This window comes from Megalops cyprinoides, chromosome 3, assembly GCF_013368585.1.
Source record: "Megalops cyprinoides isolate fMegCyp1 chromosome 3, fMegCyp1.pri, whole genome shotgun sequence".
NCBI classification, from domain to species: Eukaryota; Metazoa; Chordata; class Actinopteri; order Elopiformes; family Megalopidae; genus Megalops; species Megalops cyprinoides.
This window is the reverse complement of record NC_050585.1, coordinates 49,049,735-49,169,030: the sequence shown is the minus strand read 5'-3', so window position 1 is coordinate 49,169,030 and position 119,296 is coordinate 49,049,735. Positions and strand designations below refer to the sequence as shown.

Genomic DNA, 119,296 nt, shown 5'->3' with positions numbered 1-119,296 from the left:
TTCAGTTCAAAAGCTCTGTGAACATATTATATTCTTTCGCTGTCCCCGCGTGTTTTTCACATATTATATTTTATATAATTTTAAAAGCACGCAAATTACTGATACATTCCACGTGCCCGTATCAGTAATTTATCTATTCACTCAAGACGCTGCAGAGTTCCACTGATCTGTATGTCATCCGGATGCGATGATACCGATAATTACACACATGCATTTATACACCATTCGATTACTTGCTGGATGAGCTCAGCGTCTGCTCTAGACCGACGCCGGTAATCAGCGGAACCTCGCTGTTTGAGAAAAAGTCGCCCTCTAGTGGTAGCGAAACACTATTTAAGGATTTCATATAATAATTTCTGATAACTTTATTTTAGGTGCATACATTTTCACTCTTGTTTTCAAGTTTAGAAGGAGTGTTGTTTCTCACAACTATGCAAATATGTTTTTTCTGTCTATTGAAAAAAATAACTAATACAACATTCATATCATGCTGCTCTGACTATACAATAAGAAAATACCTTCTGACACTTATTTCCATAATAATGATAAAATCATGACATAATTTCCATTTCTTCATCGTTCATGGTGAAAAGACATGAGCGTTTGCTGTATTTTGTGTACATCCGCTGTAGAGAATCTGCACTCACAAAGAATCTTCCTTTCTTGTAAAACTAAAACCCACAGTGCCACGGAAACCCTACCTGAACACCAAGAGCAATAACTGAAAGCAACCATGAGTTAATGAAAACACAGTGCAATATTGCCTTTCCACAGAAGTGCTGTGACACGTCTGCACAATAAACAACAGCGGCAATACACATCTCATAAGGCACTTCGGCTTCTGACAGTGCAGACAGTGCCAGTGTGTATGAAATTGGAACGTGCTGAAAGGGATTGGGGGGTGGGTGGGGGCATATAATGTTGAATAATGTTGAATTTCCAGCCTATAAAAGCACTGAAGTCAGCTTGTTCGGATTGTTTCCAGAGAGGAACCTGCCCATCAGCCCTCTATCGTTCTATGTAACGCATTATTTTCTATTTAAGCGCTATACAAATAAATTGAATTGAATTATTTTGCATCGAGTCGCGCAAGCTTTAAAGGCATCGTTAACGCCATATAGATGTGTCCTCCACGCCTGAGTGTTGCTTTGTGTTTGAGATACTCTGCATATGTTCTGCACAGTTCAGAGTTTATATGACCAGATCTCATCCCCTAAAATCAATTCTTGACAGCACTATATTGTGCCTGTTGAAAGACACTGATGGAAACAGAAACTCAGCACTCAACGACCTGACTCAACAGCAAGAGCAACAAAAATATTTCAAAGCTAAACCAACATCACTGATGGAACTGGAGAAATTGTCTGTGTTTGTCATCCACAAGCAGAGGAACTGTGCATGTTGGTATACATTGCTGAGATATGAGCATACTGGACAATACCTATCTTTGTATTATAAAGTTTGCTTAAAAATGTAATCATTCAACATACTCTTTAGATAATCTTTATCTTGTAGACACATAGCTCCACACTGGGAACTCCCTCTGAACCTGTAAAACAGGGTAATGGTATTACAGCAAAATGTTTCACCTGAGTTTTCAGCTCTTTGTCAACATTACTTATTCCTGGGATCATGATAGTGAGAAATAATGATAAAATGTTTTATTAAAAGGTGTTTCACCACAGGATTTGGCAGCTTTTCTGCATTAAATTTAGGGCATTCACATTTAAACAACTCTCTGGTCCCCCTTGCATTGCTGACTGTTGTCATTAGTTATTCAATAGACAGGGATGGCATGGAGTCAGGCCACGTGGTTGTTAACCAAATCGGGAAAGCACATAGGCCCCAGATACATGACCAAAAGGAAAATTCTCTACTTCTGTAAAATTCTCTCCTGGAGGACCACTTGTCCTGCATGTTTTAGATCTCTCCCTGCTCTAACACAGCTGAGTCAAATGATCAACTCATTATGAACTCCTGAAGCTGCTTAATAACAGACTGATCATTTAAATCAGCTGTGTTGGAGCAGGGAGAGATCTAAAACATGCAGGATAAGTGGTCCTCCAGGAGAGGTTTGGGAAACGCTGCTCTACACCATGCATGAGTTACTGTGGAAACAACTGGAGTTTTTTTGAAAACTCAGTTTTGGTTTAGTGACTGGTTGTTGCCAGAATTGCACCATCATTAGTCAATGTCAAATCAAAGAGTGTCTGGGGAAACATTTTGTTTGTTTTCTTTATAACGTAGGTTGAATACACTCCTTCAGTTAAAAAAAAAAAAATTATATTTATTCAAAGCATACCAGGAAGAAACCAGTGAAACTCCATATAAGCAGTGGCACAAACACATGAGCAGCATCTACACTGTACTTTGAAAACCAACACATACCGTTTCAACATTGTTTAACCAGTGACAGCCCTGCTACTGAGGGCAGGGATAGGGAGAAGTCTCTCTGAAATGCTTGACCAATAACAGGAAAGAGCCTGTGCACGGCAGGACAGGAACACCAGTACTTAGGCTGAAGTCTCTTGACCTTTGCTAGCAGTTCATGCACCCTAAACAAGACAGACGTGACCAACTTATCTATTTACATAAGCAACTGCCTCCAACCCTGGCGCACACAGACACACACACAAACACACCCTGTAAGCCTTAGATCCATGTGGTTGAGGTGACACGTGGGTACTATAAGTTTAGAGAGAGTGTGTTTCATGGCATGGGAATGTCACCTCACAGGATGCGGTTTAAGAGCAGGATTAGCTCAAAGAAACGTCTGCGGCACAACTGAATTCAGACAATGGATCAACCTCTTTGGAACGGTCAAGTAATTTCATAATGTCTAATTAAAATAATGACACCATCACCTGACATTAGAACTACAATGGATATACCGTTATTGATACAAACCTTGGGGGGGTCTCTTGTTGTTAGGTTAACTGCACTAGATGAATGACAAGGAGTGGCTGGAATTCAAGTTTGTGAATGGGACCAATGCCATAATGTGTGTATGCAAATTTCTGCCCCAGTAGAAAAATAAACCCACATAATAGCTACAGCAACAAGGTGGGTGTTATTTCCTAATGATTTTGTAGCTATCCACTACACACGGCACGCTGTGTGTGTGAGAGACACAGAGAGAGACGATAAAACGTGCAAGTAAGGTGACCTGCCTTAGGACAAAGTCCAACCACCATGTCACATTTACATTCAACATTAGTCAATAGCCCTGCCAGCACAATCTCCAAAGCAGTATTTACATGCTTAATGGATACCTTTTTTCAAGGGGGGGTGGGGGGGGGGCTTGCTGTTTTTTTTTCACCTAGGGTGGGGGGATGGCACTCAGAAAAAGTCCCAGAGGACTATTTTGCAAAAGGGTTTTATTTTAGACTGTTAGTTCTAATGAAACAGGAATGTTCATAATACAATAACAAATGATACTTTTGAAATATATTATTTATCACATGTCCTTCTTAATTTCACTTCAGAGCTGTGGGTGAACTGAAGCTGGGTGTAACTGAGAAACATTCATTACTGTGTTTTCAGCAACCTCATGGCTAACTACCTGTACAATGATAACAAAAAGGGAACACTCTAATGTTGGTTGAGCTGTATCTATGCTTGACAATCAAAATTAGGCATCATATAGACCATTAAATATCAATGATTCTGACTGAACAAAACCACCATGCTCTTATAGTAGCAATAGTTTATTTTAAAGTATGTTGCAAAAGACTGGATGGATTATTCTATTAATTTCAACACTGCTGGTAGACTACATAGTAATTCTGCTTGTCATGTGATCTGAAACTCAACAGAGCAATTCACTTTCACAGGGCATCTACAGGGGAAAAAATCTTCTTGGTTTTCTCTCATACTATTCATCATAATTTCAATTTGCTGTGGAGGAAAGAAGACAAATACTCAAACAGAAACAAATGCTCACACACAAGCCCACACACAGACACACAAGTCCACACACACACACACACACACACACACACGCACGCACGCACGCACGCACGCACGCACACACACACACACACACACACGCATACACACACACACACACACACACACACACACACACACACAAACACACACACAGTGTGAAGGACGCATTTGTGATCAGGCAGAATGTACTGGTGAGAGCTCTGCAGTCCCTTCACCTTTCATACATTCAAATGGGTTATTACATCCCAGGTATCAATGCCATTAATCACACTGAAATCACTGGCCCGGGAAGGGTATACTATCTGAGAGATTTCTTCCAGCCCACATCCGTCAACTTCCTACATAACTGTAATGCAGTAAGATAAGGACAGCTTTGCCATCACAATGTATTTTGTGTGGATGTCATAGCTTTAAATCCTCCAGTACTTTGACAATTCTTCCGTCCAAATTAAAACCATTCATGCCTATGCTTTGCCAATGTTTTCCCCACACATTAACAGTGGGAAAAGTACAAAGAAAGAAAAGACACATGTTTAAAGCCTCAACCCCCATGTAGAGGAATTATGGGATTGTCTCTATGGGAGATTCTTTCTGGGGAAGTGTTATTGACATCAGTTGGATAGAAAGTATTTTAAAAACACTTTTGTGCTACCATCTGTTTTGTGTATTTTCCTGTGAAACACTTTTTCAGTTGTAGCTGCAAGCTGTGTCATGGATGTTCATTTTAAAAAAGATAATGAAAGATGAATGAATTGTCACATTTTATTTCTTAAAAAATTTAAATTTGTGCTGCTGCAAGTGGCCCCTGTTAGGTTTGACAAGTCCGCTGGGATAACTTTCAGTCTCAGCTGGGAATGGCATATAATTTCAAGAAAATGTTCTTTTATTTTGTATCATTTATCACAAACTTCAGCAAGTAGCTGCTTGCAGCTATTCATCTGCATTGAGGGGAGAAAAAAAAATGAATGTGCTTTTTATTTATTCATACAATAGACTTCAGTTCTCATCGTGGGAAAATTGTACATATGATCCATTTACAAAGAAGCATGCGGGATGTGAACAGTGTGTCACCATGAAAAAAATCAGAACTAGTACTGACTTATCAAACCACATCTGACTAAACACAGTGTGTTTGGGCAATGAAATTAACAGAAAACTAGCACCCCATAGGGTTTCGGCATACTTTGATAAATGCTGTTGGCTTCTTCATAGAAATAATTCATTTTGCCATTATAGATACTTTCATCTCTGGGGTGAATGCTTGTTTCTCATATTTCCCTGATTTCCGGAGTCAGGCTAGATGTGCAGGCACACTGAATGTCTAGACTGCTGTAATTGCCGATTCTCTCCCCTTGCCTGAGATAAGACGCAGTCTGCCCGGGCTACCTCTGCCTCCGGTCAGATAGGACACACAGCACAGAGACCCTGCATTGTGCTCTACGCGGGGCGAGAGAGAGAGAGGAAACCTGTGAGCTGATAAGGACCAGCAGATCCGCACCAAAGGAGCAGCAACCCTTTGTGGCAGGAAGACTTGTTGCCCCATAGGGTAAGGGCAGACACTTCAGCCCAACGGCATTCTGCACAAACCCATTCTGACAGCATTTCTGAAATGGTTGCATGTTGCCTCATCCTGAGCTGAGGTGTCCCGGAAACCACGCAGAGCCGGTGATAGACGGGCCTTGATGTACATTGTGATTTATTTACTTCCTTGTTAAGGAGCCTGAGTGAAGAAAAAAAAAAAAAAACTCCCTCTGTGGTTGGAACATTCATTCCACGTCTCACTGAATCCTTGTGTCTTTCAGACACCGCGTGCCTTGATGTCTCGAAAGAAACCGTATTGATCCCCGTGTCGCAAACTTTTTTTCTGTACAGGGGAGCCAAGAACTTGAGACTCTGAATGCCCTTAAAGAAGAAAACATGAAGAGCTATTGTTTTCTGAGACCACAAAAGTTGAATGAGCACCAAGAATAAAGAGAAGTTGTTGTTTTCTCTCCCTTTTCTAGAATTTACCATGTGAATAAAGGAAATGGTGAAAGCCACCCATATTTTGAGAACAGTTTCTATATTTTTCAGTTACTTGCCAGTTGTTGCTGTTATGTGTGTGTGTGTGTGTGTCTGCGTGTGTGTGAAACTCAAGTAACAGAAGGCCATTGTTTGTTATGTATGACCTGACCATTAATGAGCCAACAAATGCATTAGGAAATCTAAGGCCAACAGGAAAAGATAACCGGTTTCTGTTTCTGATTTTCCAGCACATTCATTCTTTTTTTTTTTCTCTGTCACAGGTGAAGTGTTTTATTAGCCTGTTGTGTTTTCAGTGAGCGATGTGTGAAATGTATAAATGCTGAGGCAGTTTCGGCAGTGCATTTTTCGCAGCCTTATCGTGTGAATGGCTGCGGTTTCGCCGAGCTCCCTACCCCTCTGCCTTGCATTCCTCTTCACTGAGCGTGGTGTCCGCTGAAGGCCCAGACCGAGCACACCGTACTAACACTGAGAGAGAGTATAAATATGCTATCCAGCTGGTTGAAGGAGCATTAGGTGTATGTGTGTGCATTTTTGTGTGAGTATGTGTGTGTGTGTGTGTGTGTGTGTGTGGCCGCACATGTGTGTGTATACTCAAGGAGGGAGTGTCCAACAATGCCAGAATGGGCCTCACAGAATGAAAATTACAGTGACAAAACATTGCAGTACACCCACTCCTCCATACTCTGTACATATCCATTGGTACAAAATAGAAAACAAGATCTCTCAAAAATGTCATTTTGTGTACATAAATTGGCCCTCATGGTAAAGGAAACATAATGGAGGATCAGTGAAAAGGAAACTCAAGGTTCTGTGCACCCGAAACACCTGAGTGGACAGCCGGAATGGGCTGGTTTCGGTGATAACATCGCTGTGGTGTCAGCCCTGAGCAGAACATGAGTTCTCACGTGGGTGTAAAAAGTGAGACCTCGGGAAGGGCTAAGTAGTGAAGCATGCGGCATGCACGCAGACTTTTTACACCAGATATCCTTTCACAGTCCTGGGGGTTGTGTAACCGTGTCCTCTGCCACTGTGGTGTCGTGTGTCCTCTGGTCTGTTCTCGTCTGTTCTCATAGTCTGTCTCCTGTGTAGGAGTAAGCAGTTGGTTCAGTTTTGACGCGCCTTATTAAGAATCATCCCCAGGTTTCTATGGCTTAGAATTAAGATGTTACAAATTTCTTCCAATAAATGTTCTTTCAACACTTTTGAAAAATTAAAAAAAAAAACAATACTGGCTGGGTGGAGGTGGGGGTGAGGGTGTGGGGGGATGTTATTATAAGTACAGGCTTTGAAATACAGATAGACATTGGTTCTTCATGTCTATCACCAAGGAAATAAAGGCAGAAAGTGCTGGAGGAGAGTGAGAGAGCCAAGACCATCATTTAAGTTTAGCAATAAAATGACAGCACTTCAAACAACATTATTACCTAATAAGAGCCACACATGATCAATATTGCCCACCATGGAGCACAGGCACAGAATTCTTTCTATCGATCTGCCTTAATCGAATGGAAGAGATGAAATGGAACATCAAGAAAAAAAAAAGAGGTTGATGTTTTCGTCCTTTACAAGAATTCACCACACGAAGTAAATGGCTAAAACCCTCCCTGTTTTCAAGATAGCTTCCATAGTTCTCAGTTTGCACCCCACTGTTTGTATTAATTCTATTACTTACTTCTTATTTGTGTACTTGCATCATTGCCATGAGTTATGGTATATTATGCGATTTATTGGCATTGTGGGTGATTTACGGTATTGCACATTCTCCATTTCTTCCAGTTAAATTAGTTTCAGATTAGCATAAGATAACTTGTGTTGATGTTTCAGTGTGCAAGCATTTTCTGATCTGGGAGTGTTGTTAACCAGGTCTGACACAGTTGCTCATTTAACTTGGGTGGATACACTTCTGTTCTCTTTTGCTGGAAGTGGCTCTGGTCTGCTGATTCCAAGTAATTTCATTTCATGTAATATGATGCAAGGTACATTCCAGTATGTTATTTAATGATGAGATCTACAGAGGGCTGAGAATATCAATGTTTTTCATTTTCTCTTCAACTGTGACTGTACTACAGTGCTTTGACTTTAATAAGGCCTTCTTTTCATGAGCATTTCTGGATCAGGACGTGAGCTCTCTCCCACTGCCCTGCATAGCTCCAGTCAATGCGATGGAGGAACACACATCAGAACACATGGGTGTGTGTGTGTGTGTGTGTATGTGTGTTTGTGTTTGTGCATCTGTGTGTATTTGTGTGTCTGTGCGTCAGACAGCATATGGATCTTTCCACATGTGTGTAAACACCCCGGAGCTTGAATAACATTTGACTAGCAGATGTGAGGATCCATCTCATAGCCACGTGATTACTTTGCACAACAACACTGTTGTTTTTGTTGTGTTTTGTGATCGTATTTTGACGTGTCCTGTTTGAAGCGATCAGCGTCACACGGCAGTTGCTTTGTCACTGTCATGTTGCGCTATGCAGATTGAGCTCACCGAACCCCCTCCAGGACTGCTGTGCCGGAGTCATGTGGTGCAGCAGATAGGGAAATGGATTTAAAAGCAGGTTGTTGATTCAAGGTCTGGGTGGATCACAGGTACCTGAACAGCAAATATAAAAGCTCTCCTATATATATATATATATATATATATATATATATATATATATATATATATATATATATATGTAAAATAATATGCAAAACATGCAGTCTAACTTGGGTAACCACTAAGCGAGGAGACAATGTAAGAAAATGATGTTTTACTTCCTTTTATGACATCTATGGATCATTGAAGACTGTCGTGCTGAGATCTCCTTTTCTACGGACCGATAAGTGACTCATGTCCCCTGTAGGGCCCTCCTACTGCTGCCTTCTCCCAGAATTCCCAGGCCACCTCTGTCTCTGTGGCTGGCCCTTTTGAGGTGTCACAGTGACTCCCTGTGGCGAGCCCATGAAAACGCTGTTGTTGCACCAAAACAAGGCTGGCTTGTCTGAGCTTGTTGAACCTCCCTGTCTTGACCCACGGGCTTGCAGTGCTGCATACTAAACAGAGCCTTCGATAGCAAGCTGTCATGAAATGTCTTCTAGCCCAAACAGAGGATCATCTCCCCGCTGTGCACATGAATAAGTGATGCAGTTTCAATTCACTTTTCATGAAAAAATGACATTTGAAATTAAATAGCTATATTGAATGATAACAGAACAAAAAAAAAAACTGGACTCAATGGTACTGGGTGTTCTCAACAGGTTTTAAAACTTTCAGAGACAGTTGGCACTAGAAGCTCTGAGGTTCTGTCGATAAGATTCTGTAACAAGTATTGGGCTTTGTGACGTCTGCACAGACAGCACGTTTAGGTGAAGACAGTGGCCAGCAGCATGAGGATATGAATGAGATATATAAATAATAATCTAACTAACATTAAACATGAGAGTTTTATGGGTTAGCTGTGATAGATAAGTTCTCAAAAAAGTGGATTGTCTTGTCACTGCAACTGACACAGGGAAAGCTGAAAATAAACTGTGCCTCGAATTACATAATGAAGGCTAGAAATAAGCTATGTGCCCCGCAGCATCTACATGCATAAAACATAGAATACTGTATACGCGTCAATGGTACTTAGTTACGTCATGTCGACACTGTGACAGCGAGACAAAAATGCTGGTTAACGTATTGATCCACAGCACCCCCATGTGGCATTAGTGGTACATAGTAAATCAACCTTTCTCATTGTTTGTTGCTTTTTGTCAAGATGCGTCACCTCAAAGCTGCGACATAGATTAAACATATGGTTTAGAATCAGTCCTTTCTAAATCTGTAATAGCATGACTTGGACCCCCTAACCCCACGTTGCCACAAATAATTTCTTGTGGCGACCTATAAATAGTGGTGGGTTAAACTCTTTCAAGTGCATGCATATTAAAAACAACAGCAACAACGCTATAGGTGTTCAGGAACGTAACCCCCGTGATTACATTTCACCTGTGGGAGAATGAAATTCGTTCCCAACAATCTGCTTTACAAAGGTTTTTTTCCAGGAAAAGGTAGGGATGGTTGTTATATATATATATAAATATATAATGTTATATATAATGTTTATAGAATGCTAAAATGGGTTGTACTTTGCTAACATTGCCATTACACCTTGTTACATAACCTTGTTTCGCAACTGACACACCCCTGTCAATCTGAGTAGGCCTGTATCTCAAAGGAAAACTCTTACGCCGTTGAATGGCATGAGAGATGAGACTGATGATAACATGATAACTTGCACTCCGCTTCCGTCTCCGCCTCTCTCAAATATAATTATGTGAAGACACAACTTTCAATGACAACAGTGGTTAGATATTCTCGCTGAGGCAACGCGTCTGGTGACTCTCTGTTCCAACACTGAGATAATCATATTGGACAGTTGGACGAATCAAATGAACCCTCTGATGATCTGGGAGCGCAATCAGTGTGTAGCAGCCGTCTCTTCAAAATCCGTGTTTATTACGTCACAATATTGGCATAAAACACCTTCTTGAAAACATCTCATATCGCTTGTCTGGATGTCCACCGTTATTTTAAAACCAGCGACTGTAACACCAAAATGCAGATCTCTTGTTCTCCCCAGACGTGCAATGGGAGGCATTCTGTTCAATCAACGAGGGACGTGAAAGCGCTCACTGCTAAATTGCTCATTAGAAAGCGTGATACCTTTGTTTACAGATTTTGCTTGCGGAAACAGAAAAAAAAACCTTGCCGTGTGTCCTTGTTGTATACGCAGGAGGCACCAACCAGCATTTCAACTTTTAGCATTGGCAGCCAATAACAGAAATCACAAGTATACTTGTTTTGATTATTAATAATTCATAAAACCCTTCTTACATAAATTGCGGCCGCTGGAATGTGGCGAATAGCCAGACTTGACACGCGCATGGTCAGCGAGGTTACTCTTTCACCAAAGTACGTATGATTTTTCACGTCTTAAAGGCTGTTCATATTTTTTTTTTTTTTTTTTTTAATTTTGTGTGAATAACAAAAGTTAGCACTGGTATGTTGTCATATTTAATGATATATGACAGGCTATCTTTTATAAATGTTATAATGGAATAAAAATAAAATTAACTAATGATAGTAAATCTGCACAGATTAAATATTATGAGCTGCCGCTAATATAGAGGTAGTGTATTTGGATTTTAATGTATGTGGAGATTTGATACAAAAGCTCATTTTCTCTTTGTTGATGTTCAGTAAAGGTATCTATTCTAAAGTATATAATACTGAATAACTGATATCAACAACTTATGGCATTGTTTAAACCAACAGGTGGCTTTGAGTGGCACCTTTTATCCTGTCTTATTATACTGTCTTATTTTCATATTCTGTGGTATGCAAAACCTGTTCTCTAGGCTGACTTGTTTAAAAGGCCCACCATTTTATAGAGGAAGAATATATGGATATGCAAAGTGTCATGAAACCATGAAGCTCAGACAGACTGCTATGAATATAAAACATTCACAATTATGAGACATGGGGAATATGTATTTGCTATATTGACGTACAATATGTAAAGCCTTTATTATATGCCATCTGAGAAACACTGTACAGTGACAGAGTCAGATGAAGAGTCAGATGACTGAATGTCACAGTATTTAGATCACATAGTATGAGGCAACAGATGTAACAAATCACCACTACACTAGTGATCACATGAATGGTACAAAAACGGAAGTTGGCCGACCCTCATTCAGAATCAGAAGAAAGAAAACTTTTTCAGGGTCCACGAACGGACAACATTGAGAGACTAGTGTCATCTGATCCTCCATTGTCCTTTAGTGGGCTGCAGAGGGCCAGAGCTTGACAGCTAGCCCAGTACGGGCTACACATACACACAGATAAGGGTAAAATTTACAGAGGCTGATTAACTTAGCTGTCATATCATTGGCAGGAATCCAGAGCCCCCAAAGGACAGAGGAGAAAAAAGCAAACTACACAGAAACAGAGCCAGGTTTAGTCCTCAAACCGTGGACGACAGTGCTACCCACAGCACCGCCCTAAACAGACAGCTCAACACCATTAACATTTTCTGGATTTCCACTACAGATGGCGGAGACACTAATTGTGCAATCAGAGCAAGCACCGGCTGGAAATGCGCCTCTACTGACCGATTTCAGTTTCACAGCATTCTTGTTTTTGTTCAGAATGTAGGCGGTTATCCCAGCCCCTCCCTTGCTCAATGGTTTTTGTAAAACCAGGCCCCGGGTAACACACTCCTCCCTCTCCCCACCAGCCCAGCGTAACACTAACTGTTGGAACAACAACAGTCTCTCACACACACACACACACTCACACACACAGTGGAGGAAGCTACACAGAGCTGGAATGAGCAGCCACAGGGACCCCTAGCGAGCCCCCTGCACGTGGTCAGGAAGTAGAGTGCTTGTGAGGGTTGGGGTCTGCAGTTGCATGTATGTGTGGGACCGGGCTGCCCGGCTCTGGGAAAAAAACTTGGGAGCACACGCCCTCCTCCGGTTACTCTCACTCATACATGCATGCTTCTCTGGCAACTGCCAATGAGACGCAGGCACTCCCCGACTGGCCCCGCCCACAGAACGCACAACCCTCACACTGGGGACGGTGAGGGAAAGAGAGGAACAGAAGTACTAAAAGAAAAGAAAGAGAGAGAGCGCACGAGAGAGAGGGGAGGAGAAGATGGAGGGCTTGCTGTCTGTAATGCAGCTACGCCCTGGCTTGTTCGTGGCTGCCTCCTCTCTCATGTTCAGGGTCGTCCACCGGCTCCTGCAGACCCTGCCTCGTCCCAAAGCTGTGGAGAGCGATGCGTTTCGCGCCTGGAAGTGGAAGAATCTCTCTGTGTCCCTGGTGCACTCCCTGCTCACTGGAACCCTGGCCGTCACCTGGTGAGTCCAGCGGCGCTGACTTTCTGCACTGATTTTTTTCAATGGATAATTTTGCTGGCAGAGGGTTTCCCTGAGCCGTCAAAGGCGGAGGGGCAGCGCCCAGAATGAGCGTGTTCAGACAGGGTGAGAAGTGAGACGGGAGAGCGACAGAGAGGCTGTCTCACATGGGGAGGGAAATCCTAGGGTACAGCTGACACAAGACAAACTAGAGCAGACAAATGGAGGTGCCACACTGAACTGAATAGACTGTGAAGACAACAACTTTGTCGTTCAGATTAAAAGAATTTTGTCATTAAACAAAAATGAACGTTTACCAGTTTTTTGGGGGAAAATGTTTTCCTTATAGTTTTCTGAGTGTTTCAGCGCAGTTGCAGGTACTTGCATGAAGTGTTTCAACACTTAATTACTTTACAACAAGAGACAGCCACACAGCTGACAGACTGTCTACAATTCAGTCTAACCCTGCCCACAACTGCTCTTTTGTACTGTACATGCTTAGGGACAAAATATGCTGCAGACATAAAATCAGGTTAAACGTGCTGGGGGAAATAAGAAGGCAAACTGTAGTATTTAGCCTATTCAAACAGTACAACTCCGAGCAGACATTAAACAGCTCAGAGCAGAAATACATTTAGATGTCAGGCATTTCTGCCTGAGGAATATTCCTTTCACTCACATATCACATATCAATTGCACTGATAAGCTGACATTGCTGTATGTTTACTTTGACCGAGTTAGCACCAGTCATATGGTTGTAGGTTGCTATTAGTTATTAATCTCAGAAGCAGCGTGGGGTGTTTCTCCCACCAGTTCTCCAAGTATCTCATGAAAACATGTCAGCATCAAAGATTACATGGATCACATTTTATTTTCATTCACCATGACAGTTTACTTTGCTTACAGCGTAATGTCAGCGTATTGTCACTCACACTCTGCAACATGCTGACGTTTTGTGTTGGTGATTTAAGAGAAGTATCTTGGTCAAGGATACAACAGCAGTGTCCCCTGTCTGATTTTGGTAATGAATGGGATTAGCCATGAACATGAGCCGTAATGATGAACAGGAAAAACCTGCTAACCAGGCGATTGTGAAAGTACTGTGGGTGTGAGTGTTGGTTAAGGGTGGTAAATTCCAGCAAAGGGAGAGATGCAGACTACAGAGAACAGGGGTGGTGGGGGCCAAACCAGTTAAAACCAATTTTAAAATCGCAGCTTATTAATTGCCATTGTTCAGTCTTTTTCGTTCAGTTTTTTTTTAATTTAAATGCATTTCTCAGATGTCCCTGTCTAACCTCAAAAATGCAGACCTAAGGTGAAGATGAACTCACCCAACCCGACCTATAACTTTTGCCCTCTTGCGTTGTAAGCGCTCGCCTTGTGAGATTTCATGACATTCAGCTCCGCGTTTGCATCAACAACACAGTAACTAAGGAAACAATGAGCGACACACGAGTAACAGAACTCCCGCTGTAATAGGGCTGATTCAAACTCACTGCTCTGTCTTTGGTCTTTTCTCTGTCTACGGCAGTGTAGCATAGTGGTTAAGGAGCAGGACTCGTAACCGAAAGGTTGCAGGTTTGATCCCTGCTGGGACACTGCTGCTGTACCCTTGGGCAAGGTACTTAACCCACAGTTGCCTCAGTAAATATCCAGCTGTATAAATGGATAACATTGTAAAGAACTGTAACCTATGTAAGTTGCTTTGGATAAAAGCGTCTGCTAAATGAATAAATGTAAATGTCTACATAGCTGGGACAACTAAAGGTGCCGTCAGTATAAAATTAGACAACGCTATTCCCACATGATTGTCGGATAGTAATGCAAAGAATGAGCGTGGATGGTTTATTTTAAATAATTTTTCAATCTTTGTATCACTTCCCCTGCATTAACTGCTGTTTGCTCTGCCCAGTATGGTCCTCTGTCCAGAGATGCTGTACAAGATCTACTCCACCTTCACCCCTTTGTCCTACCTTCTCATCTGCATCTCCACAGGTGAGTCTCCGCCCTTTCGCTCTGAAGGTTACACCTTATCTCTCGCCTTAACTTGCATACAGATAGCGCAGTCAGGTCAGACCTCCTAATGCATGTGCGAACACAGCTTCTCACTCCACAGAAAGATTTCTTTTGGAGGACTGAGCCCTTCAGTACAGGCTACTTTAGTGCCCTGCTCCTGGGAGCTATAGAGGATCCGGACCTGTTTATGTAATATTTTTTCAAGTGTTGCGTAAAGCGCACAGCGGGAATTCACTGTCTCGGTGTGAAGGAGAATGTGAGAAAATTGTTGCTGTGTGTAAAGTTGTTATTATTAGCTCCATAAATCATGCGGTTTCCCTATTTTTCTAGATACTTCCTGTCAAAGGGAACCTTTCCTTTCATTTGGTCGTAAGGGTTTGTGTTTGTTGACTCTGCATTGCTCAGGGCAAGCCCGTTGGCATGCTGGTGATAGGAAATGAGTAACCTGGTCTTCAAGTCGTGCAGTGTGAGAGGAGTGTAGACACCCACATGCTCAGCTATACATAAGCACACATATAAGCACACACTCTCTCTCTTCAGAAATAAGAGATGTAGTCCTACCTAGGAGGCAATGAGGGGAAAGGGGTTTTTTTCTTTTCTTTTGATAAAGGGTGACAGTCTATTAACTTCGCCTTGGAGACAGCACCTCCCTCCAGCATAGCTAGTCACGAGAAGGTGTTCGACACAATAGATCTGCCCGGCTCACCTGTTGCATACCTGGCGGGGGGGGGAGGCTGCGTTGTGTAATGCTCTGTATAACGACTGCAAAGGGCAGGAAAACAAGCGCGCCCAGGGTGCAGCAGCGTTCAGACACAGGGGAAAAGGCTCAGGGGTGGGACTGGCAGTGGGGGGGGGTGGGGGGGGGGGGTGGGGGTGGGGGTGGCTGCTGTGTTTGTTCTGCGAGGTTGCCATAGCAATCAATGATGATGCAGTAAAAGGTCTTCACAGACACAGACAGTCTCATAGTATCTCGGAGATCTGTGTTGCTGCTTACATCGGTCCTCGGGACAAGTTTGACGTTTTGAATGAAAGTGTCGAAACAGGACGACTGGGTGGTTGCGTTTTACGAAAGAAACACGCAGAAGTATGCCAGACTGCAGGGCGTCCATGTCAGATGGGACTGAAGCAAAATATTTGTAGAAATTCAGGCGTAATTTTTATCCATTATGAAAGCTGTGATCCTATAACCCATAAATCTCTGTGTCCGATCTAGTAATTCCAGATCTCTGGCCTCCAACAAATCTGTTTCCCCAGTAGCCATGGAACACAGCCCCCCACCCCAGCACACTTTCTGATTTGTGAGGATAGGCATTATCCTAAATGAATGTATCAATAAAGCAGAATAACTCACCACTACACATTATCCAGCTCCTTCCCATTCGTGGAGTCTTCTGCAGGTATAAAGGGCGTAATTATGTTGATGCAAAGTTTCGAAGCTTGATTTAATTAGTGCGAAGAGACAGAGCGGATCTCTGTCTCGCTATAATTCTGTTTAATTCCTGTTAAGTGCAGCAGGCCTTCACTGATGGTGCCCTCCCAAGAACCAACAGCTCCCTGCCTCAGTGAGACCAGGAAGGTTTACAGAAGGAGAGAACATCATGCCTGAATCTTTCCCTTCATCAGATTCATTTATGTTTGTCTCTCCCCTGCTTAGCAAGTATGTGTAAACTGTTCTCTCACAGGGCTTGTGTGTGTGTGTGTGTGTGTGTGTGTGTGTGTGTGTGTGTGTGTGTGTGTGTGTGTGTGTGTGTTGTAGGGGGTTGGATATCTTAAGCAGCCCCACAGAAAGCGGGTTGTTATTGCACAGAGCAGATGCAAGATTCTGCAAACAGCAGACATGTTTAGGGAAATTTTGACGGCAGTGATTTTGAGGGAAATCTTGATTGCAGTGGGAATGGGAAAGAGAGTTATAGTCTTCTGCTTGTGAAGGTCCTGTCCTAAAGTAGTAAATGCATATATGTTTTTTTTCATATGTACAGCAAAAATAAATATTCTGTCAAGCTTGCCTACAGAGAACAAATAATTAATACCATGGTAGCTGTGCTGTCAGCCATACCAAAACTAGGCCTCAATCCTAAACAGATTGCTGAGTGAAAATTGCTTGTTAAACTGCACTCATGACACATAAGATTAGTTTTATGAGACCAAAAACCTGCCTTAGTTTTGACTAAAGTGTTCTTATATTGCAGTGCATTGGCTGAATTGATTAAAATGTTTTTACCAAGGAGTTGCTACTTTTCTACCTCAGTTCATTTGCCCTCCTTCTTATCCACTAAATATTTTCTTCTCAAAGATGAGCTGTCAAAACTATGCTTGGTGGGAATCTTGTTTCCACCTGACTGGTATTTATAGTGTGATGGGATAAGATAAATATTGCACATCCACCAACAAGCTGAACCAAACTGAGGTTCAGATATGTTGACATCTGAGAAGCCCTTGTGATGTTTGAGAGGGTTCTTGTTGACTTGAATGGGAGCTACCATGAGCCAATTTAAATTTTCGTTGGAATGCCTGAAACTTATTTATCAAAGTTGAGCCATTGCACCAATGATAAAAATTAGATGACACAGTCAGTGCCACACTCCCCCTCCCTGCGAAACTCCTTGGTCAAATCCTGACTTCTCAGACCACTTACTCCCATGATAGGAATCTTGACTTTGCCAATTTCCCACTGATGCCCCATTGCTAAATGTGCAGTGTGCACTGTGTTCAATCTATTCAGTCTCACCTATTGCTCAAGTACCTCTGACGCCAGGACACCTCGGGTACCGCATAAATCCACCTATCTTATGTATGTTCTTAAATCAATGAAAGCAGTTCCTCCTTCATGACAGGTTTATTTGCTTGCAGGCGTATGACAAGAGAAGAAGTCCTAATTCCTGTGCTTTTGTAATTCCTGTTGGGCAGGGCATGTGAACCTGGCATACAGCACAGGCGGTTTGTATAGTGTCTGGCTTGAATCATTAGGGGTGATACGTGAAGACCATGCCACCTAGCAGGCAGTAAACATTATTAAACAAATGAGCAAAAACCCCCGTCTGGATGACTGTGTATCCCAGTTGATTCATTTATGCCTATGGGAGTCTACCCACCCAGAAGCGCTGCTCTGTTATGGGGCACTCTGGTTGTTTCATCATAGTGCCAAGATAGATTTAGTTTTAAAGAAACAAAAAGTGCCTTTTGAACAAGGAGTCTCACCAGCTATGGTTGTAGTTGCGCTCTTTCATCGTATATCTACCATTCCAGTTTCAATATTTTTAAAAACACTGTCATCTTTAAGCAGGTAGGTTCATGCTCTCTGTTCATCAGATAAAAATGGAAGTAGGTATCTCTGCATAAATTGACTGTGGAAATTTGACAAACTGACCCATCTCTTCTGGTGGCAGGTTACTTCATACAGGATGCCTGTGACATCATTCTCAGTGGCTATGCAAAGGGATCCTGGGAATTCTTGCTTCATCACTCTCTGGTAAGTGCTCCAAGTAAATTTACAAATAGGGGAGGCAGAGAACTAAGTTTATATTGCTAATATAACAGCTACTGAACCTGTATTTCATGATAAACAAGATTGCCATTTCTAAACAGTAACTAATACCTTCTTGCTTCATTATAACGTATGTTTTAACTTAAATTATTTTAATAATTACAAAGAGATGGAGATAAATCAAAATGATTATAGTATAGGAGGTTTTATTTACTTAAAACAATCATTTTTTTAACTGACATTATGTGACCTGTGTATTTATGAAACAATAGTGTGCAAAAGTGCTCTTAATTGCATGAACTTCTGAGAAAAGGCAAAGCTCTCATAATTGCATATGCTGCTAATGGGTGATCCTTATATAAATTGCCATGCCATGCTTACTTATGCAAGATGTTCAAAAGTAATCCAGAAAAGTCCACACCAGTGACTGGGATCATGATGGGACATTTTCAACCTGCTTTGTTTTACGAGGAGTATTAAGTGTTGCTGGAGACCGAGAACATCAGAACGCCTGAAGTGGTGTCGCTTCCCCTCAGCCCACAGTTCCCAGAAAGCCCCGCTGAGGCATCTCAGCAATGTAGCTAGCGCACTCCGCCGTTTCTCACCGCTTTAAAATCATCCCCCTGTCAGCCATTCCTGATGATATTGCAGTCTTGCCAGGGTCAATGACCCCCCCCCCCCCCCCCGGTGACACAATGGGGGTCATTTTTAGAGGGGCACATGGCGGTCATTCTGTGCGCCCAGTGAATGCTGCCCTGTGTCTGAGCTGCCGGGGAGGAACAACACTGACTTTGTGCAGAGTGATGTGAGGGCAGAGGAGCACCACGGATCGACACAGAGCAGCTCCGCTCCTATTGGTCTGTCCGAGTCACAAACAGCGTACAATTGTGTCACCTACTGCATCTCTCAGTCCAGCACACAGGCATAAGCAAGCACCCCCCCCTCCCCCCCAACACATGACAACAGCACAGACACATATGCAGAGTCAGGCATGACACAGACACTTAACATGTGCTTAAAGTCTCATGGAATCCACAGTGTATGACCCAGAAAACATAGGTCATAGGTCAGACAAGAAAAGGAAAACAAGTTGCTTCAAAGAAGTCAAAACCTGGAAATCAGAAGAAACTGCCAAACTATGTAAGCAGGAGAAGTGTATGGTCTGTACCTGTTAGGTCTATGAGTCAGGATTGATATGAACTTGTTTTCAAATGCTGGTGGTTAAGACACTGGCACAACAGTTCAGTCTCACCTATTACAAATATCCTGGTGGTATAATCCATCCAGTAATCATCCACATTGTATTGGGGTCAAATTGATTGTATGCCTGTGCATGAGTGATGTGAAACTTGCAAGTAAGGCTGCCGTGCCACTTACAGGCTAGCCAGCAGGTGTCAGCCTTGTCAGAAGAATCATACAAAACAAATCACAGGAAAACGCACTTTTTTCAAGCACTTGCAGTTGTGTTTTGCAGAATTCAATTTGTATAATTTGTGTTGTGCATAATAAAGAAGGGCAGAATAAAGGTGGGTGTAAAGGGTATATTAGATTGTGATTAGATTGTGATAGTTTTGCCCTTATGGTGCCTTGTCATTTTGAAATGTAACATCTTGAAGCCATTTTACCTACCAGCAACAAAAAAAGAGGGCATGACATAGGAGGCATTCCCCAGTCTTGCTCCTCTCCTTGCTTGTGCTGATATGGGCCATGTTTGAGTGGCACGGCCGCTCATGTTCCTCGTGTGGGTCTCTCTCCGTCCACCACAGGTGATCTGGTGTTTCCTGTACGCGCTGTACACACGGCACTACGTGGCGGGAGCGGTGATCGCCCTCTTCGTGGAGGTGAACAGCGTCTTCCTGCACACGCGGCTGCTGCTCAAACTGGCGGGGGCGCAGTCGACGCCTCTCTACACCCTCAACAAGCTCATCAACCTCTTCACCTACGTCTCCTTCCGCCTCAGCGCGCAGTTCTACATCACCTGGTACATCCTGCACAACTACTCCTGGCTGGACCACGGCGGCTACTTCCTGTCCACCATGGTGCTGATGAACATCATGATTCTCATCTACTTCTACCGGCTGCTGCGCGCCGACTTCTTCCCCAGCCGCAAGGTGCACCCGGTCCAAAATGGCTCCACGAAGTTCCTCAAGGACTGATTAGGGGGCTGGACCCGGACTCTTCCACGCATTACCTCTACCCCACCTTGTCATATTGAATTGACCACTCCTCCTGTACCACTAGTTAACCTTGCGGTTAGAGAACAGTGACTCCTACAGCCTTCCCACAAATTGACTGCATACTTCAGCAGTGTTTGTGGTTGCTAGCTCCAGAACAGGACGTTAATGCCCTCCCTCTGTGTATGAACTAACACACGCTGAAAATAATCCTTCAGCTGTCTCTGACCAAGGCATAATGGTGTCCAGTACCGGCAATCTCAGATTTTGCTACCTTCTCTACAGTTGCTTTGCACAACTACAGCCAAAAACAAAGTATGTATCAGCAGTAGTATCCCAAGTCAAGGGGACCAACTGGGGTACAGTTCTGCTCCTTTCAAGGTGTCTTGAAAGCTGACAGCACAGCTTCACCCCTAACACACCCCTTCCAAACAAAGCCTGAGGGGACCTCTTAACATTTACATAAAGATGACAGAATGGCCACTTCATTCTGGCAATGAAAACCTTGTTCATGTTTGTGCAGGTACCAAGAATTCCTCCCAAGTATAAATTCATACAATGATGATGTATGTGTAGCGACTTTTACCGAGACATACCATTAGATCAAGACAGTACACAATGTACTTATGTGCTTTACAAGTGTATTGTGTCAGTGTGTTTCTAGCTTAATAGAAAAGTAGGATAAGAAAATTTAATACTTGTGTTTTTACAAATTTTTAAGAATTAGGCAACATTAGTACCAGAGGCAAAGATTGCCTGACTACATCAGACAGCAAAGTTTTTCCTCCCAAACACCACCTCTACTCTTTAGTTGCCAAGTTAGTTACCAAGATGGTAGAGAACATTCCAGTGCACATATCAGGTGTATGTACTGTGTTAGTGCATTGTGGTTTAACAGAAAAGTAGGGTAGGCCTTTGTCTAGAATTTTTTTAGAATTGCATTTCACTGAGTATGTTTAGGCAAAATTAGAATCAGAGGCTAAGCTTGGCCAACTACATTACAATATTTTCTACCCAGGTACTTGTGCTCCTTTGCAAAAAGCCATGTTGAGAAGCCTCCTAAAATGCCACAACCTATTCATCTTCCGCACAAAGTTGAAAAAAACCAGTGACTCTTTCCAAAGGCATGCTCAGTGCTGTCACTCAAAGGGAAGTCAAGACAATTTACATACAGCAACATCCACACCAAACTTTTAAGATTATTGTATAATTCTTTACAAGCTACAAGTACATTTTGGATAACCTCAAGAAAAATTTAATTCTGCATACTGTAATCACCCTCAAAGTACATAATACATTAACAGACTACTATTCAGTAGTACCACTAATATAAAAATACTATTTTTTTAGAGGTAGACTGTCCTCAATCCAGTTAAAACAACTTGCAACTGAGCAGTGTTCAGATGAATGCGCCGACTTCACTTAAACACTACAACAAAAACCAAATTCATTCCAACTTTGGCGATATATGAACATAACTGCCAGTCCATCATTTGGGATTCTGTGAACATTTCATAGTAGATGAAAGTCAGATTAATCTAAGAAACTGAAGTATGCCAACGTGGCAAGTGAGACAAAACTTGAATCCCGTGATAATCCTGCAACCATTTAAACTATTCCTATCTGAATTATGAAGCAAAATCTGCTGGGTGTGGACAATTGTACATCAGCTGTGGAATGTTTTCATTACCGTTGTACAAAATTAGACCCACAGCAGTGTATTAAATGTAAAGGCCGATATACTGTGGCTATTAACTAGTCAGTCTTGTGTATAGTGTCCTTCAGGTAGGAGTGTTAATTCGAGTCAATGAAACAAGACGAAAACATTTCTAAGAACATTTATTTTTCTGTACACGTCACGATGAACAGTTTAAATGATGCCAATCTGGAAAAGAAGAAAAAGATGTAGTCAGTGAAGTTTAAGACATTTCTGGTTTCTCAGGTTAATCTCTTGAGGCATCAGTGGTTCCTTTGAATGCATCACAGTCATTCAGACACAAAAAAAATAGTTTCCATCATTTGCACAGAAGAGAGATGAACTAACATCACTATTACCCATCTTCATAAGCGCTTAATTTACAAACCAATTACACCTCCATTGAAACAAAGCCAAATGAGCAGCAGCTTAAATGAACACTTCGGACCTTACCCAACCGTCTCATCACCTTTAAGGCACAAATGTTTTTACCAAATCAGGTGTGTTCCACAGGGCACAGCACTTCATTTGAGCAAAGCTGTACTTAGAATGAAGTGCTGTAACTAGGGTACTGACCAATTTTAACTCAGGCACATAAGGAAACTTAACTGGAAGTTAAACAGGGTTGAAATCACACAATACATTCCACTTGGTTAACAGTCCACCCGGGTGTTTTCTGGTCTGTAAAGTTGATCTACCCAGCAAAGACCTCCTAATATATTGCCAATAACATTTTATTGAAATTATAATGTACAAATAAATGTCTTTTCTAGATTGTAGTAAGTGTAATGTGTTTGTAACAATAAGCACTGATTTACATGTTCCGTGTTTTCTTATTCCCCAAGCGCATCACAGCAAAGTTCAGGTGGAAGTGCCTGAACATTCACAAGTGACAGAGTGAAGGCTCTCTGACATGCTTACAACTGTGCTGAAATTCAAAATGAAAGGCTTATAAATTTCAGCTAAGTGTTTGACGGGGAGTAAGGGTATTTAAGAGGTAAAAAAAAAAAAAAATCTAGGCCTAACCATTAACATGAACATTTGAGCAGTTGCCAATACGTATCTACCAAACAAAGTCTTAAAGGCCTAAATGGCCAACTATGAGAGATGGTGGGCTGCCATTTAAAGACTCCATCACATGAACGAAAAAAAAAAAATCAATCTGGTAGGCCATTTGGCTATTTTGGGTTTATCTTTACAAATTTGTGAAAATGTATAAAAATGTCTCAGATTTCAGATGAGTGAAAGGGGATTCCAAAGGATCTTGGTTACAATTTTGAGCTGTTAGTATTCTTTAGGCAAAAACACCACCACCTCAAGGCGAGGTCCACAGCCATTTTGGTTATACTCAAACTGACAATGGACAGACTTTTTTCCACAACCACAAACACACTGTCATTGCTTGCTCCTCAAACACTTAGCACCCAACACGATGTCAGTGACTAACAGTCTTCTGCAAAGGGGTTCTTGGATTTTCCATTAATGAAGATAAAAGAAATGACATTCAAGGTAAAATATTAACCCCCTCAGGAAACCAATACGGCAGTGTTTTAGGGGTTTCCCCCAGTATTTTTCTCTGCAAGATTTATGTTCATCTACACTGCAATAATGTGGGTTACATTCCTCCTTGATTAATGCCAAACACAATGTCTCAAAGTTGCTGTTATTTCCTTGGTAACAGAAACTCAGCGATCAGAAATCCCTTGTATTACAACTATCTACTCTGTATTTACATAGTATGGCACTTCATTCTCAGGGGTTAATGTTTTCAGCAAAAGCTTTATTCAGCCTTTGACGTTGACAATCTGATCCATATGGTATTTTTCACCAATATGACCTGTTTATATATTACGACCAAACCAGGGTAATTTTAAATCACTGGAGTCTGGCTGAATACATGTGCAAGCCTAAGTGGTCTGCTAACGCCTTAAACCGTAAAATGTATTTTACCTTAAAGTATAAAATACATATTTGAAACTTGAGGCCATAATCGCAAATGAAAAGGACTGCTGGCCTTATGACATTTGGCCAAGGGTTGAGGGTTCTCACCTTGTTTGCAACATCCAAGGCATCATAATCTGGTGCCAGACGGACGTATGCCTTCTTCTCACCATCAGGCCTAAACAAGGAAAATGGGACAAGGTTCATTTATCTACTTTTACTCCAGCTGAAGCACAAGCTTAAAATGCCCATTCACATGTGAATCAGTGGTTCCTTTGAAAACATCACGTTTCAGACACTGCAAAGTTTACATCACTTTCACATGAATTACTTTTGATACAATTCTCACATTAAAAGGTTAAAGTATCTTTAATACGGTTCTTGAACATTCCTGATTACTACACCTTCAGAAAAGTCAATTTTTGGACACACACTAAAATGTTGAGAGTACCTGATCAGTGTGTTCACTTTAGCCACATCGATGTCATACAGCTTCTTGACAGCGTGTTTGATCTGATGCTTATTGGCCTTAACGTCCACAATGAACACCAGGGTGTTGTTGTCCTCAATCTTTTTCATGGCAGACTCGGTGGTCAGAGGGAACTTGATGATGGCATAGTGGTCCAGCCTGAAAAAAGACATCCCAATGGGTTTACCTGGTCAGTAAATTGCTTTGTAGTCCAACTACAACCTTAGCGCTAACTCCTCTGGTGAAGAAAACATTTAGATTAAATCCAAAATCATTCCTGAAACCTAAGCCCATAGAAGAAACCGTAATTTGTCTACCAATATTGCTGATTTCTTCAGGGGATGTCAGACACTTATTCCACTAAACCCTTAACTGTCTTTCCCCTAAAACAGACTTCAAAGGTATGAATAAACCTTACAGGTAGGGGTCATTAGAAACCCATTATGTAACTGAACACTTAACTGTCCTTCCACTGGAACAGACTACACAGCTATGAGGTGCATCAGCGTTCATAAGCTGTAATCATGCCAGATCATGCTTTGATCGCTAAATACCATCATCTGCACCCCATCTGAGAGAAAAGTAAACCTCAAGGTTTAATCTGACATGGAGGGACACCCAAGGACCAAACCTAAAACACTGCCTGGCCATTATCCCCCCCTAACACCTCTAAAGACGAGACATATGCAGGCCCAAACACATACTTGTTCCTGCGAGGAGCACTCTTCCTAGGGTACTTGGGCTGCCGCCTCAGGCGGAGGGTTTTGGGTCTGCGGAAGGTGGGAGAGGTCCTGATCTTCTTCCTCTTGTGGCTGTGGACGCCCTTCAGCACGGCCTTCTTGGCCTTCAGTGCCTTGGACTTGGCCTCAGTCTTGGCTGGGACAGCTGCAGAATTGGTGAGGAGATACAGGTTCGTCACAATTGTGACAAAGGGATTCGGTTTTACATGCAGTTACACATAGATAGCAGCACACTATCTACTGCCTACACTTTAAACCTTACTTTCAGTGGTTTTGCTGGTACAACATAAGAAAATACCACCAGTTAGACTTTTTAAAAAGTCGAGAAAAATAAAGATCTGAAAATAGCCTGCCATTATTTAAATAAAACTCGGTAACTCTACATGTACAGAGGTGCATCAGTTTTAAATTAGTATGAATCATAGCAGGTCATGCTTTGATCGCTATTTAGACATCACGTGCACCATTCATTTTGTGTTATCAACGCCCTAGTCAACATATACTCCGACAAACCATAGTCAGCTGTGAACACTTAAAGTAAGTCTCAATTTGGCGGCCAAATGAACCTTTTGTAAATCTGACAATGACGGCCAGCTATATACAGCCTGATACTGGAGACAGACGTGTGACACACAGAAGCGAAGTCGCGGTAAGCAGCAAGTTCGTACCACAGTATCAAATCGCTCATGGCTTTCCATGGGTCCCCTGTCTGTCTCCTGAGTTTATGCCCAGAATCTCACAAGAAAATTGCAAAAAACCCAACACGCAACAAAAAACGGTATTATGTTATGAGACATTACACTGGCCATGCCTAACGCTGGCTGCCAGTATCTGGTGTGCAATTCACCCTCAGCCTTCACGTGGACTAGTTAGCTAGGCCATTTATACAAGCAATAGCGCCGTGATACACTTGCTAACAATTTCAGCTAAGTGACGTGATCAAGACTGCTCTATCTACATAATATGGGCTACCTAAATACATATTTCTACCAGCTGCACGTAATATGAAGCCAATGAAGCAAAACATGACAATATCATTAATTTAAGACATTAGCTTAACTAGCTAGCCAACCACATGCCGCACCGTATCTTACAACCTCATAAACTGTGAGTGTAAAGACAAAATAATGCGCATAATTCACTGTATTCAGAAAGAGGAAGTATAACATATTGACTCTGTGCGGATAAAATGCCAGTTTCCATAATATTTCTTAAGTATTTTAACGAAATTATTACTAAGGCTTCACGCACCTTCCTTCTTCGGCTTCGGTGCCATCTTGGAAAGGAAGGATTGACGGGGTTTCTCTCGCTATATTACAGGGGTGAGGAAGTGGGAGAAAAATCGCGAGACAACCAATGCGTGTTTTGAATCATGGGAATTGTAGTACAAAAGTTGTATGCTACTTCCACCAGAAAAATCACATTGTTCACTAAACTGAGAGTATTTTCAAAGGACTGAGTAATGCATGTGTTGAAAACCTAAACCAAAAGATATATTCACGACCTGTTCGTGTAAATGAACATTTAGACAGCTAGCCTTTTCATATAAATGTTTCTTTTTCGCCATTTCTCCGATTAGGTGGGGATTCAATCTAAGATACGTGATGTTACATTAATTATAAGGAAAACTGTACGATCTGCGGCTCATTACATTATTTCGTAATATACTATGCACGTTTTACCGAAGGATTTACAATTCAGTATTGCACTTGGTCGCATACAGGCGTGTGTACCATCCTCAATTTTTGTATCAGCCATAATTTCACGGAGTTTCGTCCAAATACGTCCTTAATTTTATGCTACCCTGTTCGTAGACAGGCTAGCCTACAATAGCACAGTACAAAATGGAATGAATTTATATGCTGTAACACAGAGAATATGAAGACAATTACAACTTTATCTGACATTCACTCCGTGTTGAGAGCCAGTGTAGCTTTTGTGCACATATAACATGACGTTGTAACATCTTGATGTCGTAGCATCCCTTCTGATACGCATCTCCATCTCACAAAGAATGACTGATAAACTCTACGTTTTCATCCACCGCGTAAACGACTTCATCATTCCTGAGTACAATAACTGACCAGTAACCAGACTAATTTCAGTTCGGTCGGCGTCGGCGGAAAACCTCAAGACTCGTGCATTTAATGATGGAGGCCGACAGGGGGAGCATTTGACTCTAAACCACTCTACTGTGCCAGCGAATGAGAGTGCCTCTGTTTTCAGAGTTTAAAAATCCAAACCAGGGTTGACTCACTGCAGCTTTTAATCGAAGTCATCTGTTTGCGGTGCTGTATCCAGTACTGCCTCTTCCGCGGGTCAGGATTTACGAAGGGAAGAGGCTTTCTTTTCGGCCTTGATGTATTCTCAAAGAGGGAGCTTTTCGCAAGCTAGCGGTTCGTCAGTTTTTGTTACTGTAGCTCTGATCACGGCAAGAAACCATCCCCAACTTTTGTCGTAGCTTTCTCTCTTCTAAAGTATTTGGAGGGGATACCACGTACTGTAACCACCGAGGAAATCTGCAAAACAGTTTTAGGTATGTACTGTTGCTGGTAAAATGTTGCTGTAGCTTGCTAGCATGCATTGATATGCAACAAAGTAACATAAATTTCTTTTCGCAAAAAGTTAATGAATTTGAATATACTTTCTTATAATCACGTTGTAGTGTTTGTTAGTGTTTTTATTTCATTTGAGTCCAGCTGAATGATACTCTACCCTGAGTGTTTTTTTTTTTTCCCATCAGTGGTGTATATTTAAGAAATGTACACTCTTATACGTATTTATAAAGTATTGAGTCGTGTAATGGAGACTTGGTTTTGCTTTGTGTTTTATATCGAAAATGTACACCAGTTAAACATATTTTAAAGTCTGCGGAGCCATGTAACTAGTTTCACTGAGAACCATCCCTTGGTTAACAGCCCAAAACAACATTCATATTAGCCAATTGCTACAGTAACAGCTATTCTTTGTTAAAAGATTACTGTTCCTGCACAAACGGATTAGAAGAGATTAGACAGATACAGACTAGACCAGTCGACAGTCATTTTATCCTCGTAAAGATAATACTTATCATTTTTATATGTGTGCAATGAATTAAAACTGATGAACATTCCATATGCATAAAACAAGCAATGTTTTCATGTGCGGGTTAGTGTTGGTTTGATTTGTACATATCTAATAGAAAGTTTCTTCTATACTGGTAATTTTCGCCCACGCATTTTCGCAAAATCTCTGCTGCTGTGTTCGACAAGGAGTCAAGGCTGACACAACGTCTGACCATTCCACATTGCGTATCATGATGTTTATGCAATGTTCCCGGGCCAGCGGGATACGGCCACATGCTGGCCAGAGGCGCAGAGAAATTCTGCCTGCACGAATAAGCAGTACCACAAGTTTCTCATTATTGTTTTCCCATGGCTATGAACATATAGCGTGTGGGTGTAGCAACTTCTACTCATCGTGACCCTAAGGTGTATTTTGTTGTGAGAATGAATTAAAAATCTGTTGCCAGTTGAGTTTTGAGTTTATTTTACTTCATATTCTGTTCGTATTCCCTCATTTCGTTTAGAGATTATTCCCATGACAACTTACATTTCAACTTCATTCAGACTGAGGTCCTTACAGCAACAGTATTGAGAAGCAGCCATTAAAAAACATCTACAATAAGAATAAAAATATAAGCATTTTTACAGGAGCTAAGTTTCTTAGAACAGTGGCCTTTTGTAGATGTTGAGTCTCCTTTCAATGCTATTTTGACACTTACAGAAAAGTTGCTATAGCAGCTGGTGACAGGCTGGGTTTGAGTTGCCAGAGAGACTGTGTATACTTCAGCAACAGATAACACAACAGGGTAAGCGGGTAGGAAATTGGAAGGCTGTAAATGTGCTGCGTTATATATCCCAGCAATCCATTTACTCTGGCCTGGAGCCAGCTGGCGGTGTCCAAGGAAGGACGGACATGAGGAAGAAACGAGGGCCTCAACAAATGGCATATTTCCTCCATCAGTGAATGGTGTTATTCTGTTGGTACTACAGGTGTACAGGTTCTCTCTGAATAAAAGTGGACCATGCTTTTATTTACACATAAAACCTATGTATGTGCGTGTATGTGTAAAAACTTATATATAAAATGTTTTTGGCTCATTATGTTTGGCATGAAGGATCCTTTATAGACCTAGAGCTACAGGAGGTCTGTCTTCCTGGTTTGCAGGTGTGTCAATTCTTTCTGTTGCAGGTGAGGTTTGAGATAAGTGTTGGCTCCTGCAGCATCTCCTCCTCAGTCACCATTCAGTCTGTGTATGTGCGCCCGTATACCCCCACCATGAGCGTACTTCCCCCTGTCCGAAGGGATCGTGTCATTACCCAACTTCCTCAGGTAAATATTCATTATCCCTTTTAAAGAGGTACAGGACAGTGAAGGGCAGTGTGTTAAAGACTGTTCTACCTACAGTCCAATTCATGATGCGTAGAGGCATGTTTAATTGTGTGTGTGTATAATAAATAAAGTAGATTTACGAGGGAGAGATGTTTCTTTTTCTTTCCGCATTACAGAACAAACCACAATCATGCAGGACACTTCTTGCAAATACTTCAACATTACTTATAAAGTTCTCTGTTTCTTAGGGGAAACTAATATTAAAGTAGTTTATCCTGCCCCAGAAAGCATTTCCATTTCACGATGAGATATTTTACTGTAAAAGAATGATACACACTTCCCACTCTACCCAGCCACTGTTTCTCCTCACTCGCATCACTTTGATCTGATGCCTGTGGAATGCATTGACTCATTGGTTCAAACCGAGCAATAACAGCACCGTTCCAGTCCGGGCTTGCACAGGGTTAAGCTGCCAGTGCACAGACAAGGCCCTTCTGCCGCAGAGCCTAGGCCCCTCAAGTGCCAGTGAGCTGCAGGGAGGGTCACCGCTCTGTGTGTGGTCTGGGTGCAGTGGTGCAGAGTCATAACTTTTCTCAGATTCAGGGTGGGGGTAGGGTAGAACAGGCCTGCACTGATCCACAGACCCATCTTCTGGTTTTGTGGAGTCATTGCTGGACAAACTGGGGCGGCAGTGTAGCATAGTCGTTAAGGAGCAGGACTCGTAACCAAAAGCTTGCCAGTTTGATTCCCCATTGGGGCATTGCTGCTGTACCTTGGTCAAGGTACTTAACCCACAATTGCCTCAGTAAATATCCAGCTGTATAAATCGATAATATTGTAAAAAAAAAAAAAAAAAAAAAAAATGTAACTGATGTAAGTCGCTCTGGATAAGAGCATCGGCTAAATGCCAATAATGTAATGTAATGTAATGTGATGTAATGATCAGTATGCCATTGTTACTGTCATTCCAGTGTTACACAAAGGAGGCTGCGCTGCACACGAAGGACAGCTTCCACACCAAGGTGAAGACGGCATGTCAGGAGCACCGGACAGGCACAGTGGGGTGAGCTCCTTTCTTTATAAAAAATATCATTCAAACGTGGTAATTTTCATGAGGCAGTCAAGCTAATTTGAAGTTTGTTTTTGGATTTCTGGCCAGCTCAATGGTCACCAAAAGACTTGCAGAAAGATAGATACTGTAGATAGATAGATAGATGGAGTACTTTATTTATCCCCAAGGGGAAATTCCAGTGTTACAGTAGCAATTCACAAAATGACAAAACACGCATATAACTTACAGAAACACATACAATGAGGTAGATAGAAACCCCAAAATGCTTTTCATTTGTGAACAGAAAGGAGGGTCAAACTACTTCACCGTGGTTGCTGGTGACTGAAGGCAGACAGCAGCAATAGGAACACTTCATTTCAAGTGAAAATAATAAAATAGTAAAAATAACATTCCTGGAGAAATATAAATGGATTCATTGGTCCAAAGAATAGAAAGGAATACTAACTTGTTACAGAGAGTTACAACTCCTCACTTCCTGTAACAGGGAGGTGTTATGTGCCTATGATTGGTTTTACAGCTTCTACTCTCCAGTGATAGAGTTCTCTACTCCCAAGATGACTTAATTGACGTAATTTACATGCTAAATAAAGGTTAGGGTAAGGAGCAACATGAAAATAGTCATTCTGAAGTGTAGTGCTGCTTTAATTAAAATGATGGTGTATCCATTACACACTGAAGTGAAGTGAAGTGGCTGATGTCTGATTTCCTTTCTGTGTTTGTGGCTTCTTGCAGGTTTAAAATCTCCAAGGTCATCGTTGTTGGTGATGTGGCTGTGGGGAAAACCTGTCTGATTAATAGGTAAGCAAAGCTACGGATAGAATGCTTAATGTTTGATGGGAAAGCACCTAGGGCTCCGAACAAAGAGCTATGTTTCAACAGATTAATATGCAGTCACATAGTCACGTGTAGCCTTTAGCATACTGACCCAAGGTGTCTTGGTAATGAGAGTGAGGAGTAAGTTCTCATAGAAACAAGCGACCCAGATATCCCATCAAGCCCATTAGCAAAATGTTGCCCTGTAGGGTTTCATTCACAAAAATGGTCAATTTCAGCTCTACCCAGCCAGTAAATTTATCTGTAACACTCAGGTGATTGGAGAGAAAGATCTTGAGTCTGATTGCTAAGCTCTGAACATTTGGAATGACCAACATATCTGTGGGGGCATTGGAAATGAACTGGAAGGGGATGGAGAGCTGACTTTTCTAATTATTTCTGTGACCTTGACCCCAGGTTAACTACCTTCTAATGTGATGATTTTATTTCCCTCAAATTCCTGTAATTAGTTTTATGCAGAAATGCCGTCAGAGTTCATTAATACATAAACGAGAGGACATTTCTGCATTTCCTTTTAGCCAGATACTCTGTCTCATCTAACAGATTCTGCAAGGACACTTTCGACAAGAACTACAAAGCGACAATTGGGGTGGACTTTGAGATGGAGAGGTTTGAGGTGCTGGGAGTGCCCTTCAGCTTACAGCTGTGAGTTTCCTCTTAAGTGGGAAAAGGGGGGGGGGGGGGGGGGGGGGGGGGTGCGTCACTGACCGTAGCCTGTCTCAGCACACTCACTGCTCTGCCTCTCCGCTCTGCAGGTGGGACACTGCTGGACAGGAGAGGTTCAAGTGCATTGCCTCCACATACTACAGAGGAGCACAGGGTAACCAAATCAAGGCATTTCCATAATCATTTTTCCCCCCTTGAAATCCTCTTCATCTTTATTTATTGGCTCATTCTTTGAAAACTCTTAGCATTGTGATGCACTTATTTGGAAGGCGCTCTGCATAAGAGCATCTGCTAAATGAAGTAATGTAATGAAAATATTCAAGGTGAAAGTCAAGGAAAAAAATGCAGTTTCATAGAATAGGATGTTAATGATGTCAGTATATGCTTGATGACCCCCACTGCCAGGTCTAATGTGGCTTCTTCCTTCTCCTTCTCCCCCGTCAGCCATCATAATTGTGTTTGACGTGAATGACGTGGCCTCGCTGGAACATTCGAGGTAGGACTCGAGCAGCGATACTCCCCCCAGCACCTTCAGGTAAACGGGGGGTGATTTAGTTTTTGTGTGTGTGAAACCTAACCAATCATTGAGCGCTGCTGTTTCTGTTTAAAGGCAGTGGCTGGAGGATGCCATGAAAGAGAACGACCCCTCCAGTGTGCTGCTCTTCCTTGTGGGAACCAAGAAGGACCTGAGCGTGAGTGCCTGTCAGAAGCACCTGTTTTACACTCAAAGGCACGGTGCTGAAATTGGGTTTTCGCCTCAGGTGTGCAGCTCGCTCACTTTGTCCGCTCTCCGTTTCAGTCTCCTGCTCAGTTCTCCCAGATCGAGCAGGATGCCATTAAACTGTCGGAGGAGATCAAGGCTGAATATTGGGCCGTTTCGGCGTTGTCAGGTGGGCTGCATTCTCGGACTCGGTTACCACTGCATGGCTGATATTGTGACTCAATTGTTAATGAAAAGAAACTGAAATTTATTCTAAGAAGGTACCTGTTCAGAAGTGTTGAGCTTGTCTTCCATGTTGTTTCCTGTGATTAGCATGTGGGTTAGCATTATGGCCCATAATTCTGTCTCAATAAAAATTGGGTCTCAGACACAACCTTTGAATACTCAGTCTCAGTTTGCAAACCTATAGGATTTAGTTTAATGATTATATCATTTGGTTTAACAATAAGTAATTCAGACAGAAATAGGATTATAAATACCTTCTGTGTTATGGAGATTTTGAAATCCAGGCTACATATAATAGACAAAGCACACAGAAAGTTCTGCTACAACATACACCATAGATGTTTTATGAAATGATTGACTTGTGGATTAGTCTTTACACTTTAGACAGTGGCGTGTTTGTGTAACTGATCGCCATGGTGCTGCAGGGGAGAGTGTGAAGGAGTTCTTCTTCCGAGTGGCATCGCTGACGTTCGAGGCTAGCGTACTGGCTGAGCTGGAGAAGAGTGGGGCGAGACGCATTGGCGATGTTGTCAGTGAGTATCACACACATCCAACTGATTGACATTTGAGCACTTTTAATTTCTTCTGCTGTCCCTCATCGTATGGTAAATGTTCTTCTTGCATGAGCAAATGGATTCTGAGGCAGCTGGGTGGTTAAATGTCTCTGGGAAATCATTAAGCAGCAATGAAATATTTTTTTTTGTAAAGGGAAAAAAAACTTCATTATCATTCTGTTTCATGTTGTTCTTTTGCCAGGAATAAACAGCAATTCCAGTAACATGTATGCAACATCCAAGAAGAAAAAGCCCAATTGTTGTCAATAAGGATAAGTGGTACAGTGAAAGAGTGGATTACCTTAGTGGGGTACCAGATCAGTAAAAAGCATAGCTTTGTGGGAGAATGTCCACTGCAGAGCCACAATGATCAAGCCCTCTTAACAAGACCAAGCACGAGCACTGCATGGGCACTCCACTCAGTACTGACAGGTTTGTCAGAGAAGAGGTTGGGAGTTTAAAGCTGGCCGTGAAACTTTATCCTCAACACATTACCATTGCATATAGTTGCAGTTTTTAGCATTGTTAGTTTGAATCTTAAGTGTACTTGAGTGTACAAGGTAGAATTGAGTTTGTGTTTAGAGGTACATTTTATCATGTCATGGTACTGCCTTATATATGAATAGGACAATCATTTTAGTGTTGAAGACATATTTCTTGATATCCAGTTTTTGTTAGTTTCATGTTTGGAGTTTTTAAACCCGTGTTCTTGTTTACTATTGTGTCATGTGTTTGTGTAGTAATGTCATGCATGCGCCACTTCCCATGACTGCCTATGAGAATACTTGGAAGTACTTCCTGGAGCATGAGATTCCCATGTCTAGGAAAACAGTTGACTTGTTTACTAAGGCCTCATCAAAAACGAAAGCTTCATTTTTACAAATGAACGCTGCAAGTGTGAGAAGTCAGTTTGAATATGTGGCCAAATAAGTGCATACATTTTAACAAAGGGTACAAGGTACTCATAAATAAAGGTACATACAGTGAATTTTCTTGTTTTTTTTTTTTTTTTTTTTAATGGAAACCTATAAAAATAATTCAAGTTTTGAACACTATGCCATGCAGTATTGTGCGGTACTCAATGCAATTATTGTTTGGCCTATTTATGTGTCAAATGAAATAAAAAAATATTTCAAAACTTTCCTTCTGTAATACTTGTTTGTATAACACTGGTCTGACTTAACTATTGAAGTAAAAATAATACATATTTAGCACTTTTCCAAATTTAGTTTTATTAAAATTAGAAGAAAAACACAATAACGCACATCTCGAAAATTCAAAATTACAACTACACAAATGCAATTAATTTCTTAAAATCTCATGTAATATCATTCAACTGTAAGGCTGTACATACAATTCCAAAATGAATGAACCTCCAATGAAAGAAACCTCCATTTCTTTTAAGAAGTATGTCAGTGCAGTGAATTGTATAAAAATCTTCACAGTTTAGGAAAACATTGCTCTCTTAAGACAATGCCAAGGATGCAAGCTGCATTGAGACACATTACATTGTTATCAGCACATTGTGACCATTAATATAATATAATATATATATTTAATATATAGCAATAAAATTGTTTGTTTTTGTGTAATATCATGAGATTTGTGTACCCCATGAATTAATTTATTATCTTCTCACTATCTTATTGTCAATAATTGTTATTTATCACTAATAATATCATTAGTAAAAAATTGCTGCGCTTACAGTAATCAGTTCTCCACTTAAGAATCAACTCAGTCATTTGGAGGAGGACATTGTATAAAAAATGTAAAAGGGAATATTAATGTGGAGAGAATGTCAGTAGTTCCCCATTGTTAGAGCAAAAAAACAGAATCTGAACATCATGAGACAAGGGTGGCCCTACTGACTGCTGGAGCCTTTTTGTTTCCGCCTGTTCAACATCATCTCGGCCTTAAACTCCTAAAACAGTTTCTCCTCCCAGCTAGTATGAAGTTTCCATAAGGAGGAGGAAAGAACAGGAAAAGATTGCTTTCACCTGATGTCATTCATTCCTTGTGTGAGATGTCTGTTCGGGGGACACTGCTCCCTGCTTCAGGCTGTGTTGTAGCTCCGTGTAGGTGTGGACTTCTTCACTGGGCAGGGCTGGGGAAGCTCTTAAAGGACTCCAGGTGCTGCTGGTCTATCTGTGCTTGCAGCTCCTCAGGGATGCAGTGGGAGCACCTGTAGTTCTCCTTGATCCACCGTCCTCCTTCGCTGTTCTCAATGGCGACTGCAGCTACACCTGTGCTCACACACACACACACACACACACACACACACACACGCACACACATACATGATTGTAGGACAAAGAGCCATGTTGGGAGAAGAGGAAATGGATGTAGGGAGTTGGGCACTGTGTGGGAGAAAGTGCAACACACCGAATGAGGCAGATCACAAGCCATATGCTTGAGGTGGGAAACTGAGGGCACTTTTGTCAATATGGAAAAAAAGTACCATTACCTCCTATTACAGAAACACAGAACTGTTACTCCTACAGTTTTTACTCTCATATTTCCTGCTGTTGATCATTTTTTAAAAAAAACATACAGCACTTCACAGATGAACTTTCATAACAGCTGCATCCTTCCATTCCAGGAAATTGTTCTAAAATACACCACAACTTGACCAAGTACAGCAGGGCAACATTCTGGAATTCTTTGCTGGCATAACTGTTTTGACTAGTAAAAGCTATGCAACTTATTTTAGTAATGTTAATGGATGTGAATGGACTTTTCTAACTGAATGAGCAATATTTTGTGCAGAGCAGGTTTGTGGGTTTCAATCCCAGGCCCCTTGAGAAAAAAAAAAACTTCGCTAGTGGTTTGTAGGAGTAACACAATATGTCAAGCATCTTTCAGTTTGCTAAAAACATGTTTTTTGTTTTGTTCTGATGCAGAGTGCTTATTTTTTTTATCTCCACTGCTGTTATTGTATTGACTCTTCTTGAATGTATAAAGCTGTAAATCTTAGATACATAAAACTGTGAACTGAAAACATGTATCCAAAAATAAACACAGATGTTTAAAAGCCCCACTTGATTGCTGCTCTCTTTACACGCACAACAGCAGTGTGAGGAAGTGAATGAAGGGTCGTAACTGTAGCTCACCTACAACAGTGGCTCCCAGCTTCTCTACCAGGGAGATGGCTGCCCGCATGGTGCCTCCTGTTTCTATCCACTGGTCCACTATGAGCACACGGAGACCTGCCACAGAAATGCAAACAGCAGCGTAGCATAGTGGTTAAGGAACAGGACTCGCAACCGAAAGGTCGCGGGCTCCATTCCCCGCAGGGGCACTGCTCTATACCCTTGAACAAGATACTTAACCTGCAATTGCCACTGTAACCAGCTATATAAATGGATAACATTGTTAAAAAAAACAACCGTAACTGATGTAAGTCGCTCTGAATAAGAACATCTCCTAAATGATAAATAATGTAATGTAGAAAGAAAGGAAAGAGACAGGCAGGCCGCCTACAGGATCTGTCCCACAGGACATTAACTGCAGCTTCAGTAACTACCTCTTCAAATTTTGTTAAATGCTACTCAGGTTGAACTAAATAAGAGCCGAACTGAATCCTACTTATCGGATTTTGAATCCAGCTGGAAGGTTGTGAACACATGGCCTGGTAAATCAACAGCTCATAGTATATTCAGTTCAGGCCTTACTTATGCCAAGGACTTCATATGTAGTCTTCTTTGCAGAACTATGTCTTTGCATTCACCTTTCAAGAGAAATAATGAGCAAAATATGCAATTGCGGTATAGTAACCACAATGACTTATGATATCAAGTGATTCATAATTTATCAAATAATTAGTATTAGTGATGAAATGTGATTTTTTTTCTCTCCAGCTAAGTGCTTTTTTTCATCTTCTCTAAAATATTATATGTTTTTTTAATTGCTTGTGTTCATTTCATGGCTTGTTTTGTTTAAATCATTCACAGAACATTAGCACTCCATTTAATTAAAAAAAGATAGTGCATACAAACAATTCACATTAAAATACATTTCTCAATGAGAAGAAACCCCTGGAGTTTAGTGTGATGCAATAATTAAGAATACATTCCCTTAGGTTACATGTTTACCAGATGCTGTTATCCACAGAAATTACATAGCTTGTGATTTTAATGTTATCAGTTCAGACTGAGGATACTGATGAGTGGTACAACACCAGTGCTCTACCCAGGAATTAGGTACGAGCCCTGATCCTTTCTGCTACACCACACTACTGCTGGACATACAATAGGAAGGTTGCAAACTCACTTCCCTGATGGGTAATTGCCCTTACACCCTTGAGCGATGTACTTTACCAGAAATATTTCAGTAATTGACTAGCCATAACAATTCATACAAAACTGTCACTATGTAAGCTTCCCAGGACAAGCACATGTGTCAAACGAATGACATGAGAGTTTTAATCTGAGTCACATAGGTCTCTTCCCATAGCCAAGGATGAGGGAATGGGAGACAACCCACAATGCAATTTGAGCAGTCTTTCACTCCTGATGGTGTTCTACTCATTTCTGCAAAAATCAAGCCAGGCCAGAACGATGTTACCCCCTCATGAACAAGAACGACAACCACTACCCTGTCACACCATAAACCCACATGACTGTTTAGCAGTACAGGTATACCACAGTTAATGAAGTAGATGCATTCCATGAGGCTACTTCGTTATCAGAAATTTAGTTACCAGAGACATAAATAACATGGCATGTATTGGTATGTGCTCCAGGACTTCAGAAAATGCATTTAATTGGCAAAATATTGTTAACTACTAAAGAAATAGCATCAAATGTGCCTTAAATATGAAACATGCATACTCCAACAAAAGTGCCACTTCACTTTTCAGTTCACACAGTCACTCACAGTCACAGTGTATGACTATTTTGGATGGTTACTTTATAACTGACATTCATGAGAAATCATTAAGAGAGGTGAGACAGTTTAAGACAAACTCGTGAAACCTCATCACTGATTAACTTTTGGTAATACATTGTACACTTACACTTGTTTGAATTCCAATCTGTGTTTTCTGGAGATTTTTAACACAAATGTTTTTTTCCTATTAAAAAATACATACGTTATAAATGAGCTTCCATCTCAGAGAATTAATTAAATGAGGTATACCTGTACATCTTAATCTTGTATATTTGAATGGTGACTGAAATATGCAAAGTCTAATGGGCTTTCTTCATTTGCTTTAACAGATCAGTGACAGCTGGCCCACTTACCTGGTTTTAAGACGTCCAGCCGTACCTCCATTAGCTTTTCTCTGCCAGAGTAATCGCTGTATGGTTGGCTTTCTGTCTGCACACATAGGTGTCCTGCTTTGCGGATGGCCAGGAATCCTTTGCCCAGTGTAGTTGCCACAGCCGATCCTGAAAGCCATTCAAAAAGCACTGCCTTACAACTAGTGACTGTGTGACATTAGGAAAACCAGGGGAGTTGACCTTTTTCTGTAAATAATGATATAAATGTGTCTATGAAGATTGAAATAAGAGGCAGTTCTCACAGTTGGAGCCTGCCTAGCAGAGGGCCAGACTCTGTGGCAGTATCAGCTTGCCAGCATTATACATTATATGAATCAATACTTTTCAGCAGATCCTTATTACCACCTGCTGCCAAAATCCAACCAAAAGTATAGTACAGATCCTTAAATGGACAACATATTGCATGGCCACAGACACTTAGATGAACAATTTATTTTTTAATTTCAGTTAAATGGTACTTTTGACATTTTTGTCACATGTACTGGTCATTGGGTAAAGCCTCGCCCCTATTCTCGGTAGAGGCATGGGGGACACCCAATGTTCTGAGCGTAAATTTAGTGTCTTCCTCTGCGGATCACATTTCTCTGTGATATTAATAAAACACTGCCCGCATGGAAGCTTCAGGGATCCAGACTTCAGAGACAGGGAACAAACAGCAAATGAAACTACCTCTCTGTTTTGCTCACTCTGCCTGTCTCCAACTGTCAGATACTTTGATACAGATACAATAACTCTTTTACCTAGGATGAATCCCATGGCATCAATGCCAGCCACCAGGTCAATGGATTCATTTTGGAATGGCTGGAGTAGGTCCTTCACACAGTCTGACAGAGCCTAGATCAACCCCACAACAGACAGCACTGACAGATGGACTTTTATTCCTTTTTCACTATGATGGACAGAGAGTAATGATCTCCGAAGCACTAAGGAGTCACCTGTTTATGCAATAACTTACAGCAAATTGTTTTCATTAATATTAGCATGACAGACAAATGGGAAAAAACTCTTAAGGCTTATATTAAACATAAATTATCATGAACAACTGTAAAATACATAATTCAACCACAAGCTAAAACATTGCAGGCATCCAACATGAACACAACTATGTCCACTCACTCTTCCCCACTGGAGTCTCATACACCTAAACCTCCCGCACAGCTGATATGGTGTACGGCAAAAGCAGAGAATCAGTCTGTCTCTGTTTACCTGGTGGTTGCAGTAGAGCCTGGATGGGTCCAACCAGGCAAAGTTCTTTCCCTTTGTATTTGGCGCCATGAGTGACAGGTACCAGCCTCTCCCCCTTTCGTGTGGCACAGCCAAGGCATCCATTCTTGCCTTTCTGGAAGGTCAGACTGCACAGAGGTTAGGTTCGGGGAGGGACAGAGGCTTGGGGTGGGGGGTGGAGGCGGGGGCTGGACATTGGCAGGGCCAGTGCCTTACTGATTTGGTAACAGGAAGGCATGTCTGTGTGACTGCACACCAGTGAGCACGTGGATTTTGGGACTACCGTGTTACAGCTGCAGATCTATTCTACAGCTCTACCATGCTTTTGTATCTGCTGCATTATTTTGTATATATTCCACAATACCGCTGTCCTGTTAGTGCTGTCAAACAACAGCTCTCACAATGAACAGGCAATTGTCAAAAGTGCTGAAAGAGGAAAAGAGTAATCAAAAAAATACTGACAGTGTGAATATTAATATTTTTCAAATATTCAGTTTTTACTTAAATTGCATAAAATACTCTGAACAATAACAAACAACATGAACAAGATCCCAGAACCTGAGGTTAATGTAGCTCAGTGGCAGTGTTGGGTTCTAGAAACAGAGCAATTTGTAAGTTTAAAGTTTATGCACACAGCAAACTAAAAGTTCACTAAAAGCATCTTCTAACTTACAGTGATTTCTTGATGAAAATGTGTGGACAGCCAGGTTTTAAACCGAGGCATAGAAGGCTGCAAGGTCACACTTTGATCCGGAGATGGTTGCTTTTGTCACTGATTCAGCGAATCACCAAGCCGCTGAACTCTGTCAAGTGACTAGGCAGCCCCTTCCAACATTACTGGGCCAAGAGCCAAAACCAACCCACTTTCATTAACTATTTTTGGTGTTTTCCACACAAAATCCCTTTTTCTTTATAGTTCATATATATGGAGTACAAAGATGAGTGTATATGAACAGTGATGTCTTTGAACTGATGCCCACAAATGAACACAGAAACTAAACTTGCTGACACCTGATTTTGCTACTAAAGATACTACAATGGTATGCTTTTTTTCTAAGAGGCTGGTGTAAAAGAGGGGATTTGGGGGACATTTTTAGGGGAAAGGTGCTCTAGTTCAGTTGGAAAAACTGAAATATTGAACGAAACATTGATTGAAATGTAACACACAACCTAAAACAACGTAGGCCTACTTAGTTCTATATTTACAAGAGAAGCATAGTGTATTTTGTAATTTTATTTCGTATCTTTGCCAGTTGTGAGGAAAAAACAGACTGAGTCAAAGGCTCAGATTTCGAAATAGTACTATCGGATGTCATTGGCTGGTGGTGTGTCTACTGGCATTTAGTAAAAATAAGGCAGTGAAAAATTTTGAGCTACATGAAATGGTAAAAATACCACATTTTACCACTGTAATTTAATGCGAAATTATTGAAAAGAGGTGGGCAATCAAAATTCTAGCTACATAGCTACCGGGCAGATAATAAATTAAAACTTGTACAAGTATTATTTACTAGCGAAACATATCCTATCATTTTAAAGCAAACGACAAGAAAGGTTTATATTCTTGTGTAAAGTCAGAGAGTTGACATAAGACCATGAGAACAAGCTTCAGATACGTGAGTTTTGGGGTGAATGGGATAAACTTAACACGTCTGCTGTGTCAACAAGCCAGCTCTGTAATGCTAACTCGTTAAGCTAGCGCATTAAAATACACAAGCAATGACAATGAAATACTAGCTCTCAGTGGCAGCTATCCTTAGAATCGGGCAGGCCAACTATGGGGAATATTGACATTTAGCGAGGTATGCTTTGCTAGCTTGCTAGATAACAGGACAGTTTTTCAGATACTTTTTTTTTTCTTTTTTTGTCAGTGCATCAGATAACATTAGCGAACGACGTACCGTTACAGCAGAGCTAGCTGGGAAGACAGCTTGCTGCGGTAATCCGTTATGAGGCTATGAGGTCATGTTAGCTAATTAATTTAGCAAGATAAACATAAGTTAATGCCATATTATAACATTTATCTCAAATGCTGCGTAAAGTCTGCTGTCAACAGAATCACAGTTAAACTGAGATTCCTTCACCTTATGTAGACTGTGCTTGCTCTGAGCTTTAAGTTGACGTATAGCCTACTACCCTACTGGTACACACTCTTGCCAGTAGTTCGCTAACGTAAGTTAAGTTAGGTAGGTAAGGTCAAGTAAAAATGATTGGAGGTCAACAACTAACGTGACTGGTGATGGTATTTTTCATGTAATGTCCCACCACATGTTTCACTATTAATACTAGTAAAGTATTTGGAGAGGACAATCTCAAATTATGCTTATTTGACTTAACTTCTTGTTTGTGTAACATTATTCTATGATTTAGATACCTACTTCGATACACCTGTTTTCCAAACGATAGACTTTATTCCAACTTGTATGATGTGTATATCTCCACTTTCAAGTATTAAAAAAGGATTTAGGAAGTATTTTTAATCATACAAACCCCAGAGAACCTCAGAATACTCTTCAGAAGGCTCTATGCTCAGCGGTTATCAAGGCTGCCAGAAGTGTCCCCCTGGTGTAAGTGTGGTGTGGTTCAGAATAGTATCATGTCAGAACCTCTCTATATGAGTGGTATGTTATGTGGGTTGCATTTTTAACTACTAAACTAGAATCAGTAGGTATATGACAACATAAAAATTTTACCAAAATGTGAGGGAGAATATATTACAATTATGGATGTGTCTTTTCTCCCAACAGTGGTGCTTCTGTGCTCACCAGTTCTCCCATCAGGATGATGTGCAATTTGTTTACACACACAGAACATTTGACAGCAATCCATCACATTCTTATTGTATCCGAGCAATCGTATCTTTGTGTGGAAAAAGAACTGCTTGTCTAAATTCAAAACAGAAATGCAATGGACTTCCAGCAATGTGCAGAGTACCAGTGATCCAGTGACCTCCCTGGTGTAGTGAGCCAACATTCCACTAGCATCACCATACAAGGAAGGCCTTGTATACCTAACCCCATATATCCTAAACAATATCAAATGATTTCTGCCTTGACTTACCCCGCAAGTGAGTGCAGGGCTGTCTTAGTGTTTTTTTTTTTTCCAACCTCTGTTAAATGGACTCCAGATCCCGTCTGTGTAGTCTGAGTCTACAAACCACCATGATTGTCAGTCTTCTATGTCAGTCTTCCCACCATGTCATCTGGTGTAGTAGCCAAAGTGTGCTTGCGTGTTCAACTACTACATGCGTGTTTGTATTTCACTTTCAAAAGAGTTCCATTTTTTCTTTTAGTACAGGTATTGTAAATGCTTTATAGAACTGCTTGATGCTACTGGACTTTAAAATTGTGATTTAACTGTGGAAGGACTCTGCAGACATTTAGCTTTTTGCCATGCAGGCTTTGTGGTCGAAGACTGACTTTACACTTTGTTCATGTTCCAGAAGTGTTATATTAATGGATAACGATAGATATTTATCAATCTAAAATTGTTAGCAATCCTTAATACAGGTGACTGCCAAAATAAAGGAAACACCTGAGTAAATTAGGCATACAAAGTACATTGAAAGCGGGTGCATCCACGCAGGTGTGGCTGCTGAGTTAATTAAGCAAGTAATGTACCATCATGCTTAGGGTCATGCATAAAAATGCTGGGTATGTCCAATTGCCCATTATTTTGGTGACCATGGCTACAAGAGTTACTGATTTTGAGAGAGAGAGAGATGGAGAGAGAGGGGTGTGTGAGAGAGAGGCAGAGAAAGAGAAAGAAACGGGGGGGGGGGGGGGGGGGGTGAAAGGGAGTGAGCAAGTGAGGGACAGAGAGGCATAGAGAGAGAGAGAAAGAGAGGAGAGAGAGAGAGAGAGAGAGAGAGAAATGACAATAATGTAGTGTGAAAGGGAGTGAGCAAGTGAGGGACAGAGAGAGAGAGAAAGAGGAGAGAGAGAGAGAGAGAAATGACAATAATGTAATGTAGGAGAGGGGTGGGTGACAGTTGGGGCATGTTTGTCAGAAGCATCAGTTATGAAAACTGCTCAACTTGCTGTTGTTTCACAAGCAGCAGTGGCTAAGGTGATGTTGGCATGGAAGTCTGAAGGAAAGGCATCACCGGCTAAGGGCAACTGTGGTCAAAAGCGCATACTCCTTGGTTGTGATGACTGTGCTTGGTTAGAGAAGCAAGGCAAAAATGACCAGCAAATAATTCAGCTGACTGCAAATATCAGTCTGTGTGCATGAGCAAGCAGTTTCATCAATAATAGCCTGTCAAGAACTTCATAGAGAGGGTTCTATGGGTTATACTTCATAAACCCCTTTTACACTAGAAAATACTGCTTTTAAGTGAATAAAGTAGTGCAAAGAACAGAGGCAGTTACCTACCGTGCAGTGAAAATAGTCATATGGTCACACGAGTCATCTTTCACCCTGTTCTCAACAAGCAGGTGAGTGCATGTGTGGTACATGCCCAAAGAGGCCTACAAGCCCGAGTGTTTGTTTCCCACGGTGAAGGGTTCTTGCAGTTGAGCTGTGGGTGTGGGGTGCATTCTCATGGCATGGTTTAGGCCCACTCAACCAGTTCGAGGGCAAGTTAAATGATAACGAACACAAAGCCATTTTGAGTGATTGCCTTCATCCCATGGTGAAGCGTTCCTCTCCTGATGGGTGTGGTCGTTTCCAGGATGACAATGGCCCCATTCACAGGGTATGAGTGGCCACTGAGTGTTTTGATGAACAGGACAACAATGTAAACTGTATGCCACAGCTGTCTGTCACCATATCTCAACCCAAACGACCACTCATGGGAGAATCCGTGGCAGTGACTGAGAAGAGTGTTTTTCATCAACAAAACACCAAACAATAGGATTTCTTGTGGAAGAATGGCATCACATCCCTCCAAGAGTTCCAGACACTCATACAATCTATGCCAAGGTGTACTGGAACTGTCGATGGGTGTCAACGCCCTATTGAGACGCTATGTTGGCGTTTTTTTTTTATTTTGGCAATTACTTGCACGTGCACTTTGGTTGCATATCATATTAGCCTTCTCTGTTTGTGGACACAGAAAGTCACGCTATGCTGGTAGCAATGCCATTTCCTGCCATTTTCCTGCCTGAACATTTCACATTTTAAAGGAATATACACAAATGGCTTCATACTTAGTATGTCATGACATTAAGCCAGAAAGTCTACTTCTTCACTTTGACAAACCACTCATTTCTAGACACCACAGTGAACAAAAAGGTGTAAAATATGATTTTAACATTTTGTGGTACTCAGACTCTAAGATGATAATATGGTGTGTAAATTCCTCAGGCTAATACATGTTCAATCTTTGTTGGATTAACAAAGAGATCATGCCCTTATGGTACAAGATCAACCTGCATAACAAACTTCGAAATATCAGAAATGTACATTGAAGACACTGCTGGAGAAAAAACAACCAGAGGCTATTCAGTATTTTTCATTTTTATCAAGAAAAAAGTAATCAGCAAGGTGATACCACAGAAACATTCTCAACCACTGATGGAAATCAATAAGTATTATGTAATAATAGACAAATACACAACCAACACAGTTTATGAGAGAGGTGTGACTTGTTGCACTAAGAAGGTTGAGGGTACAGCCTATTTTCAGAGCACTTCACGGTGTTTGTGAAGGTCGTCTGCGAAGGGTTTTGAGTTGTGAATGATCAGAATGTGCATTTGCTGCGATTCCTGCTGAATTAAAGATGGAATAACTTAATATCTTCAAGTAGCATCTTTAAATGCTTAAATGTAAAAACAACTGACAGAAGAGTTGTATACTATAGACAAGACTTTAGAATAAAGGAGAGTACACTCGAATGGAGTACTGTCAAGTATGTCCACCTATAAAACGTCTGAGAATGCCTAACACTCAAAATTACACATACACAAAAAAGATAAAGTCTGTATTACTTTAAAGCAAAGGGATTTAGTAAACACAGTCTGAAGTTTTTTTTTTTCTTCCCCCTCTCCCTGCTTTCCAATATTTTACGCAGGCACAGAATTTTTTCCTGCATTGTCATGGTTGGGACTTCGATCAACAAACTGAACTGCAGTCGTGTGCTCTTCCACTTGCCAACGATGAAACAGTTCATACCAACGGACCATTAAAAAAAAGGGGCCAAGGGCACACAGATTCCAACGTAAAGCAACAGCGTTAATGAAATTAACAAACTTCTAAGAGCAGGGGGTCAGTGTTTCACCAGTGCATAGAAAGTTACAGCGACATGTCCCAAATTAAAGTTTATATGGAAAAAAAAAAGGTTTTATTTGTTTCGATGCATGCTTACAAAACACACACAGCTTTCCGAACGGCCTGGCAAAGCCTGAGGACATGCCGTTAGCATTTCACCTGCCCGCTGTGGTGGTCGCAGCGACGGCAAGCTGAGGACAGGGGGCTAATATTGAACACCATACTGCGATACCACACAACCATGTCAACCTGTCAAGATGATTCATTTAGTCAGCAATTCCTCCTAATTATTTTGTTTTCTAAATAAACAAAAAACAAAACAAAAAAACCTTGCCTTGCCTTGATTAAAACTAAAACCCCACGTGACAAACTTCTGTCATAGGTCCATTTCCCAAATTTGTTTGTCCAACTGCCCGTTTTTGAAATGTTCATCTTTGTCTCAACATGAAGTAGCTTTTTTTGCTCCAGTACTGTTATTACAAAATAAAGTAGCTTTGGGGCTGAGGAGAGAGATGGCGAGTACAGTGGGGGCAGTGGGCTTGTGGGATTGCTGGGGAGCAGAGTGTGGGATTATGGGAAGGGGGGAGGTCGGTGTGAGGTGGCTGCACTCTCCCCCTCCGGTGCCTATCGGTCCATCTCATCCAGCAGGGGGGTGGCGTCCCCGGCGATGGACATGGGCGTGCTCTCGATCATGGGGCTGGGCGAGGGCCGCGGGGTCATCCTGGACTTCTGCTTCTTGCGCTCCGCCTCCTTCTCCTGCAGCCACTGCTCGGCCATCTTGCCCCAGTCCACCGCTGTGTGAGTGTTCGTCCTGCGAGCCACAGGGAGAAAGGGGGAGCTCTTTAAATCCAGCACATTACAAGTTTTCACATTTTTAAGTTTGCTGAACAGCTCAAGGAGGGGCGATATGCATTTTTTAAAATATATTTTCCCCACTTACCAGATAGTCTCATCCAAGGAGAATTACACAAATTTTTATGTGAACAACAGATCACGTAAAATGTTTTATCCAATACAGACATTTACTGAAACTCAAAAACTGCCTTCAAGCAAAAAACCTTGACACAGGGTACAAAAGCAACGTCCCGCCCAAGATTTGAATGTAAAGCTTCACGTTGTGGAGTTCAGACCCTTATCCAACACACAGCTGTGTTTCCCTGATATTAACGTCAATGCACTTACTTTGGCTGTGGTGTTCTGACGCGGGACGAGGATGAGGACGGGGTGGAGGAAGGCGGGTGCCCGTGCGAGGACTGGGGGGTGCTGCTGGGGTACTGCGGGGTGGTCATGGCCTGCTGCTGGCTGGGGGTGGCGTACGAGTAGCTGGGGGTCATCAGGGGCGTGGTGATGGGCTGCTGGGCCGGTGTGGCAAACACCTGGGGAGGGAACAGGAGTGCAAGCGTCAGAGAAAGGACGTCTGCCTCTCAGGGCGAAAGCTCCAGGCACAGACACAGACATGGATAGACACAGGCAGGCAGACACAGAGACAGACACATAGACACAGACAGGCAGACACAGAGACAGACACACACAGACACGGGCAGGCAGGCAGACACACAGACACAGACAGGCAGACAGAAAGACAAACACACAGACACACATAGACACAGGCAGGCAGACAGAAAGACAAACACACACAGACACAGACAGACAGGCAGACACACAGACACGGAGAGGCACAAACACAGGCAATCTCCAGTCAAGCCAAAGGCATGCAGGTCAGCAAACTGAGTGGCATTAAGACAAGACATACTGCAGCTGAACAGTCAAACACAACAGCCAGCCTGCTGGCAGGAAGTCTTAGGCAGAGCGGTGACTCTGAGACGTACGTGATAAGCACTGCTGCTGCCGCCGCCACCGCCGCTGCTGCCGCCGCTGTAGCCATACTGGCTGGACGCCCACTGCGCCGGCGTGGAGTTGGGATTCTGTCCCTGCCCTGTCACCGCGGCGATGGCACTGAACATCTGGGAGGTCATATTCCGAGGGAGGGCGCTGACCGCTCGCGTCAGGTCTGGGAGGGAGGCAGGTACATTACATTACATGCATTTAACAGACGCTCTGATCCAAAGCGACTTCCAGCACAACAGAACATAAGAGTATCCATTCAATTTAAACGAGCAACAGCGTCAAACCAGACTAACAACACTCCCGTGACCAGTGAGTGTGAGCATGACTTGTGGTAGGGCTCGAATAGTGTTATCTTGTGCAATCTGATGGAAACCAAGTACACAACAACAGTCCCTAGAACACGGAATCCAAAATACATCACAATACTACATGTACAGGTATAAAAGCTCAAGATCAAAGCATTTACAGAATGTGATCCGAATCTCACACAGTTTATTCTTATCTGAGGCTTTGCAGTTTACAGCTCAAGGCAAGTCAACCTGAGCCGCTATGACTAGGAGGAGCATGCTGTATTTGGAAGAAAACTGACCTGCGATGTTGATGTTGGCCGGTGTGGCGTTGACCGATGCTGGGGTTCGAGTTCGGCTACTGCTACTGGGGGTAATGCCTATATAAGGGAAACGAGAAGCAGTTACACTTTCCACTGCTGGCACAAAACCGGGTGTCATTTTACTCTAACCCAAAGCTGATCCTGCGAGCGTTTCAGCAGAGGGGCTGTATGCACTCACCTGGCACTGGCTCCTGGTAATGGTCCTTGAACCAGCGGAAGAGTCCGTTGACTGTGGGGAATATCTGGGATCTGTATCTGAAGCCGTCGGGAGTGATGGTCACAAACTCCACCCTGCAGGACACAAAACCGCAGCAGATGACATTCCAGCTCTTGTTGTTCACATGTAAAAACCTGCACATTAGACCCACGTTAGAAGTGATGAGTCTTTTCAATACAAAACCTGCAAGGACGCCACAAAACATTTTGGCATTCAGATGGGAGCAGACGTATGTCTATCATGCATTAAGATACTGATTTGCAGCATACTTCAATGCAAGTTCTTTAATTCGTGTAAGGGAATTTGACTCCTCTTCAAGTCATCAAATCCTGCTTTTAGTCACTTGCTTTTTGCCCCCTCTGTGCACACAGACTGAGGTCAAAAATCACTCCCACACACATACAAGGCATGTGTCATAACTTGCTGGATGCAGCTGTTTGGTTACACCAAATAAGAATGCCATTAGGTTAGAAAAACAGACATTTGCAAAGCCATTAGATACTATAATAAAACAACTGGACAAAGGAATGGTGCACAGCTCACCTTGGTTTTCCACGAGGCTGGTAGCCCAGCAGGAATTTCCCTGGCAGGTCCTTGCAGGCTGACACATAGTAGGGAATGAAAGTGGGCTTTTCTTTTTTAGCTTTCAAAAGGAGCTCCTCCATTTTCTACAGCATGGAAGGAAAGAAGGAAAAAAAAAAAACAAAAACCACTTAATGGCAATTTCCCCAGAGTTCTTTGCTAAAGCACCTTGATTCATAATTTCAGGCTCACACACTCATAAAAGGATGTTACATGACCCTTAGTTCACAAAAAGGAAGCCTCAATAAGGGTAAGACCTCATGCCTGAGACACACAAAGATTTTACTGAAGTGGAAAACTGAGGGGAAATTCATACTTTTCTGTCTCCGCCATTACAGTCTTGGAAATATTTGTGGCTGAGAAGATCACGTGCAAATGCTGCCATGGGCTGGACATAACGAGCTGTAATTTCATCCAAATCTTCAAATTCCTGCAGAGAGAGAGAGAGAGAGAGAGAGAGAGAGAGAGAGAGAGAGAGAGAGAGAGAGAGAGAGGGAGAGAGGAAAGAGAGAGAGAGGGAGAGAGAGAGAGAGAGAGAGAGAGAGGGGGAGAGAGAGAGAGAGAGAGAGAGAGAGGAAAGAGAGAGAGAGAGAGAGAGAGAGAGAGAGAGAGAGAGAGAGAGAGAGAGAGCAGAGGATGAGAGGGAGAGAAATGGGCTCTGGTGACACAGCATTGTGAAAGCACCTGTACCTGGCAGTCTAGCATGCTGGTCTCACGAGTGGAGAACTGAAAAGGCTCTGGAAGTGAACATTACCAGGGGGCTCAGCACTCTGGCCTGACAGTGAAGAGGAGAATCTGTGTCCACGAGTCCCTCACCTCATTGTTGATCCACAGGGTGTGGCCCAGGCTAAAGGCATTCTCCTTGCCTTCCTCACGCACATCTACGTGCTGATAAATGCCGTCCGCAACCTTCCAGGTGACCGTCAGGTGGTTCTCCCCCTTGCTGCTGGGCCGAATGATGACATCGCCCTGGTCCATGGCCTCCATCATCTTCTCTGCCTGCTTGAAGTTGATGTTGTGGAAGGAAGGGTGCGCGATCACCCTTTTGATGTAGGCTGTAAGCGAATGCAGAAAGAGAACTCTGTCACAAAGCTGTGTCAAAAGCTACAGTCTTTACAGAATCTCTTATTTGCAGCTCCTTGGGCTCACAAATATTATGAAACATTATAACTCAACAAAGCGATATTTCTACAGGCTATGAAATGTTCATAAGCTACAGACTCGGTGTTCTCCGGAGATATAGGGCCGCAGTGGAGCGTAATGGTAAGGAGCAGGACATGTAACCGAAAGGTTGTTGGTTCAATTCCCCACTGAGGCACTGCTGTTATACCTTTGGGCAAGGTGCTTAACTTGCGACCGCCTCAGTAAATATCCAGTTATATAAATGGGTAACGTAAGAAATTGTAACTTAAGTATGTCGCTCTGGATAAGAGCATCTGCTAAATGCCCGTAATGTAATATAATGATGTAATGTAATAACATAACTACAGCGTTAAAGGCCGTATGGTGCAGAAAGAGTAACGGCTTCTGTGAACTGACTGGTACGCTGCTGTTTCTTCTTCATCTCCTCCTCCTGCTTGACGTCCTCGGCTTCAGCGTCGAAGTCGTAGTAGGTGTCCTTGGGCAGCTTCCACTCGTTGTTCTTGTCCATCAGGTCTGACGTTCGGCAGGTGAGGTCCACGCTGAACTTCTCGATGTCGATCTTCATTATCCGACAGTGGACCGTCATCCCAACCTGACAAATGAACCCCAAAGTTCAGCGCTCTACCCTGAAGTTACAAACAGCCATCGATCTGAGCCACGTTTTCTTGGTTTAATCAGGATCAAGCTTAACACATCCAACCACAAGCCAAGAAAACGTGGTACATGTGCAAAAAGGTGCGGTCACAGAGCAGAGAGAATGGAGATCATACTCTCTCCTCACTGGTATGGTGGGGTGGCAGTGTAGCATAGTGGTAAGGAGCAGTACTCGCAACAAAAAGGCTGCCGGTTTGATTCCCTTCTGGGGCACTGCTGTTGTTCCCTTGGGCAAGGTACTTAACCCGCAACTGCCTTAGTAAATATCCAGCTGTGTAAATGTAAATGTAAAAAAACTGTAACCTATGATGCAGCTGGTAAAAGCCAAATGCCAATAATGTTGCACTACAAAGCCCAATGAGGCACAGGAAATGCAGGACTGTACTACTGGTATTACCTTAACCCTCTCCTCCGGGTGCTTGACTACTTTGTCACTCAGGAACTTTGTTGGAATGAAACCAGTGACACCGTTGTCCATGCGGGAGCGTACCCCGATGGCCTGACCGGGACAGGAGCCACTGTCGAAATGATTCCACACCTGGTAGGGGATGAGGAGGATCAAAGCAGTTAGTCTCCCAGAGAAAAGGATATTCTCCAGGGAGGCGGTGTGACTTCATCAACCAGATTTCAACACAAACACAATAGCTCACTCTATGACTAACCCCAATATATCTGGAAAATGAAGAATACGTGGGTAAAAAAAAAAAACAGATGTCAATGTGCAATGTTTTATCATACTAATCACTGCTCCTTTTGGCACATCAGGAAAGACAGCACCATGACTGCAGTTTGTCAAATGAAGTCAACACGGGGCTTTTCTAGGACGCTGCCGTCAGTCACTCACATGCATGTGCTTTCCTACTGAATCCTCTCAGACTATATGACGTGCCCAAGTTTGCCGCACGCGAGAGGCCGGGGTTGGCTGTGTCGGTCTTACCTCGCTGAGCTCAGGGAAGTTGTCCTGCTGACAGAAGGGGCACTGCCACAGACCCGTCTCGTCGTTGCGAATGGCCTGGTCGTAACTCTCCCCCTGGGGGCGCCGGTGAGCTATCCCCGTCACAACGCTGGTGATCAGTTTACCTAAGGGGGGCACACATGGAAATGGAGAACTGAAGTGAAACACATGGAGACAGAATGCATGGAAGTCATCTTAAAATCTAAACGTTTAAAGTATGTTCAAGTTTCCAGACTAAATTAGTTACTGCACCAATGCCTAATAGATGTGAAATTAATCAGTTGCACTATTCCACCTTTGTGTTATGAAACTAATGTGGACAATGACTATATTATACATTATTACTTGAGAGGAATCATGCCAACGGCCGTTACCGATGTAGAAGGTCTCCGGCGTCTCCTTGGTGAGCATATTAAACACCTCCTCTGTGTTGGGGGGCCTGTAGGGTGCTCTCAGGTCTTTATACCTGCAGCTCAGCTCTGCACGGATGTCGTACAGGGTAATGCCCTTGTTACCATATCCCTGGTGAGAGAGCACACAGACCGCATTTCTAAGAATGAGGGGTTTCAGATATGTCAGTGTACTCCTATTTGGGTTGGACAAAACATCATTGCTGACATATGTCAGGCAACAGCAAAAACAACAATGAAATGTCAGCTGAACTGTTGTTCCTGCCACCACAGCACACAGTCGCAGAGAGTATCAATTTGTTTTTAAAATAAAGTTGAGCCGATGCCTGTGGGGAAAAAACCGCGTCTGGTTGGCAGGGCCAGCGGCTCTTTTAGCGGACGACCGCGCTGACCTGTCTCTCCAGCTCCTCGGCGAAGGCGTCTAGATCCAGGTCCTTCAGCCTCTCCGGGTTCTCCAGGATCTCCTCCAGGGCTCCGGCGGGATTGGCGTCCTCCGCCGACTCGTCGTACTCCAGCGCGTCCACCGCCATCTTGCGAGCCCACTCGTAGGTCTCGGGGTGCACGCGCGACCCATCGAGAACCTCGATGTAGGAGTCCGTACTGCGGGGAATAACGAGACACCCGTGAGAACCGGAAACAACTTCCTTCCATGACAAGAGAACGGAGGTGTGATTAGTGGCCTGTTGGTTCTCCTCTATCATTTTAAGAATTCTAACAACCTCAGCATTCTAACAACCTCAGTCTGCAACAAAGAAGGCAGGACCGACTGTCAACAAATTAAGATCTTGTCTTAAACCAAAGAATGGGTATGCGCCTCTGGACCTGAGCAAAAATAGCAATGCATAAGCTTGCCTTCTCTGATACATCACATGAACACAGAATAAGCCTGATATTTACATTTGATTTACATTTATATTGGATTTTGTGAACACAGTTCGTTAACTGAGGATTTGAATGTTTTCAGACATAAAAATGCATAAGCCTAAGCCTGGAGTTATCTGACTTTGGGGGCAGGGACAGTATTGTTACAAAACTTTATTGGAGACAGTGGAGCAGGTGACCCTGGTAAAGTTAGATGTTAACACTCTTTCAATAAGCAGTCCATATAAAATACCTACCACATTAGAAGACATGCACAAAAGGGCACCATCGTCTTTAAAATCCAACAAAAGCAACCTACTGTATTAAGCTGTTGCATAAATAGTCAAACAAGGATACTGTTTGCATGAAAAAGTGATAAAGCTGAAAAGTACTGGGAGCCTCTAGAAACTCTATATTTGTGTTTTCGGCTGCTCCACGCACATTCTCTCAGACTGGAGCATGTCTGTCATCACAGATGCCTTCAGATCTGATGCAGGCTACCCCACCTCTTCATTTCCACTGTCCCCTTACTTAGTTCTTGTGCTTTCCCACCATGTCTACACTTCTCTAGGGTACACACTGTGTATACAGCTCAGCACCACTGCGTAAAATGTTATGGGTCACTCTGCATCATGGAATGAAAGCAAAGCCAACTGCTATAATGAAATGACTAGACATAAAACGTAAAGCGTCAAAACTGTCCTTTTATACATAATATTCCTACGACCAAAAACCTGTGGCATCACCCGACCACACCCATACACATAGATATCTGACCTGTCTCCCAGAGACGCTGTGTCAATCTTGATGAAGCCAGCACAGTTGATGAAGACCTTGGGCCCCATGTGACACATGGTGACCAGCTGCGTCCGGTTCTCCAGGCGAGTGTTGTTCTGTTTCAGGATCTGGGGATGGAGAAAAGGGGAGGACTTATAAACACATTCCAAGGCTCACACAGAAAGAAGGGAACGTCTTAGAAGAGAAGCCTACAAGACATCACACAAGTCACATTTGGCAAGTTATTCCTTATTCATATGATCTTTTAATAAAGTTTTACCAGTTACTTCCACAAACTGTGTATGCATGCTACACAGCAAATATAAGACCTCCTGTAACAATGTATATTTTTCCCCAATATTGCTAATACATCAATTTTCAAAAATATGCTTATACTATATTTTCCTACAACACACTTCGTTTTGTTTTGCTACGCTGATAAATGCAATTTCTGTGTAACCACTAACAATTTAAAATGACCCATTCAAAATGTGGCTGTTAACAGTGCAAAGATCAGGTTTAAATAAATATGAGAACAGAGCACGGCTCTGAAACATGGCTCACCTTGAGCAGGTGAGAGCCCTTCCTGGGGCCTAGCCCACAGACGTACTGCACCAGGCTCTGCGTGTAGGGGTGGGTGATCGCCCGGTTCACGTCCACGCCCACCTCGTTCACCCGGTTAATGAACTCGCAGTACAGGGCGTTCAGCAGGTCCTCCTTCACCACGTGCTCCTGAGGAGATGGGTCACAGGGCCACAGTTTAGGCACTTCAGCAAGCGGGACAGACGCGAGGATATCGATGAGGACATGGTGTTAACACATCATCAAGCTGAAGAGGGTCAACTGCGAGAAGAGGATTCCAGCAACTGGGAAAGGCTAGCAGCTGCTGTCATGTAAGCAAACCCTCCTGAACAACTACTACTACTAATGTCATGACTGTTGGAGCAGAGGGCTAAGGCATACGTGTTCTGTGCAGAAGGTTTTGGGTTCAAACCCATGTTGTTCTTTGTTTGGGGCAGCAGTGTAGCATAGTGGTAAGGAGCAGGACTCAGAACTGAGAGGTTGCCGGTTTTATTCCCCGCTGGGGCACTGCTACTGTACCCTTGGGCAAGGTGCTTAACCCAGAATTTCCTCAGTAAATATCCAGCTGTATAAATGGGTAACATGTAAAAACTGGACCCTACGTAAGTCGCTGTGGAGAAGACTGTCTGCTAAATGCCAATAAAGTAATGTAATGTAATGTACTGCTCTGTCTGCAGTTCACAATCTTACCTGAAGAGGGTGCAGTTTCAGACACAGAATGTCCTCATCGCTGCTGCAGACTTGGGCGTACTCCACCAAGGGGTCCTGGATCTTCCGCGCCACAGACACCGCTTGCCGCAGGAGAGGGGGGTAGTCCCTAAAATCCGCCTGGAAGGTGAGGGGGGGGGGGGGGACAAACACACCAAAAGCCGGGTTTGAACACGTGATTACGCAGACGGGGTCGGACGTGACTGGCTGGGGGAGCTCAGGTCCTCACCTCAGACTTCTTGCTGTTCATGTAGAGCAAGGCGAGCTCGTTGTCCACCAGCTCGACGCCCACGGAGGGGAGAGAGGCCTCCTGCTCCAGCTCGCTTACCGTCCGCTTGATGTCCTCCATCACCATGTGTGCGTCCCTGTGGGGAGAGGGGGGTGGGGAGACACGGGCTCGGTCACACCGCTGGCCTTCAGGGATACCTGCCACATCCGAACCCGAGGAGCTGCAGCTCACCTGTTCTCCCCGGCCACGGCAACAACGTGGGGCTTCTTACTGATGAGAAACTTCTTCAGGTTTTCAATATCTTGAAGCTGAGGGCATAAGACAAATGCGTTACAGTTTACAACTGGAACGAAGAGTAACGTGTATGTTCATGCGTATAAATTCAAAACCATATGCAAACCAACAATGTATTAATTACATTTTCATTTACGTGAGCAGGTCCAAAAAAGAAACTGTTACATATTTTTTTGTGTGGCATCAGTGTAGCACAGTGGTAAGGAGGAGGACTTGTAACCGAAAGGTTGCCAGCTCGATTCCCCGCTGGGGGAATATGTCTGTGAGGCAGCACACCAAAAAAGGGATGCAACGACGTCAAAGATTTCTATACCTTTTTCTCCCGCTCCTCCTCTCTCCATGCGTTCCTCCTTTTCAGGAAGTTGGGCAGCCGCAGGAAGTCCACCACCTCTCCTTCCCCATTGATGAGGGAGCAGAAGACTGGGGTGTCTCTGTGGAAAAACACAAGCCGTTTCACAGCAGGGAAGTAACACCGAAGGAGTAAGAACTTCCAGTCCCTGTTCAACAGTATGCGTGCAATGTGTCTACAGAGAGAAAGGGGGCGCTATATACCGGCTGGATGAAAAGGCCACGCCCAGCACGCGAATGCCTTTGCCCTGTGTCTCATCCATGAGGTCGTCGTCCTCCTCCACCTGTTGGTCCGGTCGGTAAGGTGCCACCTTCAGCCAGTTGTACAGCTTCCTGCAGCAGGCCTGTGGAACAGAAAGCTGTTAACACACTGTAGATCCAACCTACATTGAAAGAGAGTTCCTATTTTTAAAGCACAGCGTGACCACAGTTGATAACCTGTTCCCCCAAAAGCACAGCGTTTCAGCCTGTCACTGCTGGAGAAGCATTACCTTGGCAGACCTTTTTTACCCCGAGTCTGCTGCTATCACAGAGCGCCCAGGCTACGCTACCTTTATGATGTTCTCCTTGGCCTCGGCGATCAGCTTGTTCTTCAGCTCCTTGGCCATCTGCGGGTAGAGGAACTGCTGGAGGGCGCGCTCGATGGCCAGGGTACGCTGCCGGTTCCACTCCTGCACCTGGTGGCTGAACTCGTCTCGGTAGTAGAACTGCTTGATCTCCTCAAAGTAGGTCTGATCGCCCCCGTACCTGCGCAGACAAGATGAGTGTCACCACCCGTTCTTTTGCTGCTGTTGCCCCCCAATGGTGCAATGACCTTCCAACGCTTCGTCTGTTCTGCCAAGTCCCTCACTATTTTTAAGAAACATCTGAAGACATAGCTCTTCCGTGCTCATCTGATCACCTGAATCAATACCACCTAAAGCAATTTCTTATGTCCTAAACCTGGTCCTTATGTCCTAATGTAATGGTTATCACTTGTGTCTCTACCAGCTACCTTATATCTTGTCTGGCCAACTACTGAAACTTGGTCATGCCGCACTTCTAATAGTGTGACTATTAGATTGTGTTGTACTCTGCCTCACTTGTAAGTCACTTTGGATAAAAGCGTCTGCCAAATGAATAAATGTAAATGTAAATGCTAATGCTCCGAACATAAGACGGAGCTGTAGTGAAATCTGAGACAGCCCAGAAAGGCTCGCTCACCCCTTCACTCCCACCAGGTCGATGCAGATGTCTATGGTGAGAAGGCCCTCCTCCTCCGCCTGGCACATCTTCAGGAACTGATCTCCGTTCAGCTCCTTCACGGGCTTGTTCTTCAGGTATTTGAAGGAGTAAGCATAGTGCGCCTCATCCACGTCCTGCAAGACAGAAGGGAGACAAGTCAAGTGAAGTCAACTCCGCATGGAACCAACAAAGCATGGCAGCATGTGGGCTGATATCACACTTCCTGCGGTCTATTACTGACTCAGGTACTTACAACAACTACAATTACATTGGCAAAACAGAATTCGAGATCCTCCATGTGTGCAATGCCTTTGCAAAACCACAACAGAATCCAGCCAACAGCGGGCCAAACAGAAGCGACCCCGGGAGCACTCGTACCTTCTTGCCCTTCTTGGTGGGTTTGATGTTGATCTTGGCCCTCTCCTGAAAGGTCTGCCGGAGGACGTGCCTGACCAGCGGCTCCCGGGCGATCTGCATGGCCACCATGTAGCGCGTTCCCTCCAGCACCGCCTCAGGGGTGCTGAACTGGCTGCAGGGGCACAGAACGGCACGGGCTTAGGATGACACAGCCAACCGACAGGCATGTCATGCCAAACCGGATTTCTATCAGCAGTGTGGCGTAATGGTAAGGAGCAGGGCTAGTACCCGAGAGGTTGCTGGTTCCAGTTGCCCACCAGGACACTGCTGCTGTGCCCTCGGACAAGGTGCTTAACCCACAACTGCCTCAGTAAATATCCAGGTGTACAAACGGATAAAATTGTAACCTGCGATATGCAAGCAGCTCTGGATAAAAGCATCTGCTAATATTGTAATGTAATGCAATATTTCAATGTGAGCTACTATGAGCTTCAGCTCTGTGTAAATGTAACTGTGGATGAGAGGGTGCAGCATGGAAAACCTCTCCAGACGCCACAGACCCCACCCCCCTCGCACCTGCATACATAGTCCTTGGCCAGCTCTACGGGCTCGGCTGGAAACTGCTCTGTCTCATGCCGCTGGTAGCTGTCTCGCAGATTCTCTCCGAACTGCTCCGGGGTCAGACCGAACTTCTTCGCAAGCCCATCTGAACAAGACCGAGCACAAGTCCCTGTGAGCGGCCATTGCCCCCTACCCTGCAATCTCAAGTCTGCTTGGCTATGGCAGAAATCTCAGAAGAGTTCAGGATTCTGGGATAGAGAGGCAGCTTACCCAGCCCCGCGCTCTGGCAGATGCTGTACATGTCCCTGCGGGATGCCAGCTTCAGGTCAGGCCCCTTCTGTTCTTCTTCCTCTTCCTCTTCCTCCAACTCTGCTTCCTGCTCTCCTGTGTGGGGAACACTACGTGTCACTCACTCCTCTATGGAAGAAGTCTCCTCACAGCATAGTAAGTGTTTAAAGTTCATTTATAAATTTAACAAAACCAATTTTAAGTCACTATTTTGAATCAATAAAAGCAAGTTTTTGCATCTAATCAAAAAAAAACCACTCTACACTAGTTTAGAACTTAACTCAGTATCTGACCTTTTGTATCTTTCAATAATTATTCTTAGCATTGTGATGCACTTATTTGGAAGCTGTTCTTTTTAAAAGCATCTGCTAAATGATGTAATGTAATGTAACGTAATGTTACGCTTGGGCAGTCTGGACAAATTTTTTTGTCTTTTGTCTGAATCCTACCATCTTCCTCCGAGACTTCTTTGATCTTCTTCAACTTCTTCTTGTTGGCTTTGGCGGCGTTCTGCATCTTGGGAATGTCTCGGCCGTAGTAGAGCAGGAAGTGGTTGTACACGTCACTCAGCTCATCGATAGACTGGACATCTTTCAGCCTGACAGGGAAAGAGACGGACAAAAACTTCAGCGAAGACTACAGGAGTGACGCTTCGGTTTATCACACAAGCACACCCAGATCACGCACAAGCTGCAACAGGTTGCTCCCTCTGGGGGTGCCCTAGCCCTGCCATACCTCTCCATGTCAGCGGTGTCCAGTGGACGGATGCCGTCGGCAAGGGGCTTGTCTGGGTCCGCTGAGATCTGCTCAAACTGGAAGGCCTGCATCTTCTGGAAGAGGCGCGTCAAATTCTGCTTGCGTGTCTTCAGCTGGGTCCACTGGAGAAACCGGTAAAAAAGTGCTATGAGAACACAAGTACCATTTCTTTCAACCACACTGAATCCTCAGATCTTCTCAGAATGCCCTGGTCTCTTCTGGACAGACAATAATATAAAATCCCAACAACAAAAAAAATGCAGGGGGACAATCCCTGCGCGACTTGTCTAAATACCTTCTCATCCCACTGCCAGACCTTCCAGAGGTCGTTGATATTGAGCTCTGGCTCCACATACTCCTTTCTGTAGAAGGCTATGAACGGAACCTGAGGAAACCACATGAAAAACAGGACTGAGAGTGGTGCGTAACACAGTGAAACTGCTGCAGAAAAACAGCCAAACAAGTACATGAAAAACGCCCTAGAGGTTTCCCATCTGCGGGTTTTAGGGCTAGGGCTACCCTGAATCACAGGTGGCTAAACTTGCAAATACGACTACACATTTACTCCCTTAACATCTGATCAAAAAACCAGTTTCTGTGACATTCTTCTGATGTGTATATGCTATACAGGATATGTATATGAAGTATATATTAATTTATACAAAATATTTCAGTGACATAAGGATGATATCCATTGCTACTGGTTTTCCTAATGAACAAGCAGCCTGATGAAGCAATGGCTAGCATTCACATTTACATTTACATTTATTTATTTAACAGACGCTTTTATCCAAAGCGACGTACAAAAGTAACACAATGATAGCATGATATGCGTGGCGATTTGCTGGGCGCATGCATAAAGTGCACCAATTACACACCGTTCTCAAACAAACTAGACACTCAGGCAAGCTATAGGTGCAGTTCTGGATTAAGCCTTGGCTTTCAATCTCAAGGAGAGCCTGTCACATGTAACATCTAGATCTCAAAATACACAATAACAATACCTGTTTTGTTGTGTATTTTCTCATAAAAATATCTGTTTTAATCTTAATCTTAAAATTTGACCACCAAAAAGTGTCCACCAGCTGCTTCTACAGTCATAGCGCACAACACATACAGAAATCACAGACTGGAGGAACAGCTGACACTGATTGATTACCCCACCTCAAAGTGCTGGTTCCTCATGAAGTTCAGGGCCTCTTTGATCTTCTGGATGGTGCTAGGTCCTTTCCTGCTGAAGCTGCTGGTCGTTCCTCTGTCCAGGTAGTCTGTACTTTCCTGAAACATAAGCAAGCTTACTTCAGACACTCTAGTCATCATTGTACTACTGTAAATCTTTATAGTGTCTACTGGAAGAGGGAAATAATCCCTGAACTTCAGCATGCGGAGAATGCAAATACCTACGAGGAGAAACTAACAAAGGTATAAGGCACCCTGATGTACCTGCATGGAAATAGTTGGAGTTGAAAAGGCATTCCTGTAGATCCACTCAGCCTCTTCCTCCAGCTCCTCATCCTCTGCGGGCTTCACAGGGATACTGCGCAGCTGAGGAATGCAACATGAAGACAGCCGGTAAGTATCACCTTCCAGGGTCATTACATCACATTATCGGCATTTAGCAGACACTCACATCCAGAGCGACTTACATAGATTACAACCTTTTACACGTCACCCACTCATACAGCTAGATGTTTACTCGGGCAACACGGGTGACCACGGGTAAAACAGCAACGCACCAGCGGAGAACAGACACGGCAACCTTTCGGTCACAAGTCCTGCTCCTTAACCACTATGCTACACTGCTGGGTACAGCATGGAAAAGCTCCTCTCCAGATGCGCGCCCCCCCACCCCCACCCCACTACACACACACACGGGGCAAATCTGGGTTAAGTACCTTGCCCAACAGCAGTACCCCAGCAGCGAATCGAACCGGTAGCCAGCAGTTAAAAGTACTGCGCCTTACCCCCCCTGCATGCCCCTCTCCACACAAACCTGGAACCTCTCCGGCATGTCCGTGGAGCGGATCTCGTTGTCCTGGTCCGTCATGTGGCTGCTCTCCAGCTCGCTGGGCTCGTAGATCTCGAAGATGCTGCGCCTGCCCACCCGCTTCTTGGCCTGCTTCTTGGGCCGGTCCCAGGACTCCTCGTCCGGATCCTCCTCTTCCTCTTCCGCGTGATCGTACGCCTCCGTGTCGAACTCGGCGAAGTCGAAGTCCCCGCCAAAAATCTCCTGAGCCTCCTGCAGAGCCCTGCAAGAGAGGACCAGCCACATATTATGTGTACTAACAGAAAAGCAGAGCAGACTATGACAAAGACAGGTTTCAATGTGTAAAATCTGCTCCTTGAAAAGCTGTAGCACACTTACGCATCAGTGTATCCTGGGAGCTTCTTCCCCCATTTAGGTTTCCTCAGGGGCTGCCCATCATCATCCACAATAAAGTCGTCGATATCTGAAGATTTCAGATACCACAATTTCAGAGGTTAAAGAGGAAAAAACCTGAATAAATCATGGAGAACTCTGGTGAAGTCAGGCAACTGTCTCCTCACCTGACTCTTCCTCATCCTCCTCCTCATCATCGCCAGGGTGCAGGGGTACGTCAACAGCCTCTCCTTCTTCGGCACCGCCATCTCCTGTGAAGATCTCGTCCGCTATCAGGTCCTTTTCATGGGCTTCCCTGCCATCGTCGTCCTCTTCATCCTCGTCGTCGTACACATTTCTCACGCGGCTGAATTTTTTCTGTTGTGGCGGGGGAAAAGCACATTTTTGGCGATGTGGGTGGGCAAAACCCCTGCTTGTCTCTTACAGAGTAGAATGCTGTTCTTGCAATTCATCAAATTATTTTTGAATAACTTTAGCCATTATAGAACAGTATGTCATAATAATTATAATAACTCACCACTGAATTGTGTGTGTTACATTTCTGGCCCTACTTCAGCATTTACAGCACCCCTGCTCTGTGCTCCATCCTGGTATAACTTACTGAACCATCTCTGACTTGTGTTCAGTCCCTTGACCTCGAGTGTTTCAGACTAACATATGTTCCCATTGGCCGTTTGCCTTCACAGCAATCTAGCTTTGGGTCTGCTGTTTTTTTTTTTTGTCAGAGCTTTATTATTCTTATAAAAGGGCTCTGTAATATAACACAAGCTGCTATCCTTTATCTTAATTGTACAAACATTTATGCAAGTAATGCAGTGCTGTCCAACATTAGGAGCAGCCAGGGTTTTTAGCATTATAGGAAAGAACAGGTATTACTGTCAAACTGGGCAGGCACGACTATCAGACATTACATTTTGAAATGTCAGTTGCAAATATCAGCAATAAAAATCTGAGTAGGTTGCTAATGCATATGGCATTTGTTGCAGCTGGTGAAATAATGCAGATCCACTGAAGTAGTCGTTTGTGTCACTGTGTCTGCAATACTTAAGTGAAAATCTCATTGAAAAACTGCATTATGTACAAAGAGAATCAATGTCAGACAATGTCTCACAGCTATTTAACTTGATACTGATGATCTTGGACAGACTGAAAGCAAGTTTTCTTGTATAAACTCAGATTATATCTGCTTGTGTCTGGAGAATAACAGACACACAGAGTACACCTTTAAATAAACAAATTTCAAACTGTGCAGTACACTTACGTCTTTCTGAATACCCTGGTATACCTTTGTTTTGTACTGCATAACTTGGAAACATGACAAAGATCAATATGCTTAATCTTGTCAGATTATCTCAGAATTTAAATTGAATCAATTGTAAACAGGCCAGATATTTACCCTCTTCACTTTCACGCCCAAGTTCTCCTCGATAAGATCAATGTCGTCATCATCCAAGCGATAATCATGGGCTAGACAGAAAAAACAGATACTTCTACATCAAAAGTAAAATGAAGAGTGGTCCAGTTTAAAACTTAAAATGATTGCTACCTCAGTCAAACATTATGCGTACATTTTAACAAAATAACTACAAAAGGAATTCAAGTAAATATAACATTCAGACAAGAAAAACATAAAGTGATAAATTTGATAAAGTAAATTCAGACATCAAACATGGCCGGCATGCCGTCAACAGTGATGGAAGCTACAGAACCGAGGTCCACTCACTTCGCTTCTTTCTTCGATGTCCAATTTCTTCCCCTGAATCACTGGCTGCTCCCCCACTTCCCTCATCATCATCATCCTCCTCCTCCTCCTCATCATCCACGTCATCATCGATCAGCCCTCGTAGGTTTCCATGCTCATCCTGGTCCTCGGTATTCTCCTCTTCTTCTTCCTCATCTGAGTACAGCCAAGGAAAAATTGAACGTTTCTCACGAGCTCTTTCCACCGAATCTGAGAAGTGGCAGCGTCTCCGGCACTTACTGCGAGGATGCGAATCCATATCGAAAAGACAAATATGACACATTTTATAAAATGGTTGTGTTCATCTCCCTTACCCTCATCAATTTCCATAATCTTCTGTTTCTTTTTGGGTTGCACTTCCCTTTCCTCGAACTCCTCCTCAGACTCCTCTGCCTCACTTTCGATAAAGTCAGACATTTTGGAAGGGCCTTTTAAACACCCAACCCTGAAATCAAACGCATAAAAAAAAATCACATGTTGACACCATGTGATGTCCAACACCACGGCGGGGTCCAAAACTAATTTAATGCAGCATTTTAAGAAAAGAAAGCTGTCCGAAGGATGGAGTGTGCTTCCTTGGGTCAAAAATGCACAATTATACCCGTTTCAGTTCTGCAACATTCACTACATACGCCCTGCAGTGTAGACACCCGTAACATTATTTCAACTCCTTAAGAGGCTTGGCCAACCCTCGGGCATGGCAGGTGCGACACAAAACGTGACATGACAACATCCCACGGAACAGGTAATGTTTAGCCTTGTATATAACCCTAATTTAAACCCCATGCCCAATTCTGCCAAACTAAATATCTGGATATCCACCTAGTTAGTTGCTCAATGGTAACAAGCAGCGTTCTAGAAACAATGGGTAGCCAACAGCATTCTAGAACTGCTTGCTAAATAGCTAATCTGTCTGATGATGGTACTGCTAGCTAACGTTAGCTGTCCTTTCAGCATCGACACCGCTAACGGTAACTGATTAGCTACATGCATATAGCGCACAGTACCGCAGCTAAGTAACTTGATTTTGCGGTAGTCTCGTAGTCAGATCACAAAAGTCGATCAAATCAACAGATCAACAGTCCAGATAGCTAATCAGCAAATGAGCTAGCAAACGAACTACCTTGCTAGACAGTTTGCTAGCCATGTTACAGCTTGTTAAATAATGCGGGAAACATACAGAAAACGACAACTACGTGCCTGCGAACATCCACACTAAACGTAAAACATACAATTTTGTAACGCTGACAAACAAAACAAGGCCTATTTCACAAGACCAGGCTAGTCGCATAGCCTAGCAAACAAGCGCCGCGAAAGCTCACCGTTTAAATAAAGAGAAAACCAGTATTAATGATCGAAATATCGTCTGTGGTATTTACGATGACTCTACACACAAAAACAGTAAACCAGAACAACTGCCAGTACTTACTTTCCGGTGTAAAAATAAATCCAACTAAATACCTAACGACACCCAAAAAATATTGACGAAGATGTTGAGGACCTGCAAATAAATGCAGCTCCGTATCAAAAATGGCTGCGAAGTTCGGCGTGATAATAATTCCGGCATGTATAGAGGGAACTTCCGGTGCCTCTGCTTACTTCAATGACTCAAAGCCCCCTGCTGGCCGTTTACGCACACTGCACCTCTCGTCCTGCTTTTTCAAAAGTAGCGGCGACAAATTGTATTACACGGAGGATTCAGCCTTACTGTCTGAAATTCATTAAATCCGATACACGTTGTATTTATGTTTACTAAACTTTATGTCTCCAGAACTGTTCCTCAATCCATGGATTAATTTGCTTTTTATTGAAATTAGGTGACCTGTAAGTACTACGCCTAGCCACCGAGAGGCGCCCTTTCCATAAAACACATGTTTTTTGCCTTGGTTTACCGTCTTTGGTGACGTAGCATATTGCATGATTTCAGGGATTGCTGGGCAGTGAGCGCTGTAATGGCTCATTGTGTAACTTTGTTGCACATTCTTTTAAATACAGTATTATTATCCTGCTTATATACCGGGTCATTGGGCACTGAATTAAGCTTTGTCACTTGTGGGTCAGTCGTGAAACTGCTTAATGTCAGACACAATGTCAGATTACACTCCCACGATGTCCGGTATGGTTCTGGTGAGTGACAACACAAACATTCTTTCTTTTTGTTTTGCATGTTTGTTAGTTTACATTGATAGCTTGCCATATCCTTTGACTGAATGTGATTATTATGTTTCATGCTATTGGGTTTTCGCAAAAACAGCTGGCTGGCTTAATAAACGAACAGTAGGCTTGGTCATCTGTTTTAGCCGGCTGGCTGGTCTAGCCGGCTACCCAACACCAACCTAGGTGACTTGGGGTTAACGTGTCCAATTATACCTAACAAAATAGCTAATGCTAGCTGGGTTGCGAGTTTTTTTCAGCATGCCACTTCTTAGCGACTTAGTTACTCTGACATGCAGCTAAGTAGATACCTAGCTAACCGCTGTGATATATCTCTATCTGTGCTAGCTTTCTGTGCTAACGTTGAGAAGCAGGCAAGTTGTCTAGGCACGACTGCGTTATACCTAATACTGTAGTCAGAAGCTAATTTGGTTACTTATAAGTGCAACGTTTGCTCCTAAAAGATAATCTGTCAACACAAACCAATTTGAAAAGCTTGATGTCAGTTCCCCTTATTGTTATTCGGGGTGAGAGAAATGATGGCCGTGTTGGGTGTGTCGTTGTCAGGCAGCGGTCAGCAGTCGGTGACGGGAGTGACCACAGTGGAAGACAGCAACAGCTACTGGAGTGTGCGAGGCACGAGTAGCGCGGCGTGTCGCCGCGGGACTCCGGTGAGGTGCGGCCAGACCATCCGGCTCACTCATGTCAACACTGGCCGGAATCTGCACAGCCACTATTTCGCCTCACCGCTGTCTTCCAACCAGGTGAGCACACTTTTGCAATGCAAGTGCATCGCTGTTCATTTCACAATTTAGATACATTCTTAAATAAGATCATGGGGATGGTTGCTAAGAAGTTAACGGAAGGGATTTCAGAGTACTAGGAGAGCCTTATTTACAGTTGTCCGTATGGTGGTACAGTGTCACATTCTGCCCTGCTAAGGGCTCTCTTTTCTGGCGACAAACCTGTGCTTAGCATGGGTGAATGTTGTGTGCAAGCAATGACTGGATGAGTACTGCTTTAAACACAAGGCTAGTTTAGCATGAAGACAGCTACTTGTGGGATTATGAAGAAAAAAGTAAACAATCACTAGTGTTAAAAAGATGCAGAGTTGTAAATTACATATTGAAATGAAGTAGCCACACACCGTAGTACCAGGTCATACATTTTTTAATGATCAATACTCAGTATTTCCACATGGCGTGGTAATTAGAGAAATCCACCATTTTAACATTTTACAGTGGTCATGTTCTGCCTCATCCATATGGGGTTATACATTGTGCCAGTGGAGGTGACCTGATCTGAGCATTTTGTTTGGGTAGCAGTATAGCATAGTGGGCAAGGAACGGGACTTGTAACTGAAAGGTAGGTAAGCTAGGTACTTAACCCACAATTGCCTCAGTAAATATCCAGCTGTATTAATGGATAACAATGTAAAAAAAATGTAATCGATGTAAATCGCTCTTGATAAGAGCATCTGCTAGATGCCAATATTGTAATGATTGATGCCCTTTTCCTACAGGAGGTGAGCGCGTTCGGAGAGGAGGGCGAAGGAGACTCCCTGGACGAGTGGACAGTGCTGTGCGGAGGGGCGGTCTGGCAACGCGACGAATCGGTGAGGTTCCAGCACGCCGCCACGGAGGGCCTCCTGTCGGTCACGGGCGAGCAGTACGGCCGCCCCATCCACGGCCAGCGCGAGGTCCACGCCATGGCAACCCCCAACCAGCACAACTACTGGAAAGCCATGGAGGGTATCTTCATGAAGCCCAGCGAGACCCCTGGGGCCAGGGACAACGACGCCCCGTTCCACACCGAGTTTTGACCTGCAGTTAGTCTCTGCTCCTTTGCTCCTAGTGAGGCTACGCACAAAGTACCACATGGTCTGGGCCTTCTGGACAGTTGAGCACCCTGACCTTGTAAAAGCAAGAGGTAGGGTGAGATCTGGTAAATCTCACTTGAAAGTCAATCATTGAATCCATTCAAACCTACAGTCATGGTGCTCTGTCAGTACTCAGCTACAATGTAGAGGTGGTCCACTTTGATACACTACAGAACCATGCCAATAGGACGGCAGCAGCAGCCTGATCTCATCAAAGTTCAAGTGTACAATCATAATGATTATTTTTGTTTCGGTCAGATGGTAAAAGACAGCAAATTCTGTGCATGCATGTGATGGAGACCAGGGCCAGTTTCACAGACAATGTCTTACAGGTTGTCAGATATGAAGCATAATTTAGATGGTTGCATTAAGCAGTCTAAAACTTGGCTGCTTAAATTCTCACTTGCATCAGAGATATAGTTAATCTTGCAGAAAACTTGATACAGTCTACAGGGAAACAATTTTTCATCACATACTTAAAAGGCACACAAGCAACAATCTGTTGAAAGGAAGCCAGGCTAAAATGAGATTGTAGACACATCATGGACATATCTATGAGATGGTGAACACTTTTGCACACTGCACTAAAACCAGTCTTAATGAATACTAATTCACAGTTCCAAGTTGATATATAAGTGATGCAGTTCGTGCAGTTTTTAAAACTTCCTGTATGAACTGCATTCAGGGTGTGCCTTGAGCATGTATTTCTCTTGAACAAGATAAAATCCATTTCCTTTCCATTTTGACAATCTGAAGTCCACAATTATTGGATGCATGTCTGATTAATTGGTAATTTTTAATCTAAGTATTTCTTAAGGTAGGCTTTTTAAATAACCAATATTTTGTCTTTCAATGAGTTAAAAAGATTTGATTTTGTAAGGAGGCCCTGTTGTAATTCTAAAGTGTATTTTTATTCAACTGTCTGACTCCTGTTACAAGACAGCAAAGCAAAATAAGGTCTGTCTAGCAGTATAGATAACAAAATAAATTGTTTTATGCAGTTGGACCCAAGATGTGGAAAAATCAGGTTCAGTATGAGGAGGCTGGGGGCACATCAGTATGAGATTGTGTGGATTTCAGTTCTGGGAGTTTGGTGTCACTCACCTAGTTTTGCCTCTTTTTGTTTTGATTTATGAAGTATCTTAAATTCAATTGTTAAAGACATACAGCAGTTCATGAATGCTATCCAGACACATTTTGTTTTGACAAGTTGCTTTCTTACATAGTGCTTTTTAATTTCTCAACATAAAAGTAAAGCACCAGTGCTTGAATGACCAGTGCTTCATGTACAGTGTTAACACTATCAGTATTGTTTTTTGACACCGGCAGCAACACTTATGACATACAGTATTTTGTATTTTTTGACTACATGTTTATACAAAGCTGTTCTTTCTTGCTTGTGATTCTAAAATTTCAGGTGGTTTGTACAAGAAACAAAACTGTAAGAGATACCTCAAATAAACAGTTTCTGGAATCATATGTAAGCTCTTATAACATTTACATTTATTCATTTATCAGACGCTTTTATCCAGAGCAACTTACATAGGTTACAGTTCTTTACAATGTTATCTATTGATACAGCTGGATATTTACTGAGGCAATTGTGGGTTAAGTACCTTGCCCAAGACCTTACCGGCAACCTTTCGGTTACGAGTCCTGCTCCTTAACCGCTATGCTACATTGCCTATACTTATAAGCTCTTAAGTATATAATTTCTAAATCTAAATGCGTTTCCATAAAGGACTTTGAATCTGGAAAGGATGTAGTTTGAGCATGAAAGGAAACTGATGAGACAGTTATTCTATTGCCAAAAAACATTTAGATACATTTATCCCATTGACTAAGCAGGGGTAATCAATTGAAAACATGCTTTTTAGTAAATGCGAAGGCTGTATTATTACAGTCACATAATCAATGAGATCTACTGAAAGGAAAGGGCAGTTAGTAGAATAGGATTCTGTAGTTTGGGCCTGTCTTAAAAGTATGATAGTATTTGCAGAATTAAAAGTATAATTCAGAACTTTGAGGTAATATGGTATTGTGCTCGGATTCATACTGTTGCTACCACAGCCTTTGCAGACTCCTCTCTGTCTAGGGGTGGGTTTCTGAGCGGGTCAGTTAGCTGGATGGTGGGTGGGAAGAGAAGGCATGTGGGGTTGTGAGTGTTGAGGAAGTATTGAGAAAATGGCGAGAGAATTAAAAAGAATATATATATGTAATTCTGAGGGAGATTGGGGAGAAACATCAATTAAAGAAATTATAATAATGCGTTGGTAATTAGACAAGATAAAAAGAAATCCCAGCTTCTGTTCTCCAGCATACTGTGACCAAAGTTGGCACTTTCCTCATCAAATGAAGCCTGAGGCTAGCTTCCATATTATATGCATTCTAACAGCATCCAAGAATTTATCAGATTTTAAAGCACTTTTCAGGGAGAGAGAAGGAATTGGATATAAACCAGCACTGGTATTTAGCACCCTCTGGGCTAGAACAGTAAGCACAAATCAGTTTGTCAGGAGAGACAAAGATTTAGTTAACCAGTTGATCTAGGGGATGCCCATTTGCCCATTTGGATGCCCATCTCTGCCCATTTGGGTGGAGGCAGATGTAACATGGCAAAGGCATGGGATCTGGTGTATTTTGCAGAAAGTTTCATTTGATCCTAAATGGCCATGAGGAGTCATGACCTTGACTGAATGTCACATTTGAAGGATGACACTTAAACATATCTCAGCTCTTAACATGGGCACTGATTCTTCATTCCCTCCAAAGGGCTGCCCCCTAGTGGCCACCCGACACCACCAGCAGCACCCTTCACCATCGTCTTGTTCCAAGGTCATCAGTAGAAGAATTGACCCTTAAGTAAGCATGTAATCATATTTGCATCAAAAAATGACAATTCCATGTAACTCAGAGGCCATGGAATTTATAAGTGTTCCAAACTAATGCGTGTCAGTGCAGAACAGTGTGTTCAGTGGGTCACACTTGTGATCGAAGTGTAGCGGCTCAGACCCACAATGGGACGCTGTGCACTTGAGATAAGCCAGTGCTCTGGTCTGGCATTCTGATGAAAATCAGTCTTTGGCTGACTGAGATAGACGTCATAAAATCTTTGTAGTCAAGGACACTGTGAAAATGAAAGCTGATGGCGTGAATCTTGGGCATATACCAGTAGTTATCAAACATCAAATGGTTCTCTCTATTATTGATGGGAACCTCTTTTAATACATGTTGTGGATGTGTAGTGGATTACAGCCGGTGGATTGTAACCAGGTCATCCTTTCAAAACCTTGTACAATACTTGTGCTACTGGCACCACATGCAGTAAATGCCAGCTTCATTAAAAAACTCCAATCTACCCACAGCTCTAGTTAAAAGAAACAGTATATTGAAACACAGGCAGTAAAAATGAAGACTTACCACATGCTTTTCCAGTGTGAGCACACACATTATCAAGACCCAGAAGCTGGTAGAGTGGATTAGATCATTTTTAGAGCTGTCTGTGACCATCTCTCTCAATCAAACGTGGATTGTCCAATTACCAGGTATTACCTATTACACACCAGGATTACCTACAACTGGCCTGTCATTAGGTTGTCTGATTCACTGATATGTGGAATGGAAACATGCCTAATAATAATAACACCATTATTACTACTACTACCACTACTACTAATATTATGCGATAATCAAATGAATTTCTTTCCCATGGCCAGATGTTGTGTATCAAAGTTCAGAGAATTTTGACTGCATTCATTTTTACTTACATGGTTTCAGTGTTTGAGCACGATTTAAACACTCTTTAAAAACACTCTTTAAAAATATATCTTATCTGGAATATACACCTTCCCACTGTGTAGTGTAACAGTAGGGTCAATGTAAAGATCACAAGTGCACACATTTAATAAAAAATGTTTTATTGCATAAATGTCCATTCATTTTTTGTACAGAAGGAAATATTTACAGCTTCTTTTTTGTCATTAATTTTAGAACACTATAGATATATTCTTGTTTACTGTCTACACATATAATCTGCATGCCAAGTTTACATAAATTTGTATGTGTTTTCTAAATATATGTATAGACTATGTACACGTATTTATACAAGGTTGTCATTTATCCCCCATGCTACTGACATTTCATTATGACTGTTAAGTGTTCTAAAAAAATCCCCCTCCCATAACTGATTTATAGTAACAAAAGTTAGGGAGCATTTCAGGTGTGGTGGTCAAAAGAGTTCTGAAAGCTTGGTTTCCAGCTCTGCAATTTAATTTAATGGAAGTAGTTCCATAGAAACACCACAGTTAAAAGTTGACCATAACTTTCAAACACAACATCCATCCTTCAAAGAACAAATGTCAGATCTTAATTCAATGGCATCAAGTAATGGATAGTAGTTTGTGATGACTGGAGACCAAACCTTTGCTTTGGCTGATGCCAGCAAGTTTCTGTTAAACACCAATTCAGTCAGATGAATGTAGAACAAGCTGAGTGACAACAACTAGGAAAAATAAAGTCATATTTCCATTAAAAATGACTTCATGGGGTTCAATATTAATTATTATTTCTTCATAGCCTTAATCAGATCCAATGACCTAGCTACTGTAGGAAACCCTACATTATAAGGAATTCAAAACAGTGCATTTCATTATTATTTTCAAGATATATCACACATATAATATTTAATATTTTCACCATATATATGACAATTGTATATAACAAGGATTATGTAGGTATATGAATATTGTCTCCTCTATCAATCCTCTGGATGGAGATGAAAATGATGATTTCACGGGTACACTGTGTGTGGATTAGAGAGACAAAGGGGTGGTTCAATCCAAACACAGAGTGGCTTTGCCTTAACTTTAAGTTCCAAAACCTCATAAGACCTCAGAAAGTTTTCCTTTTTCCATAAATTACACAATATTGTATTTTACTTAAAGCTGTTTTTTTAAATTGTGTAAGTTCAAATAAAAAAAAAAAATGCACAAAAAGTCCACAAATTCATTGTTGAAATTAAGGCCATCGCGCTTTGCAGTTGGATCAAACCACCCACAAAACATGCATCGTGGTTACAAACATTTGTTGTAGTTCATGAAACAACCACCAGATAGACCTATTGTTCAACCACAGACATTCTCTCTCGTATTGGTGGTTTTTGCAAAACGGCAGAATGGATCACTCTGCATGTGAGTTGTTCATCCCTCGACAAACCACACCATTTTCCCTCAAAGATACTATTAGGACATATAATACCGTGTAATATTTATTGTTTGTGGCGTTAGTATCCCTGCAGAAATCTATGGCTTGACTCAGAGGTTGCAGGTGGATGCTGTGTGCTGGCCACAGGCCATCTGTCCACCATACATCCCCAATTCTGTCAGAGCAGAACGGGCAAAGCTCTCACATTGTCATGCACATACACCGTCATCATCTAGACTTGAGACAGCTAGTACAATCTAAGGGTTATATTTACAGAATTCCACTTGATCACATGCAATAAATATAAACAGTCCTCAGAAAACATGAGGTTGGTTAAAACGTCTATATTTTTCAGGAGAGTTTATACAGGAGTTCCGAAGTACCCTCTGTTAAAGCAGACCGCTAGCCCCAGGTACAGGCCATGCACAGTTACCACAGGACCATATCTACAACACGGCGTTTCAGAGTCAGCTCAGAGCCTGCAAGATCTATACAGGTGTTAGCCTCTTTTTTTTCTTTTTGAATCAGAGCTCTTTCCTATTACGCAGCAGTGGCCTTTACAGTTTCCCGTGGTTGTATTCTGCTGTCTGATTAGTTGCATAAGACCTCCATACTTCTGGGTGGTCCAGTACCATTTGCTGCATTCGCGAGGAGTGCACTGATGACTCGTGTCACACGCAAGAAGGAGGCTCCCATTGATGCGGTTCTAAGTCTAGGGGATTTTAACATGAACATTTCAAAATGTCTTCCTCTTTGAACACCAAAAGCTGCTACAATGTAAATGAAAAAAAAACCCTAATTACTACACAAAACCAGAGCAGGCATTTATTAAAATGAAAGCGTACTCATACTGTCTCTGTTTACAAGGAATGCTCTTTTAAAAGAATGATGTGCCATTTTGTTGAACAGGAGCATGTGAATCACAGCAGAGGAAAATACAATGGTAAAATGAATCAACACTGCTAAAGAAACCTTCAGATTTTTGAATATCTTGTGGATGGCCGCGGTACAAGCTTTCTTCGTTAATGTGTTAGGGGCATTCAAATTCACATGCGCACAGCCAGAGACATTGGTAAATGTCTATAGATCTCCGATGAATGTGAAGCAGACGGTAAGATCTGTGCACTGCTGTGACAGCTGCTGTCAGATGGCATTAAAATTTGTCTGGGGTAATCTTAGCGCTGCGGGAGGCCGCCGCCTCCTTTTGGCTTTGGCTGCGGAGGAGACTTACACACAAGGCAGTCCGGACAGGTCAAAAAAGGCCCCAGAAAGTTAATGCGAGAAGACCATGCGACCTACATGGTGAACATAGGCATGAGCATGCTGCCTGGTCCTGAGTCATACTAAATTACACACACACACACACACACATATACACATATACAAAACCACAATGGACCCCCAGCCTCTTTGACTCTGAATGGCCTGTTCTCCAACAGTGATTTAACGTTGGTAGCTATGCATTAGGTGAAGACAGGAAAAAAAAGAAGACACCCCTGGAATATAAGAGACATCAGCTGTTTCGCATCAAATCAGTTCGCATCGGAGGATAAAGGCTGTGAGCTCCAAAAGCCTGTAGATTCTGCCTAGGAGGGAGTCCTTCAAGTAAAACCTCCTTTCTAAACACATACACAATATCAAGCAAAAAGCACATGAATGAAGCACCCCTCTTTCCCCTCCCACCCCCATGACGTCTCAGCACTACAGTTTTACAAAACCCTATGGTTCATGAACAAACACATTACACTGGAATTCTTCATCACCCAGTGAATTCAAGCCTTTCTTTTGCCGCGCTATGGCTAGGGTCAAACAAGCAGCCAATCTGAAATACCACAGTCCCAGAATTTCACACAGAAACAACTTTGCCTGGAGAGATAGTTCAGAACTCCTGTACTTTATTGCATTATGGGAACCAGTACGGTCAAGGCGAAAGTCAGCCCTTGTATGTCCCTGCCAGAGAGGTGGAGAGGCGTCCCCCACACGAGACGCCTGGCTGGCTTCAGTTTTGCTGGACATTAGCGTGTCACTCACTTGCAAAGTCCTTTGATCTTAATTTTTTTCGTTATTTTTATCAAGTGAGGTGGGTGTTTTTTTCTGTTGTTGCTGCTGTTCTGTAGAGTCATTGTAGAGAGGGGATACGGCTTCGCCCACCGACATGCCTGTGTAGGCTCCGCCCCTCCCCCCTCCGCTCACAGTGGCTGTGGCTATTCCATGCCATTCCGCAGCATCTGATTGGCTGCGATGAGCATGACGCTGATGATGAAGGCCATGGCGAATGCGCAGATCAGGCTCTTGCGCACGCACGTCTGTCGGTTCTTCTTTTTTGAGTGGACTGTATTAAAAGAGTAGAGAGAAAACATCACATCACCAGGGGAGGACTGCCAAGACCACTACTCAGACTTGAGAAGGTCGCTGGTTACTGTGTATTAGACTTCAGACTCATGCATTCTCAGGGGCTTTTGGGTCTAGAACCAAAACCAAACACCCTGCACAGGGAAAATGCTGCAAGTAGAAATCTCAATTCGACAAATCTTCCCCTAAGCTCAGACTTATGGGAAGAATTATGAAGCACAGAACTGTGTCCAATTCTGTTCAGCCACTTGGAAGTAGAAAGTGGTGTGCAAGTGCAGCCTGCTTTGTTACATTCAATAGATGAGCCCTGACAAGTTGTGGCACATCTTCAGATGGCTTGTCTGCCTCCACAATGGTCCCCAGGAGAACAATAGGTAGAGAGCTATTAGGAGCTGCAGGGTCGCGGAGAGGCTCAGATCAAATGCCACCTCTGAGCCATTAAACGGTTTTCCGGTTCGTTCAATGTCCAGCATTCTGTTCGGCTAGTTTCTCCCACTCAGGCAGCTGGGGCCCTGGGTCCCACGCATATGGCTGCTGTGGAGTGGGGGGGAGTGGGGGGGGGGGGGTATAATCAATAGGAGCTGGGAATGACCTAAAGGTTACCTCCTCCAGGAGGGAACTCACACGGCTCCCCAATTCTGCTCAGCTCCCCCGGGAGACCTGGTCTTTCCTGAGTGTCCAGCTCTAATCACTCCTTCCTCCTATGGCTATTCTGTGATACATTAGAGACGCTACCTGCCCAAACCCCTGGCTTCGATGGAGCAGAATAACTGCGAGAAATGAGGTCTGTGAACAAAACGCCTGTGATGCTGAGCTAAACAGAGGCTTAAACAGCCACCTACACCCAAGGTCCCGGTGTGGTGAGTCACCTTCGGAACAGGTCCCAATAAAACAGCCTAGCATCTGGTCAGTGTTCCAGCCTTACCAGAGGGTAGTTGTCTTGCAAATAGGGTGTAACAAGATTTGCCCTCTCATTAACTCTACCTTTACCCCTTCCCATCACTTTAAACATATACCTAACCATAAATATGACCCAAAATCCTACCACAGACCTCTGACCCTTTAAATAATTACACTATGCTGCACTTTCAATACACAAAAACCGTCTTCCATTACACGACACTTACTTGTGCCTTACAGATAACTTAGTGTGAAGTTACTATACAAAAGTCCATATTGACAAGAGCAAAAAAATTAGCAAAAACACTTCACAGTGCCTCAAAGCTGAAATCGATTAATGCGATACGAAAGAAGATCACTAACATCAACTCATCAATAATTCATATGAAGGTGAGGGAGTGAAAAAGGACATTTTTTGCCCACAGAACACAGACTCAGCATTGCTGACATCTGTTCCTGCTGCTGAGGTTGAGAGTAACAGGAGGGGCAAGTTGGCGGTCTGTGCCAACACCGGTGCCAACGTGGGGGTCCCGACCCTCTAAGCGTATTCAGCTGTGACCCTGCGCACTGGCGTCCTGTCTCCAGGGCTCACGTTTCAGCCGAGTCACCAGCAACCCCCCCCCCCCCCACCCTTTCAGTGCCCGTCCTCTAAAGCTTTAACACTGCGTTTTGCCACCACCAGCATTAACTAATTGTGCAGTAGCTGTTCATATTTATTTTTTATACACCTCATTCATTCCACCCTTACACCATTCCATGAATGTGCCCTGCACTACTCTTGTTGTTTGTTGTACTGCGACTGTTGGACGGTATTTGTTGTTGTCACCTTGACATTGTATGAATGCACTATGAGGGACACTGGAACCGGAGTCAAATTCCTTGTATGTGTAAAAGCATACTTGGCCAATAAAGTCCGATTCTGAATATGATTCTGATTATCATTCTTCTTGTATCACTCTGCTGCTTTTTTTCCACAAACCATCGGTTTTTATCATTGGTAGTATATGGTTATCTGATTTATTTTTGCCAATCCTACTTCTAGCATGTGCCATCACTTTTAAGTGTTGCTCTCTACAAAGCACGCTGGGACAATTTTATCGTGAAGGGTACTATAATAAATACAATTTGATGGATTAACAATGGGGATAGCACAGAGCAGTATTTCGTTTTCCCCCACTCAAAGTTTCAACACAACGCAACGGAGAGATTAATACACACACTGGGTCTCATTGGCAGCCTCACTTTGTCATTTTTCATAGCACAATGTGTAAATACAGAGGAAATGGATGTGCTGTTATACTCAAAACATACAAATCAGCAGGCAAATTGAGGGCTTGTGGCAGAAACGGCCATATTCATTAACGCACAAAAAAGTTTGCTATTTAAAAAAGTTTGTATTTAATAAAAGAATGAACACTGGGAAATTTAGCCAGTGAAGAGTGTTTTCTCAGAATCTTAACAGTTAAAAGGCAAATTCATTTTTAACATTTACAGCCAGAGAACAGCCAGGAAAATTATTCATGCATATTTCTCGTGGCAGAAAACTGAAATGAATGTGCCCTTTTTGAATACAGATTTGAAAAGCTATTTATATTTAATCATTGACTGCATGTATGATCATGACTTCAAACAAGGTAAGCGCATCATCAATAAATTACAAGGTGCACTTTTGACAGTAATTGATGCTGGCAGATGCTGGTGGACTCAAATTCTTACTGACAAGAGGAGAGGTACAAGGAGCAAAGGGTCCGAGACCGGAACAATCTCTGAGCCTTCCAGTCACCTCCACTCACCTCCTTCAAACTCCGTCTGGCAGTTTCCGGAGTTCTCATTCAGACTCTCCTCCTCAGTGATGATAATGTTTTCGATGTCCTTCATCGTAAGGTGGTCCCGAAAGGCATGGAACAAGATGTGCTTCAGTTCTTCCAGTGTTATTCTCTGCATGTCGAACTGGGATAAAACAAAACAAAACGAAACAAATAAGGAGACGCAGATCCGAATGTAATCCGCTCAATGCAATGTCAACTCGCAGGACAATCACTTCAGCTCTGTTCAGTGCATGATTTATTAAGTCAGATGCATTTAGCTTTTAGAAAAAAAGAGGAGGACGGTTTGTGCTTCTGACGTGCCCTCTCAAAGCTGTCTGTGTCCCTTCTTTCGTCCTGTCCTTTCTTTTTGCGGGAGCTAACAGAGGGGTTGGCTTTGCAGCTGCCGTTTGGCTTTAACTGTTCCTGACTTATTACATTAACGTTACTGACATTTCTCAGACGCTCTTATCCAGAGTGACTTACATGGGTTACAATTATTTTTATTGTCTTGAATGAAGGGACATCCTAAATCTGATTGCATTTGGTTTGTCGTCAGTGGTTTTGTAGCTGCAGCCTTTTATATGGAGTGAGGTCGACAGCCCTAGACAGCCTTTTCCCATTTCTGTGTCCATGGTTGGTATGGTTAGCCTGTTACCCCCCTACACTTCATTAAAATCTATCTCCTTTGGACTAGATCACACCACATGAGACTAGAACGGCAGAGGCTTGTACACAAGATATCTCTGCACATCAAGCCTGGTCAGATCCTACTGCTGCGTGGTAAAACCAAAAAACAAAATCAAAATCTGCTCCTTCACTCCACTGAAATCTATCCTCGCAACAATCTGATCGCTGTTCCATACTACAAACAGGAGGGCTTACAGCTTCTAAGAAGCCTGATTGATTGAATTAGCGGACCACCTTCACTTGCAAGGTGTTACACCACATTTTGTGAGGTGATTTCACACCCTATCAGCTCCACTAAAATGTCAACTTCATTGTTAATACTCCTGAATGTCATTAAGGACCCCAGGGGTAGCCCCCCCACCATGGGCACAGCACATATTGATCTGGTACTACTGACCACATCTCTAATAACTTGTTAAAAGCATGAAATATCCTGTTGAGCTAAGTATAGCTCTTTGTTTTGACAAAAGGGCAACATTTTGGGCTACCGGCCAAGACAGCATCCTTCTCCAAAATATCATTCTTGGCCCACAAACATGTACAACTGTGCTGTACAAGAAAATAATCAAACAAAAACAAGTGTCTGAAAACATTCAGAATAAATGGGACATGCTGCCCAAAAATGTAGCTGTAAGAAGTCTGTTTGGATTTCTGCGGGGTATGATGTTGAAAATGCAAGCTTGCTGCTCATCCGCTCGTTAGCTGGACAGGGCATTTATTCAGCGTGTCTGAACTGAAGCAGCAGCCTCATTTCTCAGCCTCGCTGTAGAAAGACTCTGTTGTACAAAGACAATTGCATCGATCTATGGGAGTCCGTTGAGGGAGACTGCCATGGGGAGGCCATGCGTTGGGATTGGGTTGGAATGGGACTCTGTCATGTATAATGGGTTGTACCTGCGCATTGGGCCATGTATGTATTTGTGGTCTCATCCTTGTATGTTTGACACTAGATCTTGTTAGTTTCGACATTAGGTTTTTGAAACTAGTTAGTTAAAACATTTTCATGCCGTTTTGTTGGATGCCCTTTGTGTTTGACCTCTGGAGTCATGGCTGCTGGATATCTCAATAAGAACATCTCCTGCATATCAGAACTGTTAATGTTAAATATAATGCAAGTGTAAGTAATGTTAAATGTACTCATCTTGTATGTCATTCTAGATAGGATTATCTGTTAAGAGTCAAATGCAAATGTAAATGTACTAAAAGGGATTTGATTTCACAAAGCATAATATTTATGAGCACAAAGCCTGCTTTGAAAGAACAAATCACTGTGGAAAGAAGGTGTAGGAGAAGTCAGTTGAAAACATGCTCTTGGTTGTCACACAGAAGTGAAAAACTAGACACGGCAATCCTATCCACATGATCCACCCACATTAAGTTTTTGGTTTCCTGATTTTTAATTGTACGTAATTAGAATTTCAGAATGCAAGGGGGGTGCCGCATATATAATAAAAAGAGGAGAATTACTGATATGCATCAATATTGGAACGGGCATATAAAAAGCTATAAAAGCAACTTAAATATATATTTCAAAGGGCTTTAGCATGAATAATCTCTCAATAAAAAGGCTTTTTTTTATATTCTGGATGAAAACATTAAGAAATGTCATTAGTCAAAAGTACAGCAAAGCACTGCAAAAGATCTTTGATTACCATGATCACCAGGAACACAAGCCACAACTATGACATCACTGTGACGTCAGTGTTTCTCTTGCTGACTAGCCCTGCACCAGGAAATGTCTTGAGCAGTATGCTGTAACAAATCATGTTATCTGAATAATAATTAAATAAAAAGCAAAAATCCATACGTAGTATGGCCATCAATGCTATTGATTGTTATATGATACTGCTGATGTTTTTTCTGAAGAAAAATGTGCTCTTTTCCCCTGATCACAGGAGCGGTCTTATAACCCAGCTCCTTTCATTGACATATCCAACTGGGAGCGCCAGCATCTGCTATGCAGATGAGCCTTTCATTTTCATTTCCCTGGGACACAAACAGTAAAGATGTGTTCCCAGAGAGGATAATCAGGCTGTAATTGTATTTACCTGACCTTCAGACAACCCACATCCACTCAAGGGAATGTCATCACTTGGCAACATTTGTTTTTTTCTTGCCTTTTTTTCTGCAGGAGTGAACGGTGCCGAATGCTTTCTTGTACCCGCGGTTACATGACTGATAACGCCATCCCATTTTCATTTTTTAAAACAATTTCTGTACTTTCTTTATGTATTTATTCCTTTACCGCGGCTGACAGGATGACCTTCGGGGGGTGAGCGACAGGTGTGACTGACATGGCTGTCTGACAGATGTGCCTAGAATGGGACCCTGAGGACGATGAACAGGCATGGGATTGGAGGCCTGGAGACTGAGGACAAAGACCTGAGGATGTAGGACCTGATCAAGGAGAGGTGAATGTGGGGACAAGGGTTCGACAAGGGGCGCTCAAGTGAGGTGAGACATCTGCCTTCAAACTAATCACATCTTTCTGTGGAACAGCTGGACCACGACATGCAACCCGACCCTCAACTCCTCCTGTCCGGGGCCTGGAAAACACTTCAGCCTCCACAGGGCACAAGGACACTGACGCAGGTGCCACAATGGAGGGAAAGCTCTTCCCCTTCCACTCAGCATTGGTAAAATGTCACTGTGGAAGTAATGAAAGGAGCCAGTGCACTGCCAGAACGCTCCTGAGGTCACGGTGAGGAATGGAGAGGAGACGGTCCCGCTCTCTCAGACAGCCAGCCCTCGCACCTCTCCCCTTCCCCCTTTCCCAGACAGACTGAAAAATGCTCCGAGAGGCACAAGATGTTACCGGCAGCATACTAATCTGCGGTCGCCAGTTTTCTCATCTTCTCGGGAGAGGGAGAAACACCAGAGGCGGTGCTCTGTGGCTCTGTGAGAGATGCACAGGATGTATGTGGGAGCTGGATCAAGCTGTGGAGCTGACTCCTCAGCTACCCAGCTACACAGCAGTATGGCAGTCTCCCCCCCCCCCCCCCCCCCCCCCCCCCGCCCCAAAAAAAAATCCTGGTCCCTTCGATCAGATTTTCCCATTTCCTCCATTTTGGGGATTATTTTTTCTTTGAATCATAGTAGACGTCAAGTACAAATGATGAACAATACAATGATATCTTTTTTCCTGTCTCCCTCTGGCCTCTTTCCCAGCCACCATACCTCACCCAGTCCTGAGCCTGACCATCTTCATTCACCTTCTTGTTGGCTGTCTTGCTTTATCTGATGGCAACAACCTGTTACTTCTGACGATAACAGACCGCTGCTCTAGACACGCATGCTGTGCCGCATTGCTGGTTCTCGTGTGTAATGAATAGTTATTACACATTTTAAAGGAGGGACCAGAGGAGCTTTGCTAGCCTACAGCGCAGAGTCAGACACTTTTACAGCAACGCCAGAAATACAGGCACTCATCAAGGACTTGCAAATAACAATGCCCTTGAAGGAAGAGAGGTAGAACGTGCACACATTCCAGTTGGTATGAGCAAAGAGGGGGTCCTCCATAATGCACTTATTCCATCAATCCCTGCAGCTGTTCAAATGGCTCAAGACTTTTTTCTTGACCAAATTTGAATGCACATCCAGTGACACTCAGATAAGTCTGAGGATAGTGACAGAATGACATTATTTTTTAACAAAGCAACCAATGACTACTTGGGACAAAAAAAAAACAAAAAAAAAACAAGTGCCTATCCGTGTCTCCTTTGATATCAGTAATGCTGTGATGTGCAATGAGAGGAGATTTCAGCCTTGGCATTTCTCTCTTCTCCGAGGTCAAAGATGAGGCGGCGCACAGCCCGTCTCATCGAGCCACTCTGTAAACAGCACGGAGGTTATTGATGGATTCGCCTCGCTTTGCGCATCAATCCACTTAACAGGAATTAGTGGCATGGTGCCCTGACCTGCTCTCCCCTTCCACACCGACCTATCTCTCCCCAGCGGTCCGGTACAAGCTCTCTACCGAGATACAGACTATTGAATCAAGATGTGCGAAACTGAAGGGGTGCAACAGTGCATTGGGAGGAACACGGGGGGTCAAGTATCCAGTTCAGGGCTGTAATGAGAGCACGTACACACAACACAACTTGGGCAAGCTGTCTGGATTGAGGTCAGATGGTGGGGGTAAATATCAGGTAGACGGGTGTAAAGGACTGGGTTGATATAGGTGTGTGTGTGGCTTCTGAGGAATGAACGAGGGGACATTAATTCAAGTTTGAGGATGGATTAAATACACAAAATATACTATCTTGAACACGTTCTGCAGTCCTAATATGGCAATATTATCAAACCAGAAATTATAAATATATCAGTATATGTATCATAAATACATACAATGAGTGTAAATGATTTCAGGTTATTGAAAACAGATGAAAGTTCAACGTGTATGAAAATAGTACATTGCACTTAAATAGGATCTGAATGTCACAAGCAACAACATTGATCTTTCTGTTTGATATACATATATATATATATATATATATATATATATATATATATATATATATATATATATATATGTATATCATCTTATGCCAAACATACAGTAAAGTATATAGTAACTAGCAATTGAAACGCACAACATGCAAACATACACAAACAATCAACAATCACGGATGTAAGTTATACGTACAGCACGCAGAACTTTTAACTTTTTTGTTTAGGAGTCCTCTAAAGAAATACCACTGCAAAAAATGACTATAACTACAGCCTTTACCCAGCTATGCCCTCCTTCATTTCTTCTGCATGCCGTCAGCAGTCTGCACTTTAGTAAGCAGCGCAGCGCTTACCTCATGACCACGGCACACATATTCTGGCTGTGACCTAGTAGCGGCCAGTCCGCATACTGCTTAGGGGGTCGACACCTTGCAACACTGTACATAGCAGTTTCAGTCAAGGTAGGAAGGAACTTAAATCAATACAGGCTCACTCAACAAACGTAAATTAGTAAGAGGGGAATTTTTTTTTGCGTTGTTCCAGCCCTTCACCTCACAGGGACTGGTGAAGATGTGGGAAGTCACCCAAGCTCTTATAATGTCCAACATTATTTTTTGGGTCTGCTATTGGTGGCTTCTGAAAACGGACAGGTCAGAGGGCAAATGATGACCTGGGGGTTGTCATAGGGGGTCTGGCTGTGTTTGAGGGTACAACCATTGAGGTGGCACAGAAGGACAAGTCTGGGCAAGATTGACCTGGTTCAAACAAAGGCCAATGAAATATGGGGGTACATTTAAATTTCAGCATTCAGTCTCTGACTCAACCCTATCCAATTCAGGCACAGTTCAAATGCAGAGGAGGCACATACAGTAAGTGCATGCTCCCACAATACAGTGGTCTCCATGTGTCCAAGCATCATCCACAGTTTATTTACTTATATTAATTTTGGCCATTTGAATTTATAGATGGTTCCATTTAAGGTGCTGAATACACCAGGGTAAACTGTGCAGATAAATAGCATCTACCTTTGGGAAAGGGCTACCTTTAGAGGACATGAAGCTTGTGTGCTTTCTCAGGTGGAAGCATATGTTACCTTAGCCACCACAGGTACAACACCACTCTCAAAGAGGTCTCATTTAGATCTCGGTCCGATTATAATTTTCGTGAACAAGCAGTTTGTCCGCTCGTGTCCTATGATAAAACTGCTGATGTTTTAAGTTTTTTTTTTTCTGTGAAGGTGAGAAGGGAACAGGGCAACTGCAGGAAAAACTCTTTGGTTTTTAAGTAGGGTTGGTAGGGCACTAAATCCATTCCTCCCTTTCAGACCCAACCAGAAATGACCTGACGGCACTGGATCAACACTACAGCAAATTTAAAATTTTAAAACAGCAACTGGTAGGTAAAAAGCATGCCTTCAGTGCAGCTCCCTCTCTTTGCCACTTACATTCTGACAAGGCAACTAAGGTTAACTCCTTATGATGGTTATGGATGTTGGCAGGAAATCCCCTTGACAGCTCTGAATCTTTCAGTGGTTGAGTGTTGCACCGCACTCATGGACCTTTTCCCTCTCTCATCCCACCAGCGAAAGGAGATATATTTCCAACGATCAGATGGGGATGAAACACTCCTTCAGCACCACTGTCCTCTCGAGCCTTTCAGTGTTTACCACGCTGTTTATCAGTTCGGCACAAAGCAGCCCCATCACTGGCTCCTGCCCTTGTAAATAGGCCGTCTTTGATGTGGGAATGAGGGGTTTTCATGCTTGTCAGCAGAACTGCAGTGCAGCTAAGTTACTTATTAATGGCAGAATCTGTTCAGTGTTTTCCTTCAGTTAGGTGTGTCACTTTGCTTTAAATCAATGCCCAGACTAAACTCACGCCAGATAAACAAATATTTTGACGCTCCTTCTTTGCATGTTATTGCAGATTATGCAAAAAAAAAATTTATTAGTAAAGTCCGTCGACATTATAGTTCATTGACAATATATGTAAAAATGCATTGAAGAAGTTGCTTTATAGCAATGTGTGGTATTCTTAAAAAGCAAAACAAACAGAAACATAATTAAGTAATCACCAGAAAGATCCATACTGTTAGTACAAATGACTCTTCTTCTACAAATATCATTTTCTATGGGGCCATTACATGTTCAGTCTTGAAAGACCAATCATTCTTTCATAATGCTGATGAGCCTGGGATTCAAGAGCAGCTAGAAAATAAACTTGCGATATTTTCAGACAGCTACACTGGCACAAGATGCATATCATTCATACTTATTCCATCCACATTTAATTTCCTGAAAATCATTGCTGCATAACTGCTATGCACATTAACCGTGCCGGTGAGTGTACAGGTGACATTATGAGAAAGAATTAACTAAAAACAAAGCCAGACATGCCGACAAAAATTCCTGATTGCACAATAATAACGGTTTAATTTCTTTTGAGTAAGTTCCTGTAGAACTGCTGCTCAGACGCTCTATTGATCCCAGTTGGTGGGTTATCAATCCTGCGAGAACGCGGAGCTGTCTGAATAATTTATGTTTCAATTATCGAAGCACGCTAACACATCATTAGGTGGAAGATTAATAAAAGAACAAAATAATCTAACACAAGGAAAACAATTTCAGGCATGCAGATGATCAATGAAGCCAGGCTGCTAAATCAAAGGTGCTGACAATGACAAGTATATTCTCTGTATTCCAAACTGGGTACACAGTACCCAACCAATATATAATGTATAACCAATAATGCACTGACCCGCTGATGAAAAAATCCATACCCAGTTATTTTTCAATATTTCTGAATGGCCACACTATCCGGCTGCACAGTGTAAAATATTAACACTCTTACTGATTACCCAGAGTGACATTTCTGTGCAAACATTACCCCTATGAGAGATGAGGGCTGGAAATTGACTGGACAGATGTCTTTTGTCAATGTGGCGCGGATGACGAGGGTGTCATATTGAGGGTGTCCAGATGTGTTAATCATGATGCGTTAATCAATCACACTGGGCTTCCTGGTGTCCCCTTCTCCCCCAGCCTGCCCTCAGCTTTATTGCTTTGTTTTTAATCATTGCAGGCCGTTCGGCTGTCTCGCCTGGAAGCAGCCAAGTGAATCATTTCCGACCAAAACCGCTGCTTATGAATGACCTTTGAGATGTTTTTTTTTCTGTGCGACGCGAGACATCTCTATGACTCATGAAATAATCACCTTTAATAAAATCAGATTTTACTTTGCTTTTGCTCTGTCACCCAAAGCGTTCCACCTAACCCCCCCCCCCCACCTCCACCCCCGACCCCTATCCTGCACACTCAGCCACACAGACACATTTTGAATGATAGGTAGCACCAGTGCTTGAAGGGAGCACCAGCACCAGCATACAGAAAAAGCTGTGGCTTGAAGGAAAGCAATGAGACCAATCAATCAGCTGTCTGTGCCATTAAAACAAGATAAAATATGCCAGAGATTATGGTCTCGCATCGCTGTAGCATTACCCCTCTACAGAGCAATTTCCTGCAGAAAGCACTAAATAATAAAACATTACTAAATTGTTAAAGCTCTGATCAAGTAAGGTACACACCTTCCACAAAAAGTTTCTACCTGGATTAAGCTATGGATTTAGTTCAGTTGCCTACTGAAAAAATACATTTGTGTTCACATAGACGTGTTCATATACTTTGCTGTATGTTTGGCATAAGAAGATATATATATATATATATATATATATATATATATATATATATATATACATATATATATATACATATATATGTGTATATATATATATATATATGTATATATGCATGTATATATATCAGACAGAAAGTTGGTGAAGTTCTTGTGTCACGGATAGACTTAAACGGTTATTAAAATATGCATCTATTATTCATTCTGATGTTTTACGCTGCATTCAGAACTGAATATTGTTCTGAAAATTAAGAAAAGCACTCGTTCTGAGTGTAGACTGAGCACTACGGCCCGGGTTCAAACCTGACCGTGTCACTAGCCGACAGTGACCAGGTGCTCACAGGCGGAACACATTGGCTTCGTTCCGCCAGGGATAGGGGTGGGTACGTCGGCAGGGGCTTCGGTCCCATTAGTGACCCCTGCTGGTCAATCAGGCACCTGTGGTCCACGTGCCAAAGCTGCGTAGGAAATGTCTTCCTCCGACTCATCTCTGTGCTAGCTTAGCTTGTGGACCGCAGTGCGAAAAGAAGCAGCGGCTGACATCACGTGTCTCGGAGGAGGGCACGTGCTTGTCCACGCTCCCCCGGATTGACAGTGGGGGTTGTGCAATGGGAATGAACATCGATGAATGACAAATTGGACATTCCAGAATTCGGGGAATTGGCCATTCCAAATTGGGGAGAAAATGGAAAAAAAAAAATAAGAACAGCCGTTAACCAGCTACACTAGCAGAGGTTACATTCCACAAACTGTTTAAGCTAGACATAAGTGAGAAACTGTTTATGTAGGCTAATTGTTTCTGCTGGGTTGCTGTCAATACCCCTTGCGGTGAACGGGCAGGTGCCATCTAGCATGATAATAGGGGACACTGTTGAGATGCCGCACTGTAATTAAGCATTGCTGTAGAAACGTATGCTCTAGAGTCCTGGGTCCTGAACAATCATTAATTAACAGTAAATGAAAAAAAAAATCCCTTTCACATGTTAGAATCCACTGGAACCTGAACAGACAAATTTCAGCTTTTGGTCTGAGGAGAATATGTTAAACCCTTCAAAGTGCAGGACAGGAAGTGGGATCATGTACTGCATAGGACTGTGCCATTTAGACATGAGACAAATCATCATGGTGACAAAACAGCTGACTGTTTTCCGGCTGCCTCCTTAGAACTGTACGAACTCAGTCTTATGAGTGAGAAACAAATGAACACCATCCGCCCCCACAGTTCTCCCAGAGCAAATGACTCAGCAGACACACATTTTTTAAATCTCCTGACATTTACGAAAGTAATATGTTAATGCTCGCTAAAATATGAAACAAAATGACAATTAACGTCTTTTTAGCATAGACACAAATACATAATATTACTTGTACTGTATATACATTATTTCCAATTTCATACATACATATACTGTTGACATATCTTGCTGAATATTAAAGTGTGCATGTATCTGTGGCATGTACTTTGATACAATTACAAGTGACAATAACAATTACAATTACAATTAGACGTGGGATTACCAATTCACATTCAAATATTTAGTCCTTTTTCATAACATGTATCTTTCCTAGTCTGCACAGGGTAGAGAGGACAGCCCAGGAACAAAGGCCAAAATGTTTCCTGCATAAATAAAATTGCCCATATAAATAAGCACTCAACACCACTTTCAGCGAGTCAAAGATGCAGGGATCCCTCTGTGCCTGTTTACTTCAGGGACCAGGGCAACTAATCCATCCAATCTTGACGCGGACCTGACAATACTGCATGGAGCTTACTGTATTCTTGCTCCAGTGATCACTAGATTTAAACTGCACACTGTCAAGTCAGCCATTAGAAAGGCAATGATTTTCATGTGATGGACCCAAGATGGAATTACCTCCCTTAAAGAGGAAGTCAGCCAAGAAACTACCGTTTGGTGTTGTTCCTTTACACAGCTGGTGTCCTTGTTCCTACCTCTTTAATGTGTGGAACTGAACCCCGCATTCTGGAACCAAGGCACGTCCTTGATGTGTCTGTGTCCCCAGGAGACAACGCTGCACGGATTCACTGATTTCTTATGTTCTGCGCACGCTCTCCTCCCATTCAGCAGATCCAAAAAGGTCTTTTGGAGGCTTTTTCCTCCTGGTGACAGACACTTCGGGGGTATGCTTTGGTTTCAGATTACTGGGCTCCATCTGAGACATGAAAGGAGGCAGGAATGAGGACTCCAGTATTTTTTTTTCAAAGCTAAGAAAAAATCAACAGATCATACAGCGTGTTCTTTTTTTTTGGTGGAGTTCCCCTTTAACCTGAAATCTGTGGAGGCCGCAACTGCTGCCTGTGAGACATCCGCCCTCACTGTGAGAAAAGATGAGACTCTCGTCTTCATTACTGAGGCTGATGGGAAGTGATCTTGATTTCGGTAGTACGAGATTCACACAGTTGAAGAGAATGGGCTATATCTCAAAAAGGTGAAAAAAAGACGCGGTAAAAAAAACTATGAGAAAATACATATAGGCTTTCTCCCTCTCCCCATCCTTCTCTTTGTCTTGCCTTCTCTCTCTCTCTTTCTCCCTCTCTCAACTGATGCAGACGTATCCCAACAGTAGGGGTCTGTTAGCACACTCAGCGCCCCATTTCCATATCTGAAATTAAAATCAGCTCCATTAAGACTTCACTCGCTCCACTCGCCAGAACTATCAAACTTGTGCTTTAATATGCACATGCTGTCGTCACTGAACACATTAGCCCAACACTCCAGGTATGCCCTCTCTGGCACGAGGGTATAAATTTATTCTTTCTCTTCTTAGTTCCATCATGTAGAATTCATTACAGAGTTAAATGTCACCTTTGGTTGCTGGTCAGAAATGAGAAATGTTTCATTTTCTGTGATGCATTGTGTGTATTGTGCTTTGAAATGGCTCCAACTGTAAGGCTTGTTAGCTGAATACTTAATACCTGTGTTTCTCAACACTGGTCAAAAAAAAAAAAAACAAAAAAAAAAACTGTGAAGTGTTTTCCCACCAATCAGATCTAGTCATGCTGAGCACTTACACGTGGGAAAAACATAACTTCTTACATTTCAGATAAGAAATTTGCAAATTACCTATTGAAAATCGACTGAGATTGCGACCCATTTATGAAAGCTCCTGATTATTATGAATATATCAAACGTTTCCTTTTTATGTAAACTACATGAATTATTTTCCCTCAGAATTACGGAATAACGGTTCCAGGCTACAACTCACTGGTATCCTGCCTCAGCACCCCATCTCTCCTCTGATTTTTCACTCTCTTTCCAGACTCTTTTCCCTTCTTACTCTCTCGTTCTGCTTATGAGTCACCTGGCTTTGCGTAGCTTACATAACACGCAATTCATCTTAATTACCACTTATGAGAAAGACTGTTTCAGATGCATGCAGTGAAAACGAAGATGCTGGGAACTCACATAATGAAGAATGAGGAGCATGGCTCTTTTGCTACAGTGTGTACAACTCCATCTCCATCAACTTGGCTTGTCTTATCTCTTCTCAAGTGTGACAACACAAGGTGAGTTATGGCTGACATAGTCAGCACCAGTGAGGAAAAAGAAACAAAACATAGAGATACAACTGTTGACAACATGCAGATAGTTGGACGGCAGGTGCTGTAACGGTTCTGTGCTCATGAAACGCCTTATTTTAACTGAGGAATCACCGGGACAACAAACACACTTGTGGCTGGAACAATTAAAATGAATTAGATTATTGCCGCAGAAATAACGTCCCGCAATCCTGCTTCCAAAACGGCGCCATCATGATACAGGCCGCGATTTCCGCAGACAAATATTGCTTGAAGTGGATTAGGCTGCTTCGAGGAGCGCGATTATGGTGGCAGTGGGGGTTGATCAGCCATGCGTGATGCCTTATTTCTCATTCTTATTCAGGGCATGTTTGACAAAAAGAATATTACTAAGATTTTTTTTCTTTCACCCAGCCAGCCGCCCCCACAGTACAATTACACCATCCACTCCTTCCAACTGGCAGACCCCTTCTAAGGCGTACAGTATGACATTAACCGTCAGCTTGCCGAAGCGAAGCGGTTTCCTGATGCAGGAGCTCAGTGATTTGGTCTGTCTTTAAGGATAAGTAGGCAGTTTTCCCAGCATTAACACTGTAGTTCAACAAAAGAGGAGGATTCTGTGACTGGACTGAACACTGTTCTGTAACTGTTAAAAAAAGACACTGTTTTATATATATATATATATATATATATATATATATATATATATATATATATATATATATTATATATATATATATATATTTCTTCGTAGTACATAATTGCATCATGGATGTTTACAGACAATCAACTTGCATGTATAACATTAATGGCAACATTAGCACTAAGCGTAGGTGCATTGGTCACATATAGCCATTGGGAGAGGGCTCTGATGCCCTCAATTGATGCCACAGTACTGTAATGTTCAGAGGAGTTAGGTAGGTGTGGGGGAGGAGGAGAGATGTGGGAAATCGCTGACATGAGCAGGTATCAGAATGCATAATCTGGTGATTATGTAGGGATTATCTGAAAACAAGAGCTCCGCTGTGTAATAAACAAACACCACCCATGGGTACTTCTCACAGTAACGAGGAAATCGAGTTTTTCGTGCTAATATCTGTTTGTTTAATGAAATACTCCATTGCCACCATTCATTTCATTAGTACCCGTCCCAGTTTTGATTGCTGTAAGCGCTACGAAATAAATCTTATTCAAGTGCACCATTAAGGTTCCAAGGAAAATGATACTGACACAGAATATAATTAACAAAACGCATTTCTGACTGAGACAGAGAACAGCATTATTTTCCTTCTTTAAAAAAAACTACGCCGTTCATATATTATTCACTTGATCTGATTTACCGCATAATTATAAACAGACAAAACCTTGGCACAAAGGAGTGGAAATGGGAGATGAATAGAAACTTTAGGGATTAATCAGAATCTGAATTCCCAGGCTTCAAAGCCATACCGTACTGTTGTGCAAGTTTTGTTGCAAAAAATAACAGACTTATTCAAGTTTGTGTTTAATCATATTTAATTGTTTCTGATTTGCAAAATCTTGGATTGCTGACACACACTTCCCAATATTTATAGCACCAAAGGGAACATCGTATTTGGAGAGTGCAACCACTTTGGGCACTTTCTGACTTCCTCTCTGGTGGATCAGATGCTCATTAGCCTTTGAAAACGCCTCTTAGAATCATCGTAAATCTTTTCATGTCGGAGCACAGCTGCAAGGTACAGAGGATCAAAGAATCCCCTCAACAGAAATCCACACATTCTGAGCTTAGACCAACTGCCTACACAGCCCACAGAGAGACTGTGACATCACCGCAGGAGCCTACATTTCAGACATTCCGAATATAGATGTTTCACACAGATACCTAGACAATCAACATACCACGGCCGAGTACTGTTTGCTCTAAGAGGCAGAGGTGCAATCTACACAAACCACCAGCTAATGATAGCATTTACTAAAAGAGGTTTCTTCTTTTAAAATTTGTTTGGGTTTTATGAGTGTTGTGAGAAATAACCCAGAATACAGAAAATGGCAAAAGTATGCTACTAACATGAACAAAGCAAAGACCAGTGAATAACAGACCTGCTGGCTTTTATTAAAAGTCCTCGAGCAGCTCATAGTCTCTCATTTGACCCTCCTGTCAGTTCTCTACAGGACAGGTTCCTGCCAAAAATCCCATTATTGCTTACATTTCTAACAAAAGACTTACATCCTCCTAGGGAATCCCCAAAGTTGTCTGACCAGCAAAGCAGGGGCAGCAACTATTCATCATGTCATTTTCAAAATGGAAAGTGTATTAAATACAACGAATAGTAAAAGAACAGGGTGCTGCATTATAGCTTTAAGACAGTATTAGCGTTTCCATTAGACCAATTTACTCTACTTTTTCCTGTTCATTTCAGCTTGAAATGGAACAAAAATGTTTGAGTTATCACAGCAAATACCATTCTCTTAGAGCAGCTCTCTACTGCCAACACCCCCCCCCCCCCCCCAGACACACACACCAATACCTTCAGAGAACACATGATGCCACTAGAATAGGACAGAGATTCACAGTCTATACAACTGGGCAGCATCCAGGAAAGAGGCCTTAGATAATCATTGATTTTTTTTTTTTTTTCAGTTCTTAGACTTCTTGCTTCATGTTTTTTAAGGAGCTTGTTTAGATTTGTTTCAACTGAAAATAATGTAATGTATCAATGTGTTGTCTGTTTACACTGCGAAATGTACCAAGTACATTTGTAAATATCCCTTTGGCTAATTTTCCTCAGGGCTCAGTTAATTGGTGTTCATCAATACAATGAGGGAAGTACTCCCCTTTGCCAGCTTCATACAGACAATTAAGATTTGGATGGAGACTGGTGATTGCTGAGATTGTGATGAGGACAGAAAACGATGCCACCTAAAAGGTACACAGCTCATTTCACATTTTGCTTAATCTCTTTGGCCCAGATGACAATGATGCGTTGCTAAGTCACAATGTATTGCAGTTTCACCTGAATGACAAAAACACAGCTGCTTAAGGAGCTAGGTGAACTCCAAATTATTGAAAGCCTGTAAACGCTGCCCAGCAGAAGAAATGGACTCACCTCTAACCTCTTGGTGTTCACACTCAACATTTTCTAAGCACACTGTTACAAGTTCCCGTGTCAAACAGCTTGAGAATGCCCTTTAAAGTGGTTTGGGGTTTGTTTCAAATTGAAAGGGTTTAGCAGTGTTGCTGATGTATACACATTGATGAAACAAAAGGTAAACTAAAATAAACTAAGCCTTCTACAGTCCATAGTTGATATGAGCATTTAAACTATGTACTTTTGAAGGGGTATTTTCAGGTGATCCACACAAGTACAACGAGAACAGAAAATTCAAGGAAGGACAGCACCAGAGCCACCTGGTTTAGACCCATAGAGAGATATGAGGGACATAATCTTATTGTGTTTTGGACAGGACCTGACTGTGCGATGGAGCTGGGAAGTCCTGGGGTGTCTCAGTTTGAAACCGAATTCTCATCTTTACTTTGAAGCCTGTGAAAACTCTCTCTGTCCCCTCTTGTCAGGGGGAGGTAGCGTGCAGGGGAGACTCTTATCAGCACTAAACGGAAGAAAATGGACTTTCAACAGATCAAATGATTCCCTTAACGTGCTTGGAATATTCCATAGAAAACATTCAACACGAAGGAGAAAAGGGTGAGGGGAATGGGGGATTCTCATTTCACAAATCAAGCAGGAATGAAAAAACAACGTGTCAACTCATAAATTCTTTAGCCAAATAACCATTTCAGCATCCCAAACCGTCAGACCTCACCCCAGTCCCAGAAAGGGTATTGTGATTATCCCTATATGGCACTGAGGGTGTTAAGCATTCTTACTTTTTCACAAAGTGCATGCACTCCCACTCCTTGAGGAAGGAGCTTGTCAAAGGCAGTGAGGGAGAATAAATTTTCAACAGCTGGGGACGCCATTCATAAAACATTTTCAAGCTATTAGCAGCATCCGCGTTTCAGGAGGTTACAGTGGCACTAATGTTTTACAAGCATGTTTTTGTGCAGGATGATTAATGGTTTATTATGCCTCAGCAGAGTTATTAGCAATTTAGTCATTTTGGTATTGGTTTGAGCCGTTAAGACGATTTCCCCATCATTAAGTTATACAAATGTCGTAATTAACTCCTATACATATCATCTGTTCCTTAATTTGTGCATTATTCGACCAAACGAAACTAATTACCATCAGAGACCTCCATAACAGTATGGGTGAATTACCCTTGGATCTCCCATAATGGGCAGCTCTCAAATATTTTGTTATTTTTAAATAATGAACAAAAGCCTGGGTTTCACTCCATTAAACACGAGAAATATATATGAGGAAATATTGGTCTTAGATAATGTTGAGTGCTTATATTCACAGGTAGAAACATAGGTAATGAACAGTCACAAATAGCAGGATGACAGTCACATAGACCCAGGAGCTGCACCATTATGTTCTAATTGCATTGCAAATTAAGAGACATCCCAAATTCTAATGGAAACTGGTGAGTCTTGCCATTTACTTCTTTTTTTTCTATTCACAGCAGGCCCATTAGTATCCAAACCATAGACAGGGAATTACTAAAGTGGTTGCTCCTATTGAGAGCACTGATTGAATGCATCCATGAACAAAGCAGTCATCTTAGTAGCAGGTATTATATGATGAAATGAGAAATACATTTTCTCATTTCATTATATAACATATTTCGTTATATAATATATATATATATATATATATATATATATATATATATATATATATATATATATATATATATCCTTAAATATATTAAGACTATTTTTGTATGTAAAAATACAGTAATACAGTATATATTTCTGACATTCCACATTTTGTAAATTATCCTTAAAATGGTATAATACAAGGGACACAATTAGATATATTTGCACACTATCTTTTCCTATTTACTATCATATTCATTATGAACATGTTGCATGACCATGGTGCATTAACATGTTTTCCTTTTTCACAAGAGGTGTCTCTAAAAAAACGTACCCCACTGTTGTCGTGGGTCATTGACATCTGATTTCTGTTTTTGTGCCATGGGTCTTGAATGCCATGCAGACATATAATGAGGACAGATAAAATGGGCAAGGTCTGCGTGAAAAGTAAGCCTGTCAGCTGTGTGCCCTCATTGTCATTGGAACGGCGTTATCCCCAAATGAGTCCCTATTGATTATAAAAGAATCATTCTAATTTCCATTGTGACAAATTGGAGGCATGAATCAGACTTTATGGCATCAGAACATTAGCATTTGGGAACTTTCCATTATCAATAAATGCCACCGGCTATAAACAGTGTAAGATGACAAAAACATCAGCAGTTACCAAAAAAGCAGATGATCCGACGGGGTTCTTTTTCACAAAATACCTTGCATTTGGGATACATTAACCACATTTGGGATAATGCAAGCCACCTGGACAGCCAGACTGCTTTGTTTAGATTGTCATCAAGAGCTTTCTTTTTATTGAGTTTAGTTAATTTGATGGTACTATTTGATCAAGAAACTGAACAATCGGCCCAGTTAACTTTGAAGAACAGAACCAGTGTCCTACTGACACTTCCATGTAGCATACCTGTTGCAATCAAACAAGGTAATATCCTTCCTATGTATCATGCATAAAGTCCTAAATATAACAGCATAAATATCCATATTATTATTATGGTTTCAAGAAAAAAACATTCCTCTCCTCTTTTTAAGTGTAAGATTTTACTGATTAATTTGTTACTTAAACTATCTGAGTAACAAGTCTATGTAGTGCTACTGCCCTACTGTCAAGGTCACTCAGATGCCAAACACACCAACACATAGAACAAAGGAGTAGTAGCCTGAATAATCATTCATATAAAGAATCTGTACTGGGAAGCCATAGTTTCATTTTCACTTTTTTGATGCTCCTTTACAAGAATAAAGAGATCCATCCCAAATTTTCTGTGCACAAAAAGGTAATGAAAGTACCAGTAAATGCAGCAGTCCTTTGGACTCTTACCTGCCAGAATATGCTGTCTATTGTATTGCCCAGGAAGCCTTCCCTTGTTTCAGAAGACAGAAGCTTGGGACCCAGTATCGTCATGAACTCATCAAAATCCACTTGACCGTCCCCTGAAAGACAGGATTCAATTCAATTCACAGCTGAGCTCACAAATGAGAAGAGTGTATGAATAAGAAGGTGTGTGATAGTACAACTGCAACACTCCAAAAAGATAAGTAAAAAAAAAAAAGAATAATAATTTCAAATGCAAACTGACTTCAGCACCCCATAGAAATGCTCTTAATTATATAAATCTGGCACAATTTAATTCCTAAATTAATTAATCAATTACCAGACCACTAGCTATACTCTACTGTCTCAGTGGAATACATCCAGGCTTATGTTTATTAACATCGGAATTCTTTGTTTGCCCCAACCTAACCCTGTAATTGAGCATATCTTCACTTAAAGTCACTTTAGAAAATTTAAAGTCAGCTGCTGAACTAAAACTGCTGAAAAGAGCTAAGCATTTACCAGTACCAGCAATAAAACATATGGATGTATCAATGAATGTGTATATAAAACATACATACGGACAGAGATAAACATATAATGGTTTTCATGTCACCCTTTTTACCATCTCAATTTTCATCATATCAAAATAATGAATCATGAGTAAAGTGAATTGAAGTTATGTCCATGATACCTTGATATCATTAACTGTAGATGTGGACGGTGGTCGACCGATTACATGCCACGATAAATTCACTTACAACCTCTTATGAAAATTGTCTGGGACCTATAAGCTGCAAGGCAAATTCTGGCAGGTCAGCCAGAATTGTGCTCAATTTAACTTCAGGCAAAAAACCCATTAGGTTGTTATGCTGGGTATTGCTGCATTTTCTCCCTAGAATGCTTATGTATAATAAAGTTGTGTTTTCTAAATTCAAGAGGTGTGCTGACTAAACTGATTTTATGAGTCATGCTTACCAGATTATCCAGTACAGTAGCCAACTTGTATGGTGGGTTAGGTTTACTAACAGTACACTTGCGTAAGATTGGTCAAGGCTTCAGCAACGGCAATTAATGGTATCACTAAAATTTATATCATACATATTAATACCTATCAATAAACATTTTTATTGATCTCATCAGAATTTCATATGCGCATAAGCATTCATATTTCTCGGACTTATATTTCTGGGAACTTACATATTTCTACTAATTGCTCATATTCTGTCCATTATCCTTACTAAAATGCCTGAGCTAAAATTGCAGGCTTTTTTTTATTAGTGTCACAAATTAAAATCTAATACTCTCACGTAGAAACTCTCAGGGTAAGGCAGTGTCAGTAAACCAGTGTAAAAGAGCTTAATTTCATTTCTTTGAAGGCTTTACTGCAGACTGCTTCCAGCTTTCCCCTTCTGGCTTCCCTGGGGTAAAAAATGACCCATCATTGCAATATAACCTCTTAAACACACCCTGTCAGGTAGAATCTCGAGCGTGCTGGATGACTCAATCCGACTCATTAGAGCTCATTCTTCCCTCTGAAAGTGACCCCCTCGAGGACTGTGGTACAGGCACATCGAGCTACATTGATCAGCGCATGAATATGTACTCCCATGCCTCATCGACGGGGACAGCGGGCAGGGTGAACTCTCGCTACAGTGGCGGGTATGGGGAGATGGGCTTAAAACAGGGGCCGAATGAGGGCCAATCTACTACAGTCAGAACGAGTCCAGATCTCCAGATAGGACTCCCTATGCGAGGAATCTGCTATTTGTATACCTAGCAGTGTATGCAAAGTACTTAAGTTTTTTTCTTTAAGAATTTTATTTCACTGAATTTCCTCAGGTGCCCAAGTTGAGACTCGACTGGGCAGACTATACCGGGTGACTCAGAGTTATGAGAGAGCTCACAGCCCGCGCCCTGTCAGAGCTCTGATCCCTGTAGCAGGCTCACTGGAGCATTCCAGCTGACACTCAGAGCTCCCAGAGAGCTTGTGTGAATAAGCACCTCCATCAGTCTAAAGGTCAGAAATGGGGACGTCAGAGCGTAGGAGAGGTCTATCACACCGTGTTAGTTTTTTTTTTTTTTTTCCCTACAAGGCTGGTCTCATCTGAAGGTCAATACATGTACGTACCATGACGCAAGGGCCGCCATGCTATAGATAAAACACACACAGTGCACACGGCAGCACACATTATTCTTTGCATCCTGCCGTAAACTGAGCTGATTAGCACCCATGCGCGCAATGTCCACAGTCCACAGTGAAAAATTCCCTCGGCAGCTAATTATAGTTAGAAGTTTGAATTGAGAGATTAGTTTGGCAATCCGCGCTCTAGCAGCAACATTAAAACGCTAATGCTACATTAACTGCTACGTTGAGAGGATTTAAAATTAGCCCGTAAACAAAGCAAACGTGCAGGCAAAATAAATCGACCAAGGAAGGAGAAAATTCAAAGCAAAGAGAGAACACTTTCACAGTGGTGAACCTCAGTACCACTGCAGACTTCCCTAATGAGCTTCAAGCTCTGTATATATACTTCCAGTAAAAAATGTACTTCCTAGATCAATCCTGTGCAGATTCACTGACCTTTAAAATCACTGAATTGGCTCATCCGATTCTCAGAACCCTCTGCATCTGCCAATTCACATACTATAAAAATCAGTGAACTTGCACAGCTCTGATCTATAAAAATAAGCCCTTCCTTTTTAGAGAAGGCAGTTTATTATGAGTGCTGTATGGCACGTTAACTGAAAAGAGTGAGCTCTTCGGTTTTTTGGAGTAGGAATGGCTGATATAAAGCCCGCCAAAATAGTAACAATAAGCCTATGAAACCACATGTAGGCTAGAAGGTTCATATCTGATACACATAGTTGTCCGGTTACAGTACATGTTTAAGCTCAGTGGCTATGCTTAGATAAGCTCAGTTACAGTAGTTAGTGACACAGATTCATTCAATTAGGAAGTGAGCTACTTAAAAACTAGACAATTAACGCTAATTCTTCAAGGGTTTAACACAGGTAACATTTGGGAATTCAGTGTCATTTTAAGATTACATAGTTGCTTAACTTTAAACTCTTCAGTTGTTTAAATTTATATGTAGCATTCATGTGATCCAGCCATACAAGCATTCACACAAAAGCTGGCACCAAAAGAATACATTTTGCTCTTCTAATGCATAATATGATGAAAAATGATTGTATTGATTTATTGTAATATAACAATATTACAATGTTTGGCTAAAGAATGGTAAAATGGTAAAAGGCCAAAAGGCTATTTCTCCTGCCAGCTTAACCTGAATAGGTCTAAACAGTCATGACGTTATGCTTTGTACATACTTATGAACCTCTTCCAGTGTAGTGTTATGGCCATGTTTTGACCTGTGTTTGCAGGAGCATTTTCTGACATATAATGTTCAATCAACATTGTGTGAGCCGCCCAAGCAGCAGTCATGTGACCAAGCAAGTGCACCTGCCACCCAGCCCAGGGGAACTGGTGTCCATTGACTGACATGTAGCCATAGCCAAAGAAAACTGCAGTCTGTTTCAATAATAATAATTAAATTATTAAAATACAATAAATTACCACTACCCGACCTTTCAACCATGAGTTGACTGACAGGTATTCCAAGTTCCCATGGAATCGTTTGGCTCAAATAAAAGAACAGAAACAGCCAGTGACATCATAATCACAGTTTGCAATATGTGCAGATTTCCCATGTTGATGGCTGCCGTGCTGTGCTTTATAGCCTTTTGACCAAATACTCAAAGACATTCCACATATTCATTTTGGAGAGAGAGTTACTGTCTTCATTTCCTTCACAGGCATTTTCCAAATATGATAATTATTTCATATAACTCCTCTATACGCCAAAGTTAAATCAGAGAATTTCAGTCAGTTCCAGGCACCCAAAAAAAAATGCCATAGTAGTAAACCTTATAGACATCTGATTCATTGTTATTCACTGCTGATGGCTGGCCTAAAACAGTACGGGCTTCTTTTTCTTTAAACCATACATATTTACTATGGAGCTGTCTCGCAAAGGAAAATTTTCACAGAGGTGAAAAATGCATTTTCTCTCTCACTGAGAATTGCCTGTATAAAAATATTCTAGTCACACTGCTAGGGACCTGCTCAGTATCCACAGAAGATTGTTTCTAGTTTTTGGTATGTCATCACAGTGACATAAAGGGGGAATTACAAGCTAACTCCTTTCGTTTAAAACGAACCTGGGGGAGATACAAAAAAGCACTGTCCATTTCAACAATTCCATCAGCGACTGTTGAGGTGAAACCAAACCAGGGGCCGCATGAATGTTCTACTTCACGAGACAGATACAGTGCGGGCTTTACTGCTGGTTAGCAGTGAGAGGCATCTGGCCCAGTACAAGCCTGCTCTGAGAATGATGTATTTCTAATGAGGTGGCTGAACCCATTAAATGGGGGCCGGTAATTTTAATTTCAGCGCCAAGAGGTAAATGCATCGGCGGAATATTGTACATCTGATACCAGTAATATTCATCTGCCTGTACAGTCGTGTAAAGAGAACATAATATGGCAGAATGTGTATCAACTACATCAGTATATCCATAAAAGCAGAAACAAAAATGCATATAGTTGTTGTTTACGGGGTAAATTCACTTGAAATGAATGTCAAAATCCATGTTTTCAAAACTTCATCCCTGAAGCATCTTTAATTTCTGTAATTAAAATAAGAGACATCCCAACCACAAACTTTTTTATGATTAGGGTCGCTTTCGACTCACTGAGCAGGTACTAGAGAGTAAAGTCTGATTATAAACAAATGAATTGTGGGTAAATGTCATTAATGAAAACAGGCACAGTGAATTTGAATTGATTTCTAGCTGTACACCTTAGACTACAGAAGTCCTGATGGCTCTCTGTGCTGTTAGGAACAAGTGACCTTCAGCATATTGATCACATGTTCCTTCGTTCAGTGCTTGTTTCCAGCCCTCTGAAGAATAATGATTGTCCACATTTTACAGCATCTTTGCATTCCCATTACACATTGCTATTATCGCATTATTATAGCTCTATGGTATACTGTCACATACTGCTGAAAGAGACAGTGTATTAGGAATGTTAATGAGTATTTATGGAATTCAGTTGCATGCTAATGACTGTATAATTGAGTAACGCTTACTAAGTAACAATTAATATATATTTCAAAAACAGAGCTTTTTTTTCATTCCAGGCTTCACAAGATAAAATTCAGATCAATACCACAATTGTAGTAGCAAACTTCCTGACTTGATTGCTTTAAATTTTACGATTGGGGTTAAGCAGTTTATTTTTAGACGCAAGATTGACAAGGTGTGGGTAAATTGAAGTGGGACAGGTTAGATGATATTGTAGACATACGCCAATAGCTAGCATACACTGTTCATAATATGGTCCTCTCCATAATCAAACATCTGTACCAGCCAGTGGGTCAGACCTTCCTTTTCATGAAACACAGTCCCACTTTACAGTAAGTGGCCCGAATGCCTACTTAAATACAGTATAACTGCTGTTTATACATACATAGTTATACAGTATTTACAGGTGTCACAGCAATCTGTGGCTTGTGTAGTTACACACGTGAAACAATACACAGTACACAGGTATACAGAAGTACCTATGCAGGCGCAATGCAGATACACCGGTATTAGTGTATATTTAAAGTAAACTGGGACTTGAGGGACCTGTATTTTGTTCACTTGTAGTACTTTAGCTGGGCAGAGTTACTTTTTTGGCAGAGAAACTTGTTGTAAAGGACAGTGGGAGACTCTAAACTTGCTCAAGGTAGACAGAATTATCCTCTGAGAAAACAATGTTATTCTTTCAGCATTTCTGTAGTGAGTCATACTGTGGATTAGGGTGACAGGAACCTTCAACTGAGACAAAAGGGAAATAAAAATGCCTCAGAGTGATAAAGCTCCCTTTTCTGTTGTCTACCTTATTACCATTTTTCTGGTTAGCTTACAGAGCAAAAACAATACCACTAATATAATAAACCTATTTATATTTATTAGTCTGCCAGTGAAACATGCCAAGACTATTGAAATGTCTTAGAAATATCTTTTTAAAACTAGTGGAACATTCATTGTTAGAATTCACTGACAAATATGCTATGTACAAATATGCTAGCAGGATGTCTCACCTCATGAGCTAGTCAATACCATTTTACCCATCTATCCCATGATACCTTTCTATCACAGGTAGGTATCAATGATACCTTTTTATCATACCAATCTATCCATCAATGATACCTTTCAATCATGTATTGTTTTCTTGACTTAACAGGTAGCTAACTATCCACATTGTTGGGTAATCTATTACACACTTAGATCCAGTAAAATGCAGGGAAGCAAGTAATGGTGTGAACAGTAATCAACTGTGATCCAAATGATCTGTCATCTGATCTGTAATTACCTTGCTAGTTAGCTAACTCTATTACCTCTCAAAGCTGTCCAAGCAGACAGGCACTGAGGCAGGTATGGACAAAGCAGAAGCCAGTTCTGGACATACACATCCCGCCTAAAGGCCACTAATTTGTTTTGTCTTTCTACTATCTACAGTCATACCCCTTTTTGTGTTAGGAGGAAAAATATGCAACCGCTAAAATGTTGATACAAAGGAATAAAAGCAGTGATACAATGCTATAAGAATTTGCTGAAAAGTCTTTTCAAATTCAAAAAAGTGTTTCATACAAACTACTATTTCTAGTTTGTAAAGTCATGCTCTTGGTAAACAACTAATACATTAACCAAGATCAGATGAATTTTTAAGTCTATTTTGTTTGAGAGAGTGAACACAATTTTATCATTAACAAGAAATACTTGTTAATATAATACATTTTTTAAATGAAAACATAATGAACAGTTATTTACCTCCAGAGTGCACATGTGTATGTATGCGCATGTGTGTGTGTCTGTGTGGATATATGTACATGTGTACATGTGTTTGTGTCTGTGTGTATGTGTAGGCATGTGTTCATGTGTCTGTGTGTGTGAGAGACAGAGTGTATGTGTGTGTGTCTGTGTGTGTGAGAGAAAGAGAGTGTGTGTGTGAGAGAGAGAGTGCGTGTGTCTGTGTGTGTGTGTGAGAGAGAGAGAGTGTGTGTGTGTGTATGTGTGTGTGTGAGAGAGAGAGAGTGTGTGTGTGTGTGTGTGTGTGAGTGGGCAGAAGAGGAACTCACCGTCCATATCTAGTCGCTGCATAATGATGGCTAGCTCCACCTCACTAGGCATGTACCCCAGAGAGCGCATAGCCATTCCCAGCTCCTGCTTGGATATGAAGCCATTTCCATCACGGTCCAGCACCCTGAATGCTTCCCGGATTTCTGCCAAAACAAGCAAACAAGAAAGTCAGCATCCCTGTGCTCTCTCTTCCTGTCACACTCCGTCCCTCTCTGTCTCTATAGTTCACTCCAAATATCTCCACATCTCGCTGTCTCTCTATATCTCTCTGTTTGTATATCTGAATGTCAATAACCGATTAAAATCTGCACCAAAAGAAACGTTTTGGCGGATCAGGCACACAAGTGGGTAACCCCTACAAGTGCGATTGACAACTGCTTGGTGGGTCCAACCAAACGCTTTTCGCTTAGAGAGGCTCTCAAGGAGCGGCACCTAGTGTCTTTGGAGTACTTGATGGAGCCTCTATAAGGAGCATCATCCCCAGCTAACAGCTTCTATTCTCCTTTTCTGTCAACCTGCAGGCACTGATCATTCAGCGTTCAACCTCTGCAGCCGTCACTCGCTGGATAATTAGTTACTTAGACCACACAGGTGCACACACATTTGCCTTACACAGAGGACAGACAGAGAGCAGATGGAACCACATCAAGGAGGGAGACCAGATTAACTCACAGACAGGAAACTGACGCAACTCACAGAAAAGGCAGGCAGAGAGGGCAATTCCTAATAAGGTGGCACTCTGGTATCACCGTGATAGCAGTCGCGACTGTGAGGTGTGGCTGCATTCTATTTCCAAAGCAGTCACCATACATAACCACACCAGGCTGGCCACTCCACCATAACTTACAACCCTCAGCCCAGAACAACAGCAATAATTTTTGTTATTGTTTTTAATCAAAAAACAAATTAAAAGTTTTTTCTCTAAAAAGTCTTCTGCCCTAAAAATACATGGGTTGGGCTGTAACTGTTCCCGCATACAATAGGCGCTCATCAATATTCAATATTGCATACAGTATCCGACACAATATTCAGCTCATCAGTTGTTCTGTCATAAGCTTATCAAGATCTGTCCATCTTAGGGTGAAAGGAAGAGTCCCAAAATTGTATTTTATCTTCTGAGAGGAAAGCATTCAATGAGCGCAGCAGCTGAGAGTCTCTGACGGCTGTTTTTAAATCACATCACTAAGAGCTAGGATTGCATGGTAAGCTTGAGTGCTCTGCTAAATAATGGAAACCGTCCAACCTTTGTTTTTTGTGAGTGAAACAAGACTTATTATTCTTGACTGGAAATGAGCAGCACATTCAGTCATGACCCTTGCAAAACAGTGATATATATTATAATATCAAATCCAAAGTGTAAGCAGCTGTTAAATTTTTCAAGCGCTGTACATTAAAGTGCATCCCTTTCACTCCTGCCTCACAAAAGTAAGATTTACAGCAACAGTTGCCTTTCAACTCCATGTCCAAGCATCTGTCTCACAGATTTAAATTCATAGCTTATCGGTTCCCTCCCTAAGGCTCGATGTTTGGAAAACTACTTACTCGGGAAGAGTCTGCACCTCGAACAAAGCAAGGTCTGTCTGGGCACAAGGTAGACAGCTGCTGATGCATAAATCCGAAAGTGTCATAAATGACTCAAACTTGTTGCAGAGCAGATTATGGTGTCTGTCAGCTGAATGCTCATCTGCATTTGAATACTGCCCTGAGCTACCGTTCCAGCTCCTCACACAACTTATACACAATGACAACATGCTTTTGCGTCAACACCGAAAGAGACTGGTTGCCACACCTCCGTGATATACGGTATCTAGGGTTCTTACCAGTCCTAGTCCGTTGTTCTGTAATTGATGAGCCGTTCTCTCTGCTCTTCCTTCTAAAGCCAGTTTCAATTCTAGCCCATCTACCGGGGTCTTGGCAGTGTTGTGTAGTGATTAATGAGCTGGACCTGTTCTCATAAGGTTACTGGTTGAAATGCTGTTGTGGTAACACTGTTGTACCCTTGAGCTGGGTATCTAATATGAATTGCTTAAGTAAATAGCTATCCAGCCACATAAAGGGACAATATTAAAAATGTAAGATCTGTAAGCTACCCTTCATAGGGGAGTCTGTGTGTCAAGCAAATTAATTTGTTGAGTGTATGCTGAGTGCAGCTGTTGGCATTTTTATTATTCTAAGATACTCTTCTGGGCAACAATTCCTGAAAACCTATGCTAGCGTTGCCTTGTTGCAAATCACATCTTCAACAGAACATCAATTCCTCATCAGACACTCTAAAAATGGCCTCCCAAGATGTTTCATACTGACCAAATACTCAGGAAAAGCACTCCCACAGCCTGAACACCTAGCAGGGAAGTCGAAACAGACCATGGCGTGTATGCAAAGAAATTCAATCATGAGCTGCAAGAGTTAACCACAGTGCATGAAGTCTGAAATATTAGTTCACATATTATAAAACATTAAATATTTTAAGACCCAAGAGTTTAAAATGACTTAGTTAACTTTCATAACTGTTGTTTAATTAATGTTCTGCTTAAGTGTCTCTGGGTTTTGTTATTTAATTTCCAGTGAAAGAAACAGATGAGCTCTCTGCATTGGCTATTCAAAAAAAAAGAAAAAAAAAAAATATATATATATATACATACTGCAGTCAGGACTACTTTTCATACATACTATACAAATGAACATGCAAATACAGTGTATCATTTAGCTTTGTCCTTTGAATCCATCTTGGTGGAGTGGTTCCCCCTACCAAGGAGGAAATACACTGAAACCCTGCATGCCTGACCAGCAGTGGGCCAAGTGTGGAAGACAGAGTAGCTGCCACTTCCCTGCTAAGCAAAGCCAAAAAGCATGTGGAGGGTTGGATGGGGGAGGGAATCGGGGAAACTGTGCTACATTACTGCTATCTTGGTAACTTTAAGCAGACAGCCCATTGGAAGTCTGCCCTTATGTATCCATTGGAAGACTGCATGATCGGAAGTAGAGACAATCAGTGATGGTATGTGTCAGTGCGTAGTAACTGAGTTCACTTTTTGCTTCTCAGACTACCTCCATTTGTATTCCTATACTAATCACCATCACAACTAACATCACTATTAATTGGTTACTATCAATATTAATATCTATGTGGGCAATATATTTTTTTTGCTAAGAACGCCTGCAGTTCGACATCTCTCACACATTCTTCTTAATTTACATTTATTCATTTTCATTTATCCATTTGGCAGACGCTTTTATCCAAAGCGACTTACAACTGAGGCAGAGAACAAAATGAGCAAAAAGCCATATAAGGAGCTGAAGATATTAAAAGTGCTGCATGACCATGTTTCAATAGTTGGCCAGACAAGGTACAAGCTACCTGCTAGAGATACGAGTGCATTAAACCATTAGTTCAATCACCGTTGTGATTGTTGTCAGTTAATTTAACTGTCAAACCACAATGCAAGAGGATCGCAGCTTTGCAGGTCTACATTGTACCGAAAGTAGCGTTGCATATCTTTCAAATGTGCAGTCTTTTCAATGTTTTCAAAGACCATGATGCTTCTCTCCTAATCAGCATGCTGCAATGACCCCACATGATTTACCTTGCTGACAAAAGTCAAACAACACATCACTGTCCACAAAATATTGCCAGAAAAGCCACATCTACATATCAAAACATACCCACTAACCCGATCTTAATTCCTGCTCTGTTTTCCTGAGAAGACAGAAAGAAAGAGCTGTCTCCGTCGATTTATGATAACCAGTCCCCCGGGACGTGTGGGCTTTATCACACAGAGCTGCTCCGCTTCATTAATACTGCACCAGGACAACATTTTGTTCTCCTGTTAATGGGATTGTTTCAACAGAGCACAAGAACAAACACGAAAGGGGGCCGCCGCGGTAACCTCTCGCTCGACCCACTTGTAAACAACGTTCGCCGTGTCATTCCCAGCGCATCTCCGCGCGCTCTCGGCCACGGCAGAGCGGCGGGATCTGGCACGGTGCTGGAATCTCAGGAGTTCTCTGGAGTTATCGCCTTAATAATCGTTAGTGTGTGACGTGTCATTATCTCACCCTGTCATGATCGATTTTCTTTTCATCTTAGCCTTAATGAGACGTTGCTTTATCTCTTGAGCAAAAAAAATGTGACCCACTAGAGGAGTCATGCTTACATACTAATGAGTGATTCACACGACACAAGTCTCAGATCCTGTAAGTCTCAGAGAAGTGCCTCACTTCATTACCGCACAGCAGGCATGTAGACTCTATTCCGAAAAGTCATACATAATATAATATGAAATTAAAATCTAAGGGCTTTACCTTTTTATCCTATCCTATTTAATGATTTATCAAAAAATTTATCAACCAACACTCTGGCGTATGTAATTATACTCAAATTTTGTCAACTATACCAATTAAATGTGTGAAATATCTTAGAAATACAAATAATTTATATACACAGTTACTTATCTTAGAATGGATATATGTGGCAAGTTCACAATAATGTCTGACGCATAAAGTGACACATATAAGAATTCATGGTTTTCTCAATTCCGCACCTTATCTCGTGATACCTTCACTGTAAACGGGTTACAGCATTAGGGCCAGCTTAACGCTATAACCAGCTAGCAACAGCAGAGATGCAGCATTTGAAGCGCAGTGCTGGATTTCATTTAGAAACAAATTAATATGAATGAGACAGAGCCCACCAGCTGTAGGCCTGTTATGAGGCCATATGGGGCCACATACCACACTGCTTCAGTGCAGGACTCAAACCTACGATTCCATATGCAGCAACATAAAATTAAGTTTCTGTGTATCAAAAAAAAAAAAAAATGAAGTATCTATGGCACTCACTGTTCTATTTTAGCCTCTGTTTTCCTATGTCGAGGTCTAGACTGGCTATTTGAGAATAATACAATTAAGTTACTCAAGCTTAAACAATCATTCTAATTTAATTTAAATTCAATTTAAATTTGATTTAAATCAATGCCTTCTTACAGCATTTGGGACAGTTCAGAGCAGGGAAACTAATCAGCAAGTGAAAGCAGCAACATATGCTTTGCAGTACAAATGACACGTGACGCGTGACCGTGAGTGCATGCTGTTTCTATGGCCGATGTGATTTTGCCTTCACGGCACTGCAGGCAGGTACTGTAGGGGCTCATGGGAAATGAAGTTTGAATCTCCTAGCAATGTCAATTCAGGCAGAGATGCTATGCTAACTACTCCAATTCCCAAGAATACAGCTACTTCTGAATCCAATCTCCTCCTGAGGTTCTCCTGCTTCAGACCCAGTGTGTCGCTCCCCAACACACTGAATGGCAAATGCAAAATGTTGGTTCATTATTTCTACACTACACTCATTTATCATTATTAGCTTTTGTCTTTTATGGACTACTTGTGGAGTGTCTCTCATTATATCTACAGAAAAAACAGAGATCAGAAATCTAGATCTAAAGTTTATTGAAGCTTATCGTTGCAGCTCGTAAACACTACTGCAATGCTGAGGAACAAATTACTGTTGCGGCACTCTGTAACCACATCACATGGGGCCATCTGACATTTTCTCGCCACATTAATATTTGGACCTTGGAGCAGCCAATCTATTCTACCACCTTAACTCTAAGCGTGCATTTCCCCCGAGCCTGCAGTGTTGATCAGCATTCCTCGCTTAGATGCAGACATTTTGTCTAGACACCTGTGCACACCATCCCAGCCACAACTGCAGTTTGCAAGTCACCGGCAGACTGTGGTGTGAGAGTGATGTAGAACAAACAACTTCTGAGGTGCAGGGGCTGAACTTGAAAAAAGGGTATGGCATAGCGATGGTTAATCTGGTACTTTGACTTTAGGGCCAAAAAAGGCAGAGGCCAGAGCCCTTGTCCCCACTGTGCACATGCCTGGTGTGTGTGTGTGTGTGTATGTGTGTGTGTGTGTGTGTATGTGTGTGTGTGTGTGCGTGCGTGCGTGCGTGCGTGTGCATGCGTGCGTGCGTGTGTGCGTGCGAGCGTGTGCGTGCGTGCGCGTGTGTGTATGTGTGTGTTCTGCACACAGGGTGTGGTTCTGTGTAGGGGCCCATGCGGACTCATTGAGCCAGGTACTCACCCCTGAGCTCCTCCGCAGAAATGCTGGCCAGCTGGTCGCTGTCGCTCCCATCAGACAGCGAGCTGCTCAGGTAGTTCCCCTTGTACAGCAAGCCTGCCGTCACGTGGTGAAACGGCATCTTCCCCCTGAGCGGCACCAGGACGGAGAGTTAGAGAGAGACGAGGGCTGCTAGGGGCTCTGACACCATGCACACACAAGCACCTATGGGTTCGTTCACACAGAATCCCCCCCCCCTCCAGAATTCACAGACCTTTGGATTAATTTGTTATGAAAAATTTTTGGAGTCTTCTCCAAATTTCAAAGCAATTATACAGTCCAACTCAAATTGATGCATGGCAACACATTCCAAATAACACAGCAAAATTCCCTGAAAATTATTGCCTTGGATAAAAAAAAAAAATAATAAAAAAATACAGTCTTATGTATTATTTCTCTTTTGTTAGTTATATTATTCATTAAATAAACAAATAGCTCTGCATTGTAAATTACATGGAATATAATTAAATGGCTTGGTGCAGGTGTTATTCATTACATAACCAGAGTTCATTTCTGCCTTGGACCTTCTATTACCATACCCAGTGGGGATAAGGCCTTTCCCCAGCACTGCTGATATTTCCATTCTATTTGAATAGAGGAAGCAGACCCGCTAACCTTCAAAAGTTTTTTTTTGACCAATGTACAGAGGTGACTTTTGTTAGGAAAAAGCACATACTTGGTGGCTTCATAAAAAAAAATCACACTCTACCAGCTCCATATGTATGATCAGCTACAGCCACAGCGAAAAGGAGAGTCCCAAATCAGGGCTTGAAAAATCATCTCTGCACTGTCTGCTGCCTGAAAACAGTGAACAACAGCAACATATGTGCCAGCATTGTGCCTCCACGTCATACTACTATATTCACCAGTGACATAAATAGCACCAATAAAAACCAAGCAAACATTAAACAATTAAATGTAAATTTAAATAAGGGAGCAACGTCAGCAGGCTAGCCAGGGAAAGACATCCACTGACTTTTCTTTCAATATATACACAATATTGTAAGGGTAGTGGTTTTTGAACTGTGGTGAGTGAGAAATTTAAAGACCAGAGGAGATGGTTCTCAGGTCTAAATAGACTATGTTTATTGTCTCATTAAACAGTCTAAAACACTCGTAGGACAATGTTGTTCTGAGGCTAAAACAGAGAACTGTCTTAGATAAGCTAAATAGGAGTCTATTAAATTCCTGAAATTGAAATGCCGTAGCCTTGTGTTGCTTTACGATTATCTGTTCAATGCAAGACCTGTGTTGCTAGATCACCTGTGTTGCTAGATCTACATATTGTTCCCACCAGTATATTTTACGCAAATTAATATTGTACAGTGTGTCACAAAAATATAGTTTTGGATCTGGAAGGGATTAAATGGTGTCTTGCAAGCAGTTAATGTGTTAGCTAACTCATGCAAAGAGACTGCTGTGTAGATTGTTGTTGCATTAGTGGCCCCAAAGGTAGCTGAGGAGCAAAAAATGGCTCTAAGTGAGACATTTATGATGTATGTGTAGTTGCTGAGTAATGTACTTTGGGGTAAACTGTGTGCTGTTTTTATGGGTCTAGGGAAAATTATCAGGCTTTACTCCTATTTTCTCATTCTCAAAGCCAGATGCCAATCTCAATCTATAACAAGTTTTAAATCTGATTCAAGATATGTTTGCATTGACATCATTTATTTTTTGAAAAACGTCTTAAGGAAAGTGGCATCTCCGGCAATACTGTTTTAAACAAAAATTTATCAAGGTTTCTAATAATAACAATAATAAGGTTTTGGGATGAAAGACTAGCTCAAAAGCCTGGAGGCAAACACAGGAATGGTTACCTTGGTGCGTTAATTCTTCAGTAAATCTAAGCTCAAGGACATAAAATAAAAAATTCACAGAAACCGAGGGAGGAAATTCACTGCATTTTTCCTTCCTCGTCCTTATTGTACTTCTATGAGCGGCCGGTGCTTCATTTTTGATTAAGGGAAAAAAAATTAAACACGATCAAGGTACATGTTATCAAGGCAAGCCACCACTAATTGTATCGCACTGTTAGGGGAATGTTGTGGTTGATGATGGTTCGTTACCCTTCCACTCTCAAGAGCGTTCTTGGCCCTTTGGCCGTGCTCCATCTTTATATAAACCCTTTCTGTCTGTCTGGTTGGAGAGATGGGTCACCCTGGGGATTAAGGCTGCCAAGCTTATAATAAAAACATTGGATGTAAGTGCCCTTTTATTTCTACCATCTCTGCTTATGTTCTCAAGCATCCCCCCCCCAAAAAAAAAAAAAGATGAAAGCTGTGTCACTTCAATTCATACATCACACTGAGGAGTGTTTTATTGGGTCCCTTTTTAGCTTGTGATGGAGAGGTCGATACTCAGCGAGAAAACGTATGTGAAATCTATTGTGGTGATGGAGAGAAACATAAATATCTGGATTTGGGTTTTCACAGCTTTGTCCCAGAACTGACCTCACTACAGTATCTCCCTTCAGAAAATGCGCTCCGTTCTCCGCCGGTTCAGTATGGCGAACCGCTCTTAAATTGTGCCCAACAGCCCGGAGAGATGGGTCTAAGCACAGGGGCTGAGTGTGTGTGTCTGCTAGCTTTGCTTGGCCAAATCCAGTGCGTCTAGACTAATAAATATTACATTCATACTCAGGTGACAGTAAATAACCTTCAGGATCGATGTGGGCAGGACTACCTCGGTCCTCTCCCCCGTTCGGGTTTTCCTTAAGCGGATTTGGGATGCGATTCACGTTTGTTGGAAGACACGCCACTGAAAGCTCCTGTAATGGATACTATATGCGTGGCTGAGGTTACCTTGGCTGCTGAATTCATAGCAGGCCAGAGAAGCCTAGAGAGGCCATGGCAGACATTGGTGGCACTGATTCATTTGTAATGACAGTAGTGCAAAAAATGATATTCAAACTATTACATGCCTTGCTGTACACGCTGGCATCTCTGCCATTCCCTGGGAGCGTTATTTTGTGACAGCATGTACAATCTTTAGCAAATTGACCTGCATGATCGGGCTGCCTCCCACACATAAACATGCATGTATATTATGTAGATGCGGTAGATCTCCTCTAGTGCAAAAGTGAATTCGCTATTAGAGTTCAGGTGGGCTACTGCTCCTAACATCTGTTGATGAAATGAGGCTATTAAAATCTGTCTGGTTTTGGACCAGATGTAATGTAATGTAAATGCATGTAATGGACCAGATTCTCTTGCTTAAAATTAGAAAATAAGTTAAGAACATCAGCATGCAACTCCCGGCCATTTTCATATATTTTTTTGTGTTTCAGCACCTGCCATTTGCCACAAATTAGGTTTTTTTTTTTTAGTTTAATATGTCACTCTATCCTCCCTCTCTCCTACAGCAAACAAAGGAACCGTGCAGGGACAGCATGGGGTGTGAATGGGGGTGCAGGAGCATGGCGGTCTGCTTTAAGTGGCAGATGCCAGCACATCTGGTCTTGGGACGCAAACATGGTGCCACTGCTGGCATGGGCACCTTGCCCATTAAAGGTACACAAACTGGCCTTCACACGATCACCACTGTAACCGTGACTACAATGCTGGTCCTCTTCCTGTTTAACCTTGGCTACTGTTATCGCGGGAGAGGGACACTTGAAAACTCGAAACACCCCGATGGATAAAAATCGCAGGGTTCACCCAAGGTAATGGGATGCTGTTTAGAGATACACTCTGGGGTGTATTCACAGCAAAGATGATGAACAGTTCATTATGACAGAAGTGTCATAGCTGAGCTTTGTGACAGGGCTTCCATTATCCGGAAGGGCAGGGGAGCATCGTATTTTTTTTCTCTCTCTCCTTCCAGAGTCCGTGGGGACTGCCGGGGACATTTACAGCAGTGAATCTCCGCTTCAGCCACAACACGCCTTGTGAAGTACCCTGCTCAGCCATGTCCCTTCACAGCTTACAAACTACACAATCGCTACCCATAAAGGCTTATCGAGCACAGCCACACCAGCTGCTTCCTTTGTTTTTCATGAGTGTGAAATGGACACAAGTTAAATCAGCACTTTCAGATAAAGAAAATTACTTAATACTTGTCATTCACATATATTTTTTTTAAATACAGTGTAAATACAGCTCTGGGTAAATGGACGAAATCCACCGATATACTGATTAATAGTTTGCTGGCTACTGCGTACTGCCAATACTAATAATGCAGGGAGCTGTCACATCATCTACTTCAAGAAGGATAGCTGACTTGTGGGATAGGAGGGACCGGAGGGAAAACCTCCGACCTCAGCAGATTCCTGTCATTGCAATGACAAGGGTCAAAACAGAAAACAGAAGTGGACCCAGACAGACAACATTAAAGGAATAGGTCAGTAGATGAATCCACTGCAACACAACACATTAGATTTGGTTGTACATCAAGGTGTGGGAATACATTAACACTACGTGACCATTGCAGCGCCAAGGCAGAATTAATTCTACAAATACTTGATAATATTTAACCTGCCTTTGTCATTTATAACCAGGTCTTATTTTCTTTTACCTAATTATATAAAAATAAATCTGGTTTATATTTATCATACAAGAAAGACAAGTAAGTGAAGTAAGAAACACACCCAATTCTAGTCCTAGCCACTGCTGTCTTTGGAAATAAACTTTTGGAGGGCAATCTGGTGACTTTCTGTTCTGGAGAGTTGGCAACGCTGTTTAAAGATCTTAATAATACGTGTCTTGGTTCAATAACATATGTACTTCCAAAAAATACCTTACACTCTCAAGCCACCACAAGAATTAGAGACCGTTAATCAGAAACTATGTAATATGTGTTCCTTCCTGATTGTCATTGCAAATTCATTGAGTTTTGCCCACTATTTACATTGCTGTGGATTAAAGGAGAATCTTTGATTGAAAATCTTTGCTAAAATCAACAGAGCAGATAGAAAATTGATATTATTCTCGAATAGAACAGAATTGACCTGTCCTGTGAAAAATTTTCTTCAAGGTATTGGTTTTCTTCACGATGGTTGAAGTCGACCGTTTGAAGTCGGCCGTTTTTATTTTTAAAGCAATCTTGCTTTAACATTAACACAAAACATAAACATTTGGCACTGGTGCGCATTGGCTTTCTGCATGATATGCCACGGTGAACAACAGATGGTAATTTCTTAATTCAAAACCACTGAGTAGCAGAGCGACTGAAGCTATTTATCAAACACACTATGAGAAGTAATCCAACCATCAAATGGACAACCACCTCTGAAAGTGACACTGTCCCCGCACCAGCCACACAGAGGACAGAACCAAAAAACAAACATCCTTAATGGCGCAAGAAAGAATCGTTTTTTGCTACCTTTCACTTTTAATGTTTTGTCTTTGCAGATATGTTGAGCTTGTTGATTGGGTAACCTTCTGTCTGAAGAGAAATGTCAGGTCTCATTTTGAGCTCAGACCGAAAGTGGCGATGGCTCTTTTTGGCCTTTTGCCATCTCTTGCGACTGAAGTCTCAGGTGAGAGTGAAGTGCTTTCAAGTTGCAAGTACAGTCACTTCTCTTGGAAACACAGAGACATATCTGAAGGTCAGAAGAACTGAAGCACAATGTAAAATCCAAGTTTCCCCTTTTTCAAAAGCTGAAGACAAAAGACTAAATCTCGCCTACACAAATCCAATGTCATAAAGGATCCTTTGATATATTTACACTGATTGTGAGAACAGCACGCTAAGACTGCATACACAATTCTTCTGAGACTGCATTATATATACACACACACATATACATACATACACATATAATGTATATATTTATGTATTTATACATACATAAATCTAGGACTAATTTCACAACAAATAATGTAATTTTGCCAAAATACAAGGAAGAAAAAATGGATGACAGAAATCACATTCAAGAGGAAAAGGTCAAAACCAAAGTATGTTTCAAGCTGACTTCTGATGGTTAGTGCATCAGTGCTAGGTCTTCACTATTTTTATGATGCTTTGTGACCTCCTAGCACCTCATCACAGATTACAACAATTGGGACAATCCTATCTAACTACACTGCCCAAAGCAACCCTCAGGGCTCCAGGGGTCTCTAGACTCAAAGACCTGTCCAGTCTTTGAAGTTAAACACAGAAACCTTCTATCTTAGGACAGTACTGCCATATGCATCTACAAAACCCTACCTGCTAAGTTTCCGAGCAGACTGACAACAAAGAAATAGGAAACAGCACTGTTGTGCATTTCCAAAAAGCAAATCAAAACCATTTCTGAGTAAATGAGAAACCTAATAAGCTTTGGTGCCTTCTGCTGCAGATGAAATCAAATCTGTTTTTGGGAATACATAAATAACAAAGAAATGATGAGCAGTGGCATTATAATTGACTCCAAGTACAGTACTAAACTTCTGCAATTTACAGTGCCTGGATGCCAAGAGACAAAAAAGATTTCTTTACCCATGGAGGACTCCAGATTAAATCACGCCTCATGATGACTGATCATAAACGCTTTAAATATATATAACCCCCCCAAGCCACACACACACACACACACCACCACCACCACGCTCACAGATATTGACACCAAATCAAGCAAGCTGTTGGAAACACGTCATCAGTACCTCTCTATGTCAAGAAAAGGTGAGAAGAGAAAAGCAAAAAGGAGAGAAAAGTGTGGTTCCATCAGTAAAAAATGTATCCCACATCACAAGTCCATGCTTAAATGAGGTTAGACACAAGTGTCTTGCCACGAGAGACAAAAAAGCCACCTACAGTCACAACTGCCACCCTCTTGCACATGTTGTTTGCGCACGGCGTTAGAGCACTCTCCAGCATGTCTCCCCTCCTGGCGCTTACCCGTACGGATCATACTCTGAGGGATACTGCAGCATGGCCGGCTCCTTCACCGGGGTCTCCATCACCTCCTCCGGGGTACGTGGCCCCTCTCCCTCCTCTCCCTCCGATCCCTCCGCCTGGGGTGGACGGGTGACCTCCATAATCCCAGAGCTGCACCTCCCCGAGAGCAGCAAGGCTGTCCTCCCCCCTGGACGGCTCACCCTAACTGCCTCCCGGTTTTGGGACGCTCCCAAAAGAGCATCGGTGCCAGGGATCCGCAGTTAATAATTCAGCAGCGTGGAGGAGCAGGTGCTCGCCCGTGCCCATGTTCCACCACATGTGAGACTGGACTCATTAGAACGCGCCCCTAAAGACAGGACCAGCCCAGCCTCTGCAGCCCTGCATCACTCTACACTCCGGCTCAAAGCCTCTGCGCCAAGCCACGACACTCTCCAGTGATTTGTGTGAAAAGAATCACCCACACCCCCCCTACACCACCGCTCCACTCTCCTCTGGCTATAACAATTAGTCCACTTCAGCATAGCGGGGGACAGAGGAGTCTTGGCAGAAATACTGTTCAAATGCTTGCTCTTATTGCTGTGCTGTTCTTTTAAAGTGAGCACAATGTTTACGTGTTTCCTGCTCATCAGAGATAACCACAGTGAAAGGATTGATCTGCTTGTTGATCACATGAAAATATGCGTGTTTGGAAAATGACAGAAATGACAAAAACTATTACTGAATAGCAGAAAGTTAGAGACCAACATAGCTCCTCATAAATAAGGTATTATGACAGGATGCAATGACCTTTATCAAGTTATTTTAAAGTACCCAATCAGCTTTTCAAGATGTCCTTGCTGTACAGCCCAACAAACACAATTTATGTCACCCCCTAGTCAATTTCATTTATTTTAACCCACAACGAGAGAATCGACTATTAGAAAACGGATTCGGTTTTCGATGGGGAAATGGATCTACTGATCATGTCGACCCCACAGCGAAAAGGAAAACTGACAATTTATTTTAAATGCATTCATGTAATCACTGTATATTAAGTTGTTGCACTGCCACCACGCAAAACGGTAGACTGAGAAATAACCGTTATCTCTTCATTCCATAATGCGAAATTTCCTTTAAATGTTCTTAACCTTCCATCTAACCGTCGTCGCTCCATGTGCTTTCCAAGTATTGGATCTATTTCAATTACAACAGGTGAAATATCTTGGTCCGTGCCGGATAATTTAATGGCCGGGTGAGACGATTAATACCGCCACCTCCCTACTCGGGGCATGAAATATTAATGATCAACGATAAAGTGAAGTGCCGTAATTACGCATATAGTCGAATCGGCATATCGGTTTAAAACAACTTACCTGTTAAGGTAACCTTCCGAAGATATTTCAATCCGTCGCTTACGTTACACCGTGGAACCGAGAACTTGAGTCCAGTTTTTTACACGGTTGTATACAATACTGAGATTTTGGTGAGCCAGTTCTGTAAAAACAAAACGTTCATTCCCTTTCTTCGCGTTTTTGCCTATCGTTCCATCGCAGCAAAAGGTTAGACTAATCCCTTTCTCCGATGACACGTCCATGTGTACCCTGCATGTTCGATGCCCCAGTTCCAGCTAGACCCATCCAACTGGAGTCGCATTCTCCCTGCAACTCCCATCAATTTGAATTTCCCTTGTCAGTCTTCCCCATCTCCATATTCGAAGTTTAAGAGGTATTTTGGTTTACCAAAATTATCCCCCACCCTTATTATTCACTCCAGGGTTACAGACGAATTCTGCGCCTCATCATCCTCTGACAGATCGCTATTTTATGACCAGCACCTCCTGATCAAATTAACATAAAACGCAGATAAATTCAGAGCCGTTTTTTCCCAAATATCAAGCAGGTTCTGTTTTTCAATAGCTACTGGAACACATACACACATTAAATAAACTAGGTTCCTATTGTTACCAGTCCATTAATAATTCTCTCCCTGACAGAATTAACCCATACAGCTTTAGAAAGGATGCACCCGTTGCCTAGAAGCGGGGAGTCATGAGTCAACTGGCGCAGCTAGTCTGCTGTTACGTTTCTGCTCATGATCATTGCCAGGTGGGCTGAGAATCTGTGATTTCTGTGTGAGAAATTGAAGCGGAGGAGCTTGAATCAGAGCGATGACCAGACACGGATTGCTTTAAATTACCATAATTTACAGTAACAGCACTTTCATTTGACTCAAACAATGCAACTAAAATTTGGATTTTTGAGTCTCCACGGATTGGTTAGGCTTCGCCATGCAGTTGATACAATACAGTTCCTTTTTTATATACAACAGGCATCCGAGACATTGATGTATTGAGTAACAACTACACAAAATGCAACAGAACAGCACAATTTTATAGTATTATTTTTTATTCAGTTGTATGGG

At 42.2% G+C, this 119,296-nt stretch overlaps 7 protein-coding genes and 4 non-coding genes across 13 annotated transcripts; 3 read left to right on the top strand and 8 right to left on the bottom strand.

Annotated features, from left to right (window-relative positions):
• The first annotated feature begins 12,616 nt into the window (after positions 1-12,616).
• Positions 12,617-22,275, top strand: tlcd1 (TLC domain containing 1). The gene is made up of 4 exons (XM_036524644.1): positions 12,617-12,870; positions 14,780-14,862; positions 18,270-18,352; positions 20,134-22,275. The coding sequence occupies exons 1-4, from the start codon at positions 12,665-12,667 to the stop codon at positions 20,521-20,523; spliced, it is 762 nt and encodes a 253-aa protein (XP_036380537.1). The 5' UTR covers positions 12,617-12,664; the 3' UTR covers positions 20,524-22,275.
• An 88-nt stretch (positions 22,276-22,363) lies between these two features.
• rpl23a (ribosomal protein L23a) lies at positions 22,364-26,712 on the bottom strand. The gene is made up of 5 exons (XM_036524645.1): positions 26,639-26,712; positions 25,352-25,532; positions 24,630-24,806; positions 24,287-24,356; positions 22,364-22,426 (listed from the first exon to the last, which is right to left on the bottom strand). The coding sequence occupies exons 1-5, from the start codon at positions 26,661-26,663 to the stop codon at positions 22,412-22,414; spliced, it is 468 nt and encodes a 155-aa protein (XP_036380538.1). The 5' UTR covers positions 26,664-26,712; the 3' UTR covers positions 22,364-22,411.
• On the bottom strand, positions 22,496-22,566 carry LOC118775817. The gene has a single exon (XR_005004881.1). It is a non-coding gene; the product is annotated as a small nucleolar RNA SNORD42 (small nucleolar RNA).
• On the bottom strand, positions 24,437-24,500 carry LOC118775816. Its single transcript, XR_005004880.1, has one exon. It is a non-coding gene; the product is annotated as a small nucleolar RNA SNORD42 (small nucleolar RNA).
• Positions 25,144-25,214, bottom strand: LOC118775820. Its single transcript, XR_005004884.1, has one exon. It is a non-coding gene; the product is annotated as a small nucleolar RNA Z17 (small nucleolar RNA).
• LOC118775821 lies at positions 25,780-25,852 on the bottom strand. The gene has a single exon (XR_005004885.1). It is a non-coding gene; the product is annotated as a small nucleolar RNA Z17 (small nucleolar RNA).
• Positions 26,713-27,661: 949 nt separating the features above from the next.
• Positions 27,662-34,299, top strand: rab34b (RAB34, member RAS oncogene family b). Its single transcript, XM_036524795.1, has 11 exons — positions 27,662-27,923; positions 29,621-29,761; positions 30,733-30,824; positions 31,566-31,631; positions 32,211-32,312; positions 32,423-32,487; positions 32,778-32,829; positions 32,944-33,025; positions 33,133-33,223; positions 33,705-33,812; positions 34,036-34,299. The coding sequence occupies exons 2-11, from the start codon at positions 29,708-29,710 to the stop codon at positions 34,101-34,103; spliced, it is 780 nt and encodes a 259-aa protein (XP_036380688.1). The 5' UTR covers positions 27,662-27,923; positions 29,621-29,707; the 3' UTR covers positions 34,104-34,299.
• Positions 34,300-35,534: 1,235 nt separating this feature from the next.
• Positions 35,535-41,072, bottom strand: zgc:174895 (uncharacterized protein LOC100126024 homolog). Of its 2 annotated transcripts, none has more exons than XM_036525846.1 (6): positions 41,010-41,072; positions 40,319-40,451; positions 39,853-39,946; positions 39,074-39,220; positions 36,944-37,039; positions 35,535-36,076 (listed from the first exon to the last, which is right to left on the bottom strand). In XM_036525846.1, the coding sequence occupies exons 2-6, from the start codon at positions 40,439-40,441 to the stop codon at positions 35,925-35,927; spliced, it is 612 nt and encodes a 203-aa protein (XP_036381739.1). In that variant the 5' UTR covers positions 40,442-40,451; positions 41,010-41,072; the 3' UTR covers positions 35,535-35,924. The 2 variants fall into 2 exon arrangements, with proteins under 2 accessions (XP_036381739.1, XP_036381738.1); XM_036525845.1 differs by having other exon boundaries at positions 40,319-40,464; positions 41,010-41,070.
• A 5,783-nt stretch (positions 41,073-46,855) lies between these two features.
• On the bottom strand, positions 46,856-65,593 carry supt6h (SPT6 homolog, histone chaperone and transcription elongation factor). Its single transcript, XM_036524054.1, has 37 exons — positions 65,501-65,593; positions 64,386-64,516; positions 64,054-64,227; positions 63,727-63,797; positions 62,498-62,687; positions 62,316-62,400; positions 61,944-62,199; positions 61,394-61,495; positions 61,115-61,228; positions 60,246-60,335; positions 59,930-60,072; positions 59,644-59,792; positions 59,177-59,290; positions 58,922-59,051; positions 58,367-58,517; positions 57,968-58,122; positions 57,316-57,511; positions 56,969-57,108; positions 56,730-56,847; positions 56,354-56,430; positions 56,123-56,258; positions 55,876-56,013; positions 55,168-55,335; positions 54,604-54,731; positions 53,358-53,565; positions 52,930-53,077; positions 52,538-52,680; positions 51,998-52,138; positions 51,343-51,538; positions 50,620-50,858; positions 50,120-50,233; positions 49,765-49,889; positions 49,183-49,295; positions 48,984-49,061; positions 48,376-48,557; positions 47,729-47,922; positions 46,856-47,357 (listed from the first exon to the last, which is right to left on the bottom strand). The coding sequence occupies exons 2-37, from the start codon at positions 64,486-64,488 to the stop codon at positions 47,171-47,173; spliced, it is 5,196 nt and encodes a 1,731-aa protein (XP_036379947.1). The 5' UTR covers positions 64,489-64,516; positions 65,501-65,593; the 3' UTR covers positions 46,856-47,170.
• Positions 65,594-66,004: 411 nt separating this feature from the next.
• sdf2 (stromal cell-derived factor 2) lies at positions 66,005-69,639 on the top strand. Its single transcript, XM_036524863.1, has 3 exons — positions 66,005-66,198; positions 66,793-66,989; positions 67,748-69,639. Exons 1-3 carry the CDS (start codon positions 66,024-66,026, stop codon positions 68,045-68,047), a joined length of 672 nt encoding a protein of 223 aa, XP_036380756.1. The 5' UTR covers positions 66,005-66,023; the 3' UTR covers positions 68,048-69,639.
• Positions 69,640-72,142: 2,503 nt separating this feature from the next.
• caln2 (calneuron 2) lies at positions 72,143-118,912 on the bottom strand. 2 transcript variants are annotated; one of them, XM_036525726.1, is made up of 6 exons: positions 118,249-118,912; positions 110,045-110,169; positions 103,954-104,097; positions 96,765-96,877; positions 78,352-78,508; positions 72,143-75,638 (listed from the first exon to the last, which is right to left on the bottom strand). In XM_036525726.1, exons 2-6 carry the CDS (start codon positions 110,160-110,162, stop codon positions 75,511-75,513), a joined length of 660 nt encoding a protein of 219 aa, XP_036381619.1. In that variant the 5' UTR covers positions 110,163-110,169; positions 118,249-118,912; the 3' UTR covers positions 72,143-75,510. The 2 variants fall into 2 exon arrangements, with proteins under 2 accessions (XP_036381619.1, XP_036381618.1); XM_036525725.1 differs by lacking the exon at positions 118,249-118,912 and adding an exon at positions 116,897-117,081.
• Between the last annotated feature and the right edge of the window lie 384 nt (positions 118,913-119,296).

Coding starts and splice junctions, on each gene's coding strand:
- tlcd1 (XM_036524644.1), top strand. CDS start 12,665: ATGGAGGGCTTGCTGTCTGTAATGCAGCTACGCCCTGGCTTGTTCGTG. Junction 12,871..14,779: donor GGAACCCTGGCCGTCACCTG/GTGAGTCCAGCG, acceptor TGCTCTGCCCAG/TATGGTCCTCTGTCCAGAGA. Junction 14,863..18,269: donor TCTCATCTGCATCTCCACAG/GTGAGTCTCCGC, acceptor TTCTGGTGGCAG/GTTACTTCATACAGGATGCC.
- rpl23a (XM_036524645.1), bottom strand. CDS start 26,663: ATGGCACCGAAGCCGAAGAAGGAAG. Junction 25,533..26,638: donor ACCGAAGCCGAAGAAGGAAG/GTGCGTGAAGCC, acceptor CCAATTCTGCAG/CTGTCCCAGCCAAGACTGAG. Junction 24,807..25,351: donor AGTGCTCCTCGCAGGAACAA/GTATGTGTTTGG, acceptor GTCTTTTTTCAG/GCTGGACCACTATGCCATCA.
- rab34b (XM_036524795.1), top strand. CDS start 29,708: ATGAGCGTACTTCCCCCTGTCCGAAGGGATCGTGTCATTACCCAACTT. Junction 31,632..32,210: donor AAAACCTGTCTGATTAATAG/GTAAGCAAAGCT, acceptor CTCATCTAACAG/ATTCTGCAAGGACACTTTCG. Junction 32,313..32,422: donor GTGCCCTTCAGCTTACAGCT/GTGAGTTTCCTC, acceptor TCCGCTCTGCAG/GTGGGACACTGCTGGACAGG.
- zgc:174895 (XM_036525846.1), bottom strand. CDS start 40,441: ATGGATGCCTTGGCTGTGCCACACGAAAGGGGGAGAGGCTGGTACCTG. Junction 39,947..40,318: donor GGCTCTACTGCAACCACCAG/GTAAACAGAGAC, acceptor GGGTTGATCTAG/GCTCTGTCAGACTGTGTGAA. Junction 36,077..36,943: donor GCTGGGAGCCACTGTTGTAG/GTGAGCTACAGT, acceptor GTGTGAGCACAG/GTGTAGCTGCAGTCGCCATT.
- supt6h (XM_036524054.1), bottom strand. CDS start 64,488: ATGTCTGACTTTATCGAAAGTGAGGCAGAGGAGTCTGAGGAGGAGTTC. Junction 56,259..56,353: donor GCCGTGGCCGGGGAGAACAG/GTGAGCTGCAGC, acceptor CTCTCCCCACAG/GGACGCACACATGGTGATGG. Junction 49,890..50,119: donor GTAATGGCGGAGACAGAAAA/GTATGAATTTCC, acceptor TCCATGCTGTAG/AAAATGGAGGAGCTCCTTTT.
- sdf2 (XM_036524863.1), top strand. CDS start 66,024: ATGGCTCATTGTGTAACTTTGTTGCACATTCTTTTAAATACAGTATTA. Junction 66,199..66,792: donor CGATGTCCGGTATGGTTCTG/GTGAGTGACAAC, acceptor TGTCGTTGTCAG/GCAGCGGTCAGCAGTCGGTG. Junction 66,990..67,747: donor CACCGCTGTCTTCCAACCAG/GTGAGCACACTT, acceptor CTTTTCCTACAG/GAGGTGAGCGCGTTCGGAGA.
- caln2 (XM_036525725.1), bottom strand. CDS start 117,036: ATGGAGGTCACCCGTCCACCCCAGGCGGAGGGATCGGAGGGAGAGGAG. Junction 78,509..96,764: donor TAGACAGCATATTCTGGCAG/GTAAGAGTCCAA, acceptor GTTTTATCCCAG/TTCGACATGCAGAGAATAAC. Junction 75,639..78,351: donor CCAGACGGAGTTTGAAGGAG/GTGAGTGGAGGT, acceptor CTTTTAATACAG/TCCACTCAAAAAAGAAGAAC.